Here is a 144,179-nt window from a genome sequence, read left to right as displayed (position 1 = left end):
TAACAAACTCATATTTCGCTAAATGCAATATATAAAAAATACATAAAAATATAAAAAATATAGAACTCGAGATCTTATTTAATTCACTAAGTGCACGCGCAGTTGAGGCATTACGTGCATACTCAGCTTTCCAATTAGCAGCATAAAAATGGGGTAACAGCATAAAAATGGGGGTAACAGCATAAAAATGGGTTTTTTTTTTTGTGACATATCAAAATTAATACGATCTAGTAAATAAGAATAATCTAAATACCCATTAACAGCATTAAACATAAAGGACAGTGAAAGTACAGTTTCTAAGATCTTACGGCTTATGAGAAGCAAGCGAGAATTATAAAAAGGCGTAGATTCATATAAATTCAAAGATCGCAAAGCAAATTTAAGAAAGACCTTCTAAAGGTTGCTCAGGAATTCCTGGTAGCTCTAAATGATATTAACACCGTCTTCAAGGTAAGCCTTATACCCTATGATCAAAAAGTACCGGGTTGACTATTTGCTTCGATTACCAAGGCGTAGTGCACCATGAATACCTTCCATTGGGCCAGACAGACAATAAAGAATATTATTTATCCATTTCGAAGCGTTTGAGAGATGCTGTACGTCGCAAACAGCTGGAAATGTGGGCAAACAATACTTGAATTTTTGCATGATGATAACGCGCCATCACACCGAGCCCAAATTGTGCTGGATTTTTTGACCAAACACCAAGTAAATACCATCGTGCAAGCACCGTATTCCCCTGATATGGCCCCGTGCGACGTCTTTTTATTTCGCAAGTTGAAGTTATCACTTCGTGGAAGGAGATTTCAGTCGATACAGGAGATCAAACAAAATGTGACGAAGGAACTGAGGGCCATCTCTCCGTCGACCTACCAGGGGTGCATGGAGGGCTGGGTTAAATGTTGGCACATATGTGTTGCTTCAGTCGAGTCATACTTTGAAGGAGATAAAATAAATTTGCCTGTTATTTAACTGTGTGTTGTTTTATTTAAACATTCATGGTACTTTCAGAGCATAGGGTATGAATTCCGGGACAAAGAGATATTGAAGGAAATTGCAAGGCCGATTAGATAGCCAGAAATCAGTCACTGTTTGAAAACAAAGGCAATATTGGAATTCCTATGCAAATTAAGAATAAAAAATAATGTTCTCCAGGAGGGCCATTAGGTCATGGAGAAAATAAAATACATGTGTTACAACCAGGCTAATTTGGCCGCAAATACATAGATAAGTGGAGATCAGGAGAATTGCTAAACCTCTCAAGAGAGAACATCTCGAAGGTCGTGGCGTGTGCTACTGGTTATTAGCTATTACGTAGGCATTCTTTTAGCCTAGGAGTATTTTCGCATGACTACTGCAGAAGTAGTAGAGACGAGGAAGAGGAAGAAAGAGTAGAATATTTCCTCTGTAATTGTTCAGCCTCAGCTAGGAGTAGAGCAAGATTTTTAGGGAAATACCATTTTGACTCTCTTACGGCACTATCCGGTGTTGGGATAAAACCAATTCTACGCCACATAAGAACGTCTAAATGGTTCCAATGATAAAGAAACACTAAGGTTCCTGTGTTACACAAGGTACCACAACGGACCACCATCGTCTAAGTGAGTTAGCTATTCTAAGTCGACTGCCACAAAACCCACTGAACCCGCTCGATACGACCAATAGAAGTACTGTGACTTGGTATCCAAACGAACGTAGCATATTCCGAATTGGAGCGTACGAAAGACGTGTATGTTTAAGTGTATGTGGATCAGAGAACCGTGCACAGTTCCGCCTAACAAAACCGGCTGTTAAATAAAATTTCCCAACAAAATCGTCAATAACACCATTAAATGTGAAATTCGATCAAAAAATTATGCCAAGATATTTTTTTTTTCATCAACAGTTTCTTACAAAGTGTTAGCTTGCTTCCCATAGCTAGCTAAGGCCTTCCCATCATTAAACCTCCTCATAGGTTATTTATTCCATTATCGAATTGCAAAGTGGCTGCCCCATGTCCTCGATAGCCTCACGAATTCCATCTTTGAGGTCTTGAAGTGACCCTGGGCTGTTGGCGTAGACCTTTTCTTTCACATGGCCGCAAAGAAAAAAGTCACAAGTTGTTAAATCACAAGATCTCGGTGGCCAATTGTGATCACCTCCTCGAGAGATAACACGGTCCGGAAAATTTTCACGCAAAAGATCAATGATTTCGTTGCTTGTGTGGCACGTAGCGCCGTCTTGTTGGAAATAAATGTTGCCCAGATCAATACCATCCAATTCCGGCCATAAACAATTGTTAATCATCTTTCGATAGCCTTTTATATATTTAAATAACATCTGCTATTGGAAACACTAATCTAAAAAAATTATAAATCAGTTTTTATTTCTTTTATTTAACAAACATAATAACAAAACAACATATCGTATATTCGTTATATGGAGAAAAGTATAGTTGGAAAAAAATATAAAAAATCTATGGAATTTTTCAGCAACTTCGAACTTGCATTTTTTATACTAACATCTAATTAGCAATAAAACTGGCAATAAAACTGCATACCAAAAATCTTTGTAAAAATTTTGATTAAAAACCGTGAAAAATATACTGAAAAAGTTTTGGTATTTTTCTAATTTTTGCATACAATTTAAAAATTGAATTTAAATATATGATTTTTGTCAGGCAATCAGGTACACTTTATACAATAATAATAAATATTGGGAAAATAATAGTCCAAATATTATATACAAGTTTTTTGGTTTATAAAACTAAATTTTATTAGGTGTGCAACTAAGTTCTCGCTATTTTTTGGTTACAAGTGCATCATTGAGAAAAGTTGGGGAAAAGTAGTAGCCAGCGATGGGCAATACGGCTACTACTTTTTCCCATCTTTCTGGTAGATCTCGCATAAAACTCTTCAGAAAAAAGTCTTCTCATTTATAATATACATTTAATGTAATAATTTAATCTAAAAATTGGATTTGTAGATTATGTGCTTCATGATGTTATAGGTTTGCCTTTGTCCACCTAGAAGCAGACGCTCATATTACAAAAAATCCTCTTTCCATCAAAATACTGTTCCACCAACTACAGTGGGTCGCTGCCTAGAAATCATTCGAAAGATATTTGCGCACAAATCTACCAAGGTTTCATGGTCGATTAAAAATCATTTCATATACATCCACATATACTACAAAAGTGATATTTGCTATTACAAACATTAGGGTGGTGTATCTTGTGCTCCACAGGAACACAGTTTATAGGAAACTCGATTTTTGGAAGTACTTTTAACTAGGTTGAATTCGCGTAAATTTTCATGTTTTTCCAAAATATTTTTTTTTTATTTCGGTGGAAGCTCTAAAAAAATAATAAATTTTTTAATCTTAAAAATCTTAATATTTTGGTGCAAGTTTTAAATATAATGAATTTTAAAACTCGGAGGCAAATTTACAACTTTTTTTTTTTTTTTGGATGGGGCACTTTAGCTTACATACATACATACATATATGAACTATTCACTGAAAATTAAGTACAAAGTGTAAATATTTACTTTGCACGTCTAACCAATATTAATTTTGAATTGTTTGTTTAGAGCAAAATGTAAAAGGCAAACCTTTTTTCTTTTGTTTACTTTTCTCACATTTTATATTAGCATAAAATATTTACACTACTTTTTCACTCTATTTCTGGCGTAAATTTTGCAGCAAACCTGCTTACGCATAATAAGCAAGGGAGTGCTAAATTCGGTCCGGGCTGAAGTTTATACACCCGGGGACATTTTAGTAAAATTTAAATTGGGCTGACTGTTAATTTTTGGAGCTAAACAAACTCATAAACAATGAGAGTTAAAGCTTGTAACATAACAGATACGGACGGACATTTATTCTTAACATATAAAAAGTGGGTGGAGCTTTTACCCAATATCAATACGTGCACCAAGTTTGGACGAGTTTGCATCATTCATAACCAAGTTATTGAGTATTTTGCTTTTTCCAACATTACCGTTATATTTCAGCTCTGCTCGACTTATTTTGCCCATATGCAGACGAACAGACATGACTAACTCAACTCATCACATCATTCTGAATTTTTTGGTATGTTCATCTCGATTTCTTTATGCTCTTACATGCAATCGTTTCGTGAAGAAAATTTACTAATACCCTCTCTCGCAAAAGCATTGTTAGAAAAAGATGCTAAGAGCTGCTAATAGAAAAAGTTCTTTCTAAGAGCGGTCGCCCCTGGACAGACACTCGCAAGCCTTCGAGTGTATTTCTCGTTATGGAGAAGCTCCTCATAAAAAACCATCCGCCGTTCGGACGCGGCATAAAACTGTTCAAACGTACCTTCATTCGTAAAACTATATCAGGAAGCACATCACAAATTGGAGTGGAACTCGACCAAACACGAAACAAAGATGTAACCACCAACTATATATGCATACATACATACATACAAACATATATGTCAAATTATTTCGGTGTGCCAATATCGCGCCCACATTAAGATACGCTAAATTTTGTAATAGTTACATTGCGGCATACACACACACACACACACATGTGTGTGTATAGCTATAAAAAAATATGCCCATAAATTAAATAAAAAGATAATTTTCTATTCAAAATTTCGGACGCAAATGCCATAAATAATTATAACAAAACACATACATACAAACATATCTATATACATATGTACGCTCATAGTATTATATACGGATTGCAAAATTCTATTCACATGCATGCACGTGTGTATATACATACGTACATTATGCAGCAGCAGCAGCAGCAGTGACAAAGTTTGACAATAACGGAAAACCAAATAAACAAAAAAAAGTCACTTACAAAGAAACCGAACAGGTGTAGCTGTAACAACAAAGTGACAAATGAAGATCTCTCTCCACTTATTTCTTTTCTCTTGTCTACCTTTTTTTGTTGCTTGTATTAAAAAGCTGTTCACGTACTTACATATACCGGTATATATGTGCATGCTAGCTAAACATTACTCGAATAAACTCACCTTTGGCACTCGGCTCATTGCGTTTCCTGAGCTAATTCTCTTATTTGTAGGCCAACACTTTGGCCGTGATTTTACAGCTCTCATTTGACCTATTTTCTCTTTATGCAATTACAAACAAAATTTTGTAAATATGATGTGCCTATACGTACTCACACATGTATATGTGCATATGTACATATGTAAAATGATGAGAAAAAGTAAAAGTAAAAGTAATCAAGTAAGTGCGTATTTGTCATCGGTTGGCTGGTGATTTTTGATGAAATAAAAATTATTATAGAGGCATCACATTTTGATGCAGCTATCAATTTTTTATCTGCATACACCAATTCAGCACACTTTGTTGATTAGTTTGATTTACCTGGCTGTGTATAAGCATATATTATTGTATTTTTCTAATCTTCCTATCTGTCAGAGATATTTTGAGTGGGTTATGTGAATTTCTCTTAGGGAATGGTATAAAAAATGTTGCCGGCAAACGTGACTCGTTGACTCGGGGTGTTTGTTGAGCAATTTTGAATTTTGAAAATAACTTGGAGACTCACTTATGCATAGATTCGCATGCTTACAAATACATACATACGTATATACCTTTGTGCATATTGCGTACACATTCGCCGCTATTCGTAGACAATTTGCTCTGTATTGTATTACTCTGAATGCATTTATGTGTTTGTGTGCTTGTGGGATTGAAAAGAAAAGTTGAAATTCATGTTGTTTAATAGTTAAGTTAATAATTTGGTTGCCCCACACATTTGTGACCAACTAATAATCTCTTTCATGAGTGCATTTTGAGCATCATTCGGGCTCACATATTTTCTTTAGGCTCCACACAATGGGCGACTCTTTTGAATGAAATTTCATTGAAGGGAATTATGAATTTCAATCCATGACATTGCCGCCCATTGTCTGCAGTGCGCAAAAGTAAAAAACAAAAAAATATTTTAATATTACGATTAAATTGCATTGCTCAAAAGTGAACGTATTTTTGGTACAAGAAAAAAATAGGCTACATATACATTTTTAGTTACTACATCTAGATTTTTTGTTTCCATTCTCAAGCATTCTTATACGCATATACAATAGATTTTAATAGCACAATCTCAATTTACTAATTTTCAGAAAATTAAAACGCAACAAGAGCAGCTGCGGAAGAACCTTGACAATTCTGAAACAGTTGCAATCAAATCTAACCAGCCCCACGAGAACGGCTTAAGATCCAAAATTAGTGGCAGCCGCGCGAGCCTATGCACTAATTCTGCAAAGTAGAAGTGAAATAATTGACCGCAAGTAGGCGAAAAAGACAAAAACACTAGCAAAAATGGCGCATGCGAATGCTACAGAAGTTGACGTGTGGAATTTCCTCTTCGTCGATTTGGCTGGTAAGTTCCATATACAAATGCACATAGATATTTTTTAGCAGCAAAAACTTCACTATTTTATAGAAAGTTTTACATAAATTCTGTCAAAAAATATACCGAGAATTTGTCAATAAAACACAAACTAATTAGTATTCATGCAAAATTATCGCATTTACCTTCAAAGTAGGCTCCTTCCGAAATAATATAAAATTAATTCAATTATCAAAACAATTTTGGAATGCAATTGCGTCGTCGATTTCAATTATCGACGCATAGTTTGGGTGTCAATAAAGTTTCTTAAATGTGTCTATTTTTTCTGAATAAACAACATTTCTATTTTTAAATATATTCTCATTTACAATATGGCTATTAGTATATGCAAGAGGAAAAGCATTAGGAGGTTGCATTCATATAAAAAAAATTGTTAAAACTATAAAAGTTTTGATTGATAAAAAAACTCGCAACCTCTATCATTGACGTTTATAGACGCTAACTGGGACTCTGCCCACTATTTGGTGATCGGCAAGATAAAAAAAATGAAAATAAAAAGATAAAAATGTCAAAAATGTGCAACGATGGCAGGTTCAAGAAAGTAAAATGGAATACTGAGAGAATTTCAGCGCATGAGAAAGAGCGTAGGGCGTATCAAGAAAGCATAGATAATAAGCTAACCGTAACAAAAGAAGACTCAGCAAAAGCCATCAGGGGCCATGATTCAATAAAAGGTTTGCTCAGTAAGCAGCTTTCTCCCTCTTGACAAATCGGCTCCCTTAGCAAGACACTGGGTTGCTAGCTCTAGGAACTTTGACTAAAAGTGGAGGAAAAGTAAAATTTGTAGAAAAAACATTTCAGTTTCAAAATGGACTGCTTACGAGCAACAACTCGCCCAAGAGTTTTCATCGGTATGTTCAGGACTATGGTAGTATGACATGGAATACATACCGCTTAAGTCAGGACATGATAGAGTATTTGACGCAATCCGAGATCGAGATGGAGAATTTACAAAGCTTTATTTCTTATGATGTAGTGATTTAAACGGAACTCATGTTTTGCAAAGAGCTAGCGTTTGCTAAAGAGTTACAGCAGGGAGAATTATTGAATAGTCTCGACGCAATCGATTACATTGCAGACCTCATTATAAAAAAGTTGGCAGAACTTGTTCCCAATGAGCCCACCTTCCTATGGATAAATGAAGTGTCCAGAGGAGGCTTAGAAAAGCACAGTGCCAGTATGAAAGAGCTTCTCATAAAAAACCATCTACCGGAATCGGCTTAAAACTGTAGGGCCTTCCAATTGTGGAACGCGAGTTACGTCAACTACCCATTAATTGGGAACAATAATTTAATGAACCCAAATGTCAACAAACTGCATTTTCTTTATTTAACAATATTTCGCAATAGTAGCAATTTAATGTCAACAAACTGCATTTTCAACATTTAACAATATTTCGCAATAGTAGCAATTTAATGAACTCAAATGTCAATAAACTGCAAAGTTCGACAAACTGTTTTTTTTTCACAAATAATTCTCAAATGTCAATAAACTGCAAAGTTTGACAAACTGTTTTTTTTTCACTTAACAATATTTCCGCAATAATAACAATTTAATAAATTATTATTTTTTTTTGCAATACTTATTTCAACAGACGTCAGCTGAACTTCTAAATAATATTTTAGCTTATAAGTATTACATTTGTAACTTTAGCTTCAGTTTTAACTGGGCTCTAGAACAGGTTGGATTCATTTTGTAAAATGGACTGATAAATAAAAGTAATTTTTTTGCTTACGGAACCCTCGGACTCGTTAGTGGCGCAGTCGACGTAAAAGAACCTAATATCGGAAAAATAAGTGATTATCCTGAAGGACATTATTAAATCCGGCAACACAAAAAAAAAAAAAAAAGGACAAAATATCCTTGCGAAAAAGTGAAAAGTGACATTAAAAGTCAAAAGACTTCATTTAAATAATTTTTTCAGACTTCATTTAAATAACCTTTTCAACGTCTAAAGACAATATAGCACCAAAGAGCTATAACGAAAAAGGGAGCTAAAACCCACAAAATAAAAACAAAAAAAAAAAAAAAAAAAAAAAAACGTTACATTGTGACGTGTCTAAAGACAATATTTTTACAAAGAAAAAACAAATCATTACAAAAATGTCCACACAACAAAGCACCAATAACTCACCAGCACCAGCCGTACTATCTGGATCTGACTTGATGAAGGAAGCTGCCCGGATCAAAGAATTCCATGGTACGAAAGACTATGATCTATCATCTTTTATAAGAGAAGTGGAGCTGATATTGCCATTATTCCAAGAGAATGCCATCCTACAGCAGTTTGTATTCGAGAGGTACATTAGAAATAAGATCCAAGGACCGGCTCTACAAGTGGTAAGGGCCCTAGGACCAGAATCAACATGGGAAAGAATAAAGGAAGAGCTAATAAAAAACTTTGGCATCAAGGAAGGGTATCACAACCTTTACCATCAGGCGATTAATATAAAAAACTACAATAATGTAAGCGAATATTTTAAAAATCTTAAAAATATATTAGACAAATTAAATACTAAATATGAATTTGACATCAATAAACCCATAGAGTTTTCACCTCCTACAAACGAATCAATTGTACTAAAAACATTTTTGAACGGTATACATCCAAATTTGGCTAGCATTATTTATAGTAGGAATATATCCACCCTTAGGGAAGCTTACTACGTCTTGGAAGAAACAGGGATACTAAGACAATATAACAATAGGTTTCAGAAATACACATATAATACACATCAGCGATTCCAACAACAGGGAAACCATAACGAAAACGGACAGAACAAGACATACCAACAGAAACAAACTTTTACACACCAATCACCCCAAAATTCACATAATAGTCCTTCTCAAGTTCGTCAAAATAACAATCCTGCTCAATTTCGACAAACTTTCTTTAACACAAATAATTCTCAGCAATCAAGACGAACCCAATACTCGAACAGAACTCTTGGACATAATAATAATGGGCCTACCCCAATGGAAGTAGACCACATCGAGAATAATAATACAGGAGAGGTAAATTTTCAGTGTCAAGCCCAAAGATTCATTTACCGATAGTAGAATTAAGTATAGGAAACACGAACATTAAATGTTTACTTGATACAGGATCAACGACCTCATTGCTTAACGGAAAATTATTACCAACATTCGAAAGGACAAAACTAGAAAAACCCATATTCTTTAATACAATAAATGGTAAATTTTGTATTGACGAGGAAATTATCACACCCCTTCCTAGGGAATTTAAAGAAGACAATCTTATGTGCTGGAAATTAACCAACTTTAATGGTAAAAATTTCGATGCTTTAATAGGACAGAATATATTGAAAGCTTTTTCAGCAATCATAAACCTTGAGGAAGACTTCTTACAAATAAACAGCAATAAAATTAAATTTATAGATTCTTGTCCATACAATTTAGAAGAAATTCAAACCTTAGAAATACAATCAGATAACATTTTAGATAGATTAAAACGTGATGATATGAACAAAGAAGAAGAAACATTTTTAACGGAACTTATTCAAAAAAATTCCGATCTATTTTTCCAAGAGGGTAACTTACTTACTCACACTCATGAAGTACGACACGAAATTACGACAACGATTAACAAACCGGTATATTCGAAGATATATAGGTACCCTCAGATCCACGAGGAAGAAATCAATAAACAAATGCGGGAAATGTTAGAACAAGGGATAATTAGGGAAAGTATATCTCCATACAATTCTCCTTTATGGATTGTGCCCAAGAAGTCGGACAATTCAATGAAAAAAAAATGGAGAATAGTAATAGACTACAGGGCTTTAAATGAAATAACTGTCAGTGATAAATTTCCCATCCCAAATATTGATACAATTTTAGAAAAGCTTGGTCGAGCACAATACTTCACGACTCTCGACTTAGCCAAAGGCTTTCATCAAATCCTTATTAAAGAGGAAGATAGGAAGAAAACAGCATTTTCTACTCCATTAGGTCATTATGAATTCGTTCGTATGCCTTTTGGACTAAAAAACGCTCCTGCTACTTTTCAAAGATTGATTAATTCAGTACTAAGGGAGTATATCAACAAAATATGTGTTGTATATCTTGACGATATTCTAATTTTCAGTAGCACAATACAAGAACATAAGGATAGTATACAGAAAATTTTCAATGCTCTTAGAAAACATAATCTTAAGATTCAAGTTGATAAGTGCAATTTTTTCGCAAAATCTACCGAATATCTAGGACACATTCTTACCACTGAAGGAATCAAACCTAATCCGAACAAAATCGGGGCTATCCAAAAACTAAAACTTCCAGAAAATCAGAAACAGATAAAATCATTCCTAGGTATAACAGGATATTATAGAAAATTCATAAAAGACTGCTAAAATTGCCCATGGTTTGACAAAATATTTAAAAAAGAATACCAAGATTAATAAAAATGACCCTCAATATACGGATGCATTCTACAAACTTAAGAGACTACTAATCGATACACCCAACCATTAAATACCCAGATTTTAAACGGAAATTTAAATTAGCAACAGATGCCAGCGAATTCGCAATAGGCGCAGTAATAACACAGGATAATCATCCTATCAGTTACGCAAGTAGAACCCTAAATGAACACGAAAGAAGATACTCAACAACAGAAAAGGAGTTGTTGGCTATCGTTTGGGGAGTAAATTACTTCAGGCCATACATATATGGAAGAAACTTTGACCTTATGACAGACCACCAACCACTAAAATGGCTACAAACAAAATATAAAGGAAAAGACATAAATCCTAGGCTTCAACGTTGGTTACTCAAACTTGGTGAATACGATATTAACATCGGGTATATCAAAGGCAAGGAGAATACTCTAGCCGATTTTCTCAGTAGAATTAACGCAGATACTGGTGAAATTTGTGCAGTAGATGAAAATACAAGGGAAATTGACTTAGACAATATAAGTACAACCGCTACTATTCACTCTCAAGAAGAGGAACTGAACGATCATTTTCCCATATTAGACTCAGTCGTTAACCGTTTTTATACCCAAATAATCTTGACAGAAAGTAAGACGGAAGAAATTAGAATAGTTGACAATAAAAGAAAAATTTTTGTAAGTCTAGACGATATTAGGAGTGGATTCATGTCGGACATTTTCAGAAGATTTATAAAAACGGGGAAAGTAGGAATTTATTCAGGAATTTCAGATTCAGACTACAACATAGTGCAACAGAAGCTAATAGAATTATTTAATGGTAGTGTAAAATTCTACAGATGCTCATATCATGCTAAAGATATGAGAAACGAGGAAGAAGCTTACAGATATATTCAAAAATATCATAAAGAAGAAACTGGACATGCGGGGATAAATGAAAATTATCAGGGTTTAAAAAATACAATATACTTTAAAAATTTGAAACTACTTATCCAAAAATATATTAACAATTGTGATATTTGTTGTAGAGGTAAATACGACAGAAAACCATATAAACCGAAATTCTTTATAACGGAAACACCCACAGATACGAATGAGATAATACACATGGACACTTACGTAATTAAGAAACATAGTTTTCTAACCATCATAGACAAATTTTCGAAACAAGCTACTACTATTTACTTAGAAGACAGAAACAGTATAACACTTATAGAAAAACTTCGTTTATATTTCTCTCTCACCTCAAAACCGAAACGCATAGTAGCTGACAACGAATTCAACTCAACAAATGTAAAAGATTTTCTTAGGCAAGAACAAGTGGAAATTCATTTTACAAAGCCAAATTCTCATACCGGAAACGCGGATATCGAAAGGTTTCACAGCACCTTAGCAGAAAGATTTCGAATGTTAGAAATGGAAAATTCAAGTTTAACAGTCCAGGAAAAAATATACAAATGTACTGAATGGTACAACAGATCCATCCATTCCGTAACCAAGACAAGACCAATAGATATAGCAAATGGAAAAATAGAAAAGAACAAAATTTATAATTTACTACGGACCACAAAAGAGAGAAAAATTACAAAGTTGAATATTGACAGGGAGGAATATCAAAACACAAATCAGGAAGGGTACGTGAAAAACTATAAGGCTGTTCGACATAAACAAGAACCTAGATACAAAAAAACGAATTTATCAAATATTCACCCAACTAACATAAAAAGGACTACTAAATTTTCAGGTACACATGACACTGCTAATAACCATAATAATGACGCTCTTCACTGTAAACAACACCACATTAGTTGTCGAAAACATCAATAGTACAAATGGCTTCGCTGAAATAGCACTAGAAGACGCAGACATAACTTACAACTACGACACTATTCTACACATCATTGACCCCAAGGAAATTCAATATGTCATAGAAGGACTCGAAGAAAATACAAAAGTAATAGCAAATATCAACGACAGACACTTCCTTAAAACAGAACTGGAAAAAGCAAAATCAAAACTCAAGACTATCATTCCTACTAGACATCCGAGAGGACTAATAAACTTTATTGGAACAGGCATGAAATGGCTATATGGCACAATGGACGATTTTGACAGGACAGAAATAGAAAGACATTTACTAGCAATTGACAACAACAATCATGCAATAATAAAAACCCTTAACGGAAACATAGAGATAAACCATGTATTTAACAAAACAATTTCAAAACTAAAAGACGCAATAGAAAGTGACAGAACGCAGATTACCTCAAAATTAAATCAAATATCCAAGAATGACAAAGAATTAGAAAATAAGCTCCTATATCTGGATATATTGCTAAAAATTAAAATTCTGCTAGACAATATTGAACACATACAAAATAATCTTGTAGCCACAAAGACAAATACTATGAATAATAATGTATTAACAAGTGAAGAAATAATTCGTTACAACATCGATCTCTACAAAATGCAAAATACAAGATTAAGTGCAGGACATTATAAAGAAAATAAAATAATTTTTATAATACAAATACCTAAAGATATAAGAAAAGTAAAAAGATCAATTTTTGTACCTATACCTAATGAAAACAAAGAAGAACTTGTTTTTGAAAAAAGAGAGATCCTAAGAATAAACAATTCAATTTATGATTTTAATAATGAAGTAAAAAGAAGCAATTTAAAAAAGTCTAATCTTTGTATTTTCAGAAATAATTGCTTAAGAAAAAAGAACAAACAAGTAGAAACTATAGAAATACAACCTGGCTTAATAATCATAAAAAATCATGTAAATTCTATAGCTAATAGTAGTTGTAATAATAGACAGTTCAATTTAAGTGGAAATAAACTAATAACATTTAACGGTTGTAAATTAGAAATAAATGGAGATCTGTATTATAATTCTGAAGATAAGTTTGAACAACACTTTTTAATAAATAATAATTTTAATTTAAATAATATTACATCTCAGCTAACGTTTGATGAATTAGTATCGAATCAGATCGAAAACATTCAAAAGATCGAAGAAATCAGATTTCACAAAAAACTAAACTACATTTTTAATAGCCTAGCGTTGACATTCAGTTTAATAGCCCTAGGTACAGTAGTCATATTTTACATATATAAAAAATCAAAACATAACGAAATAGAGATAACTAGAAAAACTCAGGAGAGTTTTCAGCCAAAGGGGGGAGGAGTTACGTCAACTACCCATTAATTGGGAACAATAATTTAATGAACCCAAATGTCAACAAACTGCATTTTCTTTATTTAACAATATTTCAATATTTCGCAATAGTAGCAATTTAATGAACTCAAATGTCAATAAACTGCAAAGTTCGACAAACTGTTTTTTTTTTCACAAATAATTCTCAAATGTCAATAAACTGCAAAGTTTGACAAACTGTTTTTTTTTTCACTTAACAATATTTCCGCAATAATAACAATTTAATAAATTATTATTTTTTTTGCAATACTTATTTCAACAGACGTCAGCTGAACTTCTAAATAATATTTTAGCTTATAAGTATTACATTTGTAACTTTAGCTTCAGTTTTAACTGGGCTCTAGAACAGGTTGGATTCATTTTGTAAAATGGACTGATAAATAAAAGTAATTTTTTTGCTTACGGAACCCTCGGACTCGTTAGTCGCGCGCTACAAATAGGAGGAGGATCTCGGCGAAACACCTAACAGAATTGTACGTGCCAATTATTTATTTATTTTTAACAAAATAGTTTCATATTGGCGAAACTTCGCGATTGGTTGTAAATTTAAAAATTAATTCACAAAATAAAATCTTGGATTATGTGAAATAATTTCTTGTTTTAATATTAGACTTGGCAATTTCCGCTAATCACTTCTATGTATACCATTATTTACATTCAAATATTAATAAAAATTTATTTTTTAAATCGTTTGTTTCCATTTAAGTAACAAAATACTATTTTGCTACCATTTTTACCAAAAAAGATTTAATTTTTTCCTTTTTATGCACCTTCTTAAATACAACCTTTAGTAAGGGAGTGTCAAAAATCGAATGTCACTAGTGAGCAAACCTTTAATAATTGAATCATGATCAGGGGCGATGTAGAAAATTAGCTGATGTTTTGGGGCGGCTAAAGAGAAAATATAAACAAAAAGATGCACCACAAATGAGTATTTTCAGGCAGAGTGTGAAGCAACTATTGACACAAAAAATGAGGCGCGAAGAAAATATTTAAGCAGATAAAGAAGACAAAACCTTCTTGAATATAACAAAAAAAAGGCAAGCTGCAAAGAAAATTATAAAATAAAAGAAACAAAAACAGGATATCAACATGAAAGTTCAGATCGAGAATGATTTCAGACCAGGAAACGTAAGAAATATGTACAGCGCAATTAGAAGCCAAAGAAAGGTATAACAGCCACGAACCAATTTATGCAAAATCAAGGAAGGAGAACTTAGAGCAGAAAAAAATATTGAAGAATGGCAAGAATGTTTTAGCGATCTTCTGAATATAAAGGGTTTTCTAATAAGAGGTGTTATTTTGATATTCACGGAAAAATGATTTTTTTTAATATAAATGATCGGATGTATATTTCATTACAAAGAGGAAGGTATGCCGTTCATAGTGGAAATAACAGCAGGCAAATGACCACCACGATCACGCTTACAGGACAATATCCTTTTCATGAAATTTTCCATAACCGACTGCAAAGTGGCTGCCCTATGTCCTCGATAGCCTCACGAGTTCCATCTTTGAGGTCTTGAATTGACCCTGGGCTGTTGGCGTAGACCTTCTCTTTCACGTGGAGCCAAAGAAAAAAATCACAAGGTGTTATGGTAAATCACAAGATCTCGGTGGCCAATTGTGATCACCTCTTCGAGAGATAACACGGTCCGGAAACTTTTCCCGTAAAAGATCAATGGTTTCGTTGCTTGTGTGGTAGAAGCTTCAGATTATAACGTGTTCGGGCGACAAAACAAACTGCAAGAATAATTATAATTTCCGAGGTATATCTCTGCTCAACACTTGCTATAAAGTCTTTACAAACATACTCAATAAATCTTGAAGAAAAGTGTTCTCACCACAAGAGAAAGAAATATATACTCAGACAGCCAATCGGCCCTGAAATTACTACAACCACCTAATATTAACTCAAGGACAGTAAAAGAATATATCGACGTTTTGAACCAGCAGCATTTACGTACCACATTACCGGTCGAACTAGATAATAGTAATACTACGAGTACTAATAGACAAGCACACCATCAAAACTGCCATCGTGCTAAGGACTCAATGCAATAAGTAGAATGACGGTGGTTAGAATGGAATATGGGCCTACACACCGGCTGTTGAAACTTAACAGAAAGGACGTGAGAAATCTTTTTTTAGGTTTAACAGGGCATTGTCTTATAGACTGGCAGACTGGGAGCACCCTATAACGACTACTATAGACATTGTAACGACATTGAAGAAGAAGAAACTGTAGAATGCTTTCTATGTGGGTGCATGGCTCTGGGTAGAAAAAGATTCAATATTCTAAGAAAAAGTTGTTTTTGTATAATTTGGCAGTATTTAAAACTAACAAAGATTGTTAGATGCATTAAAGCCACAGGTCGGTGCTATTAATACAGCGTAGAGTGAGATGGGAGCACAGCCCTAGTGGTATCACAATGGGCCTACAGCAGACCTAGGTATGCCAATTGGCAACCACTATACCTACCTACCTACCTACCTATTTAATAAAAGGTTAAGCGTATATGCAGAGAAAATTGTTGATGACTACCGATGCGGTTTTGCCAGGGACACATACACCAACGCAAATTTTAGAGAAACTCAGGGAGTTCAAACTGAATCTGTGAATTGTCTGTTCATTAATTTTAAGCAAGCTTTCGGCATCATTAATAGGCTATACCGCTAAAAATTATAAAACTAATCCAGATGACGCTATCAAACACCAATGCGAGGGTTATGGTAAATGGGGATGTTAACAACGAATTGAGCATTTCTTTAGGTGTAAATCAAGGCGACTCACTAACAACTACAATTTTTAATTAATTACTACGTGAGGTAGTATGCAAACTAAAATGTGGCAATTCGAGATCGATCAGAGTGGAGGACCGTAGTTGTGGAAACAAGGGTTTGGACAAGACTGTCGCGCTAATGATGATGATGATGATACAAATTTTGAAGTTTTCAAAGAAATTGCCAAAAATATACCCTTTGCACAGTGAAAAACAAAAAATAATAATAATTGCGAGAGGTAGGAGATTTTGTTCGAAGTTAGCCGGAATCATATCAATTGGGTATAAAGGATATTTGACAAGAATGATAAATTACAAAATGTGACCATCCGAAGAAAAATTGTTAAAGTAACTTCAGCTCCCACGTCATAGGTGATTAGGCAAGCAACCACATTGTAACCGTGTCCTTCACATGTATTCACACACTTGTCCAATCAGTCGTTGTTCAGATTGTGTAAACGTGAAATTATACATAAGTTAAAAAAATGAAAAGAAACATCAAAATATTTTCATATGAAAATTTTCTTTTACTGGCAATTTGTGTGTGAAGAAATGGAGGCGGTCTTTATAAAAGTCAATATCAAATCGAATTCTTGATCTCCTTGTGTTTGCGTCTTGATTTTTAAGTTGTTATAATAAATTGAATTAAAATTATTTTTCTGTATTTATTTGGAAAAATTTCATAGCTTTTATGATATTTTCAAAAACAGTTTTTCAGGTTTTTTTTACGAAATCACTATCAAAGCCTACTTTTTCTGAACAGCTCTTCACGTTGCATTGTAGCTTTAACATGAGGAAAGTAGTTTGGGCTGGGTGCGCACGTTGTTGGTAGTTTAATAAGGGGGTGTCAAATAATATATTAACCTAAACAATTAACGAAAAAACAATTGTACGCGAAAAATGTAGTCAATATTGTAAAAGAGAACACTGGACCATTTTGTCTGGGAGTCACTGTATGCGTCTATGTATAATTTACATTTATGATTAATATTTTTACCAAAGATAAAGTGATTATTTGAAGTATTTTTATTTCAAGATTAAATATTTTGGACCAATTGAATTAGCTTTAAATAATAGAGTTAAACAAATGTAGCTTCTGAACAAACTTTTTCGTTAACAATTAATGGAAACAAATAAATTTAAATTAATAAATTTTATAATTGAATATTATTGGTAAAATCATCTTCCACTATTTGCAAAAGTTGCTTTTTTGCAATGTTCAAAATATCACAACTCGAAATATTTGTAGGGGAACTAACACGAATTTCAGCTTCTTCAAAGTCCTCTAAATAAACCTTACCGTTGGTGGATTTTGCCCTTCGCAAAGTGAGCGTCTCAGCACTATCAACAAATTCCTATAAATATTAAATTATTTTCAAAATAGAATGAAATTTACTAAATACCTATAGTTATCTTACATTTCCTCATCACGAACTCTTTGCTCAAGATCAAGCAAAATAATTATTTGCGGCATATTTTTTTATAATTTTACTCTATCTTCACATTTTTTTTCAAATTTGATAATCATAAATGCAAAAGTTTCATAAGTACAGTGGAATGGAACACTTTTATAATGGCACAAACGAGAATCGCAAAATAATGGCTTGTGAAAAGACAGAGTGAAAAGTGAACATGAAAACCTTTTTTCACTTGACGTTTATATAGAACGAAAGTCGACCCCCAGCTAATTCCTTCAAATTCGCTGAGCGCCGATTAACGGTCTGATTTTGGCCACACCTCAACATTCAGTACATCATAGTTGTTTGATGTGATTTGTAGATTTCTCGTCCAACAAATTCGCTCATAGTGATATCTTTTTGAGATGACGCAGTATCATGAGCAAAATTCATGAACTTTTCCCCCTAAAACTGGCTCTTTTTCGACGAAATTAGACTGCCAAACGCGGCACAATGCACAAAATAATATTTTTCATTTATCATCAGACTTATTTGTTTGTTTGAATTTTCTTGTTTACGATTTTGAAAAGCCCTCTAAACGCGCTTTTTAAATCACCAGTTCGCTGTACATTTTTGACAGAAAAAATATCTATTAAAATTTACACATACATATGCACATATTTACGTATGAAAAGAAATATTGTTATTCAATTAAATAATATTGCATAATGGATTCATATCAATCGCGATACTTAATGAGTATTGAAAATAATTGAATTTTATTGTATATTAAATGGTTATTTGAATTTACTTAATGACCAAATTAGTGTCCACTTCATTTCACACTCAGCGCTTAAGCAGACAATTATTGCGTATGCGATTTATTATCTCAAAATAATAAAAACACTCAACACTTTTTACTTCCTCAACAGATCCACGTACAAATGATTGGTTCTTAATCAAGTCACCGATGCCGATATTCTCCATTGTGGCGCTTTATCTGTACTTTGTACTGTCCTGGGGTCCACGTTACATGCGCGATCGCAAGCCGTTCAAATTGGAAAAGACGCTGATTGTTTACAATTTCATACAGGTGTTAGTCAGCGCCTGGATGGTCTATGAGGTTAGTATGACTAAATACACTTTTGATGTATTATTTATTTTTTCTTATAGATATAAAATTAATATACACAAATACACTTTTATGTACGTGAATGTGTTAGTAGTATGCGAATTTTTATTGGTAGGCCTAATTTTTGAAAACAAGTTTTCATACCGACATTTTAACAAAGAGGTCACCAGCGCAACCTAATAAAGCTCGGTTGTTGCTCGCTCATACAAATTTGGGAAAATTATACATTCAAATACCAAAAAATACGTTGTGTAATAGGCGTTTTGATGGCAAAAATGTCAGCATTTCCGTATTTCCGCTTTTAATGACGAGATTGACCAAAATTAAGTAAATTATTGAATAGGCTTTGAACATTAAAAGATAATTAAAGTCAATATTTATATTTGAACAGAAAATATTACTCACCTCAATTCTCATATTCTGACAGCTTTTTAAATTTAAATTATTTTTTAAATTAAATTTTAAATGAACAGTTTAGGAAGTGTACAACTCGTGTAATTGTGTAAAAGTTAATTTAGGCTGGCTGCTAGTTTCTGGTATCAAATAAACTCATAGCCAATAGAAGTAAGGAGTTATAAAGGGTGATCAATTTAGAGGTATGGGATTTTAAAGTGAAATAAAATAATAATTAAAATAAATTAAATAATTTAAAATAAAAACTCAAATTGATCGGACATTCTTTATTATTGGTGTGTAGACCCATTCATGAAATTTATATTTTAAAGATAATCTCTTTCAAATGTTAGCCGCAACTGTATCGTAATTCGGCAATGCGCAAACATCAATTTTGAATGTTGGAGGACTTCGGTTGGTATCTGGTAACTCGTGAATAACTTTTGTGATGTTGGCTTCCAACGCCCCAATCGAAGCTGGTTTATCCACAAAGTCTTTAGACTTTACATACGCCCACAAATAAAAGTCCAAAGGTGTTATATCACACGATCCTGGTGGTCAATCCACCGGTCAAAGACGAGAGATAAATTGCAGTAGCGAAACAATGACGCAGTAAATCCATTAAATCCATTGTTTCACGGGATGTATGGCAAGTAGTGCCGTCTTGTTGGAACCAGCGTGTTGTTGTGAAGATCACGGACTTGAACTTCATAACTCTTGTCTCAGTCAATAAAATTCGTGATCTTGGTGTTATTTTTGATTCGCATTTTCCGTGCATTATTTAATATTATATTAACTCTATTATTCCGAAGGCATATGCCAACTTAGCTTTTTTGCGACGCTATTCTAGTGATACACTGCACCCATACACTAAAAAACGTGTATGTAATGCTTTAGACCATTCAAAGTTGGAGTATCCCCCTATCATCTGGAATCCGATGTATTCCTCACTCTCTCTTAGAATTGAAACAGTTCAACGCAATTTGGTACGTTTTGCTCTTCAACCTTTCCACTTTGATAGTCCTTTACCATCCTACAGTGGTGCTAGGTACAGACTTATCAATGTTTTATCACTTGAGATCAGACGACACGTTCAAAGCTAATTGCTTATATATGTACCATAGAATATTCGGTACCACTGACTATTTAGATCTACTCGGCCAAATAAGTTTCAATGTTCCTAATAGAGTACTTCACTCTTGTAATCCATTTTATGTTGAAGTTTGCAGATCAAATTACCTTAATTTCGTCCTCTTACAAGAGGACTTGAAGAGTTTATTTATGTTAATTAATATACTAATATGCTTTTCATGCAAATCTATAAAAAAAAATATTGCTATTGGTATCACTGTATTTGAAATGTCGCTTAACAAATCTTTCAGCAAAATCTAAATTCAACAGAATGATAATTACTTGTAAGTTCTGCTACTTTCCGGGTAATCGGACAAGTGCAAAACTCCAAACAACAACAAATCTTTATCTGGCAGTTTAAAATTTATGCAAAGTTATACATAGTCAGACCTTAAGAATGTTTATGAAATGAGCAGGCATAATTCTGCTGCCGAATCCCCGATGACGTGAAAGCCGAAGTTACTCTCACAATTTTGCCACGGAAGGTTAACCTTATAATCTACCCTCTTTGGATTGAACCTAAGAGTTTTTGCTGTATATACAATACATTATTAGATAAGCAGCCTAATCCTGCAAAACAATTTATTTTGATTTCTTGCTAATTTACTTATTATCAACTTCAATATAAGCCTGTGGAGAATAGCAGCAGAGAGAGAGAGAAAGTATTAGCCGTAGGTGAGCGAAATGTAATTAGGATTAGTTCAAGAATGATAGAAACAAGATAGCGCCCATCAAGAGTGCGTAACGTCACGTTTGCCGAGTTGTGCAGCGTTGCCAACCATTTGCTCTTCGCAATAAATGTAGTGCTTTTTTATATCCAAAATGCGAAAATTTTTAAGTTTCGTGTTTGTTTGTTTTTTTTTAATTCAAAGTTACCGAAACTGTAAGTTCAAAAACAAATATTATTAAACAAAAGAAGGTTAAAAAAGGTCACTATGAGAAGATTTCAGTGCTAATGAAAATTTGTTGACTCTTATAAAATTTGATAATTTGAAAGTGCAAATTTAATTTTTGGCTCCATTTAAGGTTATGCAAGAATATTAAATGTCCCTTTCTCAACTCTTTTTAAGATTGAAAAACTTTTTACACATTTTAAAAGGCGTTCGAATTTACTTTATACGGATTAAAACCATAGAGGTGTAATCGTTTCATCCGGCCATCAATCCTTAGTGGGACATAGGGCATTAAGAGGTGTATTCATAGTAAAAATAAGCAAAAAAATACCAGAAAACCTTGAAAAACCCATAACGACATTTCTACAAAAAGAGTACTTTATCTAGTTACTTAACCTCATATAAAGCAAAAAAGTCGTTCCCTTAACAATAAAAAAAAAAACTCATAAATTAAATTGTACATAAACATAACACATTTATTTTAAAAGAACGCACATTTTAAAGACGCACGCAAAGTTCTTTAAGAAATTAAATAAAAATGTGGTATTTTATTTTCTCTAAATGGGTATTTAAGTGCGTTTTTTTAAATTAGAACAGGCTAGAAAAATGTCATGAAGAAAGAACTAAAACTCCGAGACTAAATAACAAAATAAAAAAATGCTAAATTAAGTTACGAAAATGATTAAGCTGGCCATACTGGTACTAAAACCACGTAAATCATTGTCAAATTCGCTAAGCGCAAAGTAACGGCACCACGATAGGCGCCATCTCATTATTCTTTCCATCATGGGATTAGTTGATGTTAGACATAAATATATATTGTAAGTTACTATGGATTGTTACAACGCCTATTCTCTAACCCTAAATGCTCCGTGGGAATTTATGAGAATCATTGCTGGAGGTCTTCATGTGCCAGCTGTCCTTTTCATTTTCACTGCTTCAGGGGACTCAAACTTTTTTCCCTTGAATGAGCCAGCGTATTTTATTAACGAACGATTCCATGTCAAGCAGGCTTCCATAATAAATGAAATCAAACGTTTTGTTTCACTCATTTGAAGCCCAAAAAAGAGACCATAATATTTTTTTACAACTTTATATTTATATTTTCAAAAATTCTGCGTTTTTACATGCGAAAATTGGAGTATATAAATCCACAATATAGATATGTACGCACTGCAAGCTCACTTTTATATGTACATATATATATATACTTAATTGTTTATTGAAATGAATAACATGTGACGTGTGTTTCTCACAACCTTGAATAATTAAGAATTAACTTATAGGCTTCAATAATATTTCAAAAAAGTATTCAAGCCTTTGAATAATTGGTGGCGGTGTAGTCGACTTAATGAGATGCCATTAATACGAGCATTCACTTCAACACACAAATAAAATGCATGCATCTCAATAACGGTCTCAAGTTGAAGTTTGTCAAATTTACAAAATAGAATTTTTCAATATGGAAACACGTTTTGGAACTTGTTCCGAATTTGGTACCTGGTATGGCATAGACAGAATCTTCATTTTATATGCATACAAATTTGATCCGATGCTGTAAATAGGTCAATAACTTTTTTGAGAATTCGTGAAATAATCGTAATATGGCATGAATGCTTCTTTAGTATTTATATGTATGTACTCAGGGCATATATTCATACATCTATTTCTTATGGCATTCATTTCGATTTGTTATGCTACTTCCTCTTCCTTTTAGACGCCTCGTGGCATAACAAAGTCGTATGAAATATTAAGTTCTCTATTTCATTAAACCGCTTCTGAAAATCTACAAAAACAAAAAAGTATGCACAGTGCTATTACAACAAATGAGCTAAAAATTTCCTGGCCTAACAAAAAAACACATTTTTTTTGTGCAAAAACAACGCAATCATTCCAACGCCGCTCTAATATTTCAATACCACTTTTTTAGAACGATTTTTAACTTTTGCCTCAAACAAAAAGGACGAACGAACGAAAAGAACGAACAAAACAAACAAAAGGAGCTAATGAAAACGAAGTGCCGTGCGTGAAATTGTTAAACTACAAATTAATATAAAGCCTCCAAATGTTGTTTGTTTGCGTTTTTTTGTGGAAGACTTAGTGGAAAGAAAGTGTGTGTACAGAGTTTGATTGAAAAGTAAAGAGCCTTATTTTTTTTAACAGTTTTATTAAACCTTTTGGCTTATACAACTAATATTCTTCAAAATAGGACCCTTGAACGTCAATACTCTGCTGGTAGCGGTCCTTCCACTGCAGGAAACATTTTTTAAACTCATCCGCCTGAATCGCGCTCAATTCAGCTGTCGTCGTTTTTTGAAACGCCTCCCCTTCAGCTTTCTTTTCAGGCGCAGGAACAAGAAGAAGTCCGGGGGGGACAGGTCTGGCCTATAGGGAGGGTGGGGAAGCACCGCCGGCGCGTTGTCGTGATGAAGGGTCTAATTGTTGACGTGGTCGGGCGGAACCCGGGCGACGCAGTTTTTCAGCCGAAGGATCACTTCTTTGTAAAATGCTGCGTTTACAATGCTTCCTGGAGGTGCGAACTGCTTGTGGACGATGCCTCGAGAGTCGAAAAAGATTATCAGCATGGTTTGCCACTGCAAAATCCTAACACACTTTTAAAATAGCTTTCACGCGCGGAGCGATGTTGACTGCACCGCTGTTGCCAGCATAGATAACTAGATGTGAAACTTATTCATTTTGAGAGAGAGCGCGCCCATGAGGACGTTTAAAAACTTGGTAGCACTCACACATTATGGGATTTTGAACAGCTGATAGGCGAAATGGCAGACTGCCAGAAGAAACGCGCCAAAAATAACAGACGAAAACAGTTCGTTTTTGCTTAATGGAGAAATGACGTGTTAAAATGTTTATAATTATTTGTCTTAAAATTAATTCAATTGAAATGTAATAATTTGAATTTAAGTGAGTTTGTAGAATCCAAAGCTCGTTATATCCTTTTCGACTTCTACTTTTAATTAGTCTTATGTACATAATGCAATTTTATTGAAAACTGTGTGTTGGTTTATGTATATTTGTATATACGTAAATATTCTATGGTTGAAAAGCGTAGGAAAGGGAACTGAGTTTGTGTTTGAGATATTTTACAAAAATTAAAGGTAATCTGCTTTAACTTATTCTGTTCGTTGTTTGAGAATTTTTTTTTGTTACCCAATTTCTGTGTTATATTAAAAAATCGCAATAAGCCATGTTTTTAATTATAACTTATGTTTTTCGCGTTCATTACTTTATTATTAAATTACTTTTGTATTTCAGTTTTAAATAATTTCATTCACATATAAATTTTTTGCTTATTTATGTACATATTTCATACGGAGTGTGCTTATTTTTAGTATATGTAGGTGTTTACGAGTGATATAAGGCTATTGGGCAACCGCACACTAAATACTAACCTCAATGGTGGTGTGGAAACTAAAAATTCCAGACCTTTGGTTCAAAAATACCCAATTCATGTTTCTACCGGTGTGGCAATATTGGAAAATGTTATAAAAAATGCACATTTTTCAGCGCTCTCACGAGAAAAAGAGTTTCACATCTAGTCATCTATGGTTGCCAGCATAGATGATGACTAGATGTGAAACTCTTTTTCTGGTGAGAGCGCTGAAAAATGTGCATTTTTTATAACATTTTCCAATATTGCCACACCGGTAGAAACATGAATTGGGTATTTTTGAACCAAAGGTCTGGAATTTTTAGTTTCCACACCACCATTGAGGTTAGTATTTAGTGTGCGGTTGCCCAATAGCCTTATATCACTCGTAAACACCTACATTTACTAAAAATAAGCACACTCCGTATGAAATATGTACATAAATAAGCAAAAAATTTAAAAATTTATATGTAAATGAAATTATTTAAAACTGAAATACAAAAGTAATTTAATAATAATAAAGTAATGAACGCGAAAAACATAAGTTATAATTAAAAACTTGACTTATTGCGATTTTTTAATATAACACAGAAATTGGGTAACAAAAAAAAATTCTCAAACAACGAACAGAATAAGTTAAAGCAGATTACCTTTAATTTTTGTAAAATATCTCAAACACAAACTCAGTTCCCTTTCCTACGCTTTTCAACCATAGAATATTTACGTATATACAAATTTACATAAACCAACACACAGTTTTCAATAAAATTGCATTAAGTACATAAGACTAATTAAAAGTAGAAGTCGAAAAGGATATAACGAGCTTTGGATTCTACAAACTCACTTAAATTCAAATTATTACATTTCAATTGAATTAATTTTAAGACAAATAATTATAAACATTTTAACACGTCATTTCTCCATTAAGCAAAAACGAACTGTTTTCGTCTGTTATTTTTGGCGCGTTTCTTCTGGCAGTCTGCCATTTCGCCTATCAGCTGTTCAAAATCCCATAATGTGTGAGTGCTGCCAAGTTTTTAAACGTCCTCATGGGCGCGCTCTCTCTCAAAATGAATAAGTTTCACATCTAGTTATCTATGGTTGCCAGCGAACTGGGACCGGTTTCTAGTGGAAGGGAAAGGTCCAACAATCATTTTCTCCCACCAGCCGATTCGGTTCATCGCTTGGCAGACGCTCCGCGCGGGAAGGCTCATTACTTTTCAATCAAACCTTGTATGTGCAAAATTTCTTACGTTTGGTAGTCTCTATTGCTTACGCCTACTCTTCCTCTTCTCAAAGAAGTAATTACCTTCCTTTTGTTTGTTTATTCATGGGCTCTTACGACACAGCGAATTCGGAAGGCGTAACTATGTATTCTATCATCCTTGCTATCACTTTTATTGGATATGGGAATAAGTTTCCGCCCCTTCTTAGCCAAAGTTACGAATTATTTAAATAACTAAATAATATCACTACATATTATAAAACAAAGTCGCTTTTTCTGTCCCTATGTCCCCTTATACGCTTAAATCTTTAAAACTACGCAACGGATTTTGATGCGGTTTTTTTTTTTTAAGGATAGATTGATTGAAGAGGAAGGTTTATATCTATATAATGTGAAGAAATATATAAAGGGGGCGTGGCAATCGGTCAAAATGTGGCAAAAAAACATAAATTTTTTGTTTTCACGGCCATAAATCATAAGCGAATCAATCAATTAAAATGAAACTTTCTTGAAGTTTAACTTTGAAATATTTACTTTCGTTCTGCATCAAAAAAAAAATTGATTTATTTGTTATTTAACCAAAATTGCTTAAACAAAAGCAGCTCTTTTCCAAATAAAGCTGTTTGTGTGTTTGTTCGCTGTCAACCGAATGAAGCAACAGGCGTTAAGCGATAATCTCACCACACCTCATTAATGTTGAATTACATCGTATGGTGACGTATGTATGTGCACATGGTAGAAAAAGTCTGCGTTCACCCACTGTTATAAAGTATTAAAATAATTTAACGTGTTTATCTTAAAACTCTCAGTTATTTCTTTTCACTTATTTGAAAGAAAATTATTCATAGAGGTTATGAACAAAATTTTTTGGAGTTTGAGCTGCGTCGTGTTCAGATAACGGGATTGTAGTACAGTTACTTAAATAGGCTAAGCAGAAAAAGTGTGCGTTCATTTCGAATAGTGACGATTATTTGCATGACAATTACGTTAAATTAAATTTTAAATCATTCATGTAGTTGACACGGTTAAGAACAAATCTAAAGAGGGAAAAATTGATATTAGAAATACATTTTTTGTTACTATGGACCAAAGGCGAAAAGAAATAGATATTGGTGAAAGGAAAATCATTGTAAGCTTGTGGCAAAATAGTATGAGCTATCGGGAAATCGCGAAAATTGCTGGGAGGCAATACTCCTCGGTCCAAAGAGTGATAAACAACTTCAAGCAAACGAATTGTTTGGAGTCTAAGCCTCGTTCTGGGCGTCCAAAAAAACTGACGGAAAGAGAAGAACGCAACATAACTATTCTTGTGAATTCTAATCCACGACTAACAGCAAGCCGAATTTCAAAAGACATAGAAGTAAAATACCAAAAGAAAGTACATCCAGATACAGTAAGAAAAATTCGAAAAAGAATCGGATTTCACGGCAGAGTGGCCCGAAAAAAACCCTTCATATCGCGAGTAAATCGACTTAAGCGGATGGCTTTCGCCAAGGAATACGTAAACAAGCCACCTGAGTTTTGGAATAGTGTGATTTTTTCAGATGAGGGCAAGTTTTGCATTTTCGGGATAAAAGGTCGTAAAATTATTTGGAGGAAAAACGGAACGGCACTTGGAAAGCAAAATCTGGTACCTACGGTAAAGCATGGGGGAGGAGGTGCCATGATATGGGGGTGTATGGCTAGTTCGGGCGTTGGAAATATGCAGTTTTTTGAGTCGATAATGAACAGACATGATTATCTCGATATTTTAAAAACGAATTTGTGAGAAAGTGCAATCAAACAGTGACTCGGTGAAAGATTTGTTTTCCAACAGGACAACGACCCGAAACACACAGCAGAGATTGTTAGGTTGTGGTTGTTGTATAATGTTCCAAAACAACTTCGCACACCCCCACAATCACCTGACCTTAACCCCATTGAGCACTTATGGGACGTTCTAGAAAAAAAAAATACGAGAGCGTACAATAACTAGCAAGGAAATGCTTAAGAACGCGCTTAAAGAGGAATGGGTACCCATAAGTCCAGAAATAACAGCCAACCTAGTTGGATCAATGAAAAGACGCCTCCTAGAAGTCATAAAAAGCCGGGGATATCCAACTAGCTATTAATTTTAAAACATTTCTATGATCTTAAGCCTTTTATTTTATTATTATTGAAGTGAACGCAAACTTTTTCCGTTTAGTTTGAATGGCCTTTTTAATTTTATGTGATCTCATTTAAAATTTGATTTTGTTATTGGTAGCGAAATATGTGTGTTAGTTACGTTTAAGTGAACTTAATAAAACTCATTAAAAAAAATTTCTGAAATATTTATTGTTTTGAACTTTTTCTACTATGTGTATGTATTTACGAATCGCTCGCATTATTTCATTTCGGACGTATGTACATATGTATGTATGTATGTACTGAATTCCATGTAATTATATGTACATACAATTTTACAGCGAAATAAAACGCTATTTTCAGGTTCTATATTAGTAAATCGCACATATGTAATTATTGTAAAATACAGTTTTTGAATAGTTTTTATTGATTCGGAGCGCGTTTAGTTTGCTATCGATTCCATACAATAACATTTTTTGTCATTTACTTTTTACGACAACTAATAGCTTATTTTCGAAGCGATTTCAACAAATAGGTACAACATTAATCCTTATCCAATTAAAAAAAAAAATAAATAATTGGCGCGTACACTTCTGTTAGGTGTTTGGCCGAGCTCCTCCTCCTATTTGTGGTGTGCGTCTTGATGTTGTTCCACAAATGGAGGGACCTACAGTTTCAAGCCGACTCCGAACGGCAGATATTTTTATGAGGAGCTTTTTCATGGCAGAAATACACTCGGAGGTTTGCCATTGCCTGCCGAGGGGCGACCGCTATTAGAAAAATGTTTTTATTAATTTTGCCTTCACCGAGATTCGAACTAACGACCTCTCGGTGAATCCATTATCCAATTAAATACCTTAAATACATTGTTGTTTTCATATAGATCTATGTATATGGCTCTTTACAGCATATAATTAAAAACAATATTTTTCAAGATATTACATCAGTAATTAGTAATTGAGATCTACCGGAAAAATTGCGTTAGCTGTTGCGTCATCCGGCATTGCCGCTACTCTTTTGGAAAGAGGCCGAACCACACACTCTACAATCAAGCACCCGCTGAAAATCGCCACCGATGATGATAACAGCGTCTGTAGTGTTTCTAGACAGAGCAATACAGGAAAATTGATGCGTAACTGCTCATTAATAGTCTGGGACGAAGCTACCATGTCAAACAAGACGTCTGTGGAAGCACTGGATAGGACAATGCGCGATTTGCGCAACAAAAATGCACCTATGGGTGGATGTGCAATTCTGTTCTCAGGAGATTTCCGTCAAATCCTACCAGTTGTGACTCGAGGAACACGTGCTGACGAAATAAATACTTCGCTAAAAAGATCCCACCTTTAGTCGTATGTCAATAAATTAGAGCTTAAAACTAATATGAGGATTTCGTCATCTTCACGTGAGAACAGGCTATTTCCAGAGATGCTGCTAAAAGTTGGCAATGGAGAATTAACACAAAGTGAGGGAAGGATTAACCTAGAAAACCTTTGTGTTTTGATAGACAACATCCAAGAGTTAGTCAACAATGTCTATCCAGACATTGATAACATAAGTTATAAGACAATATCTTGGTTTAAAGAAAGAGCTATTCTGTCACCAACTAACGAACTCGGTCGATACTGTTCTCGATTTGGAAGAAGCTGTTCAATTTCCTACAGAATTTCTAAATTCTTTGAACCCGTCTGGACTCCCTCCTCACAAAATGGCGCTGAAAATAGGTTGTCCTGTTATTTTATTAAGAAACCTAAGTCCACCTAAACTTTGCAATGGCACGCGTTTGATGGTAAAATCACTGAAAACTTTCATAAAAAAAAAAAATTAATACCGGAGAAGATGTATTGATTCCCCGAATCCCTCTGATACCATCGGATCTACCATTCCAATTTAAACGGTTACAATTTCCGGTAAAGACATCTTTTGCAATGACCATTAATAAATCTCAGGGTGTTTTTGTTTTTGTTGACTGTTTTTCACATGGCCAACTGTATGTCGCTCTTTCAAGAGTAACCTCTAGAGAAAACATGTTTGTATTGTCTAATGACAAGAAGGCTATGATCGTTGTATATAAAGACATTCTGTAATATATATTAGTAATTGTTGTAAAAATAAAATAAATACATATGTAAAAATGCAAAAAGTTAATATGCAAAAATGTAGGGTATGAATTTAGATATCCCAAAGATAGCAGGAAATCTTCATGCTATAAAGAAAGGGGAATTGTTTTACTCTAAATTTAACGCGTGCCGGCCACGGGCAGTAATGAATAAGCCAAAACTACTGGATCGATTTTAATCATTTTTTCAGTGAGTGACATAGGGTATATATTTTATACCCGTGCGAAGCTGGGCGGGTTGCTAGTATAATATATTATGTGAATTATGTGACATTGGAAGCTACAGCTTTACTCCATCAACTTACTGCTGTGACGAAAAACTCGGCTTCTTTTGACTTGATCCATTCATCGAGCCAGTTTACGATGCTCTCGTAAGAAGTAAACCGCTCTCCAGTAAAGGCTGACTGCATTGATCGGAACAGATGGTAATTCGAAGATGCAATGTCTGAAGAATAAAAGGGGTGGGGCAATATTTCCCAATTCGATCACTCTAAATATTTTTGGACCGATTTAGCAACGTGTGACCTGGCGCTGTCATGCAGCAAAATCAGTTTGTCATGTCTACCGTCCGATTCCAGCCGGTTTTCTTTGAGAGCTCGACTCAAACGCGTTAGCTGTAGTCGTTTACTATTGCCAGTGATGGTTTCAGATGGTTTTAGAAGTTCCTAATAGATGACACCCTTTTGATCCCACCAGACGCGCAACATAACCTTTGCAGCATGAATATTTTTATTCGCTGTCGATCGCGTGGCAGGCTCCAACAAATTCGACGTTTAGTGACGATGCGATGAAGAAAACCTATTCTTTTCTGCCGTTCAAGAAGCATCTCACACGTCATCAAACGTTTCTCGATATTATCCCTCTCCTTCAATTGGTGTGGCACCCTGTTACCAGTTACCTTCTTTCTAGACCATTTCCATCGCGTACAAACGTTTACCGACGGTGGATGTGTCGACATCCAACTCTTTAGACATGACATCAAGGGTTCGGCATGCGCCTTCCTCCAATAATTGTTATTGTTATCGAAAACACTCTTTACAAGTTGTATTTGATGGAGCGTGATTACCTAAATATTGATCAATATACGACACGTTTCAGCTGCACTTTTCTTTAAAAGGTAATAACGAAGCATGATTTCCCGCAAATGCTGTTTTTCGAGACGAACATAGACATTTTTGACATCAGATAAAAAACGATCTTTACGCTTCAAACGAATGTGAACTACTACGATCCAGACCTCACATATAAATCTTCAAATCACCAGTATTTTAATAGAGCGAACACAAAAAAAAATAGTATCAGCAGCGACAGCTCTCTTAGGTGGGCGGAATCTTATTCCCATACCCAATAATAAATCCGCCTTCGGTAGGATACGGATGCTATGCTTACAGCTTTGCTATATTAAATCTGTGACTGAACTAATTCAGCTGCAAAACAAACTGGAAGTTTGATCAACTTAGAACTGGTAGATTTTACTGCGGGGGTCCCATTACGATTGTTGTTTAATGCAGCTATTTGTTTATTTTATTTCTGTTTTTACAATATTCTTCTTTTTAGATTTTTTCGTTTTCTATTTTTGTTGTTTTTTTTTTGTTCCAAATAAGATTTGAGTATTATTTTTTTGTTTTTACAGCATTTTAATTTTTTTATTTATTATTATTTTTTTTTTTTTGTTGTTCCAAATATGAATTGAGTCTTGTTGAATTTGTGTTTTGAAAGCAATTTAATGGAAAAATATATAAATGAAAGCAATATCCGTGTAACAAAAAAATGTTTGTGCATTGTAGCCTTCTTGAACGCGTGATATCATACCATAACTTCCACAACGTACTCGAATTTTGCGCTTAAAACTACATTCAAGTCTAATGTCTCATCGCCCTAATTTGGAGAACAATTTTGTGGCGACTCGAATTTCATCACTTACACTCGTTTATGTGTATCTGTATTTGTATTTAATTTTATTGGATTATAAATTAAGCAGCGATTAGCAGTCGACTGGAACTTTATTACAAGAACCAGCAAGACTCTCTATGTTTTTATTTTATTTTTATTTATCTTTTTTTTTCTTAATTCATATTATTTCACCTAATTACTTGATTTTTGAACTTTGATTTTCTTTGCTAATACCCACTGAAATTGTATTAGAGAAATCAGTAAGATTCTCTAATTTTCTATATTTGTATTTATTTTAATCTTATTAATCTTTTTATATTTCTTTTTTAGTATTTTTTTATATTTTATTTTTATTTTTTTAATTTCTTTGTATTATTTATTTATAATATTTCACCAATTTTTTGATTTTTGAACTTTAATTTCCTTTATTAACGCTTGTACTTTTTTCTCTCACTTAGGGTTGCGCTGCATGGGGGTATTATAACTGGCGCTGTCAGCCTGTCGATCATTCGTTCTCCCCACGAGGCCTCAGGGTACGATATCTTTTATCGAAAACTCAACAAACTATTCTCCACCCACTCGCTTGCCTTGCTTGCCTGTTTGCATGTGTGGTCAATATTATTTCTTTTCTTTTTTGTTTTTGTAGGAAGCGCGCGGCGTCTACGTCTATTATTTGGCTAAAATCAGTGAACTATTGGACACAGTTTTCTTTGTGTTACGCAAAAATGAACGTCAGGTTACATTTCTGCATGTCTACCATCACTCGGTAATGCCTTTGATTTCATGGGGCACCACCAAATACTATCCCGGCGGACATGGTACCTTCATTGGCTGGATCAACTCATTAGTGCACATCGTCATGTACACCTATTACTTCCTATCGGCATTCGGTCCCAAAATGCAAAAGTACTTGTGGTGGAAGTCCCACATTACCACAATGCAAATGGTAAGTCGAAGTTTAGTAGTATTCGGCATTGAGAGCATTTAACCGGTCTTATGCCTTTGTCCCTGCGTTGGACATCGTTTTTAAGAGATAATTCAATAAAAGAAAAAAAACCTTTAAGGATAATTTAATAAAAACAAAAACCCTGGAAGATAATTTAATAAAAAAAAAAAATGCTATATTGTGGCCACATCTTAAAAACTTCTGCGGGAGCTTGTGATAAGTAAGCTTCAACTGTGGGAGACAAGAAATAGATTGGGCAACTAAAAATCTTTGAAGACGCAGCACTGGCTTTAAAAATCGCTGAAGGTCAGTGTCAAACCCAAGAAAGACTCGCTGGCAGTTACACCGAAATCTCATCCAATACAATCAAAATTTATTAGCAACGATTCAATAGCTGAGAAATGAAATGTCATAAAAATTGAGCTCGAGGAAAGTTGAAGAACATCAAAATGCGGATTGATTTCGGCTTAGATGTCAGAAGAAGAATGTTTTCTATCCAAGGATGATAGATTTACAAAGCTTGCTCTTTAACTATGGTGAAAAAGAAAATTGTGAGAGGAACTTTGGCTGCCAAGTAACTTGAGGAATCGGCAGCCGAATTCTGCACGATCATTTTACTTGTATTCACACACTCGTTCAATCAATTGTCGTTCAGATGGCAACGAAGTGTTGTCATTGGCTGATTTTTGTCGTATATCATCAACACAATCTCAGTGTTTTTATAGACACACTCCAACCCTACAAGACAGCTGACCATCATGTAAGCACTCATATTATCATCATCACTATCCCCATCCAACTACACATTTTCGTTCTAGCCATGGGAAAGTTCTGATAGTTTCCCCTTGTCGGTGTGATATTCTATCTCCCTTTTACCAATAGCAATTTCTTATAACTGAAAAATATATCTACTAAGCTCTAAAGGCAAAGAGACTAATCATTTTTATTCTTACAATGAAATGTGCTTTTTTTTGTGGAAACTGAAAAATCCCAATTTTTGTTTAAAAAATACCCAATCAACATTTCCCCCGTTGTAGCATTATTGACGAAAGGTGTAAAAAATGAGCATTTCAGCAGCGCTCTCCCGAGGAAAACGGGTTCACATTTATTAAAGCTTTGTAAATTCTCCACTCATCGATCTCGGATTGCCTCAATTACTCTATCATGTCCTGACTTAAGCGGTATGTATTTCATGTCATACTACCATAGTCCTGAACATACCGATGAACTCTTTAGCGATTTGTTGCTCGTAAGCAAACCATTTCCCCACTGTCGAGTGTCCACTGTCCACTGCAACAACATCCAAATAAATAAAGTAGATACTTTAAGAATTCTAGGAGCCACTTTTAACAACCACTATAATTGGAATTCACACATAGCACTTCTACAACAAGACCTTTCACAGCGCCTTAAAATCATCAAGTGCCTCTCTAGCTACAAATTCACTTGCAACTCAGTAACACTTATACAAGTAACGAAAGCGCTCTTGATATCAATAATTGATTTCGGTCTCTTTCTATATGGTTTCGCACCTAAATCTGCTCTAAATAAGTTAAGAACTATTCTGAATGCGGCTATAAGAACCGCACTAGGAGCATTTAGAACGTACCCGATTAATAATATGCTTTTTGAAGCTAACATTCCCTCAATAGAAGCAAATAAAGTGCTTATGAACAGCTATGATGTCCCTCTCTTCAAAATCGCTCAAACCTACAAAAAAATAGGTCATCTAAAAGAGTCCCTTCAGCAGTTAGTAGAGCAGTCCTCAACAGCAAAAAACTTAACCTTCCATATCTACCTCTTAAACCTATTCTAACCCACTTTCCCCCATGGCGTTTCCAGAAAGCAATAGTGAACACTGAGCTCCGAAAGTATAAACAATTCGAAACACCAGCTAAAATATATCAACAAGCTTTTGCACACATACAAAATGAACTCAGGGATTACATCTTCATCTACATATACACAGACGGCTCTCAAAGCAATAATACGATCGGATTTGGCGTAACTACGGAAAGTGACCTAGCTGCATACAGTACAGTCTGCTCTGCTGAATTAATTGCTATCAGGTCGGCTGTTAATATATATGCTCCGATTCACTTTCATCTCTCGATGCCATATCCAATATCGAAAACAATGATTACTATCCCAGCTCTATCCGTAGTATTTTACAAACAAAATACCCAAATATTTTACTGATATGGTCCCCGGGCCATGCCCTTATAAAGGGTAACGAATTTGCTGATAGCACAGCTAAATACGCCACCATAGCTCCTGTATTAACAACTACTAACCTAAATGTTAATGATAAAGCTGAATTTCTCAAGAAAAAATTCATAAAACAATATAAATCTGAGACTTGGCAAATATACTCAACTTGGTACAAATCGCAAAATGTTAAAAAGCTGGATTTAAGCAACCTCCTAAAACACGCTAACTTTTCACTTTCTAGAATGGACCTTGTTAAACCCACGCGAGTACGTCTGGGCCATTCAAAATTAACCCATAATCACCTTATCGACAGCAATACCCCCAGAACATGTCAGTTTTGTAACTCCACCCCGATCTCCATTAATCACGTTATGTCCGAATGTTATCCCTTCAACTCACTAAGAAACCATATATTCCATAACACCGATCCCATTCAATGCATTTCCAACCCCAAAATCGATAATATTAAAAAAAGTATACCTTTCTTAAAAATATCAAAATTATATTGCGAAATTTAAACAAACATGTCGAATAAATATATTAATATATATCTCCTAATTTATAATGAAATTCTAAACGACGCATAAGCACTTAGTATTTAGCATTAATTAAGCACTAATTTTACATCATAAGAAGAAGCTGAAGGCCTTAGCAACCATATCTTTCCTAACTAGGCTTATAATTTTAATAATAAGCTTCAGTTTGTAATAATAATAGTAACTATTTTACTACCATTTTTACCAAAAAGGATTTAATTTTTTCCTTTTGATGCACCTTCTTAAATACAACCTTTTGTAAGGGAGTGTCAAAATTCGAATTTCACTAGTGAGCAAACTCTAATAATTGAATTATGCTTATTATCTATGCTAAATATTTCCTACGACAATGGTTTCACCTAGCTCACACATCAATTGATTCACTGTGCTCGATAACTGCATATTTGGATATTTATAAATTTATTATGAACCTTTTAAAATAATTTCAACACGACAAAGAAATTGATTGTTTGGTTTCTATTTTGGATTCACAAGAAAATCCTTTCAATGTTCTCTACTTTGACGTGGCATTCTAATTTGCAAAACTTGTTGTTGGCCAAGTGCCACCATCTTTAATGAATTCGCCTCAAAATATAGAAAAAGCCGAAAGTTTGAAGTTGTGCCCCCAATATAATGCAAATATCAACCAATAACTTACATATTTAAATTTATATAATAAATATTATCGTATTAACTTCCTCTGCATGACTCTTTAATAACTTTTCTCATTCTTCTACATCATCATTTTCTATTTTCTTTTCTTTTTTTTCTTTACAGGTCCAATTCTGCATGGTCTTCCTCCATCAAACTCAACTACTCTACACCGATTGCGGCTATCCCAGATGGACCGTGTGCTTCACCCTGCCCAATGCCATCTTTTTCTACTATCTCTTCAATGACTTCTACCAGAAATCGTACAAGCAGAAGAAAGTGCAAGCAGATGCTTTGAATGCCAAGTGCGCCATCGCCGCCGCTGCTGCCGCTGCCGACGCTGACACAACCAAACCCACAGTCACTGACAATAACAATAATATCGTTAAGAATTTGAATGATTTGCCAAAAGCAGCGACGTGCGATTCACAAGCGAAAAAGAATCTGTAAACCACAGCTCAAAGATTAAGGAGAATTGATACGACTCCAAGAACTGCCAATATACATAAACTCATAAGCGCAAACGCACACAACGAAACTTACCGTATGAATGTGGCCTCTCTTCCTGTCTCTCGAAAAGTTGTGTTAATGGTATTATTTTTAAGTGCAATCCAGTTACTCTTTTTTCACTACACTTAATTTTGTATGTTCCATGTATGTGCACATAAGTGTACATATACCTACACTTGTATGTTCATATTGATAGTCCGTGTGGGGGTTTTTTAGTTCTTAGCTGTTATGTTTGTGTAGTGTCTCGCACTAGAAATTCCTTGCCAATTATTTTTTAAATGATATTCTCGCTCCAGTTAATGTAGAAAACGCTTCAAGTCATAAGACATATGTACGTATGTATATGTTTAATTGATTCACTTGAGAAAAATCATAATGATTTTTCTTAATTGTCGCAAATACAAAGCATATAAATAACCAATAGCCTGTATCTTAAGCTAAGTCAGAACAAGAAATGGTTGTATACTCGTATTTATAAATATTTTATGTATATATAGTATTAGGTTTTGTAAGAATGTATTTTAAATAAATGTTTAGATTTATGTACCGGTACATAAAAATTAAGAAATATGCGAAAATAAAATATTTGTATTTTAACAAAAAAAATTCCGTTTTATTTTATGTTTTACTCATTGCATTGGGGAAATGTAATATTGAATTGACTCCTGCGTGTTCGTATTTGTTGTTTATGAAGTGTAAAAGCAATTGAGCGGCCGCCGTAGCCGAATGGGTTGGTGCGTGACTACCATTCGGAATTCACAGAGAGAACGTTGGCTCGAGTCTCGGTAAACCAACAAAATGAAGAAAATGTTTTTTCTAATATCGGTCGCCCGTCGGCAGGCAATGGCAAACCTCCGAGTGTATTTCTGCCATGAAAAAGCTCCTCATAAAAATATCTGCCGTTCGGAATCGGCTTGAAACTGTACGTCTCTCCATTTGTGGAACAACATCAAGACGCACGCTACTAATAGGAAGAGGAGCTCTGCCAAACACCTAGCAAAAATGTACGCGCCAATTATTTATTTTCATTCTTTTAAAGCAATTAAAAGCCGTAGTCAACCGACGAGTTTTACGCCACCAAAAACACAACACAACAGTCCGACGGTTCATTCTACAGCGAAGCTGATTTGGTAATTACGTCTAGAGGCCGTCTGGTGTTCGTCTTGCTGCATTTTATAAATATGGCAGTTGTTCTTGCTGCTACTTTCGTCTAGAATCATTCTTTCGCCTTCAATCAATGCCTTACAAAAGCCCTCCACTTTTCATCCGACTCAAGCATTTGTGGGTCCAGATTATTGGGCCCTAGAAACACACCAGTTTTGTTTGCTAATTGGTTGCGTTCCATAGCGAATCTGCTGTAATAAAAGGCCACATGTTCGGCAGCCTCCTCTTCGACCAAAACATTCTGATCGATTACGGACTACCACACAAGTGTAGGCGAGACAGATATATTTTTGGAAGCACTCGTGTCCGCTTAAAAGCTGCGTCAGGAAAAAACAGCGCGTCCGTATTTTCGAAAGATCCACCCGTTAATCCGAGGAATCAACCTATGCCTCCACTGACCTCTTGCTGACTGGTCCCATTTTGATTGCCATTCAGCTATCAAAACAGAACATTCTGCTTGTTTGAGTTCCTCTACTGGCGTAGGTTCTGGCGAACAGTTCGGTAGTCATTTTGCTTGCTATGGCGTAGATTGCATCGTATTTGCCTTGCCCGTCCGTCTGTGCCCACGATTAGTCGAGCAAAAATTAATTTATTTCAATGAAACCTCATATTCTCTACATGATACTCTTTCCACTAAGTAATTTGGCATTGAAAATGAGCGAAAACGGAAATCTAACCATGCCCACTTCTGGTATAATAAATAAATAATTGGCGAGTAAACTTCTGTTACGTGTTTAGCCGAACTTATCCTCCAATTTGTGCTTCGTCTTAACCTTTTCCCACAAATTGAGGGACTTACAGTTTTAAGCCGACTCCGAGCGGCTCCTGTTTTTATAAGAAGCGTTCGTATAACGGTAATTAAAAAAACACAAGCAAATTTGTTATATGTTAACCAAAATTACTCAAATTTGGTACAAGTGATGAGTTAAGAAAAAAGAAATACCAAGTCGTAGGCCACGCCTACTTTTGGGTAAATCCGTGTATCTCGATAATGACTTAATAGAATCCACACAAACTTGTTACACGTATTGTTCCCTACCTGATTTACAATACATCCACGCCCACTTTATGTATGTTAATATTGAAATTCTATCCGTCAACAACAAGCGAAACAATTCCGAACGCCGGACAAAGGAATTTCTGATAAGATACTTTCACTCAGCAAAGTAGACTTAAGACTGGACTTAACTGGTTACTTTACAGACCACTGTAGCCTGAGATATCACTTAACCCTCGTTGGGCACCGTTTTTGGCACCTTCGTTTGGGCACTGGTCTTTTTCCTTTCTGTTCGAGGAGCCTTTTTAAAAAATTATATCCATAAATCGATAGAAAATTAAATTTTAGGAAGCTACCTGGAAGCTTAGGTATAGTAAAAATATGTTAAATTCACGTCCAAAGCCAAAAACTCTGGTCAGTGCCAAAAACCGCCATCTGCCGCACCGTCTTTGTGCGTGTCCTACAATAGGCATAAAAAGTTCCTTGGTGGTTTTGCCGTGCGTCATATAAATTATGGAACAATAAACTCCAGAATGTAGTAACATTTTTAAAGAGTCTTAAAATATGGGGTACCTCAGCAGGCTTTGCGCGATATATATTTTTTTTGGTCGCAGTGCGTAGTCGTAATATATTAATATCAAATTTCTGTCCGTCTGATGTTACAGGCTATTGTTTATATGTTGGGTTGATTGCACAAATTAACAAGCAGACCAAATTAAATTTTACTAAAATGCGTCCACGAGCCAGGGGTCATTTTGACCTCATCATTTCATGCCGACTGATTTTAATACTGAAGGCAGACGCCATCCAATGGATGACAACCGTCAGCTGGTCCAGTAGCGGTGGGTACGTGCGTGGGATGCTGCAAAACGTGTCGAAAAAAAAATTATAACAACTCATTTAATACCGGCTGAAATTGTTTTGTGTATTGTTGACATTTGGTAGAATAAAAAAAAATAGTCAGCTGCGCCGTAGAGGGGGGGGGGGGGGAAATACGTCAGTTGATCAGGCGAACTTTAAAATAAATTAAAAAGTAAAATTTTTTTATTTTTTTACATAATTTTGGACACATATGAAAATATAATAATGATGGTCAGCTGCGTTTTTAGCGGTGGGAAGACCAGTCTCGAAAATATACAGCTAATAAAATTTCGCATAGAGGAGTTTTTGAGATCACTAATTACGCGTCTAAAATTAGACTAGGTTAAATGGTTTTTCCTTGTTCACTCCTCCCGGGAGCAAAGGGCCTCGACAAGGGTTTTATCTTGCGTTGGTTTTGTTAATATATTTGATTTCTGGCAGGGTGGGTGATTAGCCTGCCGCTACCAGTCCTAAAAATGGAATGATGAATGAGATTGTTTTTTTAGAAACAGGGAAAGTAGGTAAATTTGGTTTGATTGACCTTTCCAAATTCAAAATAGTGGATGCAATTAGTGCACGACTTTTAAAAATAATCTTCAAATTGCCTTCAGGGTGTTTATTTTCACTAGAAATATGAAGTTCGGGAACTGTTTGTCAACGTAATTTTTTAGCTCGCAAGTTTTGGCACTTATCTTGCCTTAGGCCACTTTGATTTCATGCCTCAACTCATGTATCTTCTCTGGATACTTACATAATACGATTTGAAAACCTTAAAAGAATATGCATGGCGTCGATAAGCTCCGCGCATGTTTCTTCAAAACTTGTACTAAATATCTCTACTAATCTTTAACGAATTTGCAGAGACAAGAAATTTTTACTTTAGCATGCAAAGAGTTCAATCATCCAAATATTACTAAAGTGTGTTTTGCAATTTTACGCAGATCTTTACTGAAATGGCCGCCGTAGCCGTGTGGGTTGGTGCGTGACTGCCATTCTGAAGTGCACAGATTCAGATCGATATTAATTAATTAATTCTGACTACCCCAATTTTCAAAAAGTTAGATTCTTTTCACATTTATTTATAGTATAATATCTTAAAAATATGGTGTGAAAATTTAAAGTGAATCCGACAAATTCTTTTCGAGTTATTCAACAATTAACAAGGAGCGCTTGGGCGCTCCGGAGCATTCGAAAGCGATTAGCTAAGCGCGCTAACGATAACACTCAAGCAGGTAGAATGCCACGTAGGCAACAGCAAATCGATATTTAGGAAGCTGCTAAGGCTAAGGCTGAAGAACTACGAGTATTATATGGCCCAGGAATAGATGACACAGTGTAAGTATTTAGATAATTCGTGTAACTCTATATAAATCGATAGCAAAACTTTAAATGCATTTTTCTCAAAACTATGCTTTTTGAACTGGTGATCAGTGTAACTTAAAATCGCTTAGTAAATTTCAATAAAATGTATACAGCATTTGAAAAACATAAAAAACATAAAAAGCTGTGTCTGATCGAAGGATTTTTTTTTTTTTAAATTTCGATATTTTAAAACAATTACTTGTCGATTTTTTTATCGAAAATCTGAAAAATATTTCCTGAGGCCACCATATCGCTAATTTGAAAAAAAGCTTCGATCAGGCACAAGATTATCTATTGATAAAACTAATTTCTCTTGTCCGATTGATTTTAGATGAATCTCCAAAGACTTGTAATGACCACCGCAAGGGACATCTGGAGAAAAGGGATCCACACAAACCGCGATAACTTTTACAATTATTATTATTTTTTTTTAATTTTGCTGAAGTTAAGTCTAAATATGACGTATTAATGCTATGTTTTTATTTTTGTATATTAAAATAAAGCAATTGACAAGCAAAAAAAAATTATTAAAAATCATCATTTTTTCGGGCTTCCGACTACCCCTAACCCCTTAATAATTTCTATGCAAAGAAGACAACTAACTTTTTAAAGATTATAATAAAGAAAAAACGCACTTCCGTTCCAAGTGGTGATAAGTGCACGATTTTTGCTAGAAATGAAAGGCATCCCCAATTTTATGGTACCTCTGAATCGCAAATGGTTAGCAGGCCAACCATTTTCATGGCAGAAAGGTGGACTACTATAAAAGTCATTAAACATTTTAGTATTTCATGTCTGCTAGAATCTAGAACACGGACCAGTATGCCACTCCCAAACACGCTCAACTAAATTGGCAGGACAACGCATGCGATAAAGAATGATTATTGCAGCAATAATTTAAGACAACATCCACTTCAACAAACTAATTAGAAACGTAATCAAATATACATAAATGTATAAATTTAAAATAACAGTTTCATTCTAAGCACTTCAAAATACATTTTATACTCTCGATAAGATCTCATGTTTAGAATGATGCACACCAATATGCAGATTCACTTTCGTTCTGTTTGCCTCACAGTGATGCAGTTCAGAAAAAATATGATAAAAAAAACAATTAATGTTATTATACTCACTTTCGAAGCCACTGAGTGCAATTCATAGTTTAGAATTACGCAGCAGGCCAAATCTTGGATAAAGTCTTAAGACAACAGATTAAAATTTTCAAGACTCAATGCAACTAACAGCTTAAAGCATATTACTTGCTCACTTACTGCTGTCCTGATCACTTCGTGGAGCGTTTGTGATCTAGTAAGTTCTTTGTACACATTTTTTTAATTTCATCAAAACTTACCAAAAATAATTAATTGGCACTTACACCTCGAAATTAAGCAGTGTCAGGCGCGGTTAGTACTTGCATGGGGGACCGTTTGAGAACACGCGAGTTATTGTCTTTCAACGCAACCCATACATTACAACTCAGCGAATTTATGTATAACGAAGTTCAAGTTTCAAGTGACTGCATAAGTTAGGTCAAGTGAGGTCTTCCATAAAAAGTAAGCGCGCGAATTTTTTTTATGTGGAACAAAAAGCTTAGCAGCATCAGCAAAACTTGAAAAGTAGTAGAGGTTGCGCCAAAAGCAACTTTTGTATACTAACTTTTGCATATTTGAAATATGTAAGTAGCGGGCGGGCCATCGATTGATTTCAGAGTTGAGAGAATAAAGAAGGTTGCGCATATACCGGCGCTCAGTGAATTCGTTTGAAACAGCTGCTGAGCTTGGAGTGTTTGAGAGGAAGATTCCCCGGAAAATTGTTGGACCTTTGCACGTTGACGACGGCGAATATCACAGGCGCTGGAACGATGAGCTGCATGAGTTTTAGGATGACATAGACATAGTTCAGTGAATAAAGATTCAGCACCTCCGTTGGAAGGGTCATATCATCCAAAGGAACACAAACACTCCGGCTCTGAAAATATTCGCTACGATGCTAGAAGGTGGTAGCATAGAAAGAGGAAGGCCTCCTCTGCGTTGGAAAAATTAGGTGGAGAAGGACTTCACTTCGTAGGCCTAACTGGCACGATAAAGGAACAGCAGGCGCGCTTTGTCAGACTCGGCCAAAATCGGTTAAGTGGATATCGAGCCAATCAGATATACAACGAGGATAGCTGAAAGACCAATAACGATGTTTTCTATTATAAAAGGAGTAATTTGATACACAACATTTGAGATACACATTTTGTGATACTACATCCACCCTTAAAAAAACAAAATGTCACATGATGTTACATAACCTCAAATATGACCAAAAATGACCATGACAGACCATAACATTCTGGTGATGTTCGCAGATTCGGGTTCAATATGTCAGGAACTCCCTTACAATATCCACTGCCATAGTTGTAATCCACCGAAGAAAACGGAAACAATCTTCCTCTTTTTGAAAACCTCGAAGAGATGGCCGACATAGACGTAAACAACCGCATAAGGTTTCTCAATGGCACAGATTGGATATAGTCGAGAAGTAAAAACTCGTATAATTTATTGGTAGCGAGGATATGGCAACAAAATGGTGCGGAAGCCCTAATTAGATTCTTGATGAATCACTACTCCAACCAACCAATGTCAAAAACTTTTGGAAAATTGCTGTCTCCGATACCAATAAAAAAATTTTTTGTTTGTCTGTTAAGCTACTATATTTACGACCTTTAAGAAAAAAAGTCGCAAGATGTTACTTAACCTCAAATATAGCCAAAAAGATTTTTTTTTGTTATTTGCATTTTCAAGCCGGAATATCTCGAAACCGTAACATTCAGTGGTTAGTCTCAGTTTCGGGCTCAGCACGTCTCGAACTTTCGGAAAATTGCAGCCTAGTTCTTAGTTCTGAAAGTCAATCAAATTTAGTAGGGTTATATAATTAAAGGTCATGCTATCCGCTGTTCGTGGTAGCCGAATATGTTTATGCGTGACTACCATTCGGTATAGTACGCGCTCGAATCCCACTGTGGGTATGAAACCCCAAATTATAGGAAAGGTATTTTCTAACAGCGGTCGCCCTCGGCAGGCAATGGCAAACCTCTAAATGTGGTTCTACCTTGAAAAAGCTCCTCGTAAAAATAGCTGCCATTCGGAGACGGCATAAAATTGTAGGTCCTTCCATTTGTGGAAAATATTTCACTGCTGTTTCAGTTAGGCGAGTTGGTGTGGTCGCTTGGAGATACGATTTCCAATACCGTTAAATTCTTTTTCACAAGGCGCTATGACGTAAACAATTCCGAAAAACTTCATGCACTTAAATGTAATTTTTCTTGCTGCTGATGGCCTACTGATTTAGACCAAAATCATTCTAAATGACTTCAAAAGCAAATTAGCCTTGGAATATAGCTGGGCCAAGCAGGACAGCCATTTGAATAAAAATTTTTCTGTAGTAAAGCTAAAGTTATTGAAAAATATTTAATGGTTTTTTTATAACATTTTTAAAAATGAGTCACACAATTTATATCACACTTGAAAATAGCCCGTAATGCAATTAGATCCAAATTTCGCAAGTAAATTTAATGTTTTCGATTTGCCGAAATTGCTGATGGAAAATGATGATCAACAATTCTCTAAAAAATGTTTACTTTTTTGAGTTATATTCATTTTTCGTTTGTTTTTGAAGTTCAAATTTTCCAGTCCTCGTTGTTCACTGCCAAAGGAACCATTTTTCTTCCAAATCGAGTAAAAAAATTAGCGAAGAAAAATCATATGTGCCGAGCACTTACTGAAATAATTTCAAACAACCCGAGAGGTGTTACTTAAGGGGACAGATACCTGTAAATTTTTTTTTTTTTTCATAAAATGTTAATATAATCCTTTAAGAATATTTCAAAAATTTTTAGAACGTAAATTTAAGTATTTCTTATATTATAGATCGTCAACCGTGACGACTCTTCTTTACGTTCGAGCGCTGAGAGAGAGATAACTCGAAAAATTATTGACCGATCTCCCTGAAATTTTGCACGCATCTTTTCTATGATTTACTTTCTATGTGTTTCAAGTAGGAAAATTCGCCCCAAAAATAATTTTTTTTAAGCATTTTATTCCACGATTTTTTTCATTTATTGTTAATTCATATAGAAATTATGACATTAATAAACAAAAAAATGTTTGGTTTTTTGTATTCAGGTCACTGACGCCGATGCTACAATGCCCGCCGATTGAGAAGCCCCGCTGCGATCCTCCTGGAAGAATTGAGTGTACATCCGCCATTTTAAATGATTAGAATAAAAATAAAAAAATGTATTGTATATTATTTTAATGTAGAAATAAACTGTATGCCAATTTTGAAAAAAATATATTAACCTTTTCATTTTCATTTTAAATAATTTTAACGAAAATCAGAAAATATGGCCGTTTACAGGTTTCTGTCCCTTTAAACTGTGAAAAATGCAAGAACTTATTTTTTTTTTTGATTTTTCGCCAACCTTTCCGTTTTCTTTACCATTTTGAGCCACAGTAAACTATAAAACACAAATCAGCACTGCCACTAAGTATCATAAATTGAGCAGAGACCTTGAAATTATTTTTTAAACCATAATTAACATACAAATACATGAAAAATAAAGACGAAACAAAAATATAAATTTTGAAAGAGATAAGTGAGCACAAGAATTATAAGAACAAATTAGCATAAACTCGAATTTAGAATCTAGTTGTAGATATGAAAAGAAGAAGGTAATATTTTTAATTCAAAGACAAAGGCAAAAAATATTTCACAACAGATAAAGTTGTAGATAAAAAGTTTAGAAAGCAATTATGAGCCAAGAGCCACTCTGACACTTTGCGAAAAGCAGCCAAGAATTGCATGGAGCGCTGATCGTCAATCAGTTTGAGTTGAGACACGCGTAAAATAATTTAAAAAACTACTAAGAATATCAATTATCTTCACGCCCATAAAGCAAATGGGCAAATGGACAAATGCACAATTTAATTCCTCATTTCAACAAAGCTTTTTTGCAGATATGCGAAATTATTTGTCAAATCTTCACATTTAATTGCAGAAGTGTTTGCTGTTTCAGTAGAAACGAATATGAAAACGAATATTTATAACTGATGATTTTTGGCTTGTTTGGGATTTCCTTATTATCTTCATGAAATGTTTCCATGCGCCACCGAAGTGACTACACAATTGACAAGCGAAGCAAAAACAAAATTTAATTTAAAGAATACAACGTAACATTCTACAAGAAGCCATTTCCGCATATGAGCGCGCAGGTGAGCTCCACTTGGCAGTCGCTAAAGCCACTGTGCCTTTAATTCCGCTAGCTGCCGCCAACAGCAGCTACATAAGATACCCAGCATTCAAACGCATGCACGTGTGCATATACACACATACACACATACATGCATTCCCCCTTCGGATAAAAGAAACAACATGCATACACACATCCACACACACATCCGCACATGCGTGCATGTACCCCAATCCATCAACGGTACTGCGTACATTGCGATGGCTACATATCAACTAATCAGCCAAGGAAGTCAAGCCTCTCAAACGGAATGAATGAACTGTGTGGTGTGTTTGGTTGATCGACGAAAGATACATACAAATGTACGAATCGGTACAATACCATGCGTAAGCGTGTAAGCCGTCACATAAAGCCATTTAGCCATGATCTTGACCAAAAGCAATAGCAATCGGAAGCAAATCGAATGGACAAGCAGACAAAAGCGAAAAATGTATACATACTTACATATACACATAAATACATACATATGTATGTAGATGTGCACGAATTTTAATTTTAAACATTTTGTGATTTTCATTTTTCTTTTCCCTGTTTTAGCCACAGATCAATGAAGAAGGTGTAAAAATAAAAAAAATTAAATTTTTTTTCTTTTTTTTCGATATTTCTTTCATTTTTTCAATATTTTCCCCCCATTTTTTTAATATTTTTTCCATTTTTCAATAAATGTTTCTATTTTTTCAACATTTTTTTCTATTTTTTTTCGTTAATTTTTTTCTATTTTTCTCGTTATTTTTTTCTATTTTTTTCAGCTCCATTAGCGTTATTCCATGCGTTTGTTGTTTGTCGGCACGGTTATTAATTGATGCAAGTTCCAATTAGCATAAATACAAGAAGAACTACACAATTAAATTTTCGGCTTAGATTATGCAATACACACATACACACTCGTATACACAAACATGGATGTGTTAGCACAGTAAATTGATTGATACGCCACGTATTTTTAGCACTTATAGAAGCCAAAGTCAGCTGTAGTCATCACAATTAGCGCATTTGTTTGAATTAGTTTCCGATTTTATAACCGCTAAATTTGTTATTCTAATATTTACATAGGTATGCACACACACAGACATACATATATATGTACGTATGATATGAAACCATTTGAGTTAAGCTTTAACTTAATTAAAACTTTGCTATGGTAAGCGACAACTTTGCGTCAACTTTGGTTTTACAGCATATTTTTGGGCTCCAGCTGTAAAATTTTCATGTAAAATTACACACACAGGGCGCTGTAGGCTGCTTGAAAGTACACTAGGGTCTAATGAATAGAGTAGCCTCATTTGCAAATGCCCTCCTATTTTCGCTCCAGAGGCATTTTCAGATAACTTGAGTATAAAAAATAAGGTAGACAGAAAGAAAAGCGCAACGCTAGTGAAGAAATCCCTGTCTCACAGAACTTAAAACATAAAAACTCGTTAAAAAATGGATACTTACATTTATTTGCTTATAACTCTTCAAATAGTCATTTTGGGTGAAAATATTATATTAGCGAAATGATTCACAATCAACATTTGTTTGGTGCATACTTTCAACCTACACACATCGTTTAATGCAGTTTTGTGCAATCGAGTCTAGAATTTTAATGTTAACATTTGTTTGAAGCACAATAAAATATATTTCAAATGAAGTGAATTACATTAGATAACTTTTTATCATCTAATATCGATCTAATCAATCAATTTTGTTTTTGAATAACTTTTTAACTAAATAAAAAATGATTTTGAGTTGTCGTGCGTAGCATCGCACAGTTGAGAAGCGAAGATATGTTGTCAACCGTCGAAAACAAAAAAATCGTACAAATTTATCGCTAAGTCACTTGGATGGCCCAAACATTTTATTGCAAATGCCCTTAAGCCCAAACAATTCATAGAACGACGTGGTGGCAAAAGAAAACGACTTGCACTACTTATAATTTAGTTGTGACTCTTGCCAAGAGGAATGTTTTTTAAGGGGTTAGGGGTAGTCAGAATTTTCAAAACATTGGATTTTTCTCCATTTTATTAAAGTATAATATCTTAAAAATATTGTGTGAAAATTTGAAGTAAATCAGTCAGAAAGTCTACGAGTTACTCCACAATTAACAAAGGGAGCTCGGATGCTCCGGTTCGATAGCAAGACTATAAATGCGTTTTTTTCAAAACTATGTTTCTTAAACTCGTGATCACTGTAACTACATGAATCTCCAAGGAGTTGTGATGATCACCGCAAGGGACTTCTGAAGGAATGGACTCCACACACACAACGATAACTTTTACAATTATTAATTTTTTTTTTAATTTTGCTAGAGTCAAGTCGAAACACGTTGTATTAATGATATATTTTTATTTTTGTAAAATAAAGCAATTGACTAGCAAAAAGGATATTGAAAATCATAATTTTTTCGGGCCTCTGACTACCCCTAATCCGTTAAGTCATCAAAGGCCATTGCAACTGAAATTAACAACATAGTATCAACGGGAACTGTACGGCGTCGATTGTACAACATGAACCTACCACGCAGAATAGCTCGTAAAGTTCCTCTGTTGAAACAAGATGGCAAGGCAGATGGTGTTTTATGAGGAGCTTTTCCGTAGTAGAAATACACACGGAGGCTTGCCATTGCCTGCCAAGGTGTGATTGCTATTAGGAAAAAAATTGTATAATCATCAATATGTTACTTTTTATTTAAAGAGTAGAAGAAAGTAAAGCTGAACTGCAGTAAGAAAAACTGCACACCACTGCAGGCATAAGCGACTCAACGTCCAGCTGCTGCGCGATCCCGCGACCAAAAAAGAAACAACTAGTGCCTTTCGCGAGAAGCTGCTCACCAACCACAACAATTCTGATTAGAAAGCTACAAACGCTTTGCTGACTTGATAATGACCAGATCCGCAGATAGAAGGGACACTTTGCAGCAACAAGCAACATTACTCGTAGCAGTATACCTATGTAGCTTTGAAGTGGGCAGCACAATAACCAGCAATAAAATAACAACATCCTCCCCCAGCCTAGCGGAGATTAAGGATGCAATTAAGAAGTTGAGGCTCAGCAAAGCTGCGGGCGAAAATGGCATACAGCATGAACTAATGGCTGCCGAACCGCAAATATCAGCGGATATTTTCCATCCCCACATCACCGCCTTCTGGGGCAATGAAAAGCTGCCTCTGTCCTGGACAACTGCGGCAACTGGCGAGGAGTAACCCTACTTAACACCACCTACAAAATTGTAGTCGTGATCACAAAAAGCAGGCTCAAAAATATCGAACGCTCCTTAAGAGACGAGCAAGCTGGTTTTCGCCTTCACCGAAGCTGTGTTGACCAAACCAACACACTTCGAATTTTAGTAGAACAATCAATGAGGGGCGCTCCCCGCTCTACATGCTGTTCGTAGACTTTAAAAAGCCGTTCGACACTATCAAACGAAACGCAATATGGCTGGTACTGAGTTAAAAGGGAGTTCCCGCCAAGATGATCCACCTCATCAAAGCCCTCTACGAGAACTCCGAACTGGCAGCGCTTCACAAATGCGATATCAGCGATCCATTCACTACCAACGCAGGCGTAAGGCAAGGTTGTCCCCTATCGCTTCTTCTCTTCGCCATCGTCCTTGATGATGTCATGAGCCAACTTACCCTGCACAAAAAAGGCATCGTATGGAGTTTCACCAGCTATCTTGAGGACCTGACATCTGCCTCCTCTCTCACAAACTCTCTGACATTGAAGCGAAGGCGAACAAACTAGTCGCGCTGGCACGTACTGTCGGACTGAAGGCCAACATCGTCAAGACCAAGGCTATGACAGTTAACCACAATAATGAAAGGTAAATATTGGTTTACGGATGCCCGGTGCATTTCATCGAAAGCTTCTGCTACCTCCGCTGTATAATCACGGCAGATGGTGCTGCAGATGAAGTTGTCAACTGCAGGCTAAACAAAGCAAGGGCGGCATTCGGGCGAATGCATATAGTATGGGGAAGTACGCAAATCTCCAAGGCCACTAAACTGCGAATATTCGGCTCATGCGTGAAGTCCGTATTCCTGTACAGAAGCGAAACATGGCTGGTCTCTACACCATCACACAGAGGTTACAATCCTTCATCAAGAAATGCCTCCACATAATCTGTAGAATATTCTGGCCGAACACCATCAGTAGCAACGCACTGTGGAGATTAACGAATGAGGTACTCATCCTTAGGCCAATCAAAGCGAAAAGCGGCGATGGATAGGTCACACATTGAGAAAACCACCAGATAGCATCACGAAAATGGCACTGGACTGGAATCCGGATGGAAAAGTCTTGTCGAGGCCCTATGCTCCCGAGAGGAGTGAACAAGAAAACAAATTTAAAGAGCAAAAACCAATCAAAGAAATTTATTTATTAGTTTTGCTTTCTTTGTGAGATAATATTTTAAAAGTCATCGTGCTCTCTGTTGTGTGGCGTGAAATAGCAATTGTTCCCGCCCCACCTTAATAATTCATCGTCGCCACACCTGTACTCCCAAGTGTCGTTACAACAATCGAATTCGCCTTCACATCACTGCAATTGTTATTGCCGTCGCTAATGTCGCTATTGCCTTCGTTGGAGCTCCCGTTTACTTACCCCGCACTTTTTGTTATGCGTTGTTGCTGCCCAATAACCAACAACATAAGGATAATTTTGTCGGACTATTCTCGCTTATTCCATTTTTTCCTGCTATTTCAGAAAATCACACGATAGGTGAGCTTCACATTGTAAGAGGTGAAAAGGCAGGACATTTCCATTACATCTTAAGCGTCTTAGCTTACGCGTATACATATTTAATTTTAGTAAGAAGGTCACTGTTGTCGGACGACGAATAAATAACAGTATAAAATTTATAAGAGGGAGTTTAAATATTTTAAGGGCGTTATTAAAAATTGTGAAAAGAGCTTTACGATTCAGCAACGATTTAAAAACCATCGTAGTGGAAACACGTTTTAAGTACCGTAGCGCTTTTCATATCTTTTATCTACTCAAAAAAAAATTTACGTAGTAAATTTTTATGTATTATGTAGCAGAAATTAGAATTTCGTTTTTTCCATCTTCTCTTGAGTCGTGACGTCAACACAGAAAATAAACAAACAAAGAGAAGAGCAAGGGGAAGAATAAAAGAACGTGAGTGAAAAGCCAAGAATGATAAAATAAATCGTGGGCACGAACATTTGCACATAAAGATTTCTTTATTTTCTGTAATGACGCTACTCAGTTGCCAAATTTTCCCAAAATAAAGCAGCGGTTTTCGAAAGACGCCACCTTTCATACTTGGTGTATGGATCCGACATTATCTATTATAATTGCTAAAAACCACACCCACTTTTTATGTGTTAAAACAAAATTTCCGTGCATCTCTCTGATGTTGCAAACTATAACTCCTCTGGTTTTTGATTCCAAAGATTAACAGCCGGCACAAATTAAATTTTAGTAAAATGTGAATGTAAAAACCAGAAAAAACCATTTTTTTTTGTAATTTAAATCAATTAAAGAAATCAAGTAAAAAAAGCCATTTTCTTTTTTTTTTTTGGATTTTAAAATTTTTATGTCATTTTGAATAAGATTTTTCCAGCATTACTGATTCATAAAACAAACAACTATTGAAAAAATACATAACGAATATTTCTATGTAGCGAATTTCAATACAATAATTTTTTCTATTTTTTAATTTAAATCAATTAAATAAATCAATAAAAAAGTTATTTTCTTGTTTTTTTTTTCTTGAATTTATATCGCATTTAGCCCTCAAATTTCGACCAACATGATGAACATCATTAGCTTTCAAAAAATTAAAACAAAAAATTTTTTTATACCAAACACCAACAGATTTAGAGTTGTTCCAATTGTATTAAAATCTCCTTAAGAGATATTTGTTATGCATTTTTAAATATTTTTCTTAATTTTTAATTTTTGCTTCTTGTTCTGAAACCTTAAATTTCGACATAACTTTAAAAAAATTTGAAGCAACCAGAAGCCCCTAAAAAACCTACAAATCAGAGTTGTCTCCAAACGATATATTTATTTTTTATTATTTTCATAATTAAAAAAAATATATTTTTTGCTTCAAAGATTTTGCCTTCATTTGGCAGATTTTTAACAAAATTTTTCTTTCAAGAGACTCAACCACAAATTTCGAAACATCATTGGCTTCAAAAAATCTGGAGCAAAAGCCAACAGATACAGATCTGTTCCAATAGTTCAGTCAGGGCCGAATTTAGCCTTCTTTACTTGTTATCAAGTATTTTATATATAAATTTATTTTATTTTGCAAATTTCTATACTTGTCTTGCTATGGTTTGAGTAGAAATATTCAAAGATTTCCACATACTCCAATAACCATTGACTCATATGAATTTATGTATATTTATTATATTTTAGCACCATCGACCACAAAAGCAGTCGCCCTCAACATACATAGATATCACAAAATATTTAGCATTAATCTTTCACGGCTTTAAAATCTACCAAATTCTAATTTTATAATAACTTTGGCAAAATCACCGTGGTTGCGCATTTATAATTAACATTTTTTTCCTATCACTTCTGCAGATTTGCTGCTAAACCGAATTTTTAGTTGTTTGCGAAATGTTCCACTCCAAGTGATAAACAAGCGATCAGGTCACATTGAATGAATGCTTCCGAAAAAAAATATGTGAGAAGATATGCCAATTTGTGTGTCGAGGATGTTATGCAACAGCCAAGCAGCCTTGAAAACAAGAAAGACTCTATGGTGTCATTTTCGCGATTATTGCTTGGCTTTCTTTTTTGTTTTAGGTTTTTTTCTTTTGTTTTTTTTTTTGTTTTTATTTTTCGTTTTTTTGTTTTTGTTCTTTGCAAAATCTTCTCATTTTTGAATGTTTTGCTAACTGCTGATAATGATTTATTATATTTAAAACAAATTTCCATAGTGAAATTATGCAGGTGAAGTAAGCTGAAGAGCTGTACGAAAGATTTAACACTGCCGTATTGGAAATGTGTGCCCCTTAGATTTACTAGAAGGAGTAAAGACACAAATTGGTTACTGTTTATTATTTGATTTTATAGTAATTAATATTGTAAATTTTAGTACTTTAAACACATTTGATTAATTTAGAATTATTGTATGACATAAAATTGATGCATACAATGTTTTTGTATATTTAAATATCTCTATATATACTCGTAAAGTATCAGGTCAGTCCATAAGTTCGTGCGAATTTTACCCATAATTTCACTTTTTTACGATTTTTGCACACAAAAAATTGTTCGCGGAATATAACGGAACTATCTATATTTTCTTTGATATATTGTGCATTTAACAAGTGATTTTAAAAGCGGATAGAAGCACATGTCGTTAAAAAATAAAATGGCATCTTCGAACGCGTATGAGAGGCATATTTTGTATTTTTTTTTTTTTATAAAAGGGGTAAAAATGCAACAACTGCTGCTGCAGAACTAAACACTGTTCACGGAGAGGATACCGTGATTGTAAGGACTGCGCAAAAGTGGTTTTTAAAATTCCCAAGTGATAACTGCGACGTGGAGGATGCCCCGCGCGCTGGTCGTCCTGAAGTCTTTAACTCCGACGCCTAGCTCGATCTCGTAAAAGCTGAGCCAAATTTGACAGTCGATATGAGGTTCATCGCAGTTCAACAGTTCACAGGGACCTGGTTCAGTTGGGAAAGGTTTCAAAGCTGGAAAAATGGGTTCCGCATAGACTATCCGTCGCCGACCTTCAGCAGAGAGTGAATGTGTGTTCTCAACTGCTGCAACGGCTTGAAAATTAAAGTTTTTTGAACCGTATCGTTACTGGTGATGAAAAATGGGTCATTTACAATAATCCTGTTCGGAAACGCCAATGGTTAGATAAAGATGAAACACCAGAACCGACCCCTAGAGATGGCCTCCACCCCAAGAAGATTCTCCTGTCTATTTGGCGGGATATGGCCAGTCTTGTTTATTATGAACTTCTGGAACCAAACCTGGATGAGGCACTTACAAAAATCGCCCGTCTTTAGTGAATAGACGCAAAGTTTTGTTTCACCTCGACAACGCAAGACCTCATACCGCAAGGCAAACATTAGGCAAGCTGAACGAGCTCGGGTGGGAGCTAATGCCACATCCACCATACTCTCCGGAGTATCACCTTACCTTGTGATTATCACCTTTTCCGTGGACTTCAACCCCATATAAGTAACAAGAACAACTCCTCAAAAGAAGCTATAAAAAGGGCGTATTTTGGCTCCAAGGACAAAAAATTTATTGAGCAGGGAATTAAAAATTTGCCTAAACGTTGGGAAGGCATTGTAAATAATGAAGGAAAATATATTATTGATTAATAAGTACTTTGAACATCTTTTTATTAATTTTAAAACCACCTTTAAAAAACGCACGAACTTATTCAATATAGTTTCTTTTATTGATTCTTTTATTGTCAATTTAATTATTTTGCCTTATTTTTCGGTTTTTCGGTTTGTGCCCAAAATGTTCTTTTATGCGTTTTTTTAATGGTTCGTTTTTTTGTTGCGACCGCGGATGCTTAACAGCACTCAAAAAAAAGCTGGCTGCCAGTTAAAAGCCTACCTGGGATGAGTGGTGAGTAGGGTAGTGAGTACACAGCGTTAAGGGGTTTTAAACCTTGTGAGCCCAAAAAAATGGACGATTGTCATAATTTTTTTTAAATATGTTTTAGAACTTTTATTCAAATGAAGCATATATCATGCTGAACAGCAACTCTCGAAAAATAAAGGGTGCTTTTTTAGAGGTTAGGTTTTCAAGATGAAATGAAACTTGTATAATTTAATGTTATGGCCAAGAATTTAGCTTATTTATTATATTATAAAGATAAGGGTTTGCCATTATGTTTTAGAAATGATTTCGGGCAAGTGGCCGCCGCGGCTGGCTCGAATAAATTCCAGCCGAGAGGCCCAATTTTCGACCACTTTTTGCAGCAATTGGGGCCGTATGTCAGCAATAACGCGCCGAATATTCTCTTCACATAGCCCCACAAGAAATAGTCCAGCGGTGTTATATCGCACGATCTTGGAGGCCACGTCACAGGTCCACGGCGCGGGATAATGCGCTCACCAAAAGTTTCCTTCAATAAATGGATTGTTGCGTTGGCTGTATGGCATGGTTCCGTCTTGTTGGAACCAAAGGTCGTCCACATCAACATTGTCCAATTCAGGCACGAAAAAGTCATTAATCATGGCTCTATAGCGCTCTCCATTGACTGTAACATTATGGCCGGCTTCATTTTTAAAGAAATATGGACCAATGATTCCCTCTGCCCATAGAGCACACCAAACAGTGACTTTTTGAGGATGTAACGGCGTCTCAGCAATGGCTTGTGGATTATGTACACTTCAAATGCGACAATTTTGCTTATTGACATACCCATTCAACCAAAAGTGAGCTTCATCGCTGAACAAAATTTTCTTCGATGCATCGCGCGAACCGAACCATTATTTTCGTAATAAATTTGCACGATTTGCAAACGTTGTTCAGGTGTAAGTCTATTCATTATGAAATGGCAAACCAAACTGAGCATAAATCAAGTGACAGCTGTCAAAAAGACCATCTACGAAAAAAGTAGTGCCAACTTGAAAACCTAGCCTCTAAAAAAACACCCTTTACAATGTGGTATTTTTATTTAAAAAATGTTATTATTTATTGTTGATATCGCCCCTCCCCCGAAACGCCGTTTTTTAGAAGAGGCTTGCAGTGATCACGGTAGCTCAGCTCAACTGAAATCAAAAAAATTAAATGATTATTGTAGAAAATGTTTAAAAAAGGTTATGCAAATCGGTCAAATAGTTTTTGATAAATAATGATCACCGCGACGGTATTTTTCAAAAAACACGACTTCGAGATAAACGTGTCTGAAGTTTTGCGTGCACTTCGTTTGTGGATAATTTGCGCGCTTCCACGGTCTGTAACTTTCTTTCTAGTGCTCCGACCTTTGTGATTTTTTGAATTTATATTTTTAAGATGATGTACTTTTAGAATATGCCATAAAAAAATTTTCGATTTTTTAGTCCAACACATGGTATATAACCCCTTAAGCCAAGTACGCTGATCAAGTTCATGTATTGGGTTGGGGAATAAGTTCATGACGTTTTTATATTTTCCTTTTATTTTACAACGATTTGTTTGCTGTTTGGCGAAAGATATGAATTCGTGCGATAGAACTCTTTCTGCTCTAAAAACTTTTGTTGATTGTATTTTTGAGTTATTTTTTTTTATTGATTTATTTTATTTTTATTTTTTTAGGCTTAGACAACATTAACATTTAACACCTTAACACTATCGACACCTGCTCATCTTTGCTTTTCATCGAGGTCAAAAAGCTGCCGAAGCAGCACGAGACATTTGCGATGGAGAAGGTGTCTTAGGTGGTATACAGCACGTATATGGTTTGCGACGTCAATGTCACGTCCCGCAGCGGATGGCCTTCTGAATTCGATAAAGAACGTCTCAAATCACTTTTGAAGAAGAACGGTCGCCAAACCAGCCGGCAATTGGCGGAAAAAATGGACTGCGATCATAAAACGATTCTCAATCACCTTCATTCAATGGGATTTACCGATAAATTGGAAGCCTGGGAGCCTCACGAGCGCAACGAAAAAAGACAAAGAAAGTCGCCTTCATATTGCTTCTCAGCATCTCGCACGCTATCGAGCAAGACGCGCTTTTTGCACCGAATCATCACGGGAGATGAGATATGGTGTCTATACAGCAATATGAAGCAAATAGGAAGGAGTGCGGGCTCCAGGAGATACGCCAAAGCCGAGAGTTAAGCCGGATCTTCAGCAAATCAGCAAGTAACTGCAACATTTAAAACACGATACTTACAAGTCAATTTTCTTCGATGCGTCGATAATCCTATACTTCAACGAGACCAAATAGCTGGGGTATAACACCTGAAGCCAAGCTGCGATGAAAAGCTCTTGTCAAGAAAAAACGAGAAGAGCTTGACTTGAAATTCAATAAACTTTATTATCTCATTGGTAGGCGCTCAAGCTTATCACACTAAGGCTGGTTTGGACTTACGGCATGCAATTTTGGGAATGCGCTAGCCACAAGCCTCTATTCAATGTCTGCAAAACAAAATCCTGCGAAGCATAGTAAACGCACCATACTATATAAGGAATAGCGGCGTTCATCGTGATCTTGGCATATCAACTGCGACTGAAGTAACTACATAAAAACTTAATATGATAATCTTAAGGAAAGAAGAGTAAATAATATTTGGGATCCATATATCTATTGCAAATATTGTGAATTTGTAGGAATTAAAGAGTTATTGTAGACCTACTTTAATTTGTTAAATTAGATTAGGAAGAGTGCAATTGTCAAGCCAGCCAAATAAATTGCGAACCAATTATTTTCCACTGAGCCTGTGCCTATACTATATTGAGCAAATTCTCTAAGATGTGGATCCACAAAATGTCTTCTATGTATTCTAGTCCAGAGTAAGTGTTGAATGCATTATATCTCTTTCTTATGTCTACAGATCTTACTGAAATCGTATTAATTTCGAGGTCATCAGTAAGTTCGGTATTGAAGATCTGCGTAATACTTTGAGATGAACAGAGTAGTTCAGCCTTCTGCACAATTTGTGAAAACAAAAATCGACTACTTACTTCCTCGTTCAGACTGATCAACTGTGAACGATATTCCTATTCTAAGAACTTCATAGTATCGAAATATGTATTTATGTAGAAGAAACCTTGTGCAGCATTTGGAATGTTTAATCCTTTTTCAATTCTTGTGAATAAAATTTCCATAAAATATCATTCAGCTGGTCTTTGTGTGCATTTAACTTTTTTCTCTGATAATAATGGCGTTCACTCTAAAAATAATTTAATATTAAATATTAATAAATTCAGTTATTTTATGCTTGCAAAAGCTTTTCCTGCCGATGATGTACAAATAATATATAAAGAATCATTTAGATTTTGGCAATTATCAGCCAAACCTCTAACGCCATCACTACCATGACAATTTCTCTATTTTTATAATATCATTTATATGCTAATCAATAAATAATTTTAATAAAGCATAAAAATAAGCATAAATATATTGCATAATATACAATATAACTTTTTAACAAAACAATAAAAAACAATATTTTAATCATATCACCTTTAGACGGGTTTTGAGCTGTTGAGGATGCACTTGGCTGTTCTTGTTTTACCAGCTCCGTAGTTTTCAAAATCAAGGCCATGGAGTGATGAAACTGCATTTGTATGTGTTCTTATTTTTTTATGCGTAAATGTCAACTTTTTTATGGAGTTTTTTGTTGAACAGCAGATATTTTTATGGAATCAGTTTAATATCGTTATTTTGACCTATCAAATTCTTAATTTCTTAGATAAATATAAATCTGGTTTAATATAGAAATTGCATTTTTATAAAAACTAAAATATCATATACTTAATACTATACAAATATATGCAGGGTATTATAAAACATATATTAGTATTTTTTTTTTTTTTTTTTGGTTTAAGCAAACATACGGGGGACTTCCATTTTTGCTGCCAGCCAACCTATGTAGAGAAGAAAGAGACGGCGAGGCACTGGGGTCGACGTTTCTTCAAAATATAATATTGCATAACACTTTTCAAAGCACTTCGCTTTAACGGTATTTTTCCCCATCAAGAAGCAGTGTAAAATTACAACACGAAATTCTTTTTGATACTTTTTTTTAAATGACAAAAGTAGCGTCACTATTGGCACAATAACTCACGAGCTAATGAAGGTTAGTACCAACTGAAAAAAATATGAATGCAATAAAACTAGTGCCATCTATGTATTTGCCCAAAACTTTTCAGCCCATGTGTTAGTTATTAAGCTCATTTTTAAAAAGTTTATCTGTTTAAACGCGATAATCTCCAGAAATTATAAGTTAAGTAATTTTCTGAACAGGCTAAAACCTGAATTTTTGCCTGCATTGAAAATATTACCCCCTAAGCGGCGCTGGCTTCGAAATAAAGGGTTTTCCAATAACAGGTGTTACAGGTGCATGGTTTGCGCTATCGAGAAATGATTAACGATTTTTTATCTCCGGAATTGGATGATATTGATCTGGACAACGTTTATTTCCAACCAGATGGCGCTAAGTACCACACAAGCAACGAAACCAATGATCTTTTACGGGAAAAGTTTCCGGACCGAGTTATCTCTCGAAGAGGTGATCACAATTGGCCACCGAGATCTTGTGATTTAACATCTTGGGACTTTTTCCTTTGAGACCACGTGAAAGAGAAGGTCTACGCCAATAGCCCAGGGTCGATTCAAGACTTCAAAGATGGAATTCGTGAGGCTATCGAGGACATAGGGCAGCCACTTTGCAATTCGGTTATGGAAAATTTCATGAAAAGGATATTGTCCTCTAAGCGTGGTCGTGGTGGTCATTTGCCTGATGTTATTTTCCACTATTAACGGCGTATCTTCCTCTTTATAATGAAATTAACATCCGATCATTTATATTAAAAAATATCATTTTTCTTTGAATACCAAAATAACACCTGTTATTGGAAACCCCCTTATTATTCCAGTGTCTCTACCGAAGTTGGGCATGCTTTGGAAGTATTTCACCAGATGACGACGACCAGGAAAAAGCTGTGAGCTGCCGAGCTTTGTTGGCACTCTTTCCTTTCTGCGACAACATACTATTGTATTATCTTTCTTATTCGCCGAATTCAAATTTTTTATACGGTGTCGATACACTGAGAATTTGAAATTTGGCAGCATTGCTTGCGCGTGTCGACTTCGTGTCGACTTCGTGCCGAGCAGTGCTTTGTAAAAGCAGGAGTTTGATGATTCTTCCAGCCTATAGGTCGCACCAAACTGTTGTTTTCAGTGGATGTAATGGCTGTTCTTGAAAATATGGAAACTTTTCTTACTGACGTAGTCATTCAGCCAAAAATGGGCCTCGTCGCTAAACACCATAAGTTGGCCTGAGCGCGCGATGAACACTTTTCACAGAGCGTCGATTTTCGTAATACAATTTTAAGATTTGTGAATGTTGTTGAGACGGGAATCTTTCCATGATAATATGTCAATGAATACTGGAAAAAATTACGTATTTACTTTGACAGCAATCACGCGTGATCTGTCAAACAAACCCTATTGAAAAAACTACCTCCAATCTGATCAGTCTTTATTATTGAGTAGCTTTCTTCAATCTTTTATGTGAACCTCAATTAGGGGGAACGCCACTGTGATTTTTCAAAAAAATTAATTTTTTTTTTTTCATTTTCTTAAAGTAGATATATTCAAAAATATGTAAAAAAATTTAACTTGAAATCTTGAAAATCTTTACGAAGTTATACCCAATACAATAAGTGCAGGTAGTGAGTTAGTTACAACAGCCAATGAAAACTTTAAACGCGTTTTTCTCAAAACGCCTTTTCTGAACCCAGTGGCCTCGGTTTCTCGAAGACTTATGAACCGATTTAATTTTTTTTTTTAATTTTTATACATATATTGGCTACAGTCGTACATAGCCGTTTTTAAAAATTCCAAAAATTAATATATTATTTTTTCAAGCCTTTCGAAAACAAAAAAAGGGTAAAAACACAAACTTATTTTTCAAACCTGCACCATTTTCTAAAAAAAATAAAAATAAAAACAGCCACGTACGACAATAGCCATTGATGTATACAGGCTTAACGATATAAAGTGTTGCCTATTCAAACACCATAACTTTTTTGTGTGAAATTAGTTTTTATTGATTTCAAAGTCAAAATTGTTCAAAAATGGCTACAATTTTAATATACATACTATATTCACTTTGGCTCGATATGACCACCTTTTGCCTTGACTATAGCCTTGAAACGGTCAAAAAATGAGTTGAATGCTGCACGAATGTGATCTTTAGCTATTTTGGCCCATTCTCTTTTAATCGCTTTTTTCAGCGCATCCATACTGGCATATTTTTTAGTCCTCACCTTGCTCTCCAAAATGGACGAGATGGAATAGTCCATCGGATTTGCGTCTGGCGAATTCGAAAGCCATTGTGTGGACGAAATGAAGTGTGGAACATGAGTTTTTAAGCATTCTTGGTTCACACGAGCTTTATGAGACGGTGCCGAGTCCTGTTGGAACGTCCATGGTAAACGACCGAAATGTTTGCGTATCCACGGCTCTAAAGCAGCTTCTAAAACATTTTCCCGATAATAAGTCGCATTCACTTTGACACCAGGCTCGATTAAAACGATTGGAGAGCGCCCATCAGCGGTCGTTGCGGCCCAAACCATTACTTGCGATGGGAAATTGCTTCGAGTGGCCATACGTAGCCTCAAATTCTCGTATGAGCATTCGGTCAAGTAAACACGATCGAATTGAGTGTTTAGGAACTGCTCAATTGGGAAATTTTTTTCATCAGTAAACAATGTTAGGAAATTCGCTACGTTCGTGCAAGCGCAACAACTCCTTTGCTCATTCGCACCGAACTTTTTTTTTCTGGGGTGAAAGATCGTGTGCTTTTTGGAACTTAAGCCTTGACCTTGAGCTCATTTTTCAAAATGTGTCGAATGCTGTCTTGCGATATTTTCAGTTCTTCGGCCATTTTTCTTCCACTTCGACGTGGATTTCGTTCAAATCGAGCCTTCACTTTCCGAACCATTTCTGGCATTGTTGCGGTATATTTGGTCCACCTCCATAGCGTTTTGCAATGCTACACAAACATTTTATTCACTTTGAAGTGACTGAGCTCACGAACAATGGCTGGTTGTGATTTTCCAGCCAAATATAACGCAATTGCACTATTACGTTTGAATTCCATCACAGAAAAAAAATTCAACAAAACTGAGACGCAAATGCTTTTGATGGCTTATAAACAATAAATCGAACTGTCATTAGAACAATTTTGATGTTGATGTCATGAGCTGTTTTACAGATACAAGCAGTGGGAAGTTGGTAACACTTCATCCGATCCGATCCTCAAATAATCATTCCTACTTATAAAAAAAAATTAATGAAAATCACTTAAATTTCACGCGTTCACAGTGGTGCTCCCCCTCATGTTTTTACGCAATATTCGGAAAAACTTTAGTTTGCTAAACAATAAATGAAAAAAATGTTTAAAAAATGTACTTCCTTTTACACCCCAGTTTACAACTAATAAAAACAAAACTTTTTACATTTTTTTTTTAATTTTCGGTAATAAAATTTTCGTTTATTTCTATCAGAAAACATAAGTAAGTTACAAATAAGCATACAAATATTCAGCAATGTGCTTTAAATAAATTTATAATTCGTTAAGGAAACCCTAAATGCATATTTATATATTTATTTCTTACGTAATTTATGTTTAAGGTAAATAAGTAAATGGGATCGACGCTTTCTACCAAGAAAACAAGCAAACTCATACAAAATTAAATGGAGTTGATCGGAATTGCAGTTGCAGGGAAAATTTTGGTATAGTTTGATTATGTTTTTTTTTTTTTTGTTGTTTGTTTTTGTACGAAAACTACATATTTTACGACTTTTGCAACTCCATTTTCTAAAAATCGTTCATTATATATTTACACATTTTAACATTCACACACACACGCGCACTGAAACAAAACAGAAAGCGGTCATCCCATTCTATAACGGTTTTAGGTTTTTCTTTTTGTTTTTTGTTTTTTTTTTTTTGTTTTTTGTTTCTTTTTTGTTTTGTCAAACATTTTCTTGACTAATACACATTTTATAGTACTAGAAAAGTATGTAAGCAGATAATTTGTAAGTACTAAATTCTACAAAACCCCCCAAAAGACTCTCACAATATGCTTTAAAATATAAAATAAGGTTTAAAATTATTTCTACTTAATGCTATTGAAATATGTATGTATGTATTTATACTGTGTATGAAGCCTAATTTTTATTTTTTTTTTCTGAAATTTTTTTCTCTCAAAAAAAAAGTTTTTTTCTCAAAAACAAAAATTATGTTTATTGTACTGCAGCAACAATGAAAACCTGTACTATTTTGAGCTTCACACTGGAATAGAATATTGAAAATTATTTTCTTTGAAGACAAGAGCCGCTCCAAGGCGCATTCATTAAAGGTGGTGGCACTAGACCAACAACAATGTGTTGGGAAACTACAAAACAAATAATGAATTCGCCTTGTTTCATTCTGAGCTGACAGCCACATGGACACAGCAAAAGAAAAAAAACAAATCAGCTGATTTACCAATACCACCTTTAATAAAAAAAGAAAAATTGTAAATTTTTGTGTGCTCAGATCTACTATTAGCGGATTATGGAACTTCAATTAGCAAGAAGTGTACGAAAAGTTATAAATTTAATTTTTTGCTTTACTTTAAATTAAGTTGATTTCAGAACATCTACCGCTTTGGTGCAGAATTTTTTTAAGTAAATATTTGACTAAATTTCACTCCCTTTAAAAACTACATTCCAAGTAAAATATTTCTAAGGCGATAATTTTGTTGTGTAAAAACCTTTTGTTTATAAACTCCATCTAATCATCTCTCCCATCAGCGTATGTATGCACCTCCATTCCCATATTCATATTACCCCTGCACCCTTGTACTTCATCTTCAACTACTCTACCCGTTACTTTGCGCGCACTCATTCGCCCTTCGCCAGCTTGACGTGATTGTTATTCACATCGATCAAACGTTTCATTTCATCCCCATGAGCCAGCAACGAATTCGGCTTGCAACCCATACCCCCAGCAGCCGCCAGCAATGCGCGACCAGCTATTGAACCATTCGCATGTCCATTTGCATAAGCCTTGGCATAGCCATTGGCATGACCATTTGCACGGCCATTAGCTGCAGCTACAGCTGCCGCCTTTCGCGTATTGTAGGTCTTGCGGTAGAAATCGCCGAACAAGTACAAGAAGATTATCGTATTGCCGACGAAGAAGAAAGTGAGCGCTCGTGGCATGTTGCAACCCTTGGCGGCAACCATAATCATATAGCCCAAAATGAGTATGAATTGGATGAGTTGGATGCTGGTCATGTACTTCTTCCACCACAGGTACTTCTGGTATTGCGGACCCATGGCGGCAACCATGTAATAGAAATACATGATGATGTGTACGCCAGAGTTGAGAATGCCAATAATGACGCCTTGTTCGCCTAAAGTAGAAAAATAAAAAAATAAATAAAATGAATGTTAGAAATTAACCGAGAAAGCATTAGCGCAAGTCACAATTAAGTGCAAATGACTATGGTAACATAATTAACAAATGCCCTGGTGCCAGTCCATTTTCACTGAATTGTGAAATTCACCTAATTTTATTTCTTGCACTTACCAGGCGCATACTTCAGATATCCCCAGGAGAAGAGCGCGGTTATGGTGTGATGATAGACATGTAAAAACGAGACTTGCTTTTGCTTTTTACGCAACACAAAGAAGGTGGTATCCAATAGATCAATAATCTTCGAGAAGAAATAATACCAAGCGCCCGAGTAAAGCATCAAATTCTGCTCACGGTTGCGTACAATTTCGCATTTTTTCGAGAGAATCGAGGCGGCTACATTACTTTCGTTGATAGACTGTAAAGAAAAGTGAGAAATATATTACAGGGAAATAAACGAATGCTGAAAATTATTATTAATAAAAAAATAAAATAGAAGTATGCAACTAAACTCTAAAAAAACTCTCTAAAATACCTCGTAAACTGTCAAAATTTATTTATTTATTTCAAAAAGTCAATGAACTGCAAAGGTTTTCATCGGCTAAAACGATAACATAGAACTAAGTACAGAAAGCACTAAATTAAAATTGAATTCAATAATTTAGAAAACACATTCTTGGGCAAATAAAAATCAAGCAAAATAGCATTTGAAATCTCATTGACTTCTAGAAGTGAACGCACTAATGGGGCATTTCTTGTGTGTTTCGTTCTATGGGTATTGAGGTACAAACGAAAATTAAAACGAAACGTTCTCACAGGAATTGGAAATTGAGTACCTAGCAATCATGCGGGGCCTTACACAAAAGGCAAGGAAATAATAGTCCTTCTGCTTTCGAGGGACTGAAGGTGAATCAAAAGGAGGTGAGAATTGTATGAAGGGATGGAAGGGGAAGAAAATTTTCAAACTCCAGCAAATCAAAAATCGCTCATCCGATTCAAGTACTCTTTTTCGTTATGCAAAGGCGAAATGTTTATTATCATTAATAAATTTTGCATAAAATGCATTAATCAAATTTATCAATTATGTGTTTTACTATAAAAATTTGGAAAACAAACAGAACAGTTTTTATGTGCGCGTTCGCCGTGAGACAAACGACAGGGAAAGCAAAAATGAAAAATTAATAATGTATGCCCTCCGATTTATATAACTGCTGAGTCATTATTGTGCTGCTCACCACTCTTTAATATGTATATATGTACATTAGGGTGGGTTACATTTTTTATCTGTCGCATTACATGGTTTATCACCACACAACTAGAGGATTCGGACTTTGCTGACGATATATTTTTGCTATCGCACAAAATTTCATAGATGGCAAAGAAGTGGGCTGCCCAATAGCAGCGAAAGGGAAACCAGAGAAGGACGTCAACAACAGATTGAGCAAGCCAAGGGCGCTGTATTTGGGTGCTTATGGAAAATTTAGGCAAACTCGCAAAATTCCAGTAACACCAAACGCAATAAAATAAGTAACGAAGAACGCTGGAGGCAAAAGAAAGAAGAGCCCAGCTAATATGCAGGAACTGAAGTTGGATAGGCCACAGTTTCAGATAACCGCCCTACAGCATCTCGAGAATGGCTCTAAATTGGAAACATCAGGGAAGCAGAAGCCGCAGCCGGTCAAAGAACACCTGGCAAATATCCATCCTGCATGGCTTAGCTTCCATAAATGCAAGCTGCGACAATGCCTAGACGATAGCATCTAATCGCGTGCGTTGGAGAAGCCTTATAGAGATCCTGTAATCCACAAAAGACTAATCAGGAGAAAAAACAATGTTTATCTACTCTGTTATGGCGATTGATTTTTCTACTGGAACAAAAAAATTCATAGAAGCATAGCTCTAAAATTTCATTTTTAATTTTAGTTATTAATCTCAGATAATTTTGTATTTTTATTTATTTTGTTAAAGAAAATGTTGAAAGTATAGAAAATCGGGGTTTTCCTTTAAAAATACTCATTAGCAGTTGATTTATAGAAAAACAAACATCGAAGAATAAATTTCTCTAACCCGAAAACCAGTTACAAGCAGTTTCTTCTAAAAAGATTTGACAAAATAAAAACAAAAACCAATTGTCTAGAATTAATAACTAAAATTAGCAATAAGGAGGCTCGAAATATATTTCAGAGCTATGCTTCCAGGACTTTTTTGTTCAGAATTGCCAATAGAATATTTCAGTAGACGAAACAAAATCAGTTCTTTATATTAAGAACAAATCGACCCACCCTAATATACATAAATACTTTGCCTTAATGACTGAGCAACGCATGCCGGGTATTTGCTAGTGTAATATATGTAATTCGTCTTAAGTTGGCTTACTGCTTCTAAGTCTGATAGTCATACGAATTGCGAAAAATCCTCCTTTAATTCAGATTTAATTTTTATTGGCAAAAAAATGTTGCATATTTTCTGGTTATGATTAAGAATTAAATACGAACTAAATACAAGAAACGAAAGATTACTTGTTTAACTACAATTTAAACATTTTTTATACAATTCACTAAATCCGCAGGGGTCACACATTCTGGTGTGAGCTCTCGAATTAAAGGAAGAAATCACTCAAACTTTGTTTTTTTTTTTAATATGTAACTATTTGTAATAACACAGGCACACAAAAAAAAAAAAGTGTCATGTCCAAGACATTAGACTAGTGTATTCCGACGTATTTTTTCGCACTGAATCCGAATCCGAAGCCAGAATACTCAAATTGGCTCCCGTTTTTGAGATAATCTCAAAAAACTAAAAAAAAAATTAAAAACTTTGAAAAAAGAAATACAATTTTTTTTCAGAGCCACTGCATCTTTTTACAATATTCGAAATAGTTTTTATGCAAAATTTTTTCGTAAGTTTTTTTTTTAATTTTGTTTATTGTATAACGAAAGCCTTAAAAATCAAGGGTTTCTACTTTGTAAAAAAAATCGCAAAAAATTAAGAAATATCACAAAACTGTCATCAAAATTATCAACTTTTTAATGATTACCATTCGGAAGTGCCTGAGTTTCGATCTCCAGGCAAGAAACACCAAATGGTTGAAGAACTGCTTTCTAACAGCGGTCGATCTTCGGCAGGCATTCAGTTTTTCGGCATGCAAAACCATTCAGTTTTAATATAACAAAGTTGAAGTTTAAAGTCCACAAACACTGCTTTAATTTTTGAATTTTTTTTTCCTACAACGTCTTTTTTTCTTCCATAAGGCATATGTTCGTATGGCTTTTATATGAAAGAAATTTTTTGAATTTTTGTGAATTTTCTTCAACGCTTGGAACTTACCTTTTTTGGGTTTTTTATTGATAATGAACAATAATTTTATAAAAAATCCACCAAAAAAAATTTGCATAAAAAATATTTCGAATATTGTAAAAAGCTACACTGGCAAACATTTGTAAATCTTCAAAAATTATTAATTATTAAATTTAAATGTAAAACTATTTTCAAACTAATTTTATTTTCTTAAAAAATTATTTTAAAATTAGTTTTATTTGCTTTGAGGAAAATTTAAAAATTTAGCGAAAAATCTACGTGATTAGTATTTGAGCTAAGCACAAAAGTAATGTAAAAACTAGCTCATACATTTTTTTTTTTAATTTTTTTATAGATTTTTTAATTTTTGTGTCTCGAAAAATTTTTATTGACATAAAACTGAAGTGCAAGCTCTGAGAAACATTTTGAAATTTTCAAAAATTATGGATTATTAAATTTATATGGAAAAATTATTTTCAAATTAATTTTATTTGAATTAAAAAAAATATTTCAAAACTCGCTTTAAAAATGGTTTATTTGCTTTAATATTAAAATAATTATTAATTATTAAATTTAAAAACGCGTAATATTTTCTTTTTAGTTTTATTTTAATTAAGAAATTTTTTTCAAGAAATTTTGTACTTGCTTTATTAATAAAAAATATGTTAATTATTAAATTTAAATTCAAAAAATATCTTAAAATTTTCAATTAATAAATTTAAAAAAAAACTTAAAATTAATTTTATTTCTATAAAAAAATTAGTCTAAAATTAGTTTTAAAATTGTTTTATTTTCTTTATTATAAAAGAAATTACTAATTTTTAAATAAATTAAATTGAAAAAGTATTTTGAAACTAATTGGTTTTTTTATAAAAACAAATTTTTAAATATTGTTTTTCCTTTATTATTAAAAAACTTGTTAACTATTAAATTCGAATTCAAAATATATTTTATAATTTTCAATTAACAAATTTAAATTAAAAAAACATCTTAAAATTTATTTTATTTTTTTAACTAGTTTTAAATTTTTTTTATTTGCTTTATTATTAAAAAAATTGCTAATTTTGAAATTTAAATTAAAAAAATATTTTGCAATTAATTGTTGTTTTTTTAGAAACATTAATTTTTAAATATTTTAGTTTTTTGCTTTTTTATTAAAAGACGTGTTAACTAATAAATTTGAATTAAAAAAATTTTAAAATTTTAAATTAATAAATTTAAATTAAAAAAATATCTTAAAATTCCTTTTATTTTAATTAAATTTTTTTTTTTTTAAGTTTTAAAATTTTTTTATTTGCTTAATTTATAAAAATATTACTAATTTTTAAATTTAAATTAAGAAAATATTTTCAAAATAATAGTCTTTTTTATAAAACCTAATTTTTAAAATTTTAGTTTTTTGCTTTGTTATTAAACAAATTATTAACTAATAAATTTGAATTAAAAATATTTTAAAATTTTAAATTAAGAAATTTAAATTTAAAAAATATCTTAAAATTCCTTTTATTTTAATAAAATTTTTTTTTAATTTTAAAATTTTTTTATTTGCTTAATTTATAAAAATATTACTAATTTTTAAATTTAAATTAAGAAAATATTTTGAAATTAATAGTCTATTTTATAAAACCTAATTTTTTGCTTTATTATTAAAAAAGTACTAATTATTAAATTTAAATTGAAAATATATTTTTATTTATTTAGTTTTTTCTATTTTCATATTTATTAAGACTAACTTTTAATCTTTTATTTGCTTTTATTATGAAGAAAATCATTAATTATTAATTTTAAATTAAAAAAATATTTTGAAATTAACTTAATTTTTTTTTTTTTTTATTAAGACCAATTTGTAGTAATTTTTTGTTTGCGTTACTATTCAAAAAATTATTAAATTTAAATTAAGTAATTTCAAATTAATTTTATTTTAATTAAAAAATAATTTTTTGATTAATAATTAAAAACTAATTTTTTAATTAACTGACTTAATTATGCGAGCACAAGTCTACGAGTATCTGTGTAAGTATTTTATGGACGCCAAAAGGCTGTTACAACACCTGCTAAACAACAGAGTTGCTGTAAACAAAAATTCTCGCATACACTACACAATATTTATGCAAATATGCATGTGGCTGTGTGTGTGTATATGCAAATAAAAATTAACTAAGACGAATGTTTTGAACTCTGCTCAAAACAAAAGTGGAGCTGCCATTGTAAACAGAAAATATTTTTGCCTTGAAAACCTCATTTGAAAACTACCATTCCAAATAGACGCAGTAGATTCACTATTTCGTTTCAGCTAAATCTGTTAACTTTGTAAGCGCCAATCTATGTATTACTATTTTTTTATTTTATTTTTGACTATTTTTTGTTTTGTTTGTAAAAATGTCTTAAAATAAAAATGTCTATGTCGCCGCGTAATTTTTTTTATAAAACATTGTTAATTCCAAGTTTCAAAAATTTGTGGAAATTAAAAAAAAAATTCAGAAAATTTTTATCAAAATTGCTCATTTAGTGATGAGAAATCTTAAGAAAAATTCGTTTACATAGCTCATTAACTTCTGATAAAATAAAGTGCACTTTTAAAATCAATAAAAGGTACATTGATTTTTGAGAATTTTTTGGTATTTTTTGGGCATTAAAAAAATATATACCTCATGATGTTATTTAACCTCAAACATAACCAAAAATAGTAAATATTACGTTGGGGAATAAGTTCATAGCGTTTTTATATAATATTTTATTTTATTTTACAACGATTTGCCTGCTGTTTCGTAAAGGCGAAGAATTCATGCGATAGAACTCTTTCTGCTCTAAGAAACTATGTTAATTGTAGTTTCGAATTATTTAATTTTCATTAGTTTTGAGCCTTAGAAATGGAATACCCAGGAGGCAAGAATCAAAACTTTCGGCACCTGCTCTTCTTTGCTTTTCATCGAGTCAAAAAGCTGCCGAAGCAGCCCGGGACATTTGCGAAGTAAATGGAGAAGGTGTCATAGGCGAGTTTACAGTACAGAAATGGTTTGCAAACTTCAAAAATGACGACTTTGACGTCAACACGTCCCGCAGCGGAAGGCTTTCTGAATTCGATGAATAACGTCTCAAATCACTTTTGAAAGGGAACGGTCGCCAAACTAATCGTGAATTGGCGGAAAAAATTAAAGGTGACCATAAAACTATTCTCAATCACCTTTATTCAATAGGATTTACCGAAAAATTGGGAGCCTGCGTGCTCAACGAGCTCAACGAAAAAAAACCAAGAAAGTCGCTTTCAAATTGCTTCTCAGCATCTCGCCCGCCATCGAGCAACATGCGCTCATAAACAGCGCTTTTTGTATCGAATCGTCATGCGAGATGAATGAAATGAGAAATGGTGCCTAATATGAAGCAAAGAAAGGAGTGGGTGGCTCCAGGAAATACGCCAAAGCCGGGAGTCAAGGCGGATCTACATTCAAAGAAGATACTGATGTGTGTTTGGTACGACTGGAAGGGAATGGTGCACTGGGAAATGCTCGAAAAGCATGCCACGGTCAACAAGGAGCTCTACATTGCCTAGCTACACCGCGTGAGTGAGGGACTATTCGGCTGAAAAGACCTTATCCGCATGGTCAAACAATACTCCTTCACGACAACGCCTGGCCCGATGTTGCACAAGTCATCAAAGCACTCCAAAAGCTCGAATGGGAGGTCCTTCAGCATCCACCGTCTTCTCTGCACCTTGCACCAACCGATTACCATCTTTTCCGCTTCCTGTCTAACCATATGAATGGCGTTACTTTCGCTAACAAAGAGGTCCTTAAAAACTGGCTCAATACCTGCTTTAAGACCAGCCCAGGCGATTTTTTTGCGGAACGGCATCACAAATTGGTCGAGAGGTGGGAAGAGTGTGTAAGCATCAATGGCGGGTATATCATTGATTAACTTATTGATATAATTATTGTTTTTTGTATAAATACAAGTCTTGGGTAAAAACGCTACGAACTCATTCCCCAAACTAATAGTTTTGCCTTTCTAAACCGGACGTGTGGGGATATTCAACGTTCAGATTCGCATTCAATGAATCAAAGATATTCAGAAAAGTCTAGGCTGGTTTTTGGTTTAAAATTTTTGACAGCCTATGGAATTTGTTTAATGTCATCAAACCCTAAAAATGTAACTTTCTGTAAACCAAACTTTATGCCAAACGTTTAAAGTCATTCTGAGATACTTAATTTAACCATTTCAACTAATTTAGTGTGTGTTTATATTCTAAGAGTTATTTATTACTGAGTACTTACCGTGCGACATAACCAAATGGAAAAGCAAACTTGAAATGCATTGTAGGCCACCATAACTTTCTTCAAATCATACGGCTTGCGATCTCGCATATACGCGGGTCCGATTTTGAGTACAAAAAGCAGATAGAGTCCCACGATGGAGACAACCGGAACGGGTGAGCTCATCAAAAACCAGCTATCCACCGTCGCATCTGTAAGAAAGTCACAAGCGGTGTTATTTCTGCAATTCATAAAACCAATAGAGGGCCTTTTCTGGCAAAAAGTGAAGAAGTGTAAGCTGTCAATCGTGTGAAGTAAGTATTTGCATATGTATGTACAGTTAAGGAAAAAACTCTACATACACCCTACTATTTTGAACTTCTAGAGAACTAGTGATAATATTCAACATAATTTTGAGGTCAATGTTTACGACATTAATAGTTAAGAATGTTGGAAGAAAAAAAAAGTTTGAAAATATTAGTAATTTATAAACTATTGGCGATAAACATAGTAATCGGTGGAAAAAAAGTCTACATACAGCTTTGGCAACTCTTAAAATACATAGGAAAATGAAGAATTTAAAGGGGAAAACCACGTTTGTTTTCTTGATTTGCTTTATCTGTCAAACATTACAATTATTTAAATTCCGAAAGTGGTTTGTAAAACACGTTTAACTTTAAAAATGGCAAATAGAAAAGAAATTCAGCAACAAAGAAATTGCTGAAATAGTAAAATTAAGTCGCTGTACAGTGCAAACTATTGTCAAAAACTATAAAAAAAACCAACAGTACCGAAAACAAGCCAAGATCTGGAAAGCCGCAGAAGCTTGCAAGACAGTAGTGTCCTTAAAGAAGTCCACAAAGATCCAAAAACAAGTGCCCCAAAACTAGCCGAATACCTTGCAAGATGTTCGAATATAACTGTTTCATCAAGAACAGTATTAAACGTTTTGCATGATAGCGGCTTTAAGGGGGAATGCCACTGTGAAAATTCAAAAAAATCGATTATTTTATTGCATAAATTAGTATAGCTACTCAAGAACATGTGATAAAAATTGTAAAACGAAATTTGCTTTATTCCCGATTCTATATGCACTTAAGTGAGCACCCGTCGGTTCGACCCCGTAGCGCTTACGATACGATGCTTTATTTCAAACGCGTTTTTCTCGAAACGACTTTTTTTGATACGGTGCCAACGATTTCTCGAAGACTAATGAACTGATTTTTATTATATTTTTTCAAATTTTTTGTTATCGCATTAATAATAGCCAATGTACGAGTACATAGTCGATTTTCTAAATTTTGAAAATAACTATTTTTTGGGCCTGTTGAAAATCAAAAAAATGGTGAAAAACACACATCGAAATTCAAATCAAAATCATTTTGTTAAAAATAAAAAAAAAGTAAAGGCTACGTACAACGATAGCCACTATAGATTAATAATATAGATTAATAAAAATTTTGGTTTTTTGATTTCATATGATTGTTCATAGCTGTATCGCAGCCACCAGATGACGTCATTTTTTTAACTCGTTACGTTTATTAACATAAATTTGTCAATTTTAAATATTTTTTAATAAAAATTTACATCAACATAGTTTAATATATGTATATATAATGAATTGCCTTTTGTCCGATCCTCGAATAATCATTCCTACTTACAAAAAATAATTCCCAAAAACCGACTATTTTTTTGACCCCCCACAGTGGCACGCAGCAAACCATTTATTTCAGCCAAGAATCGTCAACTTCGCCTCGATTTTGCTAAGGCACATTTACAGAAAGGAATGGATTTTTGGCAGAAAGTTATATTTACTGATGAAAGTAAGTATAATATTTTCGGGAATGACGGCCGAAACAAGGTTTGGCGAAAACCGAATACTGCACTTGATTCCAAAAATATTATACCTACTGTGAAACATGGCAGCCGCCGTAGCCGAATGGGTTGGTGACGTGGTGTGGGGAGCTATGGCGGCATCTGGAGTTGGTCGATTGGTTTTTGTTCAAGGCGTTATGGACTGATATCAGTATAAGACAATATTTGAACAAAATCTGAAGCCATCTGTGGAAAGCTTGGGCCTGGGAAACCAATGGATTTTCCAACAACACAACGACCCCAAGCATACTGCGCATATTGTTCGAGACTCGCTCTTTTATCATGCACCAAGTCAGCTCAAAACACCTCCCCAGTCAACTGGCCTCAATCCAATTGAGCATATTTCGGACGTTTTGGAAAAATCTGCCCGCAAATATGATATCAGTAGTCGTGAAGCATTGACAACTGCCCTAACTCGGGCGTGGTCGGAAATTGCGCCCAGTATTACGGAGAATTTGGTGATGTCTATGTCACGTCGTCTTCAGGCGGTTATTGGAGGCCAGGGTGGTCCTACAAGATATTTAAAAAATATATTGTTTTCTTTTATTTATTTAAAAGAAATCAAATATTGTATTCTATTTTTAGCACTGTATGTAGACTTTTTTCTCATGAATTTTTTATTGTTTTTGTTATTTCTGTTATTGTTATGCTTTTGAGTTAGCTTTTTGTTTTGTAAATAAACTTTGTTTTTGGTCCTTTAACTATTAATGCAAACGCTTTATTAATTTACCTTACGAATATTTTAGAAATACAAGATACGGGGGTATAGGTAGAGCTTTTCCTTATCTGTATATGTATCTATAATTACATATGTAGATTTACACATTTTTATTTAATGATCAAAATTTTCTTATTTTTTCACCCGTTTTTTTGTTATCGGTTTCTTTCAACAGAGATCTGGGCAAGAGCAAATGCCCTAAGAAATCCTTATTGATATATCTAGAGTTAAACATTATTTCTTAATTCACAGAAAAAATATTAGTTTGATTTCAATAGAATTGACAAAATTGAACTTTTATTTGCACTCGAAAACTTTTTTGACTTTTCGAACTTTTCGTATTTGTGAGTTAAAATTTTAGCCGACTTAGTTTTATTGGTACAAATAAAGCTTCTATAATAGTTACAGGGTTTATTTACTTATTTTTTTATTTATTGCAAATATAAATATGAATAATTAATAGGTCTATTTATAAGTTCGTGCGGTTTTACAACAGATGGCGTAACTTGATTATTATTCCATCGATCCACATTTCCAAACATTCATTGGAGAGCTACTGTCGTAAGGCACAAACGTCAGTATAAGTTTTTTATTTGAAGCGTAAACAACAATATTTTTACCACACTTGAAAATGTCGAATTTCGTGCCAAATAATGTGTTTTTGCGGGGAATTCTTCTTCATTATTTTAATATGAAGAAAAAAGCAGCCGAAAGTCATCGTATCTTGGTGGAAGTTTATGGTGAGCATGCTCTATCTGAGCGAACGTGCCAGAAGTGGTTTGCACGCTTTAAAAGTGGTGATTTTGGCTTGGAAGACGAAGAACGCGAGGGTGCGCCGCCAAAGTTCATGGATACCGAATTGGAGGAATTGCTCGATCAAGATCCGGCTCAAACGCAAGAAGAGGTTGCAAAAACTTTGGGAGTTGATCAATCAACCATTTCCAAACGTTTAAAAGCCATGGGAATGATCCGAAAGGTAGGCCATTGGGTGCCGTATGAATTGAAGCCAAGAGACGTTGAACGCCGTTTTATGGCATGCGAACAACTGCTTCAACGGCACAAAAGAAAGGGTTTTTTGCATCGAATTGTGACTGGCGATGAAAAGTGGGTCCATTACGACAATCCAAAACGTCGGGCAACGTATGGATACCCTGGCCATGCTTCAACATCGACGTCGGCGCAGAATATTCATGGCCTGAAGGTTATGCTGTGTATCTGGTGGGACCAGCTGGGTGTTGTGTATTATGAGCTACTGAAACCGAATGAAACGATTACGGGGGATGTCTACCGACGACAATTGATGCGTTTGAGCCGAGCACTGCGAGAAAAACGGCCGCAATACGCCGATAGACATGACAAAGTTATTTTGCAACATGACAATGCTCGGCCACATGTTGCACAAGTGGTCAAAACATACTTAGAAACGCTCAAATGGGATGTCCTACCCCACCCGCCGTATAGTCCAGACCTTGCGCCATCCGATTACTATCTCTTCCGATCGATGCAACATGGCCTGGCTGACCAGCACTTCCGTAATTACGATGAAGTCAAAAAATGGATCGATTCGTGGATTGCGGCAAAACCGACCGAATTTTTCACAAAGGGAATCCGTGAATTGCCAGAAAGATGGGAAAAAGTAGTAGTAAGCGATGGACAATATTTTGAATATTAAATTTGTAACCATTTTACGTCAATAAAGTTTCAAATTTCGAAAAAAACCGCACGAACTTATTCATAGTCCTATTAGATTACAGGACGAAAGGCATTAGCTAAGACGGTCGTCTTGTTGTAGGGTTATTTGCGTTCTTACTTCATATACTACATACATATGTATGTACATTCAAATGGCGTTCCAAAGTAAAAGAAATTTTTTGAAAATAGTAATTTTTAATAAGATTATCTAATAGCAAATACACGCGCGGATCTATGGCGTGGGGTTGGCATCAATACTACGTTTCATAAGAGCCACAAAATGGTTCCACGAAGAAAGGTAAATGAGGTTCCCGTGTAGCACAGTGGTATCACAACGGTACTGTAAGGTCTAAGTGAGTTGGTCGTGCAGACCGACTACCACCATAACCTAACCTAACCTAAAACAAAAAAATGCTTTCAACTTAAAAACAAAATTAAAATTTATATTTATCAATCTGCCCTTATTGGAAAACCCTATATAACATTTCGTTTCAGACTTGTTAAAATTTTCTTGACTAACCAAATTTATGGCAATGATTGCTTAGCTCGTGAAGTAATTCCTTATACGCAATTCATAAACAATAGTGAAGACACAAATGTTGAGAAGCATGTTGAGCAACATGCTGAGCAACTTGTTGAATGTATTAAGCCGTGAAATTTATCCAGCAACATTCATTTGATTTGCCGTGAAATGTTGCTAGCAAATTGAATTGTCAAATGAGAGAAGAAGTGAAATTTATGAGCATCGCCCCAGAAGCAATTTGTGAATTTTGGTAAGAAAAGTGTTTCTAAACAAATTAATTCACATATCTGTTGATACAAAAAAATATAAAAAAGATTTACTTGCACTCTTTCCGTAGACGTTTCGCTAAAAATGTCGAACTCAGTGAGTGAACAAACTGTGTGTTTTTGCTCAATTTCAAATGACAGTATGAAAAAATGTTCTTGGCATGTCACGCGATGATTTCACAGCGTGAACAGAGTCTTACTTTACCATGCGATACATAAGAAATTTCATGCATAGATACTTCACGGCAATGCAATTTGTATAGATTTTGACAGCCATTTCACGTGAAACGCGAGCTTAGGACTACGCTTAGGCCACAATCTTTTGTAAAGTCCATGAATATAACTCATTGAAATTTACAAGCTGGAAAGCATTAATTTATTCCATTCTGATCAAAATTATAGACTACCGAAAAGTATGCGCTCGATTTTTTCGACGCAGTTAAATAGCGACATTTTATCATTGAACGCGTATGGTAGACCTTTTAACTAAAAATCCCTTTTTTTGCTGTCAACTTAGTTAAAAAAAATAAAGCAATTTGTTGGCCTAAAAGTCTTCAAAAAGGCCGGTATCGACAGCCTGTGCTTGGCATCCTGAATAAAATATAATAATCGAAATGGCATTGCATCACTTGTAAATTATGATGGTAAATATGTATATATTGTTGTTGTGCTGGCATGGTAAACTGCTCATGCGAAGTTGTCTACTCTGATATGTGAATTGCCCTTAAAACTTGGTTTTGTTGTGCCTGATTTCAAAAAGCAGCGTTTTTTGGCAACCGCTTTGTTTGCTACTTCTATTAACTTCTAATTCGAAATGGATTTGTTTAGAAGTTTTTAAGTACATTTGCTTCATTATTGGAAATATGTTGCTATAAAGTTATAAAAGGAATGCACTGATGTAAGTTTTAAAATTTAATGGAAACAAATTATACCAAAAATTTTAAAGAACCCGGAATTTGATCTACGCCCCAAAGTAACGTAAAAAGCAGTTTGTGTATGTTCTTTTTAAATTTATTAATTTTTTTTCTTTAGTTTTTTAAACAAATTTTATTAATTTTTTTTTTCTAGTTTTTTAAAGAAATTTTATTAATTTTTATTTTTCAAAAAAATTTATTGGAAATAAAACTAAAGGCTCAAGCTCTGAGAAACATTCTTAAATTTTCAAAAATTATTAATTATTAAATTTAAATGAAAAACTATTTTCAAACTAATTTTCTTTTATTAAAAAATTATTTTAAAATTAGTTTTCAAAATTTTTTATTTGCGGTGATGAAAATTGAAAAATAAAGCGAAAAATCTACGCGACTAATATTTGAGCTAAGCGCCAAAGTAACGTAAAAAGTAGTTCACGCATTTTTTTAAATTTAATTTTTAAAGAAATTTTATTAATTTTTGTTTCTCGAAAAAATTTTATTGATATAAAACTAAAGCTCTGAGAAAGATTTTTAAATTTTCAAAAATTATTAATTATTAAATTTATATGGAAAAATTATTTTCAAATTAATTTTGTTTAAATTAAAAAAATATTTTAAAATTAGCTTAAAAATTTTTTATTTTCTTTATTATAAAACGATTATTAATTATTAAAACAATTAATTAATTATTAAATAAAGCAGACATTATTATTTTCAAGTATTATTAATTAATATATTTATATTAATAAAGTATTTTCAAATTAGTGTTATTTTAATTAAAAATTATTTTCAAAATAGTTTTAAAAATTTGGTGTTTGCTTTGTTATTATAGAAATTCTTAACTATTAAATTTAAATTAAAAAATATTTTAAAATTTTCAATTATTATTAATTATTACACATAAATTAAAACAAACATTTTAATACTAATTTTATTTTAATTCAAAAATTATTTTAAAATTAGTTTCAAAATTTGTTTATTTGCTTTATTATTAAAAAGAGTGTTGACTATTAAATTTGAATTAAATATATATTTTAAGATTTTCAATTATTATCACTTATTAAATTTAAATTAAGAACCAAATATTTTAAAATTAAATTCATTTTAATTAAAAAAATATTTTAAAATTTATTTAAAACTTGTTTTATTTGCTTTATTATCAAAATATTATTAATTTGTAAGTTTATATAAGACAAGTATTTTAAAATTAATATTATTTTATTAAGACTAATTTTTAAATACTTTTCTATTTGCTTTGTTACTAAAAAAAATAAATATTAAATTAAACTTAAAAATGTATTTTTAAATAATTTTAATTTTTTATTTATTAAGACTAACTTTCAAGTTTTTATTTGCTTTTATTATGAAGAAAATCATTAATTTTTAATTTTAAATTAAAAAAAGACTTTCAAATTATTTTTTTTTTTATTTATTAAGACTATTTTTTAGATAATTTTTTATTTACTTTATTATTAAAAAAAAATTTTAATTATTAACTTTAAATTAAAAAAGTAATTTTAGAAAATTTTTTATTTGCTTTATTATTAAAAAAAAATTCATTATTAATTTAATTTAAAAATGTTTTCAAACCAATTTAAATTTTTTATTTATTAAAACTAATTTAAAAATACTTTTTTTATTGGCTTTATTACTAAAACAAATATTAATTATTAAATTTAAATAAAAAAGTCTTTTTGAATTAATAATTTTTTTTTTTCAAATTAATTTTATTTCCATTAAAAAATTACTTTAAGCCCATTTTAAATTTTTTTTATTTTCTTTGACGAAAATTTAATAATTTAGCGAAAAATCTATGCGATTAGTATTTGATTTAAGCGCCAGAATATTAAATTTAAATTCAGAAAATATTTTAAGATTTTCTATTATTATTAATTATTAATTTTAATTAAAAAACTATTTCCAAATTAATTTTATTTTAATTTAAAAATAATTTTAAATTAGTTTTAAAAATATTTAATTTGCTTTATTATTAAAAAAAAAACTATTAGTTATTAAATTTAAATTAAAAACGTATTTTCAAATTCATTTATTTCATATTTTAATTTAAAAAATTTAGAAATTAAAATTTAAAATTTATTAAAAAAAATTTTTTTCTTTGATCAAAATTGAAAATTTTAGCACAAAATCTTTTAATTAAAAAAATTTAAAAATTAATTTTAAAATTTAATTTTAAAATATTTTATTTTTTTCTTTAATGAAAATTACAAAAATCAGCAAAACTGCTATGCATTTAGTAGTTGATCTAAGCGCCAGAGTAACGTAAAAAAAGTTTAATAGGATTCTGTTACGAAGCAATGCAAAAAATATTCACTGAAATTGGAATTGAAGCACGATTTTCTAATTGAACAAAAATCAATAAAGTTTGAAATTTATTACCGCAAAAATTTGTCATAAACTTCAATGGAATATGAATGAATGTATGCATGTATGTATGTGCATATACTCGTACATGTGAAAAGAACACAAAAAAATCATTAAAACCGTAAACCTCTAAAATGTTTAATAAAATTGATGCACTTCAAGCCACTGATTCAATAATTCAGCAATAGAGTTTCCAAAAATACAGAAAAAAAATACACTTTTTCACTTTCTCCTCATGCGTACACACATATGCACCTACATGCATATGCATGTATGCAAATTAAGGTTTTTTTTATTGCACTGCAGCTACTCACCAACACCCTTTGAGAGACCGGAAATGCGCTCATTGAAAATTTTTATATAGGTCGCCATTTTCGTTGTTGTGTGTATGTATGAGTCTCGTTCTACAAATAAAAAAATAAGCAAACACACAATGTAATACATAATTGAACAAGCACATTTTTTATGAATTAAATAGTACAGCACTGATTTTTTTTCTATTTTTTTTTTTTTTTTTGAATTCATTGAATAAATTGCAACGCGTGCAAAATTCAAATGTAACGATTCATGTGGGAATATGAGAATATGAATATGTATCGCATAGCACATATCGAATTCTCAAGTATATTTAATATATTTAATATTTATATAAGCACTCGCGTAATACCAGTATTTCGAATTTTGTAGAGCGTCTGAGCTTTGAGTACTGCTTCACACGAGCGCGTTCACAATTCTAATGGTTAATATTTGAATTGATCCATGCTAAGCGTTTTCAAGCGCTTACAAAGCAACCAACGTTTATATGCATACTTATGTACATAGCTATGTATGTATGTGCTAGCAACTTTTGTACGTCAAAATAGTCAAATCCATAGTTAAAATAATAAACGCTCAAAAATCTGTGCTTTGAATAATGAATTTGATTTTAAACAACCAGCAACTGGGTGGCAGGCAGCAACAAGTTTGCTAGAATCGATTCTTACACAGACAGGTAATTATGTATTATTGAATCGATTGGAATTTTGTGTAAGCTAATTCGATTAGTAGCGTTTGCCAAGATATATGCGAGTATGCGAGTAGTGGTGGATGGTCCACTCGCTTTCAATTGGCTTACAATCAAAACTAAGGCTTAGTAATACAAAGAAATGAAAAAACCCAATTCTCATGTGGTGGAAAATAGAATATTTGTATGATTTTTGTTTTTTTGCTTTTTGGCAATAAAGAAAGTGAGATAAAAAGTAAAGAAAAGAGAAAAATAAAAATAAAAATGAAAATATCGCATGAAGGCCATAGAACAGAGTGCAATGAAATTTCATATGCTACGCTCTTGAAGTACTTCATTTTGATCAAACTCTACTCACTTGTGGAGCCCGACCGGTGCATGGTCATACGTTTGAAGTCACTTGTGTTTGACCTGATTGTACAATCTTTAATGATTGTGTGTGTGTGTTTGAAGTAGCTGAATCTATATTAGCATATTATTGGATTGCATGTTCGGAATTTTACATGCTTATGGTTGTAAGTACCTTAAAATTTATTTTTTATTTTATAAAAATATTTGTTCAATGGGATTTGTAAAGAAGATAGAGAAAGTCTAATGAATGGTGGAAAAGAAAAGCGAGGTAGATTTTTATACTTAAGACTATATTTGGACTCAAATCAAACCTTTAACAGACTGAAGAGGAAGAAATCCCGGGCCTAACACATAGACGACACTAGTTTTATTGCATTCACCTCTCTTTCAGTTAGTATGCTTTCAGCAAGAAAACATCAAAAAAATCCACAAAATCGTCTTGAATGATCGAGAAGTGAAGCTGTGTGAGTTAGCTAGTCAAGATATCTACAGGACGTCTAAGCTTTATATTGTATGAGAATTTAACTATGGAGAAGCTATATTCAAAGTGGGTCTCGGTTTGCTCACTTTCAAGACAACGAACGACGTCACAAGTCAATCGAAACAATGGCAACACTACATGATTTGAATTTCGAGTTGTGCAAACATCCGCCATTTTCGGCAGTCTTGGCTCCCAGTGACTACTGGCTGTTCGCAGACCTAAAAGAAATGCTCGACAGTAAGGAAGTTCGCTCGAATGAAGAGGTAATCGCTGAAACTGTTTAAAGATACTCTTATCCAGAAAAACAAAACGATATATTTTATGTGGCATATCTTCTTCAAACAAGTTAGAGAATCAACTGGCCGATTCAGACGGCGTACTCAGGCATTGTTGAAAAAGTCGAAAACTTTGTGTTGGAGAGTGCATATTTAGCAAAGAAACAAATAACATAAATAATTGCAATATCAAGCAATGTTTCAAGCATCTTCCATGATCATCTTGCCATATATAAAATGAGTAAAAGATCAAGAAGAAGAAGAGAAAATACCTACATACATATATCGAGTATATTCCCACCATTTTAACAGCCATACTAAGTCGGCTGTTCATTTGATAATGAATTTTTACTAGAGAAGAGAACTTGAAAAGAACTTTTACTAGACGCGAAACCTCAAAATTTATATTTTTTATAAAAGTTCATTGATTAAATCTGCTAAAAAAACTTTTCTTATATCAAAGTTTTAGGTTTCGCCTTTTAAAGTTTAAATAATAAAAACTACACTGCGCGAATTTATAAAAATAAACCTTTTAAGACATGCCGTACCTCTAATCTGTAAGGTTTTGTAAACATAGACTTGATAAATGAAATGAAGTTGTACATTATTGACCAAAACCCCGATTTTTTTTTTAAAAAAAGCTAATTTTTGTTACAAAATTAAAAAAAAAAAAATTCAAGAAAATCCATATGCGTGACAATGTTTTGGTCTAAGAAAAATAAATAAAATTTACACATTAGAAAAATTGTCGAAGAATCAGCGCAGTGCAGTTTAGTGTAATTTTTGGGCTCAAACCACCCCAAGGCATTTTGAAAATAAAACTTAACTTTTCTTTATTTAAGGTTACTACTTCATTGGCTAGGTCATGTCATCCGAGTGGATACAAGTGGCACGGCTCTGAAATTATTCGATGCGGTAACAGCTGGTGGTAGCAGAGGCAGAGGAAGGCGTTCTCTGCGTTGCTAAGATCAGGTGGAGAAGGTCGTGGTTTCACTTAGTGTTTCCAACCGGCTGAGTGAACTTGAACAACAAATCAAATCTCAGTATTAAATAATGGTTGACATGTTAAGAATTATGGCATGGAATGCGAACGGTTTAAAAAAACACCAAAATGAGCTAGAAGTACTATTAGATTTAGAAAAAATTGACATATGTCTAATATCTGAGACACACTTCACTAGACAATCCCATATAGAATTTAAATACTACAACGTTTATCATACCGTCCACCCGAGTAATTGTGCAAGAGGTGGTAGTGCCATAATTGTAAAGAAAAACATTGATCAATACGAAGAACCCAATATAAGTGCTGATATTTTTCAAACTACCACTATCACAATTAAAACAAAAAACCAGCCTCTCTCAATCACTGCTATATACTGCCCACCGAGATACTCTATCTCCTCAGACAAATTTAAAGAACTTATAAATATGCATAAATTTAAGTTTATAATGGGTGGAGACTTCAACGCGAAAAATACCATCTGGGGGTCGCGTTTAACTACGACAAAAGGGCGGGAACTATATAAAGCAGCACAATAAACGGGCTGTGAGTTTCTATCAACAGCTAAACCAACCTACTGGCCAACAGATGTCAACAAAACCTCAGACTTGATCGACTTTTTCTTAGTAAAAAAATATCACATAACTATGTTCAAATCAGTGAGGGAACTGATCTTAACTCAGATCATTCCCCAATATATCTAACAATCAGCGAAGCAATTGTCGAAAAAGACCAACCACCAACTCTATACAATAAACACACAAATTGGAAATTCTTTAAAAAAGTCATCCAAGGCAATACATGCAATAATTCCTCGATCACAACAGAGGAACAACTAGAAGTAGAAGTTTTCAAGTTTACACAAGATATCCAACAAGCAGCGTAGAGTAGCACACCTTTTTTTAAAAAGAAAGTAATCGGATCCAACTATCCCAAAGAAATAAAGCAACTCATGGCAAGGAAAAGACAACTCCGGCGAAAATGGCAACACACACGATTCCCTGGAGATAAGGCCACTCTTAACAAAGCTTCTCAGGAGCTAAGACGAGAAATAAATAATTTAAAAAACGAGTTAATGAGTCGATATTTATCTGAGTTGACAACTGATAAAAGAAATGACTACTCTCTTTGGAAATGCACAAAATATTTAAAAAGACCAAACTGTCACGTTCCGTCGGTAAAAAATGCAAATGACACCTGGACGAGAAGTGATAAAGATAAAGCTATAATATTTGCAAACCATCTATCCAACACCTTTCAACCGAACGAGAGCCAATCCGATGACTTATATCCCTCCTTAGATCAAGAAACAACTCTAATCCCACATATAACTGTGAGCGAACTGAAAAGAGAAATCAAGCAACTAAAAGACAAAAAGGCATCTGGATTTGATTTAATCACAGCGGAAGTATTAAAGCAACTACCCAACAAAAGTCTAGTAAAATTAGCCAATCTATTCAATTCGTCGATCCGACTCCAGTATGTGCCAAGCCTGTGGAAAGTTGCAGAGATGATTATGATTGCCAAACCAGGAAAGGATCCACATATTGTTTCTTCACACCGCCCAATCTCATTGTTGCCACAAATTTCAAAACTACTAGAAAAGCTCATTCTAAATCGCTTAAAACCAATAATTGAATTTCGCAACCTGATACCTTCACACCAGTTTGGATTCCGCTGTAAACACTCCACCATAGATCAGGTGCACAGAATTACAGCTGAAATAGAAAAATCGTTCGAAGAGAAAAAAATATGCTCAGCAGTCTTCCTGGACGTCGCGCAAGCATTTGACAAGGTTTGGCATGAAGGCCTTATCAACAAATTGAACTCATGCTTGCCACTTCAATATAGTGCATTTATGAAATCGTATATAACTGAACGGTATTTTCGCGTAAAACAAGGGAATGAGTATTCCAAATTGCAGAAAATAAACGCTGGCGTGCCGCAAGGAAGTATCCTTGGACCCCTTCTTTACCTTATATATACGAAAGATATACCAATACCTCCAAGCACTATGATCGCCACCTTTGCTGACGACACAGCAATCCTCGCAACAGAAAAAAACCGCCGAAGTAGCTGCAACTAAACTTCAAACTGCTATAAACGCAGTAGAAAAATGGACGAAAATTTGGCGAATAAAATTAAATAGTAACAAATCAATTCATATGGCCTTTACCAATAAAAAAGTAAACCATCACCCAATAATGCTACTAGGCGCTGCAATTCCATACGCAAATACTGCCAAATATCTTGGTATAACCCTCGATGCTAAGCTACGTTGGAAGGAGCATATAAAAATAAAACGAAGCGAACTTAATTTGAAAATATTAAAAATGAACTGGCTCATTGGACGGAATTCAAAACTCTCCATATATAACAAAATAATGATATACAATCAAATTATCAAACCCGTGTGGTCTTCTGGCGCTCAAATTTGGGACTGTGCCAGTCAAAGTAATATTAACATATTTCAACGATTTCCAAATAAAATTATCAAAAATATTGTCAACGCACCTTGGTACGTTCGCACAGCAGATATTCATCGTGACCTCTGCATTCCTACGGTCGCTGAAGTTATTAAAATACAAGCAGAAGCCCACTCTATGAGGCTCCAGAGGCACATTAACGAGGAAGCCAGCAAACTTCTCAACACCGCAGGCCTAACCCGACGACTCCAGCGAAAAAAACCATATGATCTTATCGGTAGTTAATGTAAAGAAGAGATTTTAAAATTCTCTTCATAAAAACCCCACATAATTGTTAAAATCATACTGCTTGTTAGTTTCCCTTAAACTAGTTGTAGTGTCAACAAACATTGTATACCTATATATAGTTAAATGTTTGTAATAAAAAAAAACAAAAAACCTGGTGCCGGTTAGCACGAAAAAGAAACGACTGGAGTGCTCTTTTAAACTCGACCAAAATCGAGTAAGCGCTTATCGCACCAATCAAGAAGAAGAAAAATCATTTCTGTCACTGATGTAAGCTAATTTATTTGCCTAATTTAATATCTTAGCGTGGCCAAGTCTAAGTTAAAATTCAGCAACAACTTATGGACTAATAAACATTAAGTGAACTGTTATGAGAACTATCGAGTTATGCTTCCAAATTTTGGAAATTTATTGAAATTCGAAAAAAAAAATCTGTTCGCGAAGTTCACAGAGCACTGGTGGTATCATTCGTGATTATTTCATTCCAAATGAGAAAGAAGCTGCATTCCAACAATGTTTGTACTTATTATCATTCCAAGTTTCCAATCTCTTAAAAAATACCTGATAGTACACCTGCAGAATCTTCTACTACCAGCTCCGCACGATTCCTTCGAAAATATTTTTTCGAGTAATTTAATACCGCAAAACACCAGCTTAATTCGAATTTGCGGTATTCGCTAAAACTTTGCCACCATGTGTGATAATCTGAAGTATGTTCGAGCAGCTAACCCATTTCGACTACTGATGTTTAATTATAATAAATACGACTTTTGTGAAGCTTTTTTTGCATATAAAATGACAGTAAGAAATATTTTTTAATTTGGCAAAAAAGAAACTGTTCGCTCGTAATATTTGTTATAATCGCATTTGGCTATCTTAATTATTTTTAGTTGATCTCGATTTGCTCTCTAGTGGATGATCGGAGAAAAATAATTACAGATGACACATTAAAGAAAAAGGTGTGGTAAGATTACTTAAAATAATTTTTTGCTGATAACAGCCGGCAAAACAATAAAGAAACAAATTAAAGTGCTAACCAAGCCACCGGCTCAACAATTGCAAAGTCTTGTTTTATTTTTTATTAAAGATACTTTTTCATTTTTTAGAATAACCAAAAATGTGATTAATTCAGACTTATTAGTCTAATGAGTCATCATTAAGCATTTTTCTGAAATTATTGTATCAAAGGATATACATAAAGTGCGAATTTTAATAGGACGATTTCCAATTTTGAGCTAATTTAAATTTATTTTTCAAATTTATTCGAAAAAGTAGTCAAAAATGGCAGTGCAAAGGTGTCTTTGGGAAAACGTGGGATCTTTCTCCTAGCAAAGTCCTATGGATCTACACGGCTATGATAAGACCTATTATCCCCTATGCATCAGTGGTCTGGATGAGTATACTCTCTCTAGTGAGAGTCAGGAGGACCTTATCGAGACTACAACGCCCTGTGGCCATCTGTTGCACCGGAGCTTTTCCGACTACTTCAGGCCCGGCACTAGATGCTCTGATTGGTCTACCACCACTTGATGCTTTCATCCAAGGAGAGACCTTGAAGGCCATCTGCAGACTGATACACAATGGGAACTGGTACGGCCCTTGTCCGGCATTGGAACACAGAGAAGGCATGGATGTCGATCCAACGATTCTCTCCATGCCCCTTGACTCCATGCCATCAAGAGTCGTACTTGAAAAGAGATACAGTGTAGTGCTACCAGAGGCTCAGTTGTGGGAAGATTCAGAAAATGAGCCCGGCAAACACTGTTTTCGCATTTTTACGGATGGCTCCAGGATCGAGCATGGATGGCTCTGGCTCTGGGGTCTACGTGGAATCCAGCGGGACAAAACTGCACTTTGCTCTTGGAATGCATGCATCTGTGTTTCAAGCGGAGGTGTATGCAGTTCAAGAAGTGATGATCTTTGTTGTGGAAAAGCGATGGAGAGGCAGATCTATATGTGTCTGCAGCGACAGCCAAGCTGCGCTTATGGCCTTAGACAGCCCTCCAACGACATCAGGGGTAGTCAAGTCCTGTAAATCCCGGCTGAACTATGTCGGTAGACATAATAGTCTGATGCTAACATGGGTCCCGGGACACATGGTCTCTAAGGCCAACTTCTTTGGCCCGGAGCCCGTTTTGCCACTCCCTTCTGTGGTCATCACAGCCACGGTTAGCAAATGGGCAACTACCACCCACAAGTGAGCTTGGCAGGCTGAGAGAGGCTGCAGATGGACTAAACTGATGTTACCTTTGATGTCCGATCGACTGTCGCAAACCCTTCTGTCATTAAGCAGAGCGGAGTGCAGACGGCTGGTTGGACTGATGACGGGCCACTTTCTGTGAGCGAAGCACATGGAAAGGTTGGGCATCTCAGACATTGTACTCTGCCCAGCTTGTGAAGAGGAGGATGAGACGGCGGACCACTTCCTGTGTGTCTGCCCCGCCTGCGCTCGAATCAGGTTTTAGGTCTTTGGCACTGATATATTAAGAAGCGACCATCTTGGCTCCTTGACACCACAAGATCTACTCAGATTTCTTCGGAGATCTGGTAGATTTAAAGAAAATTAAAAGGGAATCCAAGTGTAGTACAATGGACTTAATTAATGTCTGAGTCTGTTCTTTCTCCGCTGCTGTGGTGCTTCGTCGTAGACTCCCTATTAGCGGAGATGCAGGAACTCGGCTTTCACGTCCAAGCATATGCGGACGACGTCTGTGCGCTAACATCGGATAAATCCTTAAGGAGGCTTTGCACGAAAGTACAGAGTATCCTTGACAAAATCGATGATTGGTGCATGAGACAAGGTCTTTCCGTTAATCCGAACAAAACAACCATAGTCTTGTTTACGAGAAAACGGAAATTGGATGGACTCAGTCTTCCAACACTGAAAGGTGTGACACTTGGTCTTTCCAACGAAGTTAAATATCTAGGAGTAATCTTGGATAAGAAGCTGACCTGGGAGACACACGTTTCACTGAAGGTGAATCGTGCATTGAAGATTTTTCAGCAATGCCGTAGAGCCTTTGGCAAAACTTGGGGTCTGAAACCTGCTGTGGTCCTATGGATATACACGGCACTTATCAGACCAATCATCACTTACGCTTCTGTGGTCTGGTGGCGACGGAGCATGGTTAAGTCCACAATCCGGGAACTATACAGGCTGCAAAGAAGTGTATGTTTATGCATCACGGGTGCCATGAGTACAACCTCTGGTGATGCCCTAAATGCTATGCTTAATTTGCTCCCCCTGGATCTTAAGATACAACAGGAAGCAATAAAAGCAATGTGTAGACTCCATAAATATGGTTTCTGGCACGAAGATGGAACTTCGGGACACAGAGAAATCTTTAAGTTGCTGTCGGAGCAGTATCCACTGTTTTTGGCACCTAAAGATGACCTGATACCCACAGTTTCGTTCGGAAGGAAATTTGATGTCAGATTTCCATTGCGTGAGCAATGGAGCAATCCAGAATGCATGCAGGGAGGTTTGACGGATATTTTCTTTACCGATGGGTCCAAGACTGAAATAGGGTCTGGAGCCGGATGGTACTTAAACGATAGTAATAAGTATCACTATGCTATGGGGGGAATGGCAACTGTTTTTCAAACAGAAGTTTTTGCCATCCTAAAAGTAGCCGAATGGATAATCGAGAGGAGATGGAGCGGGAAACAGATTGGAGTCTTCAGTGACAGTCAGGCTGCATTAAAGGCCCTGGAGAACGCGAAGCAAACCTCGAAGATTGTTCAAGAATGTAAGAAGAAGCTTAATTCTGTCGCAAGACAAAACAGGCTTGTACTTATATGGGTTCCGGGACACTCCGGTGTTCAAGGAAACGAAATTGCCGACGAATTGGCCAACCGTGGATCAGCGGTGCCCCCACAAGGGCCAGAGCCAATAATCGGAATCAGTCCCGCAGGAATCAAGAACTGGATCAACGACTATGTAGGCAATCTACATAAAGAGCGATGGTCCGGTCTAGAACGCTGCAGAACTGCAAAGTGTTTTGTGACAAGTCCGAACAGAAAACTGTCAAACTTTCTACTAAAACTTAGAAGGAAAGACATTCGGTTGATGGTCGGCATCATTACAGGACACAACCCATGGGGTCAGCATATGACCACCATTGGAATCATCGAGGACCCGGTATGCCTGTCCTGCTTGGAGGAGGCGGATAGCACTGAGCACTTTCTCTGTGAGTGTCCTGCCTTTGCTAGAGCGCGACTACGGGTATTGGGTTCCGATGTCATGGGAATGAGTAATATTCGTTCTCTAAAACTGGAGGATATTTACAGATTCGCCAAAGAATCTGGAAAATTCTCACAGGACTAACTATCTCTATCTCTGTCTCTATTCTTTCCTATCTCTTTCTCTGATACTTTTCTCCCTCCCTCCTTAACTATCTACCCCCTTTCCAGAGCTTTAAATACAATGGGCTTTTTAGCCTGAGTGTTTTAGGAGCCACCAAATCTCCTGGTGCTCCTTGGCTCGACCTCTTCAAATTCAATTCAAAAATTCAATGTCTGAGTGCTGCACTTGCTAGTTGTCCCGACAAAAAAAAAAAACAAAAAAAAGTCAAAAATCGATCGAATGGACCATATAACTCGTATGCCTGATATCATATTCAAAAAAGAAATGTAAGGAAATTATCTACCAGTTTTTCTAATAAAACAAAATTATTCCAAAAATTTTCCGTTTCCTATTGTCATTTTAAGTTCTCAAGCTCTTAAAAAACCACCCGATATTTGCATATAAACGATAACATCCAATGCGTATATTCAATAATGAAGAGAAGATCTCGATTTATTGATGAAAATGGACTTGAAAGTTGCCAGTAGCAGACCATGTAATAAAAATTAGTAGAGCTCAAATAATTCACTTTAAAAATTAGAGGAAGGAATGTTTGTGCATTTAAGGTTAGACTAATTTAATTTTTAGTTTTGTGAAACACAAATAATTTCAAATAATGCATATGTGAGTATATTGCCACTTGTATATTGCATATGCGTGTATATATGTATGTACCCTATGATCAGAAAGTACAGGGAATGTTTAATTAAACAGAGTTCAATTTCAGGCAAATTTATTTTATCTCCTTCAAAATATGACCCGTCTGAAGCAACACACATGTGCCAACGTTTACCCCAGTCCTCCATGCTCTCCTGGTAGGCCGACGAAGGGATAGCCTTCAACTTCATCGTTGCATTCTCTTTGATCTCCTCTATCGACTGAAATCTTCTTCCATGAAGTGGTAACTTCAACTTGGGAAACAAAAAGAAGTCGCACGGGGCTATATCAGGTGAATACGGTACTTAGACGATATAATCCAGCACAATTTGGCGTCGGTGCGATGACGCGTTATCATCATGCAAAATCCAAGAATTGTTTGCTAACATTTTCGGCCGTTTACGACGTACAGCATCTCTCCAACGCTCCAAAATGGATAAATAATATTCATTATTGACTTCTTTATTGACTGTCTGGATCGACAGTGAATTAAACATTCCCAGTACTTTTTGATCATAGCGTATGTATGTACATATGTACAACTTAAACAATTAAATTTTTAATTATTTCAATATTGAAAAATTAATTGATGTGACAAAATTCAGGCTAATGCAACTACATACAAAATGTTTCACGGCATCTTTTGACCGTATTTCAAGAAAAAATAATTTATGTCACTATTTTTTCTTTACAAACTTTTCAAATCGAAAAAATCTTCTTCTTTGCAATAAGTTTATTTTTTAATCACCGTATATTTTTTTTATTTATTGTAATTGCTTCTCATCACCTTGATTTTTTCTGTAATAAACAATGGTATTTTTATTTTTATTGACTACTTCTGATGCTCAAAATGATTTTAAATATAGGTGTGTACAGTCCACTCTCGTTAATTCGAAATGCGAGGAACTCTTAAATATTGCGAATTATCGAGTGTTTGAAATATTAAATGGTTCGAAATTTTTGAGAGAACTTCACTCAAACTTCGAATTGTCAAGTGTTTTTATTTAACTACTAATGTCTTACATATTCATAATGTGAATTAATTAATCTTTCAAAAGAACTCATTTATACCGGTTTGCTTCGAAGCGCATTGCTGCTGATCAGTCTTTTCAATAATTTTTTTAAGGAGAAAAAGTGCCTGATACGCTTTGTAAGTTATCGAATGAGACTCTTGCTACCTTAACTGACACCTCTGACAAAGGTTCTGATGTATCGTCTTCATCTTCATTGTTGCTATTTTCATTCGTATCTGTCGCAAATAAAATTTCGTCATCGGTTAGTGATCCTGAGACAGCAACATCGAATTATCTTCTTTTTCGAAACTCGATTTTTTGAAGCAGTTGAGAATCGTTAGGGGTGTTACAGCTCTGCATGCCTTCTCAACCAGTAAAATAGCTGTCAGAACCGTGGCATATGTATCAAAACATTTATACTTTTTAGGACTCATATTTAATACAAATTTTTAATCTGTATACCAACGGAGCGATTCGTGTGAAAGTGTGCGTCAAAATGTGCCTATGTTTTATGCGTAACACGCAACCACGCACAATAAAAGTATTTTCAGGGGAGTCCCAGAATTCAAAGTTCTTACTAACCCTCCAAGAAACTTTGCAAATTTGAATTGTCGAGTGTGCTACGATATGAGTTCGTATTACCGCGTCGTTGCAATGATTTTTTCGTTCGAACTACCGAGTGCATAAAAATGTATGAAAATAATTCGAAATATAAAGAGATTTTGTAGGGGGCTCGTGATTACTTTGAATTAGTGGGAGGTTCGAAATATCGCAGGTTTGAATTAACGAGAGTCGACTGTAATTTCATTTCCTCGGAATTCTAGGTTTTGTAACGCTGAAATATTTGTATCAATTGAATTTTTTTATGTACTTTATTTCCCAAGTATTTATTGCATCCTTTTTCGAGGTCAACAATGCAATTACTTTAGCCAAGTATTTATGATATTTAAATTATCAAAGAAAATTATATTCGCTAATGCAAAGCATCTCACTTACTAAGCTTTAAAAACATAAAAGCCAACATATTTAGAACAGAAGCGAGCATGTAATTGTAAACCTTTTAGCAAAATGATAAATAATATATTTATAGTGTTGGGAAAAATTAAAGCAGCAGTCTTCTGAGAAGACTGGTTTCACACACATTTTTTTTATAAAAACTGCATTATGCAATTAAATTTCGTAATTAATTTTTGATTTCTTCTTCTCCTATTATCGACAAGCAACTATTACACTAGTCTACAAATATTTTCTTAAAAAGTGGTACTTCATTAAATCAGTGTTTTTAGACTAATATGAGGTCGCTAGAGATGAAATTGAAATTAATTTAATATTTCAAAGAAGCGCTTTCGAGATATTGACAACAAATCAATTTCCTCGGCCTTTTTGCAATTATTACACCAAATTATTACCACCGAAGAGGTAGCCACAGCTGAGAGCTTCAAATATATCTTGGATCCTTTGTAAGCAATGATTGCACCCTAGACAGCGAAGTGATGAGCCGACGAAGTTGGGGGGGCAATGTCAAGAGTTCTGTGAGAAAAAAAGTTCTTCGACGAAACTAAAAGGCAAAATTTATAAAACTATGTATGGTCCGACTCGCAAGGGCATATGCCTCTGAATGCTGACCGTTCTGAAAGCTCCGCTAAGCAGGAGCAAAGGATCCATGTGGGGGAGATGAGAAACCTTCGTTGGACTTCGGGCGCAATAAAACTGGACAAAATAAAAAATAAATTCAACAGAAGTAGCTGTTATGTCGCTCCAATAATTGAGAAATTGATGGAAAATCGCTTGCGCTGGTATGGAGAAGACCAAATCAGCATGCAACAAAAGCATTAGTAACTCAGCCGTTTCTGTCAATGGGACCTGACAGACCCTTTATATCCTGGCTAAGCACCATTCAAAGTGATACGCAGGATCGTTTAACCTGGAGATTGCGTGCAAGGAGAGTCGACCCCCACTTAGGGATCATGGCGAGGAAGAAAAAGAAGATTAATACAAGGGCTGAAAAGTCTCGGGCCTAACACATAGATGCCATTAGTTTTATTGCATTTACCTCTTTTCCAGGTAGTGCTCACCTTAAACAGACAGCTGCTGAAATTTCATGATATTTTATTGAGTTATTGTGCTGAGGTTGACGCTCCTTTTGTTGTTTTCAAATCAATGGATCAAAAAGAATTTTGTGTTTTCATTTTACACTGCTTCTTGATGGGAAAAATACCGTTCAAGCAAAGCAATGGCTTGCAAAGTGTTCTGGGGAATCCGCCGAGACACCGATGATGCAGTGGACGTCCAAATGAGTTGGTAACATCAGAAAACATAAAAAAAATCCACAAAATCCTTTTGAATGATCGAAAAGTAAAATTGCGTAAGTTAGCTAACATCGTAAAGATATCAAAAGACTATGATAAAGATATGTTCATGGTGGGTGCCGCGTTTGCTCACTGTTGACCAAAAATAAGACACCGCGTCACAAGTCAATCAAAACAATGGCAAAACTACATAAATTCGAAAACTTCGAATTGCTCCCACAACAACCGCATTCGAAAGATTTAGCTCCCAGCGACGACTGGCTGTTCGCAGACCTAAAAATGCTCGCCGATAAGAAATTTTGCTCGAATGAAGAGGTTTTCGCTGAAACTGAGGCCTATTTTGAGGCAAAAGATAAATCGTTTTATAAAAGTGGCATTCAAATGTTAAACAAAATCGGTCTACAAAAGTGGCATTGAAATGTTAGAGTGGCGCTGGAATGATTGAGTTGTTCTTGATGGAAATTACGTTGATGAATAAAGCTAGTTTTGAATAAAATAAAGGGGTTCTCTTTGTTAGGTTCGGGACTTTTCAGGCCAGGTGTTAAATATAACTCATGAGTTAAGAGTTGCCTTTTTTAATTTTAAGCCTCAAAATATTTGCTAATCGAGTTCACAGCTGAAAGCTTCCGCTGCTGCATTAGTTAATAAATCTATACAACAATTGTATGACTAAGTAAATTTTATACAATAAAATAAAAAAATAAATTATAGATTTCAAAAATATTCATGTGTAAAAAAAATTACAGTAGGGTTCAAACAACAATCATTAGTTTTTAAAGTGTCTAATAATCATTAATACACCGAGCATTGGTGAGCGATTGCTGACTGTATTTTGCCACAAGGCATATTTTTTGTGACACAAAAAGAGTTTCAACTCTCTACTTAGCAGCAAACGCATTACTTTCGATGACCACTTCGCCACCTCTTAGGCACAGAAGGCTTTACATAACCAAGGATTTTTCCTTTCAAAGACATTTTTCATAATTTCAAACAAATCTTCCCTAGTTTTAATATGAACAAACTGTTCCAAGTTCCCAATAGCCGATCTTAGCAGACCAATAAAGAACATTCATCCTACTGCGCCGGAGAAAGACCTTTTGGAATTGTCATTTACTCACTGACTTTTCATTTAAAAGTTATCTCTTTACTAGCCCATGAGAATATTATATATTTTTGCACGAGCTTAGTAAGTATACCACCTTGATGAAAAAGTTCCCGGCACACCCGCTAGCAGACGCTCTAAGTCAATTGATTTGAGTGCTGTTTATGTTTAGTAGGTTGCCACATCTGTGATTAGGTTGGGTTAGGTTTGGCAGCCGCATCGCACACTAAGACCTCGAAATGGGTCCGTTGGGAGCCGCAGAGGCTGGGCTACATTTCCCTTTCCATATTGAACCATCCTGAGCTTTTCACGAAGCGTAAAAGGTTGTTAATGCCTAAAGTGTATAGATTATCCATATTCATTAAGAAGAATGATCTTAAGTATCGGTTCCTGCTACTGGCTAGAGCCGCGTATGTGCAAAAAGGTGTTGAATTGTTTCCAACTCCTAATTCTTGCAGCTACGACTGAAATCATGCATGTAAACGCCTAATCTTCTTGAGTGATTTCCTATGAAACAAAGTCCTGTAAGGGCACCTACTAAGACCTTGATTTCAAGTCTACTCAATTTTATATTGTAATATTCTTGGACAGACGTATATTTAGTCTTGGCCATGTTTGCCTAGCACTTTCGCAGGTATTGGCACTAATCCATATTTGATTTACAGAGCTGATTTACAGAACTGCGTCCCTAATAACAAGCTTACAAGTCGTATACCTTCTCTTACAAGTTGGTCAGTCCTACGGTTCCCTTGTATACCTCTGTGACCTGGAACCCAGCATAAGATTATACGATATTGTTTGGCCATCTCATTTAGAGATTGGCGACAACGTAAGACACTCTTTGATGTTGTTTGGAATGCATCCAGGGCTCGTAGGGGGGCAGCTTGGATGTTCGATAGAATGCAGATATCCGTTGAAGATATTCTGTTTCTCTCTTTCCATTTTAAAGCTTCATGAATTGGGTTTATTTCCGCTTGAAAAACACTACAGTGATCCGGTAGTTTAAAGGATTCACTGATAGAAAGCTCTTCGTAATATACCCCTGATTCTAAACCGGTGTCCATTTTAGATCCGTCCAACAACGAGTTTGTATTAAATTTTGTGTTAAAATGGATTCTATGGTGCGAAAACCTTAGAAATGTTAGGAAATTGTCTCGATAATGAGACTCTTAAGAAAAGAACTATTTACGATTGACATGAACGCTTCAAGAGACATCGTGAGTCATGGAGGGCGACGAACGTTGTGACAGGTTGTAGACATCGACATCTGATGAAAACGTAAATAAAGTGAAAGAAAAGTTGATCAATAACCGCAAATTTACCAACAAAGAGCTGGCAGAGGAATTGAGTATTGCTTATAGATCCGTGCAGGATCAGTTTGTAGTTAATAATTTGCACTTGCACCGTGTTACTAAGCACCAATCTTTCTGCTTTTGGTGTGCGTATCAGTTGTACTTGGTTTCTGGGCATACGCCTTAGCCCCCAAATATGTTGGGTTGTACTAGGATACGAGGCAAGGTGGGTTTTGTCGAGCTCGGTCTGACTTTCCTATACTTTAGGAATATGAAAGCTTCTTGCTCATCATCAACTAAAGAATCTGGCTTCTCCTCATGATTCTTTAGCTGATTTCTAAATTTAAAAGGCTGGAAGGAGTTGTAGGGTTCTTCCGTACTAGAAAGCTGCTTTGGGCACAAAAGACCATGAGGTCGAAGTGCAAACCTTATGAAGAATATAAGGAGCTTAAGTTGAAAATGTTAAATGAAATATCATTTCGTCTTTATTGTCGGCATAAGATCGTCGGTCTCACTAAGTTAGGGGGCACATCAGAAAACATCAGAAACAAAGGGCTAAAATTGGCATTAGCCTTTCAAGTTTATAGGCGTAAGGCGTGAACGTCAATGCACGAAAAGTCAAGAAGCAACAACAATCATTGTAAACAAAGTTCCCACAGCATAATAATATTTGCGAAAACAATTCAAAAGAACATCAGCCGCCGATATTACACAGCATTGCACGCACACTTGCAAACCAATTAATAAACACTTGCACTAATAACAAAAACAACAACTCCAACGCCAACAATTATCCAGCGGCGTTAATGTCATACTCGATACGCGAGTTCAATGACAAATTTTGGTTAATGCCACCACAAAATTGTAAAAATACTCTTACACATTTTCATACATACACACAAACAACTACTGTTCTTTAACGCTGACATGGCTGTATTTTTTTTTTGCTTTGTAATTTCGACGCCAAATGCCATTTGTGTAGTACAAAAACGGTTTCAACTTGGCATTCAACCAACTTTGCACATTTATTGGATGGCACTCAACAGCTGTTGGCTGTTTGGCCACTTGACTGAAACCTTGCCTTGTGCGGCAAATAATTGGTGAATTTAGCAAAGAACCTCACCTCGTGCAATGCCACACCAATACCAGCACGTGTGAATGCATCCATACGCACACACACATAGATATGTACGTGCAAGAGCATTTAAAAATTGCATGGCAATAAATGTTTGCGGCTAGAACAAGCAATAACAACGAGCTCGTTGCAAGTGGCAAGACGTTAACCTGAAAAATTATGACAATAAAAAAAACAACAAACTGCTACTTAAGCAAAAATTCACAAGATCGAAGTCAAGGCGTTCGACTTTTTTTCACATTGATTTTTTAATCGCTTGATATTTTTTTGTTCTTCAAAACAAAATGCAGCGCTGTATGCTACTCTGTAGCTGCTGGTTGCTAAATAAGAAAACTCCTCAGTACGAGCAGAGCTGGTTGATAAGAGATTTTTATGTTTTTACAAATGCAGAATTTATAATTCGTAATTTTAAAATAATTTAAAGTGAATCTTACTGAGTCAAGAACTAAATAATACTCGAATATAATCCCGTTCCAAGCACCATGTTTTGTAAAAGTTAGTTGCAAAATGCTAACTGACGTCTAGAAAACCAATATTTTGAACTTCAAAGGCCAACAAAGGATGGGTCTACCATTATTGATAAACAGTCGATCATATAGTAGGAGTTTGTCAGGCGTTTCTCTCTCGATTGCATCCGAATAATTTGATACTAGGCTCATCTCGATTTCCGGCAACAGTGGCATAGATGGAAACTGCTGGACTGATGAGCTCGCTAGCCAGGAAACTCTGGAAATAGTTTCATCACAAAAAGAGAGGATTGGGGCTCCCTTGAGAACCCTTGGAAAGATGGGCCTCGAGTCAACTCAGCGAGCGATAGGCTAGTGCGCAAAGTGGAAAGTCGTGAAATCATTCTGACAACGGGTAGATCGAGGGCACTCGAGGAAACTTCTTAGTCTAACAAAGCCGCAACTCTCGAATTTGGTAGGTTTTCTGACCGGACATTGTCCGTTAGGTGTCCTTGCGGTGAGGCTTGGGATTGATTCAAGTCATTTCTGCAGAAGCTGTTTGAAGGATGAGGTGTGATCATCTCTGCACCTTCTACTCCACTCCCCTGTTCTCGTCGGGCAAACATTTAGATATCTAACCTCTCACTTGTTTGCTACACCTGCGGATATTGCAGGTTTAAGAATCACACATCTGGTGAAATTCGTCAGTAGCTTGAAGCGGGTAATACGAGCGTAATTAGCCACAGCTGGTTAGCATCCTCTGTTCTTGAGCTAGCCCAAAAGGATGCAGATTGTAACCAGTATAAATTCGGACTAGTCCGAAAGTATGCAGTTTATAACCAGTCTAAATTTGATCGGCGCCATGAAAAAATATTTTTCAGCAATCTTGTCATTTATACATTTTCGGACTAGTCTGAAAGTATGCAGGTTTTAACCAGTCTAAATTTGGTCGGCGCCATGAAAAAATATTTTTCAGAAATGTTGCCATTTAGACTTTTTCTAACTAGTCCGAGAGTATATAAGTTGTAACCAGTCTAAATTTGGTCGAAGCCATGAAAAAAACGTTTTTGAGATTTGTTATAATTTATGCATTTTCGAACTAGTCCGAAAGTATGCAGTTTGTAACCAGTCTAAATTTGGTTGGTGCCATGAAAAAATCATTTCTCAGAATTGCTTTCATGTATTCATTTTCGAACTAGTCCGAAGGTATACAGTTTGTACCCAGTCTAAATTTGGTCGCCGCCATAAAAAAAAAATCTTTTTAAGATTTGTTGTAATTTATACATTTTCGAACTAGACCGAAAGTATTCAAGTTGTAACCAGTCTATATTGCATCTAAATTGGTTTTGCTTAATTAAACTGTAAGTTTTGTCGTGTTTGATCACTTATTATTAATTATTAAGTAATAATTATTATTAATTAATAAAAATTATAATTAAAATTTGTATTTAACCCTTTACCGCATATGGTAAATATATAAAATATCCACATACTCATGTCACACGATACAATTTTTCCTGGAGTCGATATACTCATCTTTCTCGATGGTTAATAATTTTTCCGCTTTTCAACTGTTTTCTATACTTTACAACTAGTTTTTATATATAATATGTTCCCGAAAAAAAAAACCAAAATAAAAAACTTTTCCATTATTTTGCTTTTAATATATATTTTTGATAACTAAATAATCATTTTTTTCCAACGCTTTATTAATTCATGCAGTAAAGGGTTAATTCTGAACTTTTTTAAACATTTTCTTTTTAATTTCATGTTATATATCTGTGATCCTATTTTCCAACTAGAAGCCACTGGAAAATAGATATGGCAGTTGCTTTCCAAAATTCTCTAGTTTAATAGACTTAAACAGACCGACAGCTTCTTTAGAATTTCTAAAGAAGTAGTAGAGTAGTTATGGACTGCGTGAGTGGCGTCATTATGACGTCAAATTGAAAATTACAATGCAATCGAGTACTTGATCAAGAATGATTAGAGAAAAGAGTTCCCAAACCCTACAAGGAGACCTAAAAAGAAAAAACTATAATTATCATCTCAATCTAAAAATCATCTCCATCTGAGTCTGAATACCAATTTTCCTGGATTTTTTGTTTAGTCCTAATCCAACTACATACTCGTGCCAACAACCCGTTTCTTTTCTCTAAGCTTCGAGTACCTGTTTTGACATTCAAGCACCTTATATTTCGGGTGACACTCTTCCCACTTATTAAAATTTTATTGGCGATACACTTTGCGTGCTAATTATGTAAATATGTCACAGAAAATTAGAACACAAATATTTTTGTTTACCTATCAAAAGGTTCTCATTCCAATCAATAACAAACAGCAAATATTATATTTATGGTGTGCCCATACCATCTAAGCGATTCGCCGCCACTTCCGATTTCCCACATTTCCAATGCACAGTGACGTCATCAGCTAGCTGCCCAAATTAGCGGTCGCCTCAATGAAACCGAAACGAACAATGAACTCAAGCTTCCTTCGCCATTTGCGACAAACAATTGGCATTAATAATAAACTCAAAAATATATAAAATGTATTTATTTGTAGATAACAGATGAAAAAAGAAAAACAAAGCAACTGAATCGCTTGCAGTTTACTGTCGATACTTTTTGGCATGGCTTGCAAGTAACCAAATCCAGTGCTTGTGCATATACCACATTAACATGCTTGTCCACACACCCATTCACTCTCTTCTAAACTACTTAGACTCTATTCTTGGCCGGTTGAAAAATTGGCTATCTAATTCTACAATAACTTGCTTCGATCTTGCAATCGTTAAACGAGTGAGTAGATTTGCTAAGTGGTAGAGGTGAAACGTGTTTGAGCCGCCTGCTGACCTTAAACGCAAGAAATGCGCTATTCGCTATTGGCAGCCTTCCAATTTCAATTCCCTTCTACAAATTAAGTTCTTCACAAGTTTATGTGTTTGTGTCTTTTACGATATACTCGCATGGCTAGGGTGGTTACAGTTCCGCAAATAAAGATTTTGAAGTAAAGAAACAAAGCAAACAAAAAAAAAAAAACACATAAAACTAAAAAATTCTAAGCAATAAAATTAACTAAGTTTAATATGTGCATATGCGTACATACTCACATATATACATACATACAGACACTCATATGTACATACACACAATATGTAAGTTATCACAGTTTTATCTCGGTTGATATGCGCAGCTTCATTTACATCGCTGATTGTAGTCGAACTAGTTTGAAAGGGTAGAACACGATTTTGAAGTTTTTTTTTTTTTTATAATGTCACTTTCGATTTTAACTCTATGGTAAAAATTCTGCTAGCGATTATATATTAACTTTTGAATACGCTCGACTTTCTAGTTCTTTCTTTCTCTCAACATTACGTAGATTTCGATGCTAATCAGATGGTGTTTTTATTAGAAATTTGAAAGGCAATAAAACACGTAAAAGTTATGCAAAAGACCAGCACATTAACCGTAGTGAAAAAAGTTCAGGATAAACTCTTTACTCTTTGGAATTTCTATATATTACAGATTTCTTATTTACATACAAAATGTGCTGCATATATTTGTAATACTGCAAGCGAAAAGGCTACAGAGCCTCAATATGTTGACTATTTTTCTTTTTTTCTGTGCACACCATTTTTTTTTTTTTTTAATAAAAGTGTAAGTCATTGCCTAACAAAACCCATATAAATCGAAATTTCATAGTTTGAAAAAATTATAAAAATTCAAAAATAATTCATTAAAATTTTAAAATTCTAATTCAAAATATTTAGAAAAAATTTGGGTAACAGTTTTGTAGTGCATTAAATTTTAGTATATAAATCTCTATTTCCCACTATATAAAAATTATAAAAATTCGAAAAAATTTAATTAAAATTTTAAGCTTTTAATTTAAAATATTTATGCAAAAAAAAGCATTTTAAAATCTTAATTTAAATATTTAGAAAACCTTTAGGGTACGCAGTTTTACAAAATTGCATTAAAATTCATTACAATTTTAAAATTGTGGGAACTGCACAAATTATTTCTCAGGAAAGCGCAGAAAAGATGGAGCTCCATTCCTCTATGTGCTATTTTGAAAACCCTTTGCCCCAATACGACATACGTAGGACTCAGAAAGTCTCTGGACTCTTCGCCATTCAATTTCCAAACTCGTAGCTGCGTTTACCGGTCACTGGACGATCGGCACACACGCGGAAAAGCTAGGGTTACCATTTAACCCCCATTACAGAGGCTGTGTTGACCTTTCAGAGAACGAGACTGTTGAGCACTTTCTCTGTAAATGTCCGGATTTGGCAGCTAGACGACTAAAATCACTGGGCGCTCCTTTCTTCGACAGCCTGGGGCAGTGCGCCAACCTAAATCCAATCAATCTCCTCTATTATATCAACAGTTCTGGCTGGCTGGTATCGAAACGGCGCTTTAGTGCTACTTCAGGAATGCCAGACCGACAATTCAACCATTTCGCCTAACTACCTACGTTTAATATAAAATTTCAGTACAATAAAGTGTAGGTTTGAAGTTACTCAACATTTTAAGTGACTTTTTATAACTTTTTGTTCTTTGAAAGGGTTGAGTATTTTATCAATCTAACAAATGAACGAAAATCTTGTACATGAAGAAAACTCGAATCATCGAAGGAAAAAAAAATTATCAAAAATCAACGAGAATTTCGAGCCACTTCTAACTTGTACTATATTTTACTAAAATTTAATGGACATGAAACTGCATACTCGAAATTTTACTAGAAACTCTGAATTAAAAGGTTAACATTTTTTGAAAATTTGTTGAATTTTTATAATGTTTGTATACGGTTTGTAATTTGAATCTATGTGGATTTGGTTAGATAATACGCTATAACTTTATAAAAAAATTATGGGTATTCATAATAATGAATTCAAAATTCAAATATAAAAATTCAAAATTCAAAATAATCAAAATTCATGAAAATATTGAGTTGCTATAGATTTTTCGCGGGCAATATGTACATTTGAGTCGATTTTCCCAAGCTAAAGATAATTTCAATTTAACCGCCAAAATACAAGAATTCTAGTTGAAGGGCTTCAGTCAACATGGCCATACATAATTACCGCTAAAACTGGTTATTAGGTGGTCTGCGGCAGAATAAAGCGAACATTAGACACAACTCATTTCGTTTTTAAGGTGTATGTGTAAGTATAAATGTATGTTTATGTGTATTTACTTCTACTACCTTGAATTAATTCAGTACCAACTGATTTATTCATTGATTTGAAAGTAATAAATTAGTGGGTATTAAAGTAAAAGTGTGTAGTTTCTGAATCTATCTTCAAAAAAAAATCAGAACTTATATCCGATATTACTCTCAAAAGCCATAATCGACAGTATTATTACATATGTATAAATACTTACACTTACAAAATTTTGAGTAAGCATTATGAAAAATGTTTAAAATTTATATATTTAAAGTAGCTATTCCTTACAACTGATGGGCTGATGAATGCACTACGTACCGCTTCTATGTTTTATTGCCTTAAAAGCAAGAACAAGCAGTGTAGGGAAATCCACTGCTTACGATGTAAAGTTTTTCTATCGAATTCAGAATGTATTCTTGTTTATATTATCAATTATTAATGAGATTTTTATGGTATCATCTTAAAAATGTGTGCTTTGAAAGCATTCGTTTTCCTCCTAATTGCGCACTTCTTAGTGTAAGCATTTGGTACTATGAATTGTCATCCAGGGTCATGAAAATATGTCGTTGCTTAAGACAATCGACAGAAACAGTTAAATAAGTAAAATATATATATAAATGTATATGTTGAAGGCTTTCATAAAATGGTTTCCTATAGGGCTCCCACAGGGCTCACTTACTACTGAATTGTCAAGCATTTTGCTATTTTTTATTGAACAAATTGATATTAAAGACCTGGAAATTAATAGCAGAAACTTATGCAGTTAGACATCGGTGCAGTTTCGTTAAAACGGAGAATGAAATAATTTGGTCTTACACGGAATAGCTTGGATGGAAAATATATGTATGTATACCGAACGTAATTCAGGAAATTCTTGCCACGCATTGTTCAGAGGTTTGCTCGTCAAAAAGCACAAAAAGCCATTATTTTCTCGGTAGAGGTCTGTAGTCGTCGATATATCGTAAAGTAGGTTAGGTTAGGTTGGGTTATGGTGGTAGTCGGTCTGCACGATCAAATCACTTAGACCTACAGGTCCGTTGTGATACACGGGAACCTCATTTATCTTCCTTCGTGGAACCATTTTGTAGCTCTTATGGAACGTAGTATTAACCCCAACCCCACGCCAGACAGCTCTGTAAGAGAATTAAAAAAGTATTTACCTAGACAACCTGCTCTGATTTTAGCTAGGGCTGGAAAATGGCAGAGAAAGTGCTCAACTGCTTCCTTCCTCTTCCTCATCTCTGCAGCTTCTGCAATATTCATGGGAGAAAACCCCTAGTCTCGAGCAATGCCTGCCAAATTGCCAGTGTCCGGTTAAACTAGACGAGAGACTGAGCAATTCCTTTGCTCTTTTCTTGTTTATTTGCGGCCATAGTAGCCTAGCTGTTAGACACGTATCTTCATTTCTCCATGACCTATTGACCTCTTGGATAATGTTGTTTTTTTATTATTTACTTGTGGCCATGGCTATTCCAATGGTACCTTTCTGTCTAGCTCATAAACTTTATATTTTCCCTCAATATCTCTATGCACCGGAACTCAAATAAAGCTGACCTTGAATACGTCACTAATATCATTTAGGGACGCCCGGCATTCCTGTGCGACCTTCGATCATTGATTTGATGGCCACCTACCTATCCGTGAATATATTTATAGTCCTTTTTGTTACGGCGTGCGTATTTACATATGTAGCCACTTCTTTTATAGCTAGAACTTCTGCCTGATAGACGCTGCAGTAGTCTAGTAATCGAACCGATAGTTCCAGCCCTATTTCTTGTTTGTGACTATTCAGAGAGTGCAAAATAGAAGCGTGGCCAAACCACCGGTCTTTCCATAGCGCCATACTTTTGAGTCTGAGCGCCGAGGCGGCGGCCACGTAAAGTATCGATCGAGCAATTTCAAGTTAGGTTCGTCGGCGAGGTGACATTTCACACTAAAAAATGCGTTTGCTGTTTTTTGTTTGTGGTATTCAGTTGTGAGTTAAAAGATGTTAACCATGAAGGTCAACAAGGAGAAAATTCGAAAATTTGGCACATTTTACAGTGTTTCTTTGATATTCGAAAATGCCAGCCAGGCCGCTTAAATTGTGGATGGCGTTTATGGTGCCGATGCTGTAACAGCTAATCGACCGTAAAACAATTCGTTGCCATTTGTGCAAAAATTGTACGCAAAAATAAGGGATTTCTTTTTCTTAACCTAATATATACTGTCAGCGTTAAAGGAAAGTGTATTTTTTTTGTAATTTTTATTGGAAGAAAATTTGTAAAAATTCTGAAAATGTTTGTTAAAACTTCAAACTTTTTACTTAGAATTTCTAGAAAATTGATCATTAAATTTTAGTGTAATAAAGAGCAAGTTTCGAGTGGTTCAAAAAACGTGTTGATTTTTGAGAATTTTTTTCTGCTGATGGTGTTGGCTTTAAGGGGACAGATACCTGTAAAATTTCAAAACAAAAAATTTTTTCATAAAATGTTAATATAATCCTTTAGGAATACGTCAACAAATTTTTAGAACGTAAATTTAAGTATTTCTTATAAAGGGTGGTTAAATTTCAAGGGTCGATGTTGAATGTGAACTACATCTAAGCCCCAACGACAGCGTTGGACTTCTTTCTTTGGGGTTATTTGAAAGAAAAGGTGTACGTCAATAAGCCAACAACAATTCAAGAGCTAAAGGATGAGATAATTCGGCACATTAACGGCATAGAACCTCAATTATGCCTCAGCGTCATCGAAAATTTGGACCAACGGATGGACGAACATTTTTGGAAAATATAATTTTTTCGAAGCAAAAATAGTAGGAAAATTCGACCCAAAATTCATTTTTTTTTTGTAACGTATTTATTCCGCGAACTTTTTTCTTTTTTCATTTTTTTTCTTAATTCATATAGAAAAAAACTTTTGTTTTTTTGTATTCAGGTCACTGACGCCAATGCTACAATGCCTGCCGATTGAGAAGCCCCGCTGTGACCTTCCTGGAAGAATTGAGTGTACATCCGCCGTTTTAAATTATTAAAATAAAAAAAAAAATTGTTTATATATTTTTTAATCTATAAATAAACTGTATGCCAATTTTGAGAAAAATATATTGACTTCTTCATTTTAAATAATTTAAATGAAAATCAGAGAAAATATGGCCGTTTACAGGAATCTGTCCCCTTAAATGGAAAAAAATGTACAAGATCGCGACCGAAAAAAATTCTCAAAAATCAGTGTGATTTACCAACTTGAAACTTGTAGTTTACTTTTCCAAAACTTATTGAACTATTAAGCAACGTTCTTGAAATTATTTTAGAAATTCTAAACGAAAAGTTAAAAAGTTTTATGCAAATTTGCCGAGTTTTTGCAAATTTTGTACAAAGTTTGAAACTTGGATTTATAAGGTTTTTGTTGTAGTATGAACTGTGTTTTTATAAAGGAATAATTGAAATTGAAAAGTAAAAAAAATAAATAGTCCCATATTATCAAGTCTGCATATATAATTTTTTATTATTATTATTTACATGAGAAATAATTATAAATAATTAATCCACTAAAGATAAGCGCTGGCGACTATAGAGCTTCGGCGTATATATTGTATAATTACTAAACAGCGGAAATTTTACTTCCCATTCCCCTAAATATATTTGATAACATTTTCCAGCGCATTTATCAGTGCAGCATTTGCGTAAAGGCTTCACAAAATAGCTATATGCCCTGCAGCAAAACCATAGCACTTCAACATTTTGACTAGTTTTTACTATTTTACTTTATTTTTTGAGCGCTCATTATTTTTCTATAAAAGTATAACAAAAACCTTACAAATCCAAATTTCAAATTTTATATAAAAATAAGAAAAATTCTGCAAACTTTTCATCACAATTCAACGGCTTGTATTTAGAATTTCCAGAAAGATTTTTGGAAGGCAGTTTTATAGTTTGTTAAGTTTTAGTGTAAGAAAATGCAAGGTTGAAGTTGCTGAAATACTCCCTTAATTTTTTATAATTTTTTTCATAGCCAGTGTTGCGCATTTTCTTCACACAAGAAAAAAATCGTGGAATGTCCAATAGCTTCAAGGAAACAACTTAAACAAAAATCAGCAAACTCTTTTAGCAACACCAAACTTGTACTTTATTTTTCTCTAATTTAAAGGGCTATAGAACTGCATACCCCAAAGTTTTCTAACGGCTGAATAAAAGGTGCTAAATTTTGATTGAAATCGAATGAGTATTTAAAATTTTTGCATACCATTTTAACCTCAAGTGGAAAAACGGCGCTTTAGCACTAAAGAGAAGTACCAGACTGTCATTTCAACCATTTCACCAGAAGTTTTGCATCGACATCAAACTGGATAAAGGCAAAGCGGGCAAGGCAAAGCGAATGGGTCTGGTGGTGAACGAGGACAAAACGAAGTACCTCCTGTCATCAAACAAACAGTCGGCGCACTCGCGTATCGGCGCCCAATGTCAGCCTTGAAATCCAACGTAGAATCTCTCTTGCCAACAAGTGCTACTTTGGACTAAGTAGTCAATTAAGCAGAAAAGTTCTCTTTCGACGAACAAAACTAACACTCTACAAGGCTCTCATCGTGCCCGTCCTAACGTGTGGCGCAGAAACTTGGACGATGACAACATCTTCACTTGGTGTGTCCAATTTGCGCCGGTTAGCACGAGAAAAGAGCGACTGGCGTGCTTTGTAAAACTCGGCCAAAATCGCGGAGGGAAGGTCTAAGTGAGTTGGTCATACAGACCGACTACCATCCTAACCTAACCTAACCTAAAGTTTTAAAGACAATAGCGCCGATTTTCACATTATTATAAATAAATAAATTATAAATAAACACGTTGTCTTTTTACATTCTGACGAAAAAAATAAACTTCCAATTAAACAATGCAAAAAATGTTTGCGGTATTGCTTAATCGCATTTTCACTTACAGCTACCCAACCAATGTGAATTTCAATTATATTGAAATGTAAATAAAAATAGAAATTATCTTAAATAAGTATTTAATTAGAACCTGTTCAGCATACCAATAAATGGTAGAACCCCATTCATATGTAGTCAACGCAAAATTGTTCTAAAACACATTATAAAGCATTCCTACGTAAAATAGAATAAACCTAACTATCACATTTTAAACTGCTGCCCGGGGCTGTTGTCAACTGAGTAACTGCCCATCAAAGTAGTATAAAACGTATAATTTTGTGTGATACGCATTAATAGCATGTGACGGATAATTTATATGTTTAACCACTGCGTTGGAAATTTTATTTTTCTATACTCGTATAAAGCGCACGTGAAACAAACTAAAGACTTAAGGCGCGAACTTTCAACTCAACGCAATATGGCATTTGCCAAAGTGTAAAAGTAAGAATGTTTACATTTTCAGAAAACAAATATCAATAAGTAGGGAACTCCAAGCTTAATGGGTTTACCAATATTTGTTTACAAAATAACAACATAAAATATGCCGGCATGAAATAGAATAACCGAATATATACATACAAATACGTAGTTGAATATTGCGGATCCCCTCCATGGTTTTCTTGTGAATCCCAGCTGAGATGAAGAATTGAATATATTAACTGTATTCGTTTGTGTGATATGCATTAATTGCTGGGCAATGGCAATTAAAATGCTTAGCAATTATGTTCAAAATTTGATTTTTCTATTGTCTCTTGATGACGCGAACTCCCAACTGACTAAAATACGGCGCTTGCGCAGGTGTAAAAATATCGATGTTTACACCTTCTGAAAACAAATATTAGCCTATAAATTGCATTTGCATGTCAATACTAAATTATACAAACACATAAGATTGAAGTATGAAATTAATTGCAATTTAATTTGCGCAAATATTGACAATTGGAGAGTTTAACAAAACAGCGTATAAAAAATAAATGCCCGTAAATATGTACACATGTAAGTGAAATACAAATGAATTAGCATGCAAAGGTGGCAACGGTTGAAAAGTACTGATTGATATCGTTAGAAATTTACATGCGATGCGCTGGTCAGCGCCAGCGGCGTCACTCAGATTGGAGGCGATTGAAACCAACATTTCCAGCATATTTTTATGTGTTGTGTAGGCAAGTTTCTTGGAGGACTGCAGGCGAAAAACAAAACAATAAAATAAATATGAAGCAGAAGAAACCCATTGGTGGCCAAAGAAAAAGAATGAGCAAACAAATTTCCATAGAGAGTGTCAGCGTGGTAAGTCAAATGGTGCATAATCCGAACTGAATAACATTGATTGCGGCTGTTTATTATGAATTTTTACTATATTCAACCGTTCGGCGCTGGTATTTTCTTTACATCAAGCGAAAATTCTCAATTACGCAATCCATGGCTAGCATATTTTAGTACAGCTGGCAATCTTTAAATATCTGTAGTAATGACTGCCCCCCGTTATTGCCCTCAATAAAAATTATCGCCATCCATTTAATTATTCAGAACAAGTAGCCGTGCCAGTGTTTTACGATGTAGTTCGATTAACAACATAGTAAATAATTTTCTCGTGGTTCCTAGGTGAAACATAGGACTTCCCGGTTTCAATAATCAATAAATTTAAGATGAGTAAGGGAGTAAGGGATGAGATACAAAGAACAGCGTGTACCTTAACTACAGGAGCGCTTAGCACCAGTCCTATTGAAGCGCTCAATGTACTAACTCATCCAGTGTCATTACATTTACACATTAAAACAATCGCTACTTGCAGCGCGGTGAGACTCAGAGACATAGGAAACTGGACAACATGGCCGTACGGTCACAGTAAGATCCTCCTACAGGGACCCTCGCTACTCAAAAACAAAAAAAAGATCAGACTACACAGTCCCCGACCTTAACTTCAAGAAAGACTTTACGGGCACCTTTTCCACCGAGAGCCGAATGGAGCAAAGGGAAGGTGATTGGAAAATACGATATCGAAATCTATACCGATGGTTCTAAGATGAACTGTGGTGTGGGAGCTGGCTTCCATTCGAAGCCACTCAATCTATTTCAGTCAATTCGTCTTCCTGACTATGCCAGCGTGTTCCAGGCAGGCAGAACTTTTAGCGATCAGAAAAGCATGCAAATCACTAAAACTCTACAAGAAAGTCGGTGTAAGAGTAGCTATCCTTTCAGACAGTCAAGCAGTTGTAAAGGCCTTAGACTCCAACTCCATTTCATCCAAACTAGTTTCACAGTGTAGAGAGGAGCTGGAATTGATTAGTCATTGGCTTGAAATCACTCTGACATGGGTTCCCGGTCGTAGAAACATACGGGGTAATGAGATAGCGGATGAGCTAACAAGAAAAGGTTCGGGACTAGACTTATCAGATGAACATAATAAAAGCATCTATTGCTTCACCCTATCATGATTTAGCCGAAAGAAGGTGGAAGCAAATAACTACATGTATTACAACAAAAAACACATGGCCGTCATCCAAATTCCAAAAGACGAATCACCTGTTAGGATGTTCTCGACCAAACATCTCACGCATCACTGCAACATTTACAGGTCATTTGAAAGTAGGGGAGCATGCAGCTAGACTCAACCTCCCCTTCAATCTGCAGAAGCTGTCAAGCGGAAGGGGCGAAGGAAAGTCTTTTCCACTACTTATGTGAATGTCCGGGGCTAGCTAGGGTCCGACTCCGCTCCTTCGATAAGCCTTTCTTAAGGAGATCTCAGACATCAAGATAAAGGATTTGCTGTTATATTTGGACCTCACTAAATGGATCTGACTTGGAAACAAAAAAACAACAACAAAAACAGACATCATCACACAAGACAGGGGTAGTAAAACGGTGCTGGTCACTAATTATGATTATATCAGTGGAAATGTTCAACCACTTCAACAACAACAACAACAAGGGACTATCCTCCTCCCCCATAAGAGCCAGAGCCAATAATCGGAATCAGTTCCGCAGGAATCATGAAGGGAAAAGCAATGATCCGGAATAGAACGCTGCAGAAGTGCAAAATGTTTTGTGACAAGTCCGAACAAAAAAGTGTCAAACTTTCTATTGAAACTTGGAAGGAAAGACATTGGGATCGGTTCTGTCTTGCTTGGAGGAGGCGAATAGCACTGAGCACTTTCTCTGTGAGTGTCCTGCCTTTGCTAGGGCAAAGCTAAGAGTTCTGGGTTCCGATGTCGTGAGAATGAGTAATATAGGGTGGGCCATGTAAAATTTCCTTTTTGAATCGGCTATAAAAAAAAAACTAATCAATATTTTTTCAAAGTTTTTTTTTTTATTTTGAAGATTGAACATTGTCATTTATGAATCAAAAATAATATCGTTCAAATTACTGCCACGACTGGCTTGGCCTTTCGATCAACCCAATTTTTAAGCACATTTTCGATTGTTTGGGCTCCAATTTCATGAATGGCAACTTCGATTTCGTGTTTTAAAGCATCAATCGTCTATGGATGGTTCGAATAGCATTCGTCCTTAACGGCTCCCCACAAAAAATAGTCCAACGGGCTTAAATCACAGCTCCGAGGCGGCCAATTGATATCGGAATTTCGGCTGATTATTCGGTTTTCAAAAACGGTAGCCAAAAGTTCGAGTGTAACTTTGGCAGTGTGACAAGTTGCACCGTCCTGTTGAAACCAAATGTCGTACATGTCATCCTCTTCAATTTTTGGAAATAACTCGTTGAGTATGTGACGGTAACGGTCGTCATTTACTGCAACCGCAGCTCCTCGCTCATAATGTGTGGATTTTCTGAGCCCCAAATCCGACAATTTTGCTTATTGACGTAGCCACCGATGTGAAAATCAGAAAAGAAGAAGAAGACTCACCACTTTGGAAATAGGTTTTCAATATTTCCCTATTTTATTCAAGCGTATAGCGTCCCATTTCGTAAACGTCAAACCTTTAAGTAAATTATGAACACATTTGGCATGTCATTTGTGTTACCATTCTCAAAAAAATAGGTGGTTCAAAAAGGAAACGCTATATGGCCCACCCTGTATTCGTTCTCTAAAACTGGAGGATATTTACAGATTTTCTTACAGGACTAACTACATTTATCTCTGTCTCTATTCTTTCCTATCTCTTTCTTTGATACTTTTCTCCTTCCCTCCTTAACTCCTTGACTATATACCCTCTTTCCAGAGCTCTAAATACAATGGGCTTTTTAGCCTGAGTGTTTTAGGATCCACCAAATCTCCTGGTGTTCCTTGGCTCGACCTTTTCAAATTTCAATTTTCAATATTAATGCATTTATGCCAGCATTTAATTCAATTATCGAGACATTTCTGAAACTCTATTTTCTATTTTTCGACGCCTTTGGGAGGGTATTCGTTTGGTTCCGGGACAAAAAATTACGGATTATCATAGCACTGTGTGACGGTGCAAAATCCACAAATTGTTGTTTTCCAACAAATCCTTCATTTTTTGGCGAATTGCTTAATTTACACATACTCTTCTTCTCCTTCTTCTTCTTGATTGGCGCGTTAACTACATACGCGATTTTGGCCGAGTTTAATTAAGCGCGCCAGTCGTTTCTTTCCCATGCTACCTGGCGCCAGTTGGACAATGAGGCCATCCTATTCCTCTGCCACCAGCTGGTACCGCATCGAATACTTTCAGAGCCGTTGTATCCATTCGGACGACATAACCCAGCCAACGTAGTCGCTGCATCTTTATTCGCTGTACTATGTCTTTGTCGTCATAAAGCTCATACAGCTCATTCTTCCATCGTCTACGATCCTCGCGGTCGCTAAAGTGCAAAGGTCCAAAAATCTAGCGCAGCCAATAATTATACGCTCTTAGAAAAAATTGTGCCTGAACGATCAAGTTCTGCGGCGCGCACAATCTTTTCCAGTAGCAGGTTAAAGAAGTCACACGACAGCGAATCACCCTGTCTGAAACCTCGTTTGGTACCAAACGGTTCGGAGAGGTCCTTCCCAATTGGCGCTACTGGTGTTGAGCAACGTCATTTGGCATAGCCGGAACAAAAACGTCTTATAACATCAAAATAATATCCCTTATTAACTGTCTGACCTTCTGGACAAAAATTCGTGGTGTACAATACCGTGGTAGGCCATAAAAGAAGTGAGCATTACTTTCTTTTTTGACTGAAAATGACGAGTTTGTTTTGGTTCATTCGGAGCCCCTCCATTCATTCGGAGCTCTCCACTCACTCGCGGGATGTCTGGATGTCTCATTTAAGAACTCAAATCAGTTACCTTAGAGCGTCACCTGACGGTTGTTCCGGGAACTTTTTAATCACAGTGTTATTTTTCTTATACCTCTGTATCTTGAAATTGCTAAAAATGTGTATTTATGAAATTATAAATTTTATTTAGGGAGTCATCGACATGAATAAATTTTATTAAAAAAAATAATTTCACAACATTTCCCAGTATTTCACAATTTTGATTTAAAATTTCATGATTCTTGTTCTAGTTTTGAATATGTAAATTATAATATTTTGATTGCGAATTAATGCATTAAGAAACGATTCGCCAGTACGCATAATTCACTAATTCAAATCAAGTTATGCAATCATTAATTCTCATTGGCGCGCTGACACTGCATTTTTTCTATAAATTAATATGCACAAATCATTTATCTGCAAACATTCAGGAAATCAAGGCTCAGTCAGGCACACGTTCACTGACTTAAGAACTGCTGTCAGCGTAGAAGCGTTGATGAGGAGACTTTGCAGGAATTTCACTTAAGGATCAACAACATTTATTTGCATATTTTATGCAGCACTATTTGCCGAGAGTGACGCATGCAACGCGTGTCGAGCATTTTCAATGTGAAATAGAAATATTTTCTTCGCATTTTTTCCATTTTTATTTTTTAATTTTTTTTATTTTTCATTTTTTTTCACATACATACAAATGTACGTAACACTGCGTAATATTGAAGGCATGAAATATTATTTATTTTTAAAAGCGCCCTCACGCATGCGTTGCGCTCGGAATAACTAATCAAAGACATTTTAACTTAGCAACGAAGTGTGCGTATAAATAGATATCACATGCATGCGTGTGTGTGTATGCATGCGTATAGGGATGAGTGTAAAAACGCACGCGGAAGACAGCAAGCGAGAAACAAGAAAGCGAAAAGAGAATTTAAAAGTAAAAGAACTTATATTTTTCTTTCTAGCCGTTACCGCTGTCGCTTTTCAACGCCACTAAAGCGAAAAAATCCCCTGAACTTAGTAATGAAAAGAATTGAAGAGTCCACTTGTTAAGAAAATAGATTTTTTTGTTCTTTAGTTTTAAATTCATTTTTAGCACATTATACAACTCTTGATTTCAACTTTTTTGCAGGCGCGCTCCATAATTAATGAGTCAATATGTATTACATAAGATGAAAAGTTATATTCTAATTTTAATATTTAAGAAATTTGAATTGATTGTTGACTCGCGCAAGGCACGTGTCTTTGCTCTTTTCCAATACTTTCGTAAGCTTAGCGAAGATTTTGAAAGGTGTCGTATGACTTTGATTCATTGGCATGCGTTTGTATGTATTTTTTTTTTTTTTAATTTATTAATTCTTTCATCAATTAAAGCAAAACTCAAATAGAAAACTAATGCCAAAGCTTAAATATAATATATGGTAAACAATACGGTGAGATGCATTAGTCACAATTCAAAAAGTGTATCTGCGGATTAAGTTTTGACTTGAAAGACTCTCGTGAGTTAGAGAATATATCTATATTTTTACAAAATTAGTTAGAGTGCCTTATACAACGTATCGCGGTTCATTATGACTAAAATTGGTCTTTTGATAAGGAAAATGGATTTCTGAGTCTAAGGTTTCCAGTAGGACAATTAAAAAGCATTAGCACCAGTAAGAAGTGACATTTTATATGATCCGTGGCTATGTCGCTTATAAGCATTATCGATGAAATTTTTTTTCGCAATTCTAAAGTTGGCAATGCTAACAAAAGGCAATCTACTTTTACATGCAGGTACACTACAAGGCCAATGGCAAATATAGTGTAACTTTTCTGAACCTTCTCAATTCTTAAAGATGAACCCATATAGAATGGATCCCAAATAAAGCTGCAATATTCGAGGTTTGATCTAACAAAAGAAAAATACAAATTCTTCAGCGTAAAAAGATCCTAGAAGTCTTTTGAATTCCTTACTACAAAGCTGAGCATAGACCCAGACTTGACAATCGTAATGTCTATGTGCTACGAAAACGACATTTTCAGTAAACTCTAAAATAAGTAAGTATGACACCCGAGTCTTCCTGCTCATAAATTATAAAAAAAATCATAAATTTACCCAACTTGCAATCGAAATTAATCGCAACTTTGCGTCTACTGAAGGACAAGTGCTGGCATTTACTAACATTAAGAGGTAAAGATTTGTCATCACACTAGGCTTCCAATCTTGTTAAGTCCTCATGGCAGAAATACACTCGGAGGTTTGCCATTTCCTGCCGAGGGGCGACCGCTATTAGAGTAAACTTTTTCTTAATTTTTGTGTTTCACCGAGATTCGAACCTACGTTCTCTCTGCACACATCAGACAAAGTGATCTCACAAAAACGTCTCGAATATCATTAAAATAGATTAAGAACAATACTGGCACACCTGAGGCAACTTTGATAGCAACAGATTTTATATTGTTTATACGAACGAATTGAGTTATATCTGTGAGATAAGATGCAAACCACACCTAAGTAAGCTAGGGTGAAGACCAATTGAACCCAGCTTTTGACGTGATAACGTCTTATAATTCGATTTAACAGGCTGCACGCACGAAAAAATGTGTCGTTACCTTGCTCATTTGTCGTTACCTTGCTCATTGCCGTTACCTTGCTCATTGTCGTTACCTTGAATGAACTGCAAGCGAAAGCGCGGAACGAACGACAAAGAGCACAATCGGTCCCCGCATTCGGCAACGTTCGACATCTTGCTCTCTCCTATTTAAGTGAGCGTATATATGTATGTATATGCGCAAATGTACATATATAAATTCACGCATTTGTATTTGCATATGCCTTCTTATTGATTATTATTAATTTGATTTACTTGAAGATTTTAAAATAAAACCAAGTTTGTTAATAATACCTGTTGTTTTAATGTTGTTATTATTAATTTTTTTAATATATTATATATGAAGGAAAAAATGTATGGTAATATTTACCACATACCTTATACCAATTTCGCGCAATTTTCAAAAAGAACAAATCTATATGTAAAGATGCATACAAATCATGATGGAAAGAATAATGAGATGGCGCCTATCGTGGTCCCGTTACTTTGCGCTCAGCGAATTTGACAACTAGTTACGTGATTTTAGCTCCAGTATGGCCAGATTACCATTTTCGTAACTTGATTTAGCATTTTTTTTTTTGTTATTTTCATTATTTTTTGTTTCGGAGTTTTAGTTCTTTCTTCATGACATTTTTCTAGCTGTTCTAATTAAAATGTCATGTTTATAATTTTGTAAAATATACATTTTTTAATAATTATTTAAATAATTCACTCAGATTTATTTAGCTTTACTTTTTTTTAACATCTGGTGGCATTGCCCGCGAGTGCAGGTGTTGTTGGTGTTCTTCTGCTTTCGGCAGTCAAATCTCTCTCTCGCTACTGCAGTGTTGCCTAGCTTTGGATATAAAAACGCACTAAAATGCCCATTCAAAGAAAATAACCCAACAAATTTTTATTGAATCACTTAAAGAACTTTGTATGCGTGACAAATTGTCTTTAAAATGTGCGTTTTTTTAAATAAATGTGTTATGCTTATGTACAATTTAACTGATGCGTTTTTTTTGCTAAGTGAGACTATTTTGTTAAGGGAACGACTTTTTTGCTATATTTGAAGTTATGTAACTAGATAAGGTACTCTTTTTGTAAAAATGTCAGTATGGTTTCTTTAGTATTTTCTGGTATTTTCTTGTTTATTTTTACAACGAATATGACTCTTAATGTTCTATGTCTCACTAAGGATTGATGACCGGGAGTAACGATTACACCTCTATGGTTTTAATTCGCATTCAATAAATTCAAAGACTTTTTAAAATGTGTAAAAAGGTTTTCAATCTTAAGAAGAGTTGGGAGAGGGGCATTTAATATTTTGGCATATTCTTAAATGGAGCCAAAAATTAAATTTGCACTTTCAAATTATCAAATTTTATAAGAGTAAAAAAATTTTCATTAGCACTAAAATCTTCTCAGAGATGTGGTCACATTGCCCATGATTGCGATTATTGTTGATGTTTATGAATATTCGTTTCTTCTTTGAAATGTGCGTTAATAAGAACAAACGGTAACAAACGTGAAAGTGTACTCGTATAAGTGAAAAATAAGAAAACATGAAATGTGCAGTGAAAAATTGTGCTAGTAAGAACCTCAATAAGGCGTGTGATATAAGCTTTTCATATTTCCAAAGGATGAGGCGCTCTGCAAACAGTGGATGCATTTCTGCCGGCGAGGAAATGCCTTCAATCCAAAAACGAGCTTTATATGTATGAAGCATTTTACTAGTGATAGCATTGAAAACCAACTAATGTTCGAAATGGGTAATGTATATAATGTGTAGTTTTTAAAACTTACAGTTTCGGTAGCTTTAAATTAAACGCAAAAAGAAACAAACACGAAACTTCAAAATTTTCGCATTTTCGGTATAAAAAAGCACTAAATTTATTGCGAAGAGCAAATGGTTGGCAATACTGCACAACTCAGCAAACGTGACGTCACGTACGCTCTGATGGGCGCAATCTTGTTTCTATCATTCTTGCATACAAATCATATGGAGATATCAAATATACGAATCTATTCCGTACGCAAGCAAATGTAAGCTAATGTGCTTGAACTGCAAGCGAGAGCGCGGAACGAACGACAAAGAGCACAATCGGTCCCCGTATTCGGCAACGTTCGACATCTGGCTCTGTCCTACTTGAGTGAGCATATATATGTATGTATATGCGCATTTGTATATAAATTCACATACTTGTATTTGCATATGCCTTCTTCCTGTGTGCATGGTAATGAACCATTTCTCTATTGAGAATAAACGATGATAGGAAAAATAGGAAATGAAAGGGAGTGTTTCAAGTGTAATGTGTCTTGAGAAAGTCAAATCGATGATGATGCCTCTTAGTGTTGTTGACTTATTAACGTCTGATGCACAATCGAAATTGAAGATATCTTTCATGAATTTGATAAATGTTTCGTAATTTTTCACGTTTGTGTAAATGTAACTTGACCTATTCCATTGCAATTCCATTTACCTCCTCCTCTATATCCATACAAAATATCTATCAAACAAATAAAATTAAAATTTTATTTTGAAAATTGCAACCATTCCATCAATATTTTCTTATGACGTTGTCACGTTAAACTATCGTCAGTAAACCGACTTTACAGACAACCTCTATCGAACACTTTCGAAAAATTGGTGAATATGACATCGCATTGTTGGCTTGTTTCAAATTGATTTAAGACAAAATTCGCGAATAAACCTTAAATTCGTAACAGTAGATCTACCCTTAACAAAGCCGTGCTGGTAAGGCGATATGAGATCTGAAAGAAATTCAAATCATGAACTAGTTTTTCAATTTTTCAGTTTATGTATACTCGAAATTTTGCAGATAGGGCGAAAATTTTGGGCATCCGACTTGCTTCCAGACTTATATATCTAAATGATTTTTTCCAATTAAGTAAAAATTCTCTAGAAGCCAGTGATTTATTAAAGATAATTGTTAATGGTTGGGCTACCGATGTAGCACATTTTTTTAGCAACATAGGACGACTTCTACATTCACGAATGTGGCAATTCGAGCCCAGCACATGTAACTTATAAACGCTTATTATTAATGATTTGGTTATTTATTATTAAAAACAATTTCAAACAGAGCTCATTTTATTCTATTTCGCCCTTTATAAATGAAATTATTTGCATAAATTAAAAACAAAAACTATTATTTTCTTTTATTGTCCAATCTTTTATAACTCTTTAAAAAACGTGAACAATACTACCGTCTTTTATTATTCCCAGCTTTATGAAAACTCTACAGTTCTGCCAGCATCGCTCATGGTCATGTTCTGAAGAAACAAATGAAATCATGCATACAAACACATTTGTACATTTTACAGCTTTAAGAGCCACAATAAGTTTAATTCGCTACTAAAAAATAAATACAAAAAAATCCACTCATCCACAATCGGCTTTGGTAATTGCAAATGTATTTAAAAATTCATTGCCAAATGCAAGAGTTGATTGACCATTTACCAAAATCTTTTTTTACCTAATAGCAAATACAACACCTTCGCAAGTATTTAAAGTGTAAAGAAGCTTCAGCGGCAGTCAGTTACTTGGATTTGTTTTGCTGTTAATTATCAAAATGCATTAGAACCTTTGATAGCGACGAGATGTGGCAATATATTTGCCACAATAAGTTTCGCAAATACATATCTGTGTATACGAGTATGTGTGTGTTTAACTAATTGACACTGAATTATGGTCGCACATGAACACCATCGCACAAGAACACAGGTAACGTCATCAAAACCGCCTTAGGGCCCACCACTTTGGCACCTCTACGCCACATTATGTTGAAATTATCTATAATCTGCTTAGGCAATTTGTGGCAACATTGAGAATAAGTAGTTATATGTGTATGTGTATATTTGTCTATTGCTTCATACGAGAACAAAGTATTATTCTTTACTTTTAATAAGAAAAAAAAAACATACATACACATACACATTTTTGGTCATATATGTGTGCATATATGTATACCTGTGGTAGACTTGAGTGACGCATGAGCAACCTCTACTTGGTTGATTGTGCCGTGGGATGTATTTTATTATTTGAGTGGCATAGATTCAATGGCTCAAATAATTGTTGATACATAAATCTTTTAGGGAAAGTCACAAATTTGGGGAAAAATAAAACAAAACTCCTCATATTTTAAGCCAAGTTTTCTTTAAAAAAAACTGTTTATGAAATTATATATAAAGGGTTTTCCAATAACAGGTGTTATTTTGAATATCCCGCTATTTCGGTAGATGTCATTTTTGAAGCTGTCATTAATTGATATTTGACAAGTAGACACTAAGCCATTAATAAACATGGAACGATACACGCTTAAACAACGCATTGAAATTTTAAAGTACACTATAAAAATGGTGAAAATTCGGCAGAGACGGTTCGTAAAACTCGAACATTTTTGGGTCATCGTGAAGCACCTTGTCGGGCCGCAATACAGAAATTGGTAAAAAAAATTCGAGCTGTTGGGACAAGTTAGTGATGTGTAGAATAAAACCAGTGCACGTCGCTTAAGAACAGCCGAGAATATTGCTGTTGTAGCCGAAAGTGTTGAAGAAACCCCAGGTTTGTCCATTCCTCGACCGGTTTGGGAATCAGGCATTCCACAAACGTCATTACACCGCATTTCGCATAACGATTTGGGTCTTAAAGCTTATGAAGTCCAGTTAACACAAGAACTCAAGCCGGCCGTACATCAACATCGTCGTGTCTTTGCTGATTGGGTAGTTGAAATGCATGAAAATGATCCGGAAATCCAACGAAAAATCATCTTGAGTGACGAGGCCCATTTGAACCTCGGTGGCTTCATCAACAAGCAAAATTATCGGGTCTGGAGCTCAGAAAATTCAAGAGTTATTGTTGAAAAGCCTCTCTATCCTCAACTGTGACTGGCGGAGTCATTGGACCTTACTTTTTCGAAAATGAAGTTGAAGCAACAGTTACGGTGAATGGATTGCGCTATCGAGAGATGATTAACGATTTTTTATGACCGGAATTGGATGGTATTGATCTGGGCAATGTTTATTTTCAACAAGACGGCGCTACGTGCCCCACAAGCAACGAAACCAGTGATCTTTGATCAAAATAACACCTCTTATTGGAAAACCCTTTATAAGTTTTCCACAAAATATATATTTTCCCATTTTGAGAAGACCTATCCATTTACGAGTTTTGGATATATAGCCCAGACAATATCGACCCAAGCCCAGTGAATTGTTTCGGGACGATAATCTTGGCTGAGATTTGCATTTATCCAGTTTCACAACTCATTTCTGAAAATAGACCAATTATTTTTCCAGGCGAAACACATGACAATCAGCATTTGAACTAAATCAGAACTAATTTAGATAAACTAAACTTACACTTAACTACACTTCTTAAATAAAAAGGAATTTACTCTGTTTGCATAGAAGCGTCAACCAAAGGATGCGCCGTCCCGGGCTCATTTCAGCAATGCAAATTTTGAAAGACATCGGAAGCACATCACTAGAGAACTCCGCCCATTTCCGATCTGCCCTTGATCTCGAAATTTTTTATCGAGAAGTAATACACGTAAACTGTTTTACCTGGTTTCAATGCCGCACAATTTATCAAATATTTTCTGTTCATCTTGCCTTTCGAGACATAAACAAACTTAACGCCCTCTTTTGCACAACACAAACAGTGTTGTCTGCTAAAAGTTTTAACTTCTATAATTTTGAGTACTTTTTATTTAGAATTCTAAAAATTTGATTTTCCAAGAGGGCATCTGGGATATATTATATTAAGTAGCTCAAAATGGCTGACACAGGGTGAAAATTAGATCTTACATCACCTTTAATTATTGTTTCATGATACGTAAAGGTTTTTCCAATAACAGGTGTTAGGTGTTAAACAGGAGAGATGATTAACGATATTTTCATTATCAACAAGACGGCACTACGTGTCGCACAAGCAACGAAACCATTGATCTTTAACGGGAAAAGTTTGCGGAGCGTGTTATATCTCGAAGCGGTGATCACAATTGGCCACTGAGATCTTGAGATTTAACACCTTGTGACTTTTTTCTTTGGGGCCACGTGAAAGAGAAGGTCTACGCTAAAAGCCGATCAGTCAGGTCGATTCGAGGCTTCAAAGATGGAATTCGTGAGGCTATCGAGGACATAGGCCAGCCACTTTGCAATTCGGTTATGGAAAATTTCATGAAAAGGATATTGTCCTGTAAGCGTGGTCATGGTGGTCATTAGCCTGATGTTATTTTTCACTATTAACGTTATACCTTCCTCTTTATAATGAAATAAACATCCGATCATTTATATTAAAAAAAAGTAATATTCTTTGAATATCAAAATAACCCCTCTATTAAATAACCCTATAGTTAGAACGATTAAAACAAATTAAAAAAGTATCAAACCACTGCTACACTGTTTTATTAGTTTCAAGTAACTTTTATAAAATTTTTTAATTGTTGTAATATATCTTATATGTGCGCGTTCCTACAGCCTGTGAGTGAAATATTGCACCACAAAATTTTGACAAATTTTGACTATGTATTTACTTGTTTTTTAATTTAAATTATTTGTATTTAAAAACATAGTTCATTTTATAATAAAGACCATATTTATCCAAGTTACAAACTTAATATTGTAGTTTCGAGATTTAAAAGATTCACATAAGATTTATAAGAATTCGATAAATTTTCATCAAAATTTTAGCATTTTCAATCAGAATTTTAATCAGAACATTTGGATACGCACTTTTTTAGCCCATAAAATTTTAATATAATAAAGAGCCAATTTTAAGTGACTCTAAATTCTCGTTTTTACAAATCTTTTTCGCTAACGATGTTGCATAATTTCTCCATTAAAAAATTTTGCGGATTTGTTTCGCTGAAGTGTCACGGAAGAAAAAGCTTAGCACAGTCACCAAACACAAAAATTGCCAAATGCCCATTTCTATTTCTCTTGAATTCTAATTAAACTTAACAAACTCAGAAGCTCAGAAGCTTAGAAACCTATATTCGTTACTACATCGAATTTCTCATAGTTCTCTCATAGTTCTGCAGCTAACTCAAACATCGACATACATACTGCAAAGATTCCAGTCGAAACCCCTCAGAATGATCTCAAAGAGCCCTTTCTATATCACAAATACACAAATTCCGCAAAGCATCCGCAGTATTTTTCTCTTAAATAAATTAAATAGCTTCCACTAAAAATATTGCTTAATGCTTAGAAAAAAGATCGCAATAAAGAAATGGATTTTAAAAAAAATCTAATTAAAAAGTTTTACATTTTTATGAAAATTTATTCAATTTTTCTAATTTTCGTAAACAGTTGGAAACTCGAATTTATATAGTTAAAAAAAAAATAATAATGGGCACTAAAAAACATAGACAAATAAAATATTGAAGTGCTGAATGTGTTTCACTTGCTGTATGTTTTAGTACAAGTCAGGGTCACCACAGATGTACAAATATGGACATAAAAACAAATGAAAGGAAATGTTATCTCAGTTGTAAAATGTACGCATACATATATGAATGTATGTGTATATGTATGTATGTTAGTTGAAAGTATTCACAGGAAAGCACAGCTACACAAAACTGCATTGCAACACTGCCAATTGTTTGGCAAATGTGAATAACCAACAACAAAGCCATTCAACAACCAATTCATTCATCACGTAATTATAGCGAAGAGTAAATAGAGCAGTGCAGTGTTAAAACTTAAGTGCACATCCTAAACCATGTAAATTTTAACCAACTGTTTATAACGAAATATGTGCATACGCACACACAAACACAGGGCTACGTGAAGATGTAGGGGTATTTGTTTAAGTATTAACTAATTAGCGAATTGAGAATACAACTGACACTACTGTCTCGCGTTATTTTAGCAGGAGAGTGTAAAACACATACACGCATACATACAAGGTACATTACTACGAACATACAAATATTCAACACGAAGAATAGTTTTCCTTATGCCTTATGCAGTTAATTGTTTTCATTTATTTGGAATTAAAATTTGTTGACACTTCGTCAATTTATTGACACTTTTATTTTTGTGTAGACTTGCACTTTACCTGTTAGACATTTAAATGATTTTCTGTAATGAAATTTCAAGGATTCATTTGTTAGCATACATGTACGAACATGCCTACAATAGGATGGACCGAAAAAAAAACTATTTTAAAATTGCTATTTTTTTAAATAAATATATAATAAGCTTTGCCATTTAACAAAACATTAGAAAGCTGTTACATGTGTTTTTTTTTAATTTTACCCTTGAATGCCAATGCCTTGAAAATTACCATTTTCGTAAATTTAGTATTAACAGAACTGAAAACAAAATTATTTTAAATTTGTTATATCGCCGAAAAAATAGATAGAAATATTAAAAAATATCTTTCTTTTGATTTTTTTTTATATATTCTTAATTTATTTTATTTTTTTAATATTTACTCTTGACGTCAATGCTTTAAAAATTACCATTGAATACACTTTTTCGTAAATTTAGTATTTACAGAACCAAAAAAAGATTATTTTAAATTAAAAAAAAAAATTTTTTTTTAAATTTGTAATATCAAAAATATCAGAAAGCTGTTTTTGGACTACTATTTTGTTTTTGTTATTGTTTTTTTTTAATATTTACCCTTGGCGTCAATGCTTTGAAAATTACTAATCATTACACTTTTGCGTAAATTTAGTATTAAAAGGACCGAAAACAATTTTTTTTCAATTTGTAATTTTTGTTTCTTTTTATTTGATGTTTTTTTTTAATTTTGCCCCTTACGTCAATGCTTTGAAAATCACTATTGAATACACTTTTTCGTAAATTTAGTTCTGTAATTTTTTTTTTTAATTTTAATTCATGCAGCCAAAAAAATAAGATATTAGTTTTACTATTTTACAAATTTTTTTGTTTTTTTATTTTTTTTTAATATTTACTTTGACGTGCTTTGAAAATTACTATTGAATACACTTTTTCGTAAATTTAGTTCTGTAATTTTTTTTTTAATTTTAATTCATACGGCCAAAAAAATAAGATACTGGTTTTACTATTTTTACTTATTTTTTTTGTTTTTTTATTTTTTTTAATATTTACCCTTGACGTCATTGCTTTGAAAATTACTAATGATTTACACTTTTCCGTAAATTTAATATTAAAAGGACCCAAAAAAAATTTTGAATTTGTTATTGTTTTTTCCTTTAATTTGTTATACGGAGGAAAAAATTTGATAGCTGTTTTTTACTATTTTTTGTTTTTTTATTTTCATTGTTTTTTTTTTATTTTTATTTTTGCCCTGGAAAATTATCATTGAATATACAGGACCGCAAAAAAATTAGTAACAAGACCGAAAAATAAATTTTATTTTAAATTTGTTATGGTATTCTTTTAATTTGTTATATGACCAAAAACTCAGATGGTGTTTACTATTTTATTTTTTTTTTAATTTTTTTTCTTATTATTTTACATATAATACATTATTTTTATTTTAATATTTACCCTTGACGTCAATGACAATTACTAATAATTACACTTTTCCGTAAATTTAGTTTAAAATCTTTACAGCCTAGTATTAGTCAACCTCCTCTTCTAATGTCCCGTCATAAATATCCAAAAAATTATACCCTGTAAAAATAGCTTAGCATTTTTTTTTAATAAAGTCATTTTGTACCATCCACTTTATATATACATATGTATGTGTGTATGCATGCGCTTGCATACCTATTTTTTTAAATTATCACATATTTAGTACAGAAGTGAGTAGGCGTAAATGTGCGCGTGTGAACTCAGTTTGCTTATTGTTGCAATTATTTTTTTAAATAACTTTACACTTTAATTACTATGCAAATATTCACAGTACAGACAGGCGCATATCTATCCTACACACATACGTACACATACATACATACATGACTCAGTGTGCACGTGTTTTTGTATACTCGAATGTGTTTGTTTATGTTTAAAGTTTCTTTTGTAAATATCCGTCAATTATCCGTGAAGCAGCGTCGACAGCGGCGCATTTTTCACAGCTTATTTTCGTTTTTTTTTTCTTTGTTTTTTTTTAATTTTTTTTTTTCATTTTTTTTTGGGGTTTGTTGATTTACTGCCGACAAAGGCGCATCATCCGATCGCCGCTGTCACCATCAACGTCAAAGCCAACACCGCCGTCAGCATCACATCAGCACTGTTGCTGCCGTTGTCGTTATTTATGTGTGAATTTTACAAATTGTTTGCTATTTCAATTACACGTCAACCGATTTCCCACAACACTTAGATTACCTATGCTAACTAAATATAATACAAGAAAACATTCAGCAAATAAATATAAATTAAGTGCAATAAAATAGCAACAGAACAGCAATTACACGCTGTGTTTCATCGCAAATGTTTACAACATTGAAGGGCTGCAGCGAGAAATTAAAGTAATCAGTAGTCAACAAACCATTGCTAAGTAACTTTAATTTGTAAAATTTTCTTTTTCGCACACACGAGTTCTATTTCCTATATGAACAGACACGAATAAACGTGTCTGCCAATTTTTGTGGCTCTCGCCCGCTGCAGGGTGTCACACGTGCTTAATTTGACGCCTTCGTTTCTCCTCGCTGCCGTTTTTTTCACGATTTTATGCTTAATTCTTATTCACTTTTTTCCTTTATGTAGGTATGTACATACCTATGTATATATAATTTTTTGTTTTAATTTACGTGGTAACTAATTGCCTTTTCGCATCATTGTCGCTGACTTTATTTGTCATCCACATTGCCCATACCTAGATGAGCAGCCATCAATGCACATCAATATCACATTCACTCAAAAATCACCTCGCAACACCTTAGATTGCTGCAACACCCACCTCTGTGCGCCTTCTCCTGCTCATATTACCTTCCTCTGCCTTTACACCATCACTTACCGCAACTCCTCACCACCGCTCGCTCCCATTGGCCTCTAATCTACACGAGATTGCTCATTAAGTTACTTGAAGCATAATTTTATCAGCTTTGAAAAAAGAAAACAAAAATGCGAGTACTCGAGTTATATGAACTTATTGAATTAAGTCACGTCTAAGTGAGGCGACAACCAAACTAGGCAAGCGGGAAATAATTTACATTAAATGCAAATCAGTACTCCCATTTTTTTTTTTTTTTTCGCCCATAAAAAACGTACAAGAATATAAGCTCACGAAGAAAAGCTTCAAGTCATAAATTTATATAGGGTGTTTGTTAGGCGAATACCCTGTTTCATAGAGGTAGCTGTCAAACCAACTATCCCAGAGAAAATTTGACATTTCTGTACAGTATTAGATTTAGATGTATTGGAGGTTTGCACTTCGACCTAATGGTCTTTTATGCCCTCTACTCATCACAGTACTTCGTCCAGACCCGGCTCCTTTATTAAATTTAAGATAGAGCTGTGTTGGACTGAGCGTATGTGGTTTTCTTCTGGCTGCGAATGGCCAAGATGTCTCAACCTTCTCCGCGCATTCATGGAGAAGGTGCATTGGAGTCTCCTGGGATTAATCGCAGAAGCGACCTTGGTCCGTTCTTGCGATATGGTGACAGTAGTTAGGCAATTGAACTTCACGAATGGCCTTCTACTGCCAGACACTTTTATTCCTAAGTACAAAACTAAACCAAATATTGGGTTGGCAACTAAATAATTGCGCATTTCACTCATAGATGACTTCAGTTCAATTTTTAGGGTTGCAGTCGTAGAACAAATGTAAAACATATTTTGTTATTTGATAGTTGGCAATCCAGCTTTCAATAAGTAAAAAAAGTTGTTTGATCGGTTGCGTAGTTTTCGTTTGAAGTTCCTTTAAAAATGGAAAATCAAAAGGAACACTTTTCGAGATATTTTGCTTTTTTATTTCGGCAAAGGGACCACATGCATCGCAAGCTTATAAAAAGTGATGTGCTGTTTATGGTGACGAAGCCTTAAAAGAACGGCAAGGTCAAAATTGGTTTGCCAAATTTCATTCTGGAGATTTTTCTCTCAAAGGTGAAAAACGCTCTCGTCGTCCAGTTGAAGTTGATGACGCCTTTATCAAAGCAATTATCGATTCGGATCGTCACAGTACAACACATGAGGTTTCAGAGAAACTTCATGTATCACAAACATGCATTAAAAATCACTTAAAACAACTTGGCTATGTTCAAAAACTCGTCACACGGGTTCCTTAAGATCTAAAAGAAACGCATTTAACAGCTGCCATTTGCTAAAGAAACGTAATGAAAATGATTCGGTCTTGAAACGACTGGTAAATGGCGATGAAAAATGGGTTGTTTACAACAATATCAAGCGGAAAAGATCGTGGAGTAGGCCAGGTGATCTAACTCAAACAACATCAAAAGCTGATATTCATCAAAAGAAGGTTTTGCCATCAGTTTTGTGGGATTACAAAGGAATTGTCTACTTTGAACTCTTACCACTCAACCGAACGATCAATTCTGATGTCTAGATTGAACAACTAACGAAAGTAAACAATGCAGTTGAAGAAAAGCTGCTGCCGTAGCCGAATGGGTTGATGCATGATTACCATTCGGAATTCACAGAGAGAACGTTGGTTCGAATCTCGGTGAAACACCAAAATTAAGAAAATAAGAAATGTATGCTAGGAAGATTTTGTTTAATTTTTTATAAATATTTATGAGATCATTATGCAGGCAATACCTCTATTTACCATTTTAATAAAGTAAACATACTGAACCACCGATTTGTTTGCTGAAATAGAATTTTCGTTTGAAAGATGCGTCAAATTTTCGAAAATTCCTTTAATTTCCTTTTAGAAACTACTTTAAGTAATCGAAAGTGTATCCTATTCTACGCTAACGCTGTGTTATGAGTACAGAAGTGGACAATAGATCCAATAGGTACAAAACTACATACATACATAAATTATTATTTTCATTACCATTAGTGAATAATATAAATTCAATACACCTTTAATTCATCTTCCTCAAACATAGCCAGTAGTTTGGTTAGGAGGAAGCGACGGATCCAAAGTGAAGCTTTCGATTCTGTTCTCACATTTTCGTACAGCCGGGCGTATGAGCAACGAGTACCCCACACCCCTTTGTTGCCATTACTCGAAAATTTTCGAACATATCTTCGAGAATATAATTTGAGCGTTGCTTGTTTTGATTAGTTTACCCTTTTTTCAGCACATTTGGAAAACTTAAATCCAAATTATTCATACACGGAGCTAAAATCGTTGAAATAATTAGATACAGAATCTTTGGAGCTATAGAAATACTGACAAATAAAATAACAATTTTTTGTTGCTCAAATTGTTCAAAAGCTCAACATTTTTAAACAATCATTTGAGTAGGTAGATAAAATGGCAAGCGTACCACAGTCACACTTCAAGTAGCACTTACGTGCCGTTTTGATACCCTAATGTGGACCATTACCTGTGCAAAGAAAAATTTTTTGGAAGAGAAAACCTTCTACAGCCCTCCAGTGCTGTTGATGTAGTGGAGGAGAGAAAAGGGATCTAGGCTGGAAAATTTTCTTCAAGTCATCCCCTAAGGGCACGCTAAGGAATCTCAAGCGTCTAACCGCCAGAGCCGGACATTTGCAGAGAAAGTGTTTAACAGTATCTTTCTCTGCAGGATCCCCAGAGCTTCTGCAATAGGGGTTGGTACGGAATTCCAAGCTTCTCCGCATGAGTACCGACCACCCAGTGGCCAGTGAACACCGCAATGAGTTTGGAAATTGAATGGTGTGGGATTCCCATCACCTTAAGCGTTCTGTTTCAATCGTAATGGGGCCATAGTGTTTTCGAAATAGTTAGCACACAATCAGACAGACCTCCATCTGTCTTGCGCTATTTTTAGAAAGAAATTGTGTAGTTTCTCTTTAACAACGGACAAAGGGACACCGATGCCTGAGAGAGGGACAACTGAAACCGGTTCTGTCGACCCATAGATATCCATAGCCCAATCCTCAAATCTCAGTTTGTGGTTGGAGGGATCAGTGCGAAGAACAGAGAAAGAAGGGGAGATCTGCTTCAAGATGCTACTATGTCCTAGAGGAAATTGTCTCCAGAAGCCAATCTCCTTCAAACTAATAGCGTTCTGAGCAGCAATAGATTTAACTTGCAGATCCACAGGAAGTAAGTGCAGAGTGATGTTAAGCGCAGCAGTGATGTTGAGCGCATCCAGTTCTCTGCACTCTCTCTAGTTTAGTGGTGTTGTAGCCCTTCTAAAGAACTACCCACCAAACTAGGCAACCATATGTAAAAATTGGCAGAACCACTAAGTTGTACATCCAAAATACGACACGTGGCTTGAGACCTCATTTTTTGCCGAACATAGATTTATAGACGTAGAAGACTATACTTGCCCCTTTAACTCGATTTTCTATGTGCAGCTTCCAATGGAGCTTGGGGTCAAGTATTACACCAAGATACCCGACTTCCGATGCGAATGTAAGACACTGATTGTTTAGTCTTGGAAGCTTAAAAGGCCGAGGTGTATTTCCTGGTGAATAGCATCAACTCCGCTTTGTCAGAGTTGACTCTGAGACCGCAACTGGCAGCCCAACTACTGAGTGTTTGAACACTGAATGCTATTGAAATGAGTTAGAGCTACTTGCACTGCTCAATACTCAGGTATCCAGAGCTGTATATCAAAGTATCCTAACGCAGTTGATTTCATATTTCAGTAAGAATAACAGAAGTTAATTTAAATTTCTCGAGCTGATTTCTTCACGTGGTGTAAAAATGGCGCTCGAGAGATAAATCCCCTGCTGATGCTAAGGTCGCTGAAAGAAGGAACACTATCTTAATGCCCTTGGCGGAGATCCAGAATACCTTTGACTGTGTGTAAACAGTTCTTTGTGCTTTCTTCGATATCGAGGGAGCTTTCGACAATGCCTCACACTAGGGGGTATGTAGCGCACTTAAGAAGAGAAACGTGCAGCGACCCATTTGCAGATGGATAGTGTCCCTGCTATAGACAAGGATATCTGAAACCGCAGTAGCGGACCGTACTATCCAGCTACAAACAAGTAAGGGTTGTACACATGCGGGAAGGTCTGGTGACACTTGCTGACAAACAATGGAATCTGCTGTCAAGGATACGCGGATGACGTTGTAATCATAGCGAGAGGCAGGTTCTAGAACATTCTTTGCGACATACTGCAAAGAGCTTTAAACCTGACTAAAAGTTGGAGTGCTGTTTAGGATCTGAATATAAAACCGTCCGAAACATCCACCTGGAAAGTAGTTTTACCAGGAATGAGAGAGATCAGCATGGACGGTGCTGTTATTGGTTTGGTCAGCGAAGTTAAGTATCTTGGTCTTGTCCTGTATGCCAAACTTAGATGGAAGAGGTATGCTGACGCAGTATTGTCCAAAGCAACGAAGGCGCTAATGATCTAGCAAGAAAATCCTGTGACTGTAGCCCAAGTATACTGAAATGGATGTACATCATTCATTCATCACATCAGAGGGATTACGCTGAAAAACATCAATCGTCCAACATCAATTGATTAATCGTTAATGCGCTGCAAATTTTGAAAAAAAAGCGGCTCAGTTTATTTGAGCTCGAACATAAATTCTCAAAGCCGTATCCGATGGAATGAATATTTATTGAAGTGCATTGAACTTTCGGTGATAGCTAAAGTTCAGCTGTCTTAGCTTCCTTCAATTGGATTAAAGTTGTATTCTAAATTACTATATACCGTTAGAAGGATCCAAGGATGCATTTGCAATCAAAATGTTTACTTTTAAACCAAAGTTGCGTATAGATTTTTTTATTTAAAAAAAATATGCTAAAAAGTTCAATATTTAACAGAATGTTGAAGCAAAAACAACAAACTTAAAAATACTTTTATTGAAAATCAGAAAAATTAAGTCAAGTGCAAATAAAAAAAAAAAAACAATGAGCTACTGATCTGGGTTTTTTTTTTGTTTTTTTTTTTTGTTGCCTAGACTAAGTAACTGATGTCTCAAAATCTTTGCTAAAGCGTATGCGCGCCTTGATTATTATAACTTCATACATTTATTATGCCTTTGTAAGCGCGTAAGTATGTTTGTATATTTGTGCGTATTAGACATGCTAGTGGTTTAAATTATCTATTGCTTTAGGTTAAGGCCAACTAGAAAATATCGAGCATTTAAGCAAGAAGACAATTGGCAAAAAACAACAAAGCACAAAGCACAATGCTTTAAGCGGCAATTAGAAATAGAAATTGAATAATAAAAAGGCAAAATGCCAAATCGAAGGCGTTTCAAACAAATCTAAAGATTAAAAGTTACATGAAATATAAAACTTACAAAAAATTGCATGCCGCTGGAAATAAATCATTGCCGAAAAGTATTATCCATAGACGCGCGTACATACATTTAAATGCAACGACAAGTGCTGACCTTCAAAACTGGCTGCCATACATTTTACTGCTGCAATATGACTGCTACTGTTTTGCCTGGATATGTTTTTCAGATTGAAGGGGATTCAGGTATAAGCGGATTTGTGAATTTAATAAAAGCAAGTATTTGCATAATTTTTAAGTTTAAAAACGCATATAGATGAATATGAAATTTCAGATAAGTGAACAAAAGAAAAAACGATATGCATGACGAGCTCGCTTGACTACGCAGGTCTGTGCTTTACTTGTCTGCAGTAGACAAAAGATTCAGGAAACGAACATGTTGCTTTTTTTTAAACTAATTGCAAATTTAGCATGCAAATCAAAGTGTATTACCCAATTACTTGCAAATCACAAATAAAAACTATGAATTTGACATCAAAGATTAGACGATGCAATAACTTAGTGGTACCAGTTTGCTTCACCGCTCATACGCGATATGCTGCGCCAAGTTCAGTCGAGTTAAAATATAATCGCATGCGCCAATAGAAATATGACAATGCAAGAAATTTTAAGTATATAGGACGTGCCATCGAGCACAGCCACATTCACAAGCACACACACATACACCTGGACAAATCCTTGCTAAAAGCAGTCACACCACCAAATTTTTCAAAGACACCAAAACAGACCTTTTTTTTTTTTGTTATGAAAATTATAGTTCGTGCACAAAATTACGTTTACAAATTTTCAAAGAAAAAATATATTCAAATCTCAAATACACAAAATTCATATTCATAAACCGTCATATTATTCGTCACTTCCGTACCTTTTATTCGCACCAAAAACACAAATATCGTCGCAAAAAGTTCAGCGCAAATGGTAATCTGTCAACATGCGACAATCACTGCTGATTCGGCTACTGGGCCTGATTTGCTGAACACGATCCTCCTCCAGACAAGACACGTACTCGTTTGCGTATTGTATTTGTTCGTGTGTATGCGTATGTATTTGCAGTTAGCATCCGTGCGTAGCCACAACCAAACAATCAGAACTCACTTAAAAGCAAAAACCTATTAGACTAATCCCGATACTCAAATCGTTACACCGTCGTTTGCGGCCAGCAAGAAGACACTGATACCCCATTCTGTACGTTCAGTTGTATAAATAAACAAAATTAGGCATCTCACACCGAAGCACATGCGAACGCACTCGCGCACACACTCAAGCATATGTATGTGTATGTACTTTTTAAATGTATGAGTTAGGCGCGGAATGATAGTCGCACGATTATCGGTGTTTGTAGAATTCGCCTTCGCTTGCAGTTTGACTTTTGCGCTCGCATTCTCAGTTTGTAAGCTCTGCTCCTCGGTAATTTAAGTCGTCAACGATTTAAGGACAATGTCAATATTAAAAAAAATATGCAAACATATGTACGCCTGTGTGAGTGTGTATCGTTTACTGCACTCATCGCTCACTTGAATGTCGAACATGTTCGATGCCGGCTTAGGCGCTGCGTATACACAACTGCGCGTAGTTTTATTTGCCAAACAAGTAATTATGAATCTCATTTGCCCACTCGACGAATTTGCGTTCGTCATTTGTTTAGATTGTGAATTCTCAGTTTTGCAAATCGGCGTTGTACTACAAGAAAATAGCAGATAACTTAAAAATGGTCAAGGCAGCGGTAAAGCAATGAGCAAAGTAGAATCTCACACAAAAACCAATCCAGTTGTTAATATGCGAAGAAGAAGATGATTCCATTTTCCGGCTAGCTTTAAAGGGTTGGCCATCGACTCATTTCAGTTCAAATCACATTTTGTTTACACACTAACAGGCGAACATTTGAAGCATACACCTGTGTGCACAATAAAAGCAGCGCAATGTTTTGCAAAGTTTTAACAATTTTTTTATTAAATTTGCTCTGTTTTTTTACAAAGCTAATTTTTTACAAATTAGTTTTATTTAATCATGTAAAAATTTAAAAAATATATATATTTTTTCGACCGCCGTAGCCAAATGGTTGATGCGCGATTACCATTGGGAGGTGCACAGGTTCGAATCTCCGTGCATAATACACCAAATAGAAACAATTTTTTCTAATAGCGGTGGCCGCTCGGCAGACAATGACAAGCCTCCAAGTGTATTTTTGCCATGAAAAAGTTCCTCATAAAAAACCATTTGCCGTTCGGAGTCGATTTAAAACTGGGGTCGACGGAGCCTGGAGAATAACATCAAGACACATGTTACAAATCGGAGGAGGGTATAAGCGCCAATTATTCATTTATTCCGCACAGACGCAGCGATTCCAGGACCGCAGCAACGGCACAAATTACCGCAAGGCAATACCAATAAATCCGACGCCGGAATGGATAGCACTTTATAGTACGCACAAGCACTAGCCAGAAAACTGAAATAAGCACTAAAAACCAGGCACCAAAAAAAACGCCAAAAAATTGGGACCAAAAAACGCCCCAAATAGTAGGCACCAAGGAAATATAACGCCAAAAAGTAGGCATCAAAAATATGTATATTTCCTACAAGTTTACACCAACAAACCAACGCCAAAAAGTAGGCAGTGTTATTTCTCACTAGAAATTAGCAGCCACAAGGAAAAACTCAGGAAAAATAGCCTAAAGTGTATCTAAGATATATATAAGGTATAGCTCTCTCTCTCTCTCTCGTTTTCCTCTACGTTATATCTTTTTTCTCTCTCACGGAACGAAAATTCCCAAAACGTTACATGGCCTTGAAATTTTATTCTCCATTCTCGCTCGTCCATCGACGTCTAAGAAGTTTCACTTCAAAAATATCTTCATCTCTAACTTCAAAAATTCTCTCTGTTCCGAGCCGTGCATCGCATTTCGGCGCCTCATTATACAGGATCCGGCACTCGAAGTGTAACCAATTAACAATGCCATTAATTTAGTTTGAAAAATTACTTTTATTCGATTCAAAGTAAAAAATGTGTGAAAGTAATACAAAATTAAGAATCAATTTACTTTTGCTCGATATGACCACCTTTTGCCTTGACTATGGGCTTGAGACGGTCCAGAAACGAATCGCAAGCTGCCCGACTGTGACTGCCAGGTATTTTGGCCCACTCGCGAACAATGTCTTTTTTTATCGCCTCGAAACTGGTGAATCTTTAAGTTCGGATCTGGTCTCCAAAATGGCACAAAGGGAACAATCCATCGGATTCGTGTTTGGTGAATTGGAGAGCCATTGTGTGGACGAAACTGTCTTTAGACGTTGCAGTCTTTTGATGACCATCTCCATGACGTTTGGTGATGCTACCAGTATCATTGTAACTAGTAATACTGCGATAAACAAAAACTCTATCTACTTTAAGGTGCTCGAGCACACGAATAATCGCTGGTTGTCGCAGCCAATATAATGCAATTGGTCTGAAGTTGGTAACACTTCGAGGGCCGGACCCTGTAGATCATTCGCCTCCGACCCAGCAATATTTCCTATGTTAAATGTCATTATCGATGCCCTTTTGTTTTGTGATTCCCCATAGTCTTCGATTTGATATCGTCCAAGGCTAGAGGTACCTGTATGACGACTTTTGTTGTGTGCCATGTTTCACTACCGCACGGAAGCGCTGTCTTTACGCAAGCGTTGAATTTTTGATTTAGTAGATGGACTTATTGTGGATAATTTCCATATAGGCGCTAGAAAAGCTCGCTTTGCTTTATTCAAGCGATTGGTTACTTCAGTCGAGGTACCAACTTTTGGTATCAAGGATACTCAAATTTTTCCACATTAGCCAAAAAGTAGTTCCCAATAAAAAAAACGATATGCAATTCGAGCATTTGTGCGTTAATGTTCTGTTTTTGTTGTTGTTGAGGGGGTTGAGGATTTATTGTATTGAGTGGGGTTGTTGTTGTTGTAGCAGCAATACTAAGCCCTGTCAGTGTAGGGAATATCACCAATCCTCTTCGTCTTAAGGTAGGCCAGGAAACAGGTTCGACAGGTTGGGTTCAAATGGAGAAAGGTGTTAAATGAGTGGGTGTAGTGGGGCATGTGAAAAGGTGGTTAGTGTCGTGCGGGGTGCCTTCATATGCAGGACATAAGTTAGGTATGTCGGGATCAATTCTGGATAAGTAGGAGTTTAACCTGCTACAATATCCAGAACGTAATTGCGCCAGTGTGGGGTCTCACGGGGAAGCTGGAGCTGTAGGTGGTGGTTGGACTCCGATTACGGCATTCGGTGGTCGGGAGCTTAAGAAGGTGGTGATGGTCTCCCGATGAATGTCGTTTATTGTCTGTCTAAACACTGTCCGGTCTAGTAGATGTTTGTTTTGGCCTGGATCTCGTAGGCGTAGTGTAGTAGGTGTCTCCTGACGTGCCTGGGAGGCGGCTCTAGTTCAAGCAGAAATGGTGAGATCTGCGGTAGTACCGCAGCAGAAACTGTAGTTTATTGTGCTCCTCTGCTGGGAACACCTGTGCCTCGTTGTGAAGGTGTTGAAGAAAGGGCATCAGAAGGCAACCCCTCGCTGGCCGAATAGCTGGAGGTTTATCCACTGCGTGTCACTAGTTTTAGGCGACCAGACAGATGCAGTGTAGTTTAAAACCCGCCGGTCAATTGCCTTAATGTCGACAACAAGCAACATTTCTTTATAATTGCGCACAAGCGCTTCAGGCAAGCAATTTGAGGACCTTGTTGCTATTTTGGACTTTAGTGGCAAATGCGGTTGTGTGCGCAGAATATTGGGTAGCAACTGCCACCGCCTCTGCCATGACTTTGCTTGCTAGCTCGTCTGCTTTCTCATTATCCTCTATATGCCTGTGACCGGGAACCCATATCAGAGTGATTTCAAGCCAATGACTAAGCAATTCTAGTTCCTCTCTGCACTGTGAAACTGATTTGGGTGAAATGGAGTTGGAGTCTGAGGCCTTGATAGCTACTTGGATAGCTACCCTTGCACCAACTTCCTTGTAGTGTTTCAGTGATTTGCAAGCTTCCCTTATTGCTAATAGGTCTGCCTGCAGCTATCTTTTTTAGCCCAGCTTAACATTTTTTTTTGTCACTTTTACTTTCCTCCTTTTTTAATCGGGTTGATGAACTTTGTTAAGTTTACCGCTACTCACGAAAGAAATATGCAGTAAAAATATCATCAATCGCTCGCACTTCTCATGCCGTCATACGACAAAATTTGGTCAAGGAATGATCATTGAGTTATAATAGCCAACAGAGCATTGCATTCTTTTATTTTCAAAATTTCAATAATATATTTCAATAATTTCATAGATCATAAAATCACTACTTATAATATTTAATTTTACCTATGCTTATGTGTGTGTGCTTGTTTGCTCGCGTTCATCTTTCAGTTGTTTGTGTGCCTAAGCTGCAATCAATTTGACTTACATATGTTTTGCTCACCTCTGCCTTCGGTCGACTCTTCGCCAAAGAAGTTGAAGTTCAGGGCTTTTGCTTGCTTAAAGGCTAATTAATACGCATTTTTCGCGATTTCATTGTGAATATCCATTAAATTCAAATAGCAGAATGCGACATTAATTAGCATAAATGCTGTGGTGTTGTTTCAAATGCATAAATACTATGAAATTTTGATGGAATTTCTTATACATACATATATATATATGTGTGTGTGTGTGTGTGTATGTATTATGAATATGCACAACCGGAAGTCATGTTTTATTGGAGCTTCACCATGCGCTTAGAGAGTTTGCAGTGCTGCTGTTTTAACAAAACATTCGACGATTTAGTGATAATTAATCACTTTTTGCAAATATTAAAGTCTGCACATAGTTAGCGTGACTTATGGAGTTGCAACATTCAAATGCGAGTAAAATAATTATGCACAAAATTGTTAATACCCACTGACCCCCGTTGAGGTCAAAATTTAAGAAAGTCTGCATTCTGTTTTACGGTGTACCAAAGCGTGTTTATGCTTTGTTCGGAGTTTTCCATTTCGGGTTTATGGCTTTTAAGGTAGTTCACTCAGCGGGCAAAGGTTTGTGTGTGTTTTCAAAGCCTCGGTGTTAAAGGGTAGTCGATTTAGGGAGAAATTTTTGTTTGTAGCCACAAGTCTTATTCTGACTTTTCCGATTGCCATCCGAACCAACGTCGGCGCTTCTGAAAGTTCGGACGTCCAGAAGACAGATTCTGCGCCAAGTTCTGCTAATGCAGAAATGTTCTAATTTGGTTTTTCGTTCGGTTGGCAGATCGCCAACTGGTTTCATGCCGAAGTTTATGCGTAAAAATTGAGCTACCAATCAAGAGTCTTCCCGGGGATTGATCACAAAAGCGACAGAAGTCGCTGGACCATATCTCTGACCTATGCAGACGACTGCACAATTTATAGTGTCCTGTGAGAATGTGATGCCTGAATCTCTTTTGATTGTACCCTCCTAATAAGGAGCCTAGCGCAGCGCTATTAATTGATACCAGCTTATATCACTTAGCCTTAGCTCTTCGCTTTTAAGCTCTTCCTTGATGGTGCATTGCCATTTGTCCTGGGACCCGTTGAGCCTGATGTGATTAGATTAGATTAGATTTGTGGAGGGTTGGACAAGTCCAAGCACTCAGTCAGGATACCATTGTACTACAGCCGAATAGATTTCATTGATCAATCTTAAGAGATCCGAAAGAGGAAGAGTATAAATTTTATCCATACTCACTGAATCGCAACCCAATATCCTAAGTCTGACTCTGGAAAACGCCAGCTACAGAGAAAATGCTCGGCAGTGGCGTCATCGGCTTATCGGGCTGTCGACGACCCCCATGGCAGCCATATGCTGACCACAGGCGTTGTGCTCTGTGATAACACCCACCAGTACTCTCAGGTCCTTTCTGCCGAGTTTTAAGAGAAAGGTTGCTATTTTCCTGTTTGGTTGTTTCACAAAACACTTCGCTACTCTGCAGGATTCCAACTCTGACCAACGTATTCTATGGGTAGACCTCATGAAGTCGTTAATCCATAGTTGAATCGATGCAGAATTGTAACCTCGAAAGGGTTCAGGGCCTAGTGGCATACTTGCAGAGCCTTCATTAGCCAGTTTATCAGCTAACTCGTTCCCTGCAATAACACAATGTCCCGGCACCCAAATAAGACTAACTTTGTTATGTTTTGCATCACTGTTCAGTTTTGTCTTAGCAAGGGCTTTCAGTGTAGCTTGACTATAACTACAAATTCCCATACTACTACCCCGCCTATTTTTCTCTATTATCCAGTATGCCACGTTCAAGATGGCATGGATTTCCGTAAAGAATACCATGGCCATCTGTCCTGTGGCATAGGAGTACTTAGTGTCTTCGTCTAAGTACCACCCAGATCCGTTACCATTACTGATTTTGGATCCGTCGGTGTAAAAAGTGTGCTGGTATCCCGTTAATATATAGTTTCTCTGGACTTAACCATTGATCTCTATCTCGGATCAAAACATCATACTTCCTACCGAAGCTAACGAAAGGCACCCGATTGTCCACTGGCATCGAGAACTGTGTGCACCGCTCCGACGACTGGTAGTATATCTGACAGTGGTCAGTACTTTCTTCATTTCTTTCGAATCTGAAGATCTAGAGGTTGCACGTTCAGAATGGCATTAAGGGCATCACCAGATGTCGTATGCATAGCATTTGTGGTACCCAAGCACACACTTCTCTGTAGCCTATTTAGGGGTTTTACTCTGGAATTAACCAACGAAGCCTTCCTCCATACTACAAAGGCGTATGTAATAATGGGTCTTATCAGGGTGATGTACAACCAGTGTACTATCGTCAGTCTTAGACCCCCTGTCTTGGCAAAGGTTCTCTTACACTGCCAGAAGACTTTTAGATACTCAAAATTGCCTTAATGTCCGAATCAATTCTGAAACTCTTCTTAACAACTATAGCGTTACTGAAATCCTCTCTTGGGAGTTGGTAAGCGGCAGTTGCAGGCTCACACAATTCCATATCCTAGGATTAGATCACTTTACCTTTGTCAAAATCTTCCCAAGTCATGTTAAATAAGGAACTCTTGGCTGACTGCTGTATAACCATATAAAGCGATACTAACTCGAGTGCCAACTCCAATGCAGCTATTAGGTAGGAGCACGTCGTCTCTCGTAGTGCATACACATCCCAAGCACTGAAGCTTAATCAGACCTTTCCGTACATTCGCTGGAACAACCGTTCAATATGTTATCGTGGGCCTAATTATCGTAGCTGTAAAAAACGAATTGCGCATTTGAAGCAGAATAAAAATTTGTGAAGTGTGTCAACTGTTTTTAAAAAGTGTAGCTCTTTATGTGAAATTATTTTTAGGATGATTAAATAAAATACAAACTTGACCCTTCTTCGAGATTCGAATTATTTTGAAATTATATAGTGGGTTGCCAAATTATTAGGGGAATCGCAAAAAATGTATTTGTTGAATATTTGGCTAAAATTATTAAATTAAATACGGAATTTTTAATTAAATTACGTTTAATATGATAAGAACAACCATTTAGAAAGTTATACACATAATAAACAATTAAAAAAAAACACACCGTTAAATAAATAAATTTTAATGTGTTGGGGGAAATGTTACTTCTTACGAGTCAGTATTTTGTAACATTTCCCTTAGCCTCAATAAGGGTTTCTAAGCGCCTGGGCATATTTTCTATGCATTGTTTGGCACTTCCTTTTATTTTACGGTTGTAATGCCAAACCTCTACCAGCTTTTCTATCAATCTTATCTCGGTGGTTATTATTTCTTTGGCAAACTCAGCTTTGGCGATCTCCTAAAAATTTTCTATCGGGTTCAAATCCGGAGAATTGCCCGGACAAGGTAAGACTGGATTGGTCTTTAAGGAACTTGGTAATACTTCTGCCTTTATGACACGGCGCCAAATCGTGCATAAACATGAAGTCTTTACCATCCTGGAACCATTCCCTCAGCGACGGCAGCAATCGATTCTGAAGCATTTCTTGTTCCATTCTCCCCTGAACAATGTAGTATTGATGGTCAGCTGCGTTTATAGCGGTGGGAAGACCGTCAGCCGAAGCAAAAGCAAGCGAAAAATATTTTTTTATTTAATATTTTAAAAAATTTTAAACATTTTGATTTATTTAATATTGAAAATTTTGTTATGGAGTTTTTTAAAATGAAATACCTTCAGTTTTTTCTTTCGTTTTTATATGTATATTTTTTAATTTAAATTTTGTGTATAAAATATAGATACATTTGAAATTTTTTTCAAATATTTTGGGCCGTGTTCTAAATTCTTCTGAAAAGTGATTTATTCGTAAGAAGTAATCTGAAAAATTAAAAAAAAGAGATTTATTCAATGCTGAAAATCTGATATGGAGATTTTTAAAGTGAAATATCTTCAGTTTTTTCATCATTTATATACACATATTTTTTTTTAGTTATTTGTAAAATTATTTGAAATAATTCGGACATAGATTAAAATTTTTCTGAAATTTTGTGTTTTTTTTTTTGTGGGCTTGAGTATAATTAGAAATAAACCGAAAAAATTAAAAAAAAATTATGACTAAAAAATGTTTGTAATATTTTGATTTATTCAATGTTGAGAATTAGATATGAAGATTTTTAAAATGAAATATAGTTTTTATATATTTTTTTAATTTAACTTTTGTGTATAAAATATGCATTAAAATGTTTGAGTGGGCTTGAGTGCAATTAGAAATAAGCCGAAAAAATTAAAAAAAAAATTATTGTATGACTAAAAATGTTTATAGTTTTTTGATTTATTCAATGTTGAACATTTGGTATGGAGTTTTTTAAATCAAATATCTTCAGTTCCTTTTATCATATACATTTCTAAAAGTTTTTGTATATAATTTTTTTTATTGCTTTTTTTTAATTTTTTTTTTTTATTTTTGTAAATTTTTTTTCAATATTTTTATTTCTTGTAAAATTTTTTTTTTTTATTTTTTGTAAAATTTGTTTTTCAATATTTTTAATATATTTTTATTTCTTGTAAAATTTTGTTAAATATTTTGAACGTAGTTTTACATTTTTCTGATAATTGATTTATTTGCGCTTGATTATAATAGAAAATAAACTGAAAAAATTATAATTTTAGGATTTATTATTATTAATGTTATTTATTGCAGTTGTTGTTGTTGTAGCAGTAACTTTGCCCTCTCAGTGTAGTGCAAATGACCGGTCGTCTTCGTCTAGCTCACCTAACGGCAGGCCCAGGAAATTTGGTGTTTCGACAAGTTGGGTCCAGAGGAAGAGGAGTGTTAGATGAGTTTGATGGCATATGAAAACGTGGTTGGTGTCGTGAAGGGTGCCTTCACATGCCGGGCATATGTTTAGTATGTCGGGATCAATTCTGGATAAGTAGGAATTTAACCTGCTACAGTATCCAGAACGTAATTGTGCCATAGCAGCCGGTTCTACGTTACCGGAATGACTCGGGTTTTTTCCCGTCCAAGCGCTGCCGCCACAGTAACTAGCCCTGTCTAGTGTACCGTACCCCACCCCCAATCTATTTATTGCAGTTTTTAATACTGCTGCAATCTTTTGATGTCTTTTAGCGACTATTCTCTTCAAAAAGACTCACAAATTTTCAATCACGTTTATATCGGGACTCTGGGCTTCGTACTTTTCAACAATTGTCGATTGACAGTGAATCTGGCACGCTTACGGAGCCTATAATGGGGAGTAAAAAAAAGGAGTCTGCAATTATTTTGCCTTTTTTCTATTATTCAATATATTATTGCTTCCTCCGTTATTTTTTTAACAAGAATTCCACAGACTTTTAAACAATTCATTGTCGGTTTTTCTCTCGAAAATCTGAAAATTATTTTCTGAGGCCGCCATATTGTTAATTTTGAAAAAAAAAAGCTTCGATCAGGCATAAGATTATCTATT

The 144,179-nt window shown here is 34.9% G+C and overlaps 2 protein-coding genes across 3 annotated transcripts; one reads left to right on the top strand and one right to left on the bottom strand.

Annotated features, from left to right (window-relative positions):
- The first annotated feature begins 6,183 nt into the window (after positions 1-6,183).
- LOC128855723 (elongation of very long chain fatty acids protein AAEL008004) lies at positions 6,184-37,897 on the top strand. The gene is made up of 5 exons (XM_054090871.1): positions 6,184-6,372; positions 19,152-19,342; positions 32,958-33,032; positions 33,146-33,445; positions 36,970-37,897. Exons 1-5 carry the CDS (start codon positions 6,312-6,314, stop codon positions 37,291-37,293), a joined length of 951 nt encoding a protein of 316 aa, XP_053946846.1. The 5' UTR covers positions 6,184-6,311; the 3' UTR covers positions 37,294-37,897.
- Positions 37,898-63,157: 25,260 nt separating this feature from the next.
- Positions 63,158-134,461, bottom strand: LOC128855722 (elongation of very long chain fatty acids protein 7). 2 transcript variants are annotated; one of them, XM_054090869.1, is made up of 5 exons: positions 134,168-134,461; positions 81,335-81,424; positions 72,672-72,862; positions 65,278-65,521; positions 63,158-65,101 (listed from the first exon to the last, which is right to left on the bottom strand). In XM_054090869.1, exons 2-5 carry the CDS (start codon positions 81,390-81,392, stop codon positions 64,587-64,589), a joined length of 1,008 nt encoding a protein of 335 aa, XP_053946844.1. In that variant the 5' UTR covers positions 81,393-81,424; positions 134,168-134,461; the 3' UTR covers positions 63,158-64,586. The 2 variants fall into 2 exon arrangements, with proteins under 2 accessions (XP_053946844.1, XP_053946845.1); XM_054090870.1 differs by lacking the exon at positions 134,168-134,461 and adding an exon at positions 81,688-81,760.
- Positions 134,462-144,179: the final 9,718 nt, after the last annotated feature.

This window comes from Anastrepha ludens, chromosome 2 (assembly GCF_028408465.1).
Source record: "Anastrepha ludens isolate Willacy chromosome 2, idAnaLude1.1, whole genome shotgun sequence".
Lineage (NCBI taxonomy): Eukaryota > Metazoa > Arthropoda > Insecta > Diptera > Tephritidae > Anastrepha > Anastrepha ludens.
The sequence above is the reverse complement of the archived record's forward strand: the minus strand, read 5'-3'. Positions and strand labels throughout refer to the sequence as shown.

Excerpts from the sequence above, each read along its gene's own strand:
- LOC128855723 (XM_054090871.1), top strand. The coding sequence starts at position 6,312 with ATGGCGCATGCGAATGCTACAGAAGTTGACGTGTGGAATTTCCTCTTC. Across the intron at positions 19,343-32,957 it reads GCGCCTGGATGGTCTATGAG|GGTTGCGCTGCATGGGGGTA; the intron begins GTTAGTATGACT and ends TCTCTCACTTAG. Across the intron at positions 33,446-36,969 it reads ACATTACCACAATGCAAATG|GTCCAATTCTGCATGGTCTT; the intron begins GTAAGTCGAAGT and ends TTTTCTTTACAG.
- LOC128855722 (XM_054090869.1), bottom strand. The coding sequence starts at position 81,392 with ATGGCGACCTATATAAAAATTTTCAATGAGCGCATTTCCGGTCTCTCA. Across the intron at positions 72,863-81,334 it reads CGGTCTCTCAAAGGGTGTTG|ATGCGACGGTGGATAGCTGG; the intron begins GTGAGTAGCTGC and ends ACTTTCTTACAG. Across the intron at positions 65,102-65,277 it reads ATATCTGAAGTATGCGCCTG|GCGAACAAGGCGTCATTATT; the intron begins GTAAGTGCAAGA and ends TTTCTACTTTAG.